General features: G+C 40.0%; 1 protein-coding gene across 4 annotated transcripts; it reads right to left on the bottom strand.

Moving 5' to 3' along the window:
- Positions 1-9,704: 9,704 nt before the first annotated feature.
- Positions 9,705-115,689, bottom strand: LOC127047710 (bifunctional heparan sulfate N-deacetylase/N-sulfotransferase 3). 4 transcript variants are annotated; one of them, XM_050946278.1, is made up of 13 exons: positions 114,600-115,689; positions 76,848-76,935; positions 71,946-72,100; positions 60,170-60,355; positions 56,359-56,487; positions 36,106-36,288; positions 33,588-33,684; positions 32,565-32,688; positions 29,493-29,667; positions 24,683-24,853; positions 19,537-19,646; positions 15,162-15,264; positions 9,705-13,868 (listed from the first exon to the last, which is right to left on the bottom strand). In XM_050946278.1, exons 1-13 carry the CDS (start codon positions 115,578-115,580, stop codon positions 13,458-13,460), a joined length of 2,913 nt encoding a protein of 970 aa, XP_050802235.1. In that variant the 5' UTR covers positions 115,581-115,689; the 3' UTR covers positions 9,705-13,457. The 4 variants fall into 4 exon arrangements, with proteins under 4 accessions (XP_050802235.1, XP_050802236.1, XP_050802237.1 ...); XM_050946280.1 differs by having other exon boundaries at positions 13,655-13,873; XM_050946281.1 differs by lacking the exon at positions 9,705-13,868 and adding an exon at positions 13,893-14,589.
- Between the last annotated feature and the right edge of the window lie 12,200 nt (positions 115,690-127,889).

Here is a 127,889-nt window from a genome sequence, read left to right as displayed (position 1 = left end):
CTTTTAAAGCACCCCCCGAGCCCTGCTGCTGGAGCTGTGGCGGTGATTTAAAGGGCCTGGGGTTTCTCGCAGCGGCTGGAGCCCTGGGGCCGTTAAATCACCGCTGGGGAAGCCGGTCCAGTCCGGAACAGCGTACCAGCTCTGTACCGGATAGTACCTTCTTACTTTCACCTCTGCCTAGGGAGTTGCACACTTTGTCCATAGGCTGTGTTGCACAGACCTGGGAGCATCTTGCATTACTCCATTACCAACCCTTCAGAACCCTCCCATTATGGGTTTCAGGACCCCCTTATGACTGCCTTTCTGTCATGCCATGGATTTTGTGTCCCCCATTGACCCATTTTCCCTCATTTCTCCGTCTCCCCTTTTTGCTCCATAGTAAGGCCCACCATTTCCCAGGGGTCCTGACTGACCTATAATTCCCCCCTTTCCCCATACCAGGGACAATGTGCATTCTCATTCCACTTTCTCCCCATTCCCCCATATCAGAGTCCCCCATTCTTCCATAGCTAGGGATTCTTTGTGACTCCCATTCCTGCATTACCTCAGTACTTCTTTCCCATACCAAGGGCTCCTTGTATGCTCCCTTTCCACCCATTTTCTTTCCCTCTCATACCTGGGTCCCCATTCTGCCCCCTGCCAGAGGTTCTGTGTGCCCCCCTTCTTCCCATACCAGGGGCTCTGTGTCTCGCTATCTCCTCCCCTAAGCCAGGAGCTCTGTGTGTGTCCCTATTTCCCTCTCTCCTTGCCTCCCCATTCTCCCTTCTTCCCACCAGACATATTTTTGCAGAAGTGTTTGAAGCTCTGCAAACCAGGTACCAGGAGATCCATGTGTCCTCCATTTCTCCCATTTGTTTTTTCTGATTTTCATCAAAATCAATAGACTTCTGGCCACTGATGACTAGATTATTCTCTGACATTTTGGAATTTTTCAGATGTGGCATTCAAAAGTTATTGCATTGAATTACACACAATAGAGAAATGCCATTGAATTGCATGTTAGGCCTCAGTTTGCTTGGTCAATAATGTGAAAGGGCCACGGACTGTTGTAATAGAAAGTTGAAATGTAAAAACAGACTAAGGGAATAAAAAATTATCAAAGAGTGAGTCAATCTCATTTGCTGAAAACTTTCTACCTTTGATCTCATTGAAATTCTGTGTTCATGTTCAATTTAGAAATATACGAGAAAGTGATGGTGGTAAGGATATTCTTTAGTAAGTAGGATCAACAGTTTCTAGCCACTGGGTGGTGCTGTTGCCCTGTTGTTCAGATATTTATAGATTTATCAAAAAATGTTACTCTATGAAAGTTGTTGGGTTCAAGAAGGTTCATCTACTTTTGCTTACAAGCGTGTAAATATATAATCCAATGATGAATAGCATGTAAGGTTACAATGCTCTTAATGGATATGCCAAACTACTGAATGCACGAGATCTTCAACCTGTTATACTAAATTAACATGCAGAACACTTTACATATACAATAGCTTCTACTGATATGGCAGAACAGTTTAGTCAGATGATGGTAATATTATGACAATTCAGGTTTACATTAGCATTATGTGAAATATGTGTGGTATTTAAACTTTTGCAAGTCCATAATTTAGTGTATTTTATTTTCAGAGGTATCACTGTGCAATATTGGTAGTCTACCTATGGCCATCTCTATACTACAAACTTTAGTCAATGCAAGTTATGTTGGCATAAAGCTGCCACAGTTAGTATACCTCTTTTGCATGTCCATACTTGGCTCCTTGTGTCAGTAATGCACATGTTCACCAGGTGCGCCATGAGTAAGTAACCCAGTGTGCAGCCCACCACCATCCAATGCATTGTCTTTTGGGAAATTTTGGCAATGCATGGTGGGGCAGAAATGAGTTACACAGGGTGACTGGGCTCAAGGAGTCAACTTCCCAGTGTGACACTGTCTCCATCGCATAATGTCATCTATATCCCATAATTTTCACGCCTTTTTTTCAAAATCCCATACACCCATGCAGCATGGGCAGCACATGAACTGCTGACTGGGGGAGGCTAGCTCCGAGCACTGCCCCTTCAACCCAAGCCAAGCCCCCCTTCATCCGAGCCAAGCCCCCCTCCACTGGAGCCCAGAGCCACCCCACCACTGCTGCCACCAGCCCAGTCCTGCGGCTAGCCCCCGCAGCCCCAAAGGAATGCCGAGAGGCACGTGGCCCCAGCCTCCTTAGCCTGGGAGCAGTAAGTCGGTTGGCGTGTGGCCCCAGCCTCCCCAGCTCCAGAGCACGAGTGGTGCGTGGCCCCAGTCTGGGAGGGCGGGCGGTGTGTGGCCCCAGTCCTGAACCATGGAACGGCAGGCAGCGTGCAGCCCCAGAGCACTGGGGGGCTGGACTTGGAGCTGGGAGGACTGGTGCCGCAGCCACATGCAGGGAGCGTGATGGCAGGGGATGAGGACATGCCTGGCTGTTTGGGGAAGCAACACCTCCCCCCTACCTATGTGACCTGCTGCTTATGCCATGCAGCCTGACAGAAGCATGAAGCCTGTACAGCTCTGCACTGTTGTCATAAGCATTGCAAGCTCAGGACAAAGAATCCTCTGGTATTTGCAAAGCCGAAAGATGACCCAAACCAGTGAGGAGCATGATGATTTCTTGGAGGACAGACTGCAGTGTGACATAGCAATAACCAATTCAAGGTGGTTGTTGGCGTTCAAAGAGCAGCTGCAGATGATGGTGCACTGCTTCTGGGCCCAAGAAATGAGCCCTAACTGGTATATGATGTCATTGTAATGCAGGCTTGGAATGATGAACAGTGGCTGCAGGGACACCAAAATGAGAGCTGCATTGACAGCGGAGAAGTGAGTGGCAATCGCACTGTTGGAACTTGCAACACTGGATTGCTATTAGACAATGGGAAGTCATTTTGGTGTTGAGAAATCCGCTGGGGGGGGCTGTTGTCATGTTAGTGTTCAGGGCCATTGATTGTCTCCTGCTATGCAGGTCTGTGATTCTAGGCAATGTGCAGGACATAGTGCATGGATTTGCAGCAATGTGGTTCCTGAATTGTTGTGGTGCAATAGATGCATATCCCTATTTTGGCACCAGGCCATCTTGCCAGAGTACATCAACAGGAAGGGCTACTTTTCTATGGGTATGGAAGTGTTGGATCACTAGGAACATTTCACCGACATCAGTGTGCATGATGTTTGCATCTTTAAGAACACGGGACTGTTCAGAAGGCTACAAGCAGTTTCTTTCTCGACTGGTGCATTAACGTTGACAATGTTGAAATGCAATAGTGATCCTCGGGGACTCAGCCAACCCCATGCTCATGAAGTAATATATCAGCCACCTTGATAGCACCAAGGAAAGATTCAACTACAGGCTCAGCAGGTGTGGAAAGACAGATGAATACTCTTTTGATGGATTGAAGGGACACTGGCATTGTTTACTCATAAGATTGGATCTCAGTGAAAAAACAGCCCAATGGTTATAGCTGCTTGCTGTGTCCTGCATAATATCTGTGAAGTAAAGGGTAAAAAATTGCCACCAGCATGGAGGTGGAGGGCTGTAGCTGAGGCAACACATGGGGGGGGACATGTGGGGGCACATGCTCCTCAGATTTGCTGCTTGGCTTCTCCTGAGCATGCCCAGTCGTCACCCCACTATCAGCAGGCATGGGTCATCTCAGGCAGACACAAAGGCTATTAGTAGAACTCAACATGCAACAATATGGTTCAGGGAGGCTTTGAAAGTGCACTTTAACAGTGAGCCACAGTAATGCATTGTGGTGTACTGTGCTCCACCTGCCTTGGTGTTTTGGGGCCAGTTAGGATTTGTGTGGTGCTTGGTGTATATCTATGACTATAACACTGTCAATACATATATTAATTTTGCAGTGCTTGCTGTAGATTTCTGATTATTACAGTGTTTGTCACTGATCCTATGAGCTGTGTCACACTGTACAGTAAGAAGTAAGGGTGCTTTCAGAGCTGCTATGCACTCTGCAGCATATGTTGTGAATAGTAAAGATGAATTATTTTCCAAAGAATAGAATTTTATTAAATAACAAAACCAGTGCAAAGAAAAATCTGAGCACTTTAAAAGTACATTAAAAACTTAATAAATTAATGGAACAGAACTTATCAAGGAGAAAGAACATTCAGATGCATTTTACCAACCTATAAATCAACCATGGCTCTCACAGGTCAGTGTATGTGAAGCTGTCCTTAATTTCCCTGATGGTGGAGTGGTAGGGGGTAAGTATTTGGTCCCTGATGCCACGTGGAATGTTGAGGGAGAGTGTAAGCAGGTACTGTAATGGAGTGCAAAGGGAGGCAAGCCCATGATTGTTGAATGCTTAGAGGATCACTGTGTTTGTAATTGGAAGAACTGCAATCATTGTAGCACTTGTGTATTTCTTAATGCCTCTGGCATGGATATAACCCTTTATGTAACCATTTAGCTGGCTTATTCAGTGCTGTACAATGAATAGCAATGGGTCTATGGCTCTCGGGGACTTTTAGACTGGCATTTTTCACTCAGACATAATTCACTTCTCTAAGGTAAGTAGGGTCTAACTTCATTTTTGAATAACAGCTGGATAATTATGTTTATTTTCTAATTTCTATCTTGCTGGGATAGTGCTAGATTTCACCTAGGCCTAGTAGTTAAATATATTTATCCCACGTGTTGCAATCGTGCCCTTCTACCATTTCCCCCAACTTGCAAGTCCACTGATTTCCTCTGTTATTGACTAAGGACATCACAAATTGCAGATGAAAAAGAAAGGGCCTGATTTTGAACTTTGTTTATACAAGTGTAAACCAGGAGCAATTCAATTAAATCAATGGAGTTTCACCAGAGAAAAAGTGGTGTGCAGTCAGACCAAGGTCCTAAAACAAGTCATAACAATAGAATTACAATTATCAGAGTGCCATGATGGTCTCCATATTTGTATGTCAGTGTCAACAGGTATGATTTCCTCCATTCAGTCATGAGGTTGCTCCAATCATACTGATCATTTTGTTTCAGTTTAGAGTTCATCAGTCTCCTGAAATTTCTTCCCCATTACATGAATGCAAAGTCCAGAATTATTTTATTTTTATTTTTTTGGTGGGTTCAAGGAACCCATCCAAGAGACATTTTGTTAGTAACATCGGGGTGCACAGCGAAAGGATTTAGAGGGGAAGAAAAACCCTCAGATGATTGTGCTGTTTCTCAAATCTGACTGGACCAACTAAACCAAAGGTATTTATGACTGAACTTCTGTTTACTGTAACCAGAGCTCCTGCTTGATCATCAAATAAACTTGGATATGGATTGTTAATATGGGTTATGAATTTGCTTCTTTTTTTCTATTAAAACACTTTTCTTTGTAGTTTAAAACATATGTTGCATGGGCGCGCTAAATAACCCATAGCACCAGAGAATGAAGATAACTATTAAAACCAGGTTAGGCAAGGGACCATTAATATGCATGTTCTTATTCTGCTCTGTTGTTCCCATCTCATTGATCTTGTCTGGGATTTTCTCAGCCTTATGGCTGAGGGGTGAAAACATTATCTAAAGTTGCTCTCTAAAAATGAAAGTTGGATGATGGCATTGGGGGTTTAAAGGCCACATCTCTGGCCCAAAGCCCATTTTCACCACTCTGATGACACCAAGGTTTTGTCTAGATTAGGACTTGGAAGGGGTTAGCTAACGCTAATGTGTGAACAGCCTAGTGTAGATAAGGCAGCGTGCTATTAACATGTGTTAAACTGGTCATATTTAAACCTAGGTATTTGTCATAGTTCATAATAAGCTCAGCCCAATCAAGTGAGCAGCTCAGGGGCTAGGAGTGATAATGGAGTTCATGTTCTCGATGGTAAGGAACCTCCCATGTTGCTCCAATGCAGTTCCATACCTGTGTGACTTTGAAAGCAGCAGAGCAACAATTTTTGGGATTAACCATGGCTAGGGTGCATGCCACATTCGTGAGGAATTTTGGGTATGCAAGGAATGTGAGATAGCACTCAGCCACAATTATTCTTAAAACTATTTTTCTGCTTTCTGCTACAGAACACAGAATCTGAACTGCACGGTAACAATGTAAACAGCTCCTAAAGGAGAAAATACATTGAAAGGTACATGGGCGGGGATCTGGAGTCATTCCCAAAGTCATCATGTTTCTGTCCAAAATGGACACAGTGATATTGGTCAGATCATAATTGGGGCTCATACTGTCAATTTTGTGCTTTGTCAAAGCAATTCTCACCCCCCTTTGAAGAGCAAGGGAGTAAAATCAAGGAAGAGGTTGAGATTTAGCTGCTAGAAAAAAGAGACTGTTCCTTTCAGTGAATGTAGTTTTTTTTTTTTAGTTTTTCTTTTCTGTTCTCTGTTTTGTATGCTTATGTGTTTAGTGTTGACCAGCAAATCTGTTTGGTTTTTTTCATCCTTTTTTCTCTTCACGTCAGTTCTCGGGGTGAGGCTGGTGAGGGCAGCACCCAGACTCTTGTACTTTAAGAAAGTTACATTCCAAGTAAAGAATGTGGTTAAAATTCTCACTGCTGTGAAAGAGGATGAAGGGGGAGTTTGTATCTTAGGAATTCAGTAATCCAAAGGTGAAAGGGAATTAATGTACACTGGACTACATTCTTCTCTCAGTTATAGAATAAACCCGGAACAATTCCATTGGGTTTGATTAATCCACTGGGGCACAGAGTGGTACATTTTGCAGCTACTGAACCCATGGGAGGCAGCAGCATTTCATGGGGTGGGCAGATTCACCTCAGGGAGGGAGTGGTGCACTTACCACCCTCTTCTAAGTTCTGCCAGTGAAGAGCAGCTTTAAAATTCTGCAATAACTTCCTGGCTAAAGCTGCCCAGAAGAGGAATCAGCACTTCCTCTGGATGCCCCTTCCTTTTGTGGGGGTACATACAGGCCTTCTGGCAGGACATAACAGACAGGTGGAGCTTCTGGAAGAAGCCAGTGGAACCAACACAGCAAATCTGGGCCAACTGACTTTAGTGGTGCTACTCCAAATTTACACCTCCATAAAGGAGACTAGAACTTGGCTTAATATGTTCTAATGAAACAATTTGTTTTCCCCAATGAATTTAGAATTTGCAAGTGTTGCTGATAGTGGAGCTCTTAGAGAAGGGCAGGGAGTGAGGGGTACAGAGGAAACTCCATTTTTTAGTGTTTGTCCTTTTTTTTTTTTGGTCTCATTTTGCTTACAGAAAATTAAAGTGTAGGGGAAAAGCCTGGAAAAATGAATTCAGGGCAGAAGCAATCATATGAAGTGGATTTCATTTTAAAGGGCCAGAATTTATTTTGTTGCATTGTAATATGACTACTGGCCATTTATTTTAGAAAAGTAACATTGCTTCCAGTATACTACAGAAGGAAATGGGCATATTGGAGATCTGACCACCTGCTACCTACCTGTAAACTAAACCTGACTGTTCTGACCTTGCACCATTTGTGTTCCAGACTTTTGTTCTACTGTATGTCATGTGAATAAACTGGTTATTTCTTCCTTCCTTTATCTGATGTCTACCCATTTGAAGTCTCAATGTTTTCCTTCCAGTCAGGGTCCCACAACTAAGATGTGTATACAGTGGTTACAGGTAAAAATTATACAAGAAAGGAATTTGTTTTTTTAAATTTCTGGACTACTATAGGTGACAGGACAGCTCAAGAAAGGAGTTATGCTGGAAGACTCACTAGAAAGCATTAGATTTTTACAGGCAGCTCTGTCCTGTGATTATGCAGTTTGATCTCCTGTATAATTCAGGCCATAGACTTTCCTCTAGTAATTTCTTGTGTCAAGTGGAATAAGTTGGGGTTGAGATAGGCCAGGGATAGGCAACCTATGGCATGTGTGCCGAAGGCGGCACGTGAGCTGATTTTCAGTGACACTCACTCTGCCTTGGTCCTGGCCACCAGTCCGGAGGGGCTCTGTATTTTAATTTAATTTTAAATGAAGCATCTTAAACAGTTTAAAAACCTTATTTACTTTACATACACCAATAGTTTAGTTATATATTATAGACTTATAGAAAGAGACCTTCTAAAAATGTTAAAATGTATTACTGGCATGTGAAATCTTAAATTAGAGTGAATAAACGAAGACTCGGCACACCACTTCTGAAAGGCTGCCGACCCCTGAGGTAGGCTATATCTTTTGAAAAAAGCCAGAAGGTTTCAAGGGATGGAGAATCTGCCACGTCCTTGAGCTGTTCCAATTGAAATGATCCTCACTGCTAAAACCGCATGCCTTATTTCCAATCTGAATTTGTCAAGTGGAGCAGAAAGGAATAAAGCAAGAAAAGTGGGAAAACAAAGGGATAGAAAAAGGACAGTGGAAGAACGGAACAAGAGGGCCAATGGGAAAAGAAAGCAACAGACAACTGAAAGGCAAGAAAGAGAAAAAGATAAAACCAAAGTACATTGAGGCAATGGGATAGAAAACTTAGACCGAAGGCCTGATTTTCCATGGTGCTGCACTCCATTTTGGTTCTTTTTCTTTCTTTGTCTGTGATTCCTTTTAAAAAAAATATTTTCTTTGTTTTCCTGAGGGGAAAAACAGACACTTCTTTGCTTTTTCTCCAGACAGAAGCAGCACCTTCTTACCCAGTTGTAGCCGGAACCTGAACGGTGCTAAGCCACAATTCTCATCAATACAAGTGATAGTTGACACTGCTTGGCACCACTCAGATTCAATCCTTTATGTTATGTCTTCCCTATATACCTCCTCCATTTCTCTTTTTTCAAAGTTCCTGTGTTTCTCATTCTGTTTTCTCTAGCCCTTGGCTGCCCTCATTTGTTTTTTCTCTCCTCTTGTGAGTCTTCCTTTCTGATCCTGCTAATTTTACCCTCTTCATTCAGGGGAGCATGGAGCATTAAGAAAGGTGCTTGATGCACCTTTCAGGTCTGGAACATTCTGGACTGGCAAAATTGAAAGATCTGTCAAATGGCAGCGTTATCCGAGTTGGTGACTTGAGTCTAACAATGCAGAATGGCCGGATGCTGCTTGTAAGCAAAACGCTCTGATTGTGCTAACTCAATACATTTGTGTTGTTACTTTACTTTTTTTAAATTATCCAATTAAAGTAATTGTAGTTAATTTAAAAGAAACGCAAACATTATAGTAGGTTACATCACTTGCCCATAATAAACAGACTGTATCATGTTGATATTTTCTGTGTCACTCCAATACAACTCTATAAGCTTCTGTTTGGCCAGGTACCATCCCATCTAGAGTGCTTTTCTGACCTCAAGTAGTTGATAGTACAGAATTTTTCTTTGGTAATATTAATTTTATAGTAATTTTTATGGATTTTTCTAATGCTCCCTCCTGTCTACCAAGGCTGTTGGAATGTCTCAACTATAGAACAGTGTTCCTCCAAAGCTCACCTAAGGGCAAATACTTTTAATAGAGCTCTCTTGCTCTGTATATAAAGATCTGAAAATGTTACTGTAGCACACTTACAGCTTCTGGCACAAGCTATATAAAAAGTAATCAACAAGCAAAGGCAGTAAAAAAGCAGCTGCACAGAGCAGTAATATCCATATACCAACAGAGTAAGCAATATTTTTCTTTCAGAAAATCTTTCAGGCAACTACTGTGCTTCTGAACTGTATTGTATCTCAAAGACAAGGTACAATAGCTGCCAAAAAACCTGGAAGAAGAAAACTTTTACAAATATAAAATCACTACTACATGGCAGTACATTTTCTTATCAGAGTTTATTGTTGCACATCAGATATCATGCCACTATCAGAATAATATTCAGTTTTTTTAATTTTAAAAAACTTTGAGAAAAATGTTTCCAGAAATTTTCATTCAATGTGAATGACAAGAATATTACGTCTATAAACACTGAAATATCTATTTAATTTCTTCCTGAGGAAGTTTCACATTTTTAAGCAAAGAAAAAGGGTATTCTGTACAAACTAGCCTGCAAATCAGTTAAACTCATTCTTTTCTCAAATGTGGCGCTGGGAAAATACTGTAGCACTTTCATGAATGTTTATTGAAACAGTCAAATGAATTTATATCACCTAAATTTATGCCCCTTTATGTTCACTTTCTGCAAACAATCATGCATTGAATTTTATTACCACAGATGTTTGTGGAAAGCAAATTTCAAAGTCAAATGCATGAGTATTTGCAGAAAACAAGTTACACTGCACACAGACAAGTATTTGTATAGGAATTCCTTGCACACTCATCTAACCAGGGAACAAAAATCTTACCACATTTACCAATCACAACTAATCAACTAAGCCTGACTATCAAATATTTTCAATAAATGTTTCACAATCAAACAGTAAATTAAAAAAACACATTAAACTTGGTAGGATATTTATGAAAATGCATTTGAAGAAACTGCAGTCTGCTTGTAGATAAGTGATGAGCTTAAAATAAGCTAAACTTGGTCAAATAAATATTTTTTTATGAATTACTTGCTCAGCTTTACTCACGTGTATCCCATTATTTTCAGTTCCAGCTATTGTACATAAAGCAGGGGTTCTCAAACTGGGGATCGGGACCCATCAGGGGGTCACAAGGTTCTTACATGGGGGGCTGTGAGCTGTCAGCCTCCACCCTAAACCTCGCTTTGCCTCCAGCAGTTATAATGGTGTTAAATATATTAAAAAGTGTTTTTAATTTATAAGGGGGGGTCGCACTCAGAGGCTTGCTGTGTGAAAGGGGTCACCAGTACAAAAGTTTGAGAACCACTGACATAAAGTCTGGAGTCTGCATGCCTTGCTGAGACTCCTTGTTATAACTAACTTGGTTGGTCCTGAATAAATGTAGTTTTTACTTTTTTTTTTTTACATGCTTTTGCTGACTATTGTAAAAACATATTTTAACAGAATATTTCGGAGGAAAAACTATGGGTAGGTGCATGTATTCTCTTTTAGGGCTCATACAAAAAATTTCACTCCAAATATATCTGCAAATCAGCAGTAAATACCTTTGTAAACTCAAAGAACACTATCAATTTGCCTTTACTATCCACTGTTTTTAAGTGTCACAATCATATTTCTAGTGCACGAGAAGTTAATGCTATCTGGAGATGCTGATGCTAAAGAGCTTGATCCTCTGGACTTTTCTCAGGCATTGTCAAAATAGGAGTTTTGAACAATAAGGATTTCAGGATCAGGCCCTGTGCAATGCACAATTCTGAGAACAAAAGGCCAAATACTTTGTTTATAGTATTTACTCAGGCAGAACTCCCACTGAAATCAATGTGGAGATCGTGTGCTCTGTGCCCCTGACAGTCCCCACACCCCCTGATAATTGGGATGAAATGGAGCTTCATAGCAATCTTGGGAGCATGACCTGGCTCCAAAATGCTTATGTAATTGCTGCTTTAAAGAGAGCAGAGTAACTGTAGCACCAGAGCAAAAAACACAAGCTTTGTGCAGTCCCTACAAAATCGTGTGTGTTTTCTGGGTTTTTTTTAAATGTTTTGGTGATGGTACATCAGTTGTACACTAAGGATGAAAGGACCCTATTGAAGTCAGTGGGGCTACTAGAGCATCACAGTAGGTGTTTTCCCCCATGATTAACATTAACATCTTAGTTGTTACAAATCCATACTGACATTTGCATGTCACATCAATTGTTTACACATGAAAAGGATTTTTTCTTTTGTAGTTATTCAGAGTCCAGAGGGCATCTTTTACTAAATTAAAAGAATTTTAAGAAAAGTCAAATTTTGGACCTAAAGCACATGACAGAAAGTGAGAAGATTTTTTCATTCTGTAAATAATTATGATGTTCAACTTATAGAATGTCTACTCTACTAGATCCTTTTTGTTAATCATACATACTCCTTTATGCAATAATGTGCTGAGTAATGTATATCTTTATACACAGCAAATTTGCCTAGATATTTTTCTTTACAGGCCTATCAAAATTATGTATTACAAAGACAAAGTCCATGAGTAAAAAAAGTTACAAGTTAGAATTACAATACGGATCTCAACATCTGTTTTCTATTTAGTGAACAATAAACTGGTTTCCATCCCATTACCATACAAATTAAATTGTATGGTTTATGACAAACATAGAAAAGCTTTCCACCATTTGATGTACTTTTTAACTGCCCATTTTAAAGCAAATATTGGGAATGTAGTTACGGAACCAAGCATCACATTTGGAACAATAGTATACATAGGGAGCAGGGAGGGGTAACCTACCATGCCCATTTTTTGACTTTGGGTATTTATTCATTAGCTGTCGGGCATTTTTAAAACACATTGAGCCATATTTCAGTGGAGTAACATGAGGGCTAAATTTGGCTCATATTTTTAATGATCTCTTTCCTAATTTTTTGAAGTATTAATAATTATGCCCTGGTCTCACATGTTTAAGTTGGCGTGCTGTTTAACTGTGTAAACTTAAACATATACTTACGTGTTTGCAGTACTGGAACCTAATTCTATATCATGACTGCACACTGTATTAATTTTTATTTAACTTACTCATTTGTTTAATTACAAAACTTTTAAAAAATATATCCCCCATGGGAAAGAAGTTTTTGCAACTTGCATGTATTAAATTGGAAGGCATTGAGAGATGCCACCACTTTTCAGTCAGTATAAGAGGAGTTTTGGGAAACACACATCAAATAAATACATAAAATTCAACACACCAAAAACCAGGACAAGATATATTGTAAATTAAGGCAATCTTAATATAGGTCTGTTTCTGTTCTCACACCAGTTTTTCGCTGATATAAGTCTACTGATTTCACGGAGTTACTCCTCATTTACAGCAGTGTGAGATCAGAATCTAGGCCCCATAACTTGCAACTCACAGGAGCTAGGTGTGAAAGATCTACTCAAGTCATTTGTTCATTGCAGTGCTATGGTTTGGTTCACAGTCATATAAGTTTAACACTCAGATTATTACAATGTAAATTTATTTTTTAACTTTGTGCTTTATATATCTAATTAGTTTTCTTCTTAAACATATAGTCGTCTCTGTTCAGAATAGTCTATATTCCTTTTCTGTTGCTGTTTCAGCAGACTGTGTATGGAGATGCAGTATTTAAAAGCATAGATTCTGAACTTGAAAGGGATCCACAGCACACTATGGTTTCCTCCTCACAGAGCAGGGCCACATTTCTTACATCATTTCTTGCTACAGTGTTTTAGCCTGTGGCTTCAGGATTTGGCTCACAATACATATTCTGTCCTATTGTTTACACCTAAGCAACATGTGTTTGTATTCCTCAACTGTGTTCATTTATTTTAAGTTCAAAATTTGGTTAGCAGATTCCAAAGGCAGGAATAGATCTGGCCATTGTGTGTTATACAGGGTTTTCTTAGTTTTGTTTTTTGTTTTGTATAAGACACATAATAAAAAAGTATGAAAAATCATGAGCAGGCAAACAATGGGCTACAAAACTTACATGAGACACAACACTCCTAAGTTTGAATATAAAAGTGTAAATATTTACTATGAAATTGGACAGTTATGTAGCTTTGCTTTTAAAGCTTATACCAGTTACTATTGACTTCCACATGTGCGCACAGTAGTTTACAACAATTCCACAGGCCCAGAAATGCCGAAGAGAAAACCTGCAGGCCTCCATAGTTCTAAGAGACACAAACATTTTCACCATCCACATGCCAGCATATGGAAAGAACTTCATTCTTTTATTCTCTTTTGAAGAGGTATATTTTACACCTGCCTTCTGGTAGCTATTGAAGGCTTTAGGTAAGATGACTGAAGTATGGAAGAGAGATTTCAAGAAGCTTCCTCTCAATGCTATCTCACTTTCTGTAGTTCCTGTCTCAGCCATGATGGCAGGGGTTGTCCCAATTTGTGCAGGAGTTTTGACAGTTCCACATTGTGATCTCTGTAGTAGCTTGACAGAAAAGCCCTACACTGATGGATAAAAAACCAGACATTTTTATTTAGTAAAATAGTGTACTGTAGATGCTATAGATTTTGAGTTTTGCAGTTTGTTTTACCAGATGTAAACTATGCCATGTTTTCTTCTGTGCAGTATACTTTCTCCTATATACTATGTATTATTGCACACAGCATCTATACTCTATTTAGCAGCTGAGTTGCAGGGGATTATTTTAGTAGATATACAGTTAATTTCCAAACTATTCATCAAACTGATCATGGTCTGATCTCAGATCAAAGAAACTGATCATGGTCTGATCTCAGATACATCTGTATAGATCCAGAGTAACTCTGGAGTCAATAAGCTACTCTGAGTTTACGTCAGTGTAACTGAGGGCAGAATATAACCTCATAGTATTTCAGTTTTTGTCTTTTTCAGAGATATTTAGGATAGACAAACATAATACAAATAAGTAAAAATACCCCACAGAGGCTGATTCTCCTCTCACAAGAGTTACTCCTGATTTACACCAGCATCAGAATAAAATCAGGCCTACAGTACAATAAGTAAGTACAATAGTACTTACTACTGACCAAGTCTTGAGCTCTTCACTCAGGTTTCATTCAGACTAAGTTAAGTGGGAGTTCAGTATGAGAAGGCCAGAGTAAAAATAGAGGCTCCAAATGCTTGCTGAGATTTCTTCCCCTCCTCTGTGCAGGAGCAGGAGTGTGGACCTCAGCTATCAGGCCTGTGAAAGTAACTTTATCTGAACATTTCTGAAGGAACATTTTCCAAACTGATAGATACCAAAATTAATTGATCTTAAAAATGAATTGCCACGAGAACATGTGTAACTATTAATAGCCTGACAAGTCAAAAATGAAACAGACTGGAAGAACAGAGGACAGCCTCACACTTACACGTCTGATCACAACTGCAACAAACCATGTGTTTTGAGCTTGTTGCTGGTGTGGGTTGCTCAGCTGAGGGGCTGGGATTTTAACTGTGTTGCAGCTTTTTGAGAGCTACTAGGTTTTTCAATATGAAGAAAATGTTTAAAAAATTTCAGGGTAAGTTAATCTGGAGACATCTTGGCCATTATACTCACCCTTTATACAAAAGGTTCAAAAATGATCACGTGGTACATGGTATCAGAAAGGCCTTGGCTGTAGGGAGAGTTAATACAAATAAACTATAGGTTGTTAATTTTATCCTCTTGTTCTTGTTATAATTTTGTCAATGGGGTGTCCCATGGGTGTGAGTGAGGCACTCCTAAAAGCCATTCAAATGCTGTATTGCCTCAGAAGAACAATGGTTTACCTCTGAATCCATAGGAGGGTATTTTCTGCCTTTGCTCTTTCCAAGACACTTGGTTTTTCCTTCTTCCAGGAGTTGACACCAGAAACCTTTATGTGAATCGAACCTGAAATGAATATTTTGTACACTTTCAATTCAGCAAACAGATCAAATATGTTCAATCTAAGATTTTTTTTATCACTTCAGCAACTTAATATTTCAGGTCCACTTTCTTCCTTGTTATTCAGGCAGGACCCCCCTTAGCACTAATGCAAATTATGCTTTTCTTTGGAGGAAAGACTAAAGAATAACAGGCTACCTAGCTATCCCTATAGATTTCTAGGGCACACATAATTGAACACAGATCCCATTGAATCTAGGCACATATAGACCCTATTTAATTTTATTTATAGTTAATGTTTAAATTGCAGAAGCACCCAAAGATGCTGTACAGGATTGGTGCCCCATTTCATTGGGGGCTCTACAAACCACATAAGAAGGCACAATCCTTGTCCTGAAGAGCTCACAATCTAAATAGACAAGACAGACACAGGGTGAGAAAAAGGGATACAACGTATAAGCTAAGGGTCAACTTCTGCAACCATTACTCATCTTGAATACTACCTGATTTGTCCATTAGCTCCATGGATATTTATGTGACTAGTTACAGAATAAGGTACTCCTCACTGTGAGTAAGGGTGGCAGACTCAGGCCCAAAGTGACTATATATGCGGCTAAGGGGAGGACAGGATGGGGTAAGCTAATAGGAGTAAGGCAGCAGAAAAAAGAAAGGATGGGTGAGACTATGCATGGAGTACGGGAGGGGGAGACAGGAAGAAGAAAGGAGTGAGGTGGGAGAAAAGGCAGTTGAGGAACATGGAAGACAGAAAGAACGAGGCTGGCAGTGATGTAGTTGTGTGAGAAAAATGGAGTAAACAACCAAACACTAGAGAGGATGAATGGCCATTGTTTAACCTGAAGAAAACAGATTCTGATGAGGACAAACAATTGGGTTCAGGGGGTTGTGATGATTACTGTTGAGGTGAAGAGATTTTTCTCCAGAGGGCTGAATTTCCCCTGGGAGCCCTGCTCTTCCTCCCCCAGCCCACATGTGGGCACTTAGAGCCTGGAGCCCAAAATATGGTGTCTGCTCTTGGTCAGACCTGCAGGTGGGGGACTCCAGCTGGGCTTCTCCCTTACCTATTGGCACCACAGAGAAATAAACAAAGTCTCTCTGTAGTTCCCTCAGCCCCCAGTATATTTTCTCAGGCTTTTGAAATTACACCAGTGTCAGTCTAGCAATGGATTAAAGATGTGATGTTGTACCTCACAGTGAGATTCCACAGTGATGACATTATCAGGGTTTTGGCTGTACAGTAATGTTAACATTAAAATGCCTTATTTTTAATTCACAAGGTATATGTACCCTATCTTGCTTCCATCAATGTCAGTGTCAAAACTCCCACTGGGAGAAAAACTGGTTTCTTAGACTCTTCTCTCCTCTTTGCCAGCATAATGAGTGATTCACACCATAGATGAGCACATCTTAAGAGCTCTTTGCATCAACATTATATGCACATGCTTATTTTAACATGACTTCTCTATGCAGCCAGCCAGGATATTCACCAAGCCAGAACAAAATATACATGTCTGTGTACAGACATGAACTACGTTTGGGCTAGAGATCTGGATAGGTGCTTTGTGTCTTTTATAGATCAAATCAAACAATACTAATAAATAATATCAATGGAGCTGTATCTGGACACGGTTGAACAGATCATATATTTTAGAGTACATTTCAAAGGCCATATTATGCCTTCAATCCATTTCTTTGATGTCAATCGGAGTTGTACATGACTGATCAAGGGCACAGCTTTGGCAGTAGCATGGACACAGGTAACACCTGTTTTGATTGCATGAGAAACTATATGCAATAAGTATTGACAAAGATTCATGGGAGTCATATTTCCAGAAGTGAGCAATTATAGTGGATCCCATGTACATCACGAAGCAAAGTGCCTTTAAATTATCCAAGATATGTGGATTATTGAAGTATTATTCATTTTATGAAATTTTTTGTTAAATTTCCATCTGACCATGCAGAAACCAGAGTATGTCTGCACAGTTAAACATCTGCACGGTTAAAGCCACAGTCTTCCACCAAAAACCCTCTCATTTGAAGGCTTAGAGACAAATCTTCAGCTCAGTTTATGTACTTGTAAAGGGTACAGTTGCCTTCAATTGCTGTATAAAATGGCTGCGCACCATCTTGACTGTTCCTGGAGATGGTCAGTTCAGGGCATGTGGATGGAAGGAACCCACAATCCACTATCATATATCATATTTTCCCCAGGGGTGGGGAAATCGTAAGTTGGGTCTACCCTAAAGAACAGAGACATTTGTAATTTAATTTAATGGGACAGCAGTTGTTGAAGTATCAGTGGTGTAGTATGTTCATACAGAGTTAATTAAAAGACAATTCATCCACAGGAACATCCTCTCAAGTGACAGCAGAGTGATAGTATAAATTCATGACAAACCGTAGTATAAAAGTGATAGCATCAAACAAAGCCCACAGTTAATAAAAAGACTGATATCCCAAGATATTTAATTGCTTGATAGAAATACTAATATTGCCAGCCAACTTGTTTTAAGGATAAATTCATCAACTTCGAACTGCCGATACCTTCTAGCATGATCTAATGGGTGGAGCAGGAGACTGGCAACCAGCACTCCTGGGTTCTTCTTCTGGCTTTGTCACTGATTGTGGGCCATTAGGCAAGTGTTTGTTTTTATACAGATTTTTAGACAGTGTCCATCACTACTAGTCTACCATTCACTTTTCAGTGCTTCCATCTAACCTTCTGTAAACTAGGCAGCATAATATTTACCAACCTCAAAGGGCTTTGTGAAGATTAAAGGGTGTAAAATGTTTTGAGTTCATTGGGTAAATAACCTATATTTTTATTTCATATTACACTATTGCAATTTTGTAGGTACAAGTAGAGATGGGAATTTTCTACTATATATATAGATCAATAACCAAATGACACAGAGGGCCGAATTCATTACTGGTATAACTAAACTGATTTAAATGGAGCTATAGCAGCATGAATTGGGGTCAAAGTAACAGAAAAAGTTGTCTGAATCTCAGTTATGTTAAATGAACATTATCTGTGTTCAAAGGTAGACAAGAAGGAAAACCCTGCTGCAGAATTAGATGCAGAATAATAATTCACAGCATCCAGGTCAAGGCCTTTGGTGTACAAAGAAACAGAGCTTTCAATAGATTTACTTCCAGGGATGAATTGGGTCCATTATGTCTTTATAATACACTTGACTTTATCTCATGAAAGATAAAATCTGTTTTGCTACATACGCCACAAAAAGGAACAGAGCACAACTGTCTGAAAGCATTAAATAGAGAAATGTCTAGGAAAGAAAAGAATTCTTTTCTGAGAGCATCTTATAAAAACAGACAATGAGCTCACATTCAAAAAAGCAGCCTAAGGTTATCAATCTTATTTTAAGGGCAAGTTAATCTAAATGTCTGATTCCAAAGGATTTGTGTACATGAGTGTTTATTATACAGAGAGTAGATTTTACATTCCTGACACTAATATTGTTGAGTCTCCTGCAACTGAATGTAAAGGAAAACCAGCCTTCTGTCCATTCTGTTTATGCGTGGTGAATCTTTTGCTGCTGAGGAAAGAGATGCAAAGGCATCTCTCTCTTTTATCCATCCAAAATCCAAACACAATTTTCACAAACCAATATTTGTTTTATCTGTCAGGTGTCCATCTCTGTAATATTTAAACACTATGTTTAATGCCTGGCTCAGTGCATAATTAACAGAAAATATAATCCTTCTGAGTTGTATTCTTTCCACATGTTGTTAATGATTACTTGGACAGCAGTTTGAAAGCATGCAAGAAAGAAAAATGTACTTTTCATGTCTAATCAGCACATAAGCAAGTCCAGATTTTTCCACGGAAATTAAAGAGGGTAAAGACATTGAAAAATACATATTGTTGCCCGAACTAGCATTAGTAATAGGGCTTGCATGCAAAATTAGTCAGAGAAATATTAGTGGCTATTAATTTGTATTGATTTTGCTTATAGAACAAACACCATTTTGTTACAGCCAACAAATGTCTCAACAACCTAATCTTGCAAGGTGCCGAGGTTTGTCTGAGGAGTGCGGAGCGCACATTCACACACACACATTATACATTTAGATGTACAAAAATTCAATGAATAACAGCAAATTATAATTTACAGGGAATATTGCAACCCATTCTTTTCAGACTCTTTATACAAAACTACAGTTGCACAATTATTTCCTTTTTAAATCACTCCATTGCTAATATTCCATTATGTTAATTATGAATTAACTCACGTTAGGGCTTCAGAGTAATTATAATGAGGAGAAACTCCCAAAAACTTCTGCACTTCATCCATCACGGTAGCTGGGTCAGTTCTCAGCTGCTGTCCATCAATAATTAGCAACTGCAAAAATAAAATAATATTGTATTTAAAATTCATAATATTTCAAGCTTCAAACTAAAACTTTCACCTATGTCAAGCTCATTCATTAAGAGGAAAAGAGGTGCCCCAGGGAACGGTAACAGGTCTGGTCTTATTTATCATTGTCATTAATGATCTGGGAGAAGGGTAAATGACACACTAATTAATTCTGAAATTAAATTATATTGGAAGCTGTTGTGAGCACCACTGAGGACAGAGAAATAATGCTGAAGGACCTAGTGAGATTACAAATATCGGCAGGAAATTAAATGACCTTCATCCTGGCAAAATACAAGCTAATATATCTGGAAAAAATAAGATGACCCCCACCCCCACATACACACACATAAAATGAGAGGAAGATATTCTGAGCCACATGTGTGTTCTTTTTTCTGAGTATCAGCCAATTCATTGACAGTTATGGTCACTGCTGAAGGAAGCACTCAGCTCTCTCATCCTTTGCCACGCACTAGTTTCTTCTTGTGCCCAAGATCCCATGACTGAACAGTGGGAGCTGAAGCAGCTGTGGTGCACAGTGGATAGGAGATGGCTAATCTTCAGGTCCAGATTGGCTGCTCGACAACCCAGTGATTTTCCCTGTGGAAATGCTGCTTTTTGTGACTGTAGAGCTGGTTCACTCACAACTCTTCAAAGACCCTTTTTTCCCCTCATCAGAGTTTGCCATCATATGTGAAGGAGAGCTTGTTACACACAAAGCAGGTTTCTCCTAGCTTCCTGCTACTCTCTACTTCTGATCAGAACTTGTTTTTAGATTTAGTGGAGATGGCTGAATGAACTGGGACTAGGGAGTGGCTTAGGGGAGGATGACTGACGAGTGAATGAAGGGAGTGAGTGAGGCAGCAGTTCTGTGGAAAAAATAGCATGTGTTCATATAATTAAATATTGTATCATAATTCCTATGCACAGAGTACCGAGTTACTCGCATGGTCAAATTTAATTCTGGCATTTCCTAACTTTTGAGTGCTAGACCTGCAACCTTAAGGTTCTTTTATTGTAGTGGTTTTGTATGTAATTTCCTAGATTTTTTAAAAAAGCAAACTGAAAAACAGAAATTCCACCATGCAGAACCATATTGACTCCCACATGCTTCATCAGTAAGGTTAGAAACTTTAGATCCACAGCACAGACCTCTGTCATGTCAGCTAACAGACTGATAGTAGCAGGTTGTGCTACATCTGCTACATGGGCGTGTCACAGCTATTTGCTGACAGCTGAGGAATGCTAAACCTTGGGGCTTCTCTAAACAAAAACTTAATTTACTGCAAGCTGGGCTGTAAATCTACCTCGCTTTAGCCAGCCGCACACTAAATGTCCATGTGGACCTTGCTGCTGTGTACTAGAAGTTCCCTAGTGCACTTTGATCTACCCTGCTTTGAAACAGGAGATCACAGTGCACTTGGAAACTTTAAGTGAGGGGCAGAAAGGTCCATATGAACACTCAGTGCATGCCAGGCTAATGCGGGGTAGATTTAAAACCCAGCTTGCCGCAAGCTAAGTATTTGTACAGACAAGCCCCCAGGAGTCCTATATTCTATACCTGATTCTGAGGGAAGTGTACTCTACTTGCAACCTTTTCTGCCCATTTCCTGCATGCCTGACTTCTTCCGTGCCTTGCCGCTCCAGTCTGCCCCAGTTTCTGGCTCAGTCTCCCACTCCAATTCCTCCATGCCCCATCCTGGTCTCCCCATTCAGTTCCTCATCCTAGTTTCTCCTCTTTTGGCTCCTTGTCCCAGTTTAGCCTTTAGCCTTAGCTCCTACCTTAGCCTTAGCTCCTACCTCTCTTAATTTTCCTCTTTGCTGGCCAGATGCCAGCAGTGGGCTCAATGATAGAACAGGATAGACTGATTTCCTCCTCTCAGTTTCTGGGCCTAGCACTTCAGCAGCCCCTGTCTGTCAGGAGCAGCAATTGCAGAGAAAGTCCTTTGCCCCTCGCAGCCCTGAGATGAAGCACGCCCAATATAGATGGAGTGTTCAGTCTCTACTAGAAAATTTCCAGAGGCTCAAAACTTGACCAAATTTGTGTAGATTTTCACAGGATTGGCAAAAGTTACATCCCTGGCATCAAGGCAACTCCTGTGCCAAATTTCAAGTCCTTGATCCAAAGCATGGAGGCACTAGAGCTTCTCAACAAACTTGTAAGAATTTTTTAACATAGGTAAAATGATGCATTTTCCCCCCAATCTTGTTCTGATAAATGACTGAATTCTTTTTGCTGAAATTTTCTTCAAAATTCAGTTTGACACAGATGCCTGGCATGGAAAATTTCATCCCAAATGGTTAAATTTTTGCAAAGCTCTAAACAACTGAAAACAGGGTTTGTAAAGTGCTTTGAGCTCTACCAATGGAGAGCTCTATATAAGAGGTAGATATTATTATAATGGAAACTATTAGGGAATTTTAGCTATTTGCGTTGATACCTGCACCACCTATAATATCTTTGACTATAATAATAAACAATAACAATAATAATTTTAATTTATAAGGTGCCCCCCCCACAAAAGTGCTCAGGGTGCTGAAAAACCATCAGAAAATCAATTTTGTTCATTAATAAAAGAACATGCTGACCTCAAAATTAGACAATGTGGGTAAACATAATAATAACAATAAAGATATGAAAGAAGATAACGTACACATTAGTTCATAGGTGGGTGAATATTGGACCTCATATGAGTCCAACATGTAAGAACTATACTACTCACGTAGTGTCCCCATATAAGCTACATACAGGACCAGCGCTAGAGTTTTTCGCGCCCTAGGTGCACGGCCATTTCGCCACCCCGCGCCGCTCCCGCGGCTCTGGTGGAGCTGCCGCAGCCATTTCTGCAGAGGGTCCGTCCGTCCGCGGCTCCGGTGGAGCTGCCGCAGCCGTGTCTGCCGGAGGTCCATGGGAGCCACGCGGGACCAGCTGACCGTCCGCAGGCATGACTGCGGCAGCTCCACCGGAGTCGCAGACCAACGGACCCTCCACAGGCACGACTGCGGCAGGTCCACCGGAGCTGCCTGCTGCCTCCCCCCCTGGCAAAATGCCACCCCCCGAAAATCCTGGCGCCCTAGGCGATTGCCTAGTTAGCCTCAATGGAAGCGCTGGCCCTGGCTACATATATATATATTTGGTCCAGTTGGGATATGCTGGGTAGATTCCAGTCTTTCTTTGCATCTAAGGCTAAACTTTATGCTCACTTGCTGATTATAGATCTGCATCAGATAACCATTTTAATCACGCTGTACTCAATAGCAAATTTAGATATGACTGGTTATATTCATTATGTTTACACAGAAACAATGAGTCAGTCAGTGGTGATAGACAATTATTTGTTTTCATTGAGGGATATGAAATCCAATGTCCCTTGAGGACCTATCCTAGAACGCATACACGACCGACATACACGAGACCTTTGGAGAGTTTAAAACTAAACAGAGTGTAGAGAATATCAAATCATTATGCTGGTATTACACAACTGTATATCCTATGGACTCTGCAAATTTGGATCCCTAAAAGAACATGTAGACAATATCACCAGCCAGATGCATCAGAGCTTCTTTGTTCACACCATGGGAAAACAGAAGTTGTAGCCTCTGGATAAATTCTCTCTTCCAAACAAGCCCTTAAAGGGTGTGCTCGGAACTAGTGCTTCACAGTGTCAGCATTCAGAAATATCAATGCCAGAAACAAAGCCTACCAACAAGACATGGGTAATGTGATGTATGCCACCCCTATGTTATGCACCAAAAGGAGTATGGGACTTGTGACTGCATGTCGTCTAAGGTATGTGCTTGGAGTGTAGGCAGATAGATATCTTGTGAAATATGGGTCTTCAGAGGTTTGTCAGGAGTATGCACTTTTCAGGTTCATTAAGTGATATCTGTTTTGAGATAAGCACACCCTGTCTCATGAATTGCACACACCGGGAAACACAAACCCTTTGAGGCTCAGTGTGTAACATACAGAGAGTCAAAGGGACAGGAGTGCCAACTGTAGCTTCTAAATGCACCAAAATACTCAATACTCAACAGAGCCATGCACCAATGAGCTGGGAGGGGAGTGGTGGCTCCTCCCAATATACTAGCAGTGATACAGTGCACTGACAGACCTGGAAGAGGTGTGATGGGTAGAGGACCTTGAATAGGCATCAACAGGTTCCAAAACCCAGTGATGGCAGAGATTGCAGGGGCACCAGTGTGCACAGAGGTAGTGATACACTGGCAGTTCCCAGTGAAGTGAGCAGTGAAATGATTAGCTCATGGAAGGACCACTGAACTCATGAGCAGATGAAGACACTGAAGCACTTAATGACTAATGGGCCTTATGTCTTTATTTATCTGTGTAATACCCAGTTCCAGACTCAAGCCTCTATATCCTCAAGTCTTCACAGTGTTCAGTGCACTAAATCTCCTCTGATCCCATCGGGGTGGATAATGCATTGATACTTCACAGTGCTGGCCAAAATTTTGATGCTGCACAGGGCAGAAGCATTACAAAGCACCATCCCAGCAATTTATCATGATACATTAGGTTTCTCATCAATGCTTTTTGCTGTAAGCCCTGATGGGGTATCAAATGGCTGACGCCTGATGCACTCTGAAGCACTGGGTTTCCTATTGTGCTTTCTGACAGGTTCACCAATGCAGCCAGTAGGGTGCCAGACAGTGACAAGATTAAAACAAAAAACAAGAAAGCAACTCAGTGTTAAAGGCAGTTCAGTGTGCAAGAGGGGTGCAAGGAGCAGCAGTCCTGAAGCTTCCTCAGTAGCAGTTCCTGTTGCTTTTTGTTGATGAAAGTCCCAGTTGTGCAGTGCCAGGAGTTAGTGCATGGCTGTGACATCACCAGAAGGCCCCGCCAACCAATCAGAACAAGGTTTTGGATAATCAGTGCCCCAAACCACACACGCATATAAATTCATGAATAGTAATAATCAGTAATGAAGACTTTAGAAAAAGTGAATAATCTAAGATATCAAATTCATATGAAATAAGACACAATGTTACACTCTGTTCACCTGAGAAGTTGGGAAATAAGTTAGCCATCTTTCTATATGGGTGGCATACCATCCAGGTACTAGACATCTCTTCTGTAGAGCTCTAAGCTCTGATGGGGCTCGAGGTCCAGCTGTGATTACCTGATAGAAGCTAAATTTTAGAGCTGCAAGGTCTTCATGAGATCGCTGATGCTGTAAAAGAAAGGTAAGTTACAAGAACATCATGTAAAAGCAGCAAAGAATCCTGTGGCACCTTATAGACTAACAGACGTTTTGGAGCATGAGCTTTCGTGGGTGAATACCCACTTCTTCAGATGCACCCACGAAATTCACCCACGAAAGCTCATGCTCCAAAACGTCTGTTAGTCTATAAGGTGCCACAGGATTCTTTGCTGCTTTTACAGATCCAGACTAACACGGCTACCCCTCCAATACATGAAGAACATCATGGACACCGGAGTCCAGAGTCATAGAAATGGGACAGAATATATGTGGGCAATGGTCTATAGGACCTGTTTGTGACTCATTAAATTACATTACAAGTGAATTTAACTTAAGAAACCTTGGCCTATATTAGATAAACTGTTGAGAAGGTAAGAATAACACCACTATTAACGATCAAAAGATCTGACTAGTATTAGCATAGCAAACTAGCACACATTTTCATTTAATGAAATGGCAGCTTATGCGTAAACAAACCCAGGATAACAAACTCAAATATGGTGAACCTCTACTTATGCAGCTAAATCTTGAAGTCCTTACATGATTTATATTCAGACCTTACTCCAGCAAAGCTTTCACTGATGGTTATCAGATAGATAACTTCTACTTATAGGAACAAAAAAAAATCCATAAAATAAAATATATATAATATAGATCCTGAGATCCTTATTCAGTTTCTACTTATTCCTCATTTTGTCAAATTCCTATTGTAGTCAGAAGACCAGAAGAAAGGGACTTTTTGAAATAAGAGGCAACAATTAAGAACAGAGTGGACAGGTTCTGGTCCATTCTGGACAGATCCCCCAGTTTCAAACACCCCATGCATGTAACTAGATGGCATAGTGATAGGCATTATAGAAATACTTATAGAAAAAAGACCAGATAAAATAATTGTATTTACAATTTCATGGATCAAAAAGTGAGGTACAAACTTGCATGATGGAATACTATATAGTAGTTACTGAATAACTTACAATGAGATGTCGGGTTTTACTAAGAAAGAAATTTTGTCTATAGGGTGCTGCTGTTATTATTATTAGTAAAGCAGACCTATATTCTAACAAGTTTGAACTAACTGGATTGATGATAAGTACCACAATCTTCCTTGACTCCTTAAACCTTGTTTGATTAGCCCGTCTCTGCTTTAAATTAAATTAAATTCCCACTGGCTATCTGGATATAGGTCCATGTTCTTGGAAACTGTATTAGGCATTTACTATTGTTTTGTCTACTCATTGTAAATTACATTTGAATGTGGCTGAAATTGTGGAAAAGCAGCATCATGTGCCCCATAACCTCAGCCGTGCAGAACACAATGCCATTCACAGCCTCAGGAACCAAGGCTGACAAACGAGGTGCTGTCGTCATCATGAATAGGTCGGAATATGAATGAGAGGCTGCTAGGCAGCTCTCTATCTCCACATTCTATAGGCCATTACCCTCTGATCCCACTGAGGGTTACCAAAAGAAACTACACCATTTGCTCAAAAAACTCCCTGAAAAAGCACAGGAACAAATCTGCATAGACACACTCCTAGAACCCCAACCAGGGGTATTGTATCTGCTACCCAAGATCCATAAACCTGGAAATCCTGGATGCCCCATCACCTCAGGCACTGGCACCCTGACAGCAGGATTGTCTGGCTATGTAGACTCTCTCCTCGGGCCCTATGCTTCCAGCACTCCTAGATATCTTTGAGACACCACTGACTTCCTGAGGAAACTACAATCCATTGGTGATCTTCCAGAAAACACCATCCTGGCCACTATGGGTGTGGAAACCCTCTACATCAACATTCCACACAAAGATGGACTACAAGCTGTCAGGAACAGTATCCCCGATAATGTCACGACAAACCTAGTGGCTGAACTTCGTGACTTTGTCCTCACCCACAACTATTTCACATTTTGGGATAATGTATACCTTCAAGTCAGCGGCACTGCTATGGGTACCCACATGGCCTCACAGTATGACAACATTTTTTTTACTTGTGCTACATTGATGTCATCTTCATCATCTAGACCCACGGAAAAGAAGCCCTTGAGGAATTCCACCATGATTTCAACAATTTCCATCCTTAGCCTAGACCAGTCCACACAAAAGATCCATTTCCTGGACACTACAGTGCTAATAAGCAATGGTCACATTAACATCATCCTATACTGGAAACCTACTGACCGCTATACTTATCTACATGCCTCCAGCTTTCATCCAGACCACATCACACAATCTATTGTCTACAGCCAAGCTCTAAGATACAATTGCATTTGCTGCAGTCCCTCAGACAGAGACACACACCTACAGGATCTCTATCAAGCGTTCTGAAAACTACAATACCTACCGGAGGAAGTGAAGAAACAGATTGACAGAGCTAGAAGAATACCCAGAAGTCACTTACTCCATGACAGGCCAAACAAAAAAGTAACAGAACGCCACTAGCCGTCACCTTCAGCCCCAACTAAAATCTCTCCAGCGCATCATCAAGGATCTACAACCTATCCTGGAGAACAATCCCTCACTCTCACAGATCTTGGGAGACAGGCCAGTCCTCGCTTACAGACAGCCCCCCAACCTGAAGCAAATACTCACCAGCAACCACAGATCACACAACAAAAACACTAACCCAGAAACCTATCCTTGCAACAAAGCCCATTGCCAACTCTGTCCACATATCTATTCAAGGGACACGATTATAGGACCAAATCACATCAACCACACCATCAGAGGCTCGTTCATCTGCACATCTACCAATGTGATATATGCCATCATGTCCCAGCAATGCCCCTCTGTCATGTACATTGGCCAAACCGGACAGTCTCTACGCAAAAGAATAAATGGACACAAATCAGAAGTTAAGAATTATAATGTTCAAAAACCAGCTGGAGAACACTTCAACCTCTCTGGTCACTCAATTACAGAACTAAAAGTCACAATTCTCCAAAAAAAAGAACTTCAAAAACAGACTCCAATGAGAATCTGCAAACTGGACACCATTAAATTAGGCTTGAATAAAGACTGGGAGTGGATGGGTCATTACCTAAAGTAAAAACTATTTCCCCATGCTAATTTTTCCCCTACTGTTACTCTCACTTTCTTGTCAACTCTTGGAAATGGGCCATCCTGATTATCACTACAAATTTTTTTTTCTCCTGCTGCTAATAGACCACCTTAATTGATTAGTCTCATTATAGTTGGTATGGCAACACCCATTTTTTCATGTTCTCTGTGTATATATATCCTCTTACTGTATTTTCCACTGCATGCATCTGATGAAGTGGGTTTTAGCCCATGAAAGCTTATGCTCAAATAAATTTGTTAGTCTCTAAGGTGCCACAAATACTCGTTCTTTTTGTTGATATAGACTAACACGGCTACCACTCTGAAATTTGAGTTTAAGATATTCAAAGTTCCCCTTCAACATTAACCTGGCTTGTTTGTTATGATGCCAAAAAGAGAATGGTAGCAAGAATGGTACTTCAATAATATTAATTGAACTCTGAGGTAAAATACAGTACTAAACTTTACTGGGTGTAATTAAAAAAAATATTTGGTGCTGATACTGGATTTAAGTTGGAGTGTGAAATCTGATCTCGTGTGTGTTTTTACCTTATACTATACAGATTTCATGGGGAAGACCAGCATTTCTCAAATTGGGGGTCCTGACCCAAAAGGGAGTTGTGGGGGGGGGGGGTCACAGTATTGCCTCCCTTACTTCTGCACTGCCTTCAGAGCTGGGCATTTGGAGAGTGGCAGCTGTTGGCCAGGTGCTCCGCCAGCAGCAGCACAGAAGTAAAGTAAATACTATACCATGCCATCCTTACTTCTGCACTGCTGCCTTCAGAGCTGGCCTCCCAGCCAGCAGCCGCCGCTCTCCAGCTGCCCAGCTCTGAAGGCAGTGCTGCTACCACCAGCAGCACAGAAATAAGGATAGCAGTCCTGCAACAGCCTTGCAACCTCCTCACAACTCCTTTTTGGGTCAGGATTCTTTCAATTACACCACCATGAAATTTCAGATTTAAATAGCTGAAATCATGAAATTTACGATTTTTAAAATCCTATGATGGTGAAATTGACCAAAATGGACCGTGAATTTGGTAGGCCCCTATATATGTTCCTTTATTATGGTCAGTTTAACAAAAGTTTAAAAAGTTAACCTTACTCAAAATTCAGGCCTTATTCCATGTCTGCAAAAAACTTAGACCATGAGCAATTGCATGTACGTACCTCATATTTGGAAGCACAAATGGGGCAATCGTTCACATGCCTGGTACTCAGATGCACAATTAGTTGTGTAAATGCAGATTCTTTACATGCAGTTATTCACACAAGCACTTTTTTTGCATGTACATAGTACAGCCAGAGTTCTGAAAAATATGGCCTTCAGCGTTCATATATTTTAAAAGAGTGGATTATCAAGTTTATATGTATAGGAAGCTTTTTCTGTACTCGGAATTGTTGCATGATGAACTGGTTTTCAAATAAATGCTTACCTGATCAAACCCCTCTGTTTTTTCAGTATTTAATCACAATATATTGAGAGGCTCCAAGATAAAAACTGTTTTATACATAATTCAACTAGAACCTGCCTTTATTTTTCAAAGTCCCTACCTGATACCAGGAGTATGCCCGATCTGATGGGTCGATGAGAATGGTGAAGATCTTGGCCTTAGGGATCAGGGAAGCTGCTCGTTTGGGAGCTTCCTCAGAATGGAAGTAGTTGGCACTTTTTTCAAAGAGAAAGTCAGTGCTGACATTGGATGGTACAGGGAAGAAATCCATATACCTAGAAAAGGAACACTGTCCTCAGAATTACTCAAAAGTCCTGCATACACTAAAGCAAGGCGGGTGGGTGCATATGTTAAATATATTAGAGAATAATCCATAAAAATAACAGACACAATCATTGTCAAGTAAAAACATTCAAAAATAAAAAGCCTTGTTTTTTGTACTCAGAAGAAAGTGTTATAGGTGTAGCAAACAATTTATCCTCTTTAAATAGTGGGCCAGTTCCTGAAATCGTCACTCATTTCTTACTCAGCCATTACTCAGGCAAAACTCTAATCAAAGTCAATAGTAAAGACTGAGTAAAAATAAAAACTTCTGAATCTGGCCCACTGCTATTTATAAAAAAAAAAGTGCTTTATTATTCCTATTACAGCACAGGACGGCATTTCAGTTACACCACAGCAGAATATCTAAGAAAATAATATTCAGAATCAGGGTTCCTGTTATCAAATCTGGCAAGAGTTTTTAACATGAAGATGTAGTAAGATTTTCTTGCTAAGTTTTTAAGTAACCTCTTCAGACAAGAGTCCTCCAAGTGGTGAAGGCACCTCTGAATTACTATTCTATGTATCACAGTGTTATGGAAACAAAGCAGGCTGTTTTTTAGTTTGTTTAGTTCTGAGCTTTTCCTCCTCCAGTTATGTGGTTCTAGTTAGTTGCCAACAACCTGTCATATTATCATCAGACTTGTATATCCACAACCAACATACCAGTTTTCACTGTTTTTGAGGGGGGAAAAGGGAATTGACAAATTTGGGTGGTTGTGTTTTTCTTTTTATCTCCTGTTGTTAACAATATAAAATACTATACATAGTAACTTCTTCAGAGTGGATTGACTGTAATGATTAAATTTTACCCCACTGCACAGATCTTGTGTTGGCCCTCTGCCAGGGGGTGAATTTCACCTAACATAAATATAAAAAGCTGTTTCATAAAAATAGCTAAGAGTCTGTGTGATTGGTGGATAGTCAGAAGATTTTATCAGTTAGCTGTCAGCTATTTCCGACCCATCAGACTGACTTCTCACAGTCAACCTTAAAATACATTCTATGTGAATTTTCTCCACTTGGAACATATAGCAGCCTTTACACTATTAATTTTATGGATGAATAAAAAGTCTAAGGCAATAACTTTTCCCTGACACCAGAGAGTAAAGAAACAAGACGGAGTATCAAGAATCTTTTATTAGTGCTCCCTGCTTAATGCGCTGTATTACGTTTTCACCTTTGAACATTTTACCCTGCAGCACTTTTTGAATGCGAGACCTACCAAATGTATCTTTGTCGAGCTCTTTGATAACTTCTTAGGTAAACCATGGGGAATAAGGTAGTGATGATGAGCCTTTTCTCTTCACTTATCCCTGTTTACTACCTTACTGACCGCTGAATATTTTCCTCATTATCTGATCCTTGAAAATACTTTTAAAAAGTATTTCTCCCCCACAATGGACTGGCAATTTTCTGTTTTCCATTTAAAGCCAAGAACAAACTGCTTGTGGCTGAAATTTTCATTAGATTAGTCTTTTCAGTATTTTAGAAATAAGATGTTCAACCTGACATATTAATCATGCTTTCTTAAACTCAATTTATATTACTTTTAATGTCACAGCTTCAAAAACATGTGTAAACAGGAAACAAAGCACCTGCCAGAGAAATGGATGAGAATCTCATCCCTAAAGAGATGTATAATTTAGAAACATACATTGCTTTCCTCTTTCTGTTATTCACACATTCTAAGTATATTAGCATCCTGAGACGTACATATGTAATTCTCATTAAGATTACTTAGTATTGCCTCATGTTGAGAACAGATATCTCTTTATATGCTGCATTAGAGGGAAGATAAAAATCTTATGCATTTACTGTGTTTTTGACTGAGGCTACCATAGAATCATAGAATATCAGGGTTGGAAGAGATCTCAGGAGGTCATCTAGTCCAACCCTCTGCTCAAAGCAGGATCAATTCCCAACTAAATTATCCCAGCCAGGGCTTTGTAAAGCCTGACCTTAAAAACCTCTAAGGAAGGAGATTCCACTACCTCACTAGGTAACCCATTCCAGTGCTTCACCACCCTCCGAGTGAAAAAGTTTTTCCTAATATCCAACATTAATCTCCCCCACTGCAACTTGAGACCATTACTCCTTGTTCTGTCATCCGGTACCACTGAGAACAGTCTAGATCCATCCTCTTCGGAACCCCCTTTCAGGTAGTTGAAAGCAGCTATCAAATCCCCCCTCATTCTTCTCTTCTGCAGACTAAACAATCCCAATTCCCTCAGCCTCTCCTCATACGTCATGTGCTCCAGCCCCCTAATAATTTTTGTTGCCCTCCACTGGACTCTTTCCAATTTTTCCATCTTGTAGTGCGGGGCCCAAAACTGGACACAATACTCCAGATGAGGCCTCACCAATGTGGAATGGAGGGGAATGATCATGTCCCTCGCTCTGCTGGAAATGCTCCTACTTATACAGCCCAAAATGTCGTTAGCCTTTTTGGCAACAAGGGCACACTGTCGACTCCTATCCAGCTTCTTGTCCACTGTAACCCCAAGGTCCTTTTCTGTAGAACTGCTGCCTAGCCATTTGGTCCCTAGTCTGTAGCAGTTTATGGAATTCTTCCATCCTAACTGCAGGAGTCTGTACTTGTCCTTGCTGAACCTCATCAGATTTCTTTTGGCCCAATCCTCTAATTTGTCTAGATCCCTCTTTTTCTTATCCCTACCCTCCAGCCTATATCCCTACCCTCCACCATAATTTATATGCATTTAAATATCATTTTAGAAGGGTAGTAGTAGCCATTTTCAAAATGTGTAGACACACATTACAAAGTGTAACACCATTTTTGTATTGTGCACAGTACATAAACTTTTATATTTATACTAATAACCCATCTTACCAATCAATCCCCCTGTGGTAGTTATTTCTATTAAAGAACTGTACCTCCTCAAAGGTTTTTGGGCTGGGGGAGTTACTAATGATGGAAGGATGCATAATCAGGAACAAATACAAAGCTGTGGTACCTGAAAACAGGATGAAAGTCCAAAAGTTAACAAAGCATATATAGTCTGTGGGTCAGAACCTCACCTGGTGTAAACCAGCATAGCTCCATTGAATTCAATGATTTTATGCTGATTTACACCAGCTGAAATCCTGGTCCTATAATTCTTAACCAAAAACATTTAAAGAAATTTGCATAATTAATACTGAATACAGGAGTATCACTATTGATGATAGACCTATTAATGTTTTTAAAACTTGATTTTAAAAACAAATTATTGTATCTGTGCTGAAGTTGTCACAAAAAAGATTGACAAACTCCAGCCACTTAAGCTCTTGTTAGATATATTAACAGTAGATGGTTGTTGGCATATGAAAGGGAGTAGATTAAAAAATGTGCCATTTTCTGATCACAAAGAGAAGCAACTATAAATTTAATGAATAAAGTCCTGCAGCCTTACAATTCTACCTGTCCTGTAGGGATTTCCTGACTTGCAGTGTACATTCCACTGAATAACACTGACCTGCTGTAAACAAGACACACTTTTCCTGTAGGACAGGTTGAAGCTTGGGGGTCATGGGACTGTGTACATGTTTTGAAAAATTACTGCCTTTCCTCTCTTAGCTTTGATAAAATCCTGTCAATCATTCAGTCACCACTTAATCTGTTTATCAGAGTGTTAATCACATCACTTCTCAGTTAAACCCAATGAAAAATCTAACACACTCCACTACATCTACATTGTCTGTGTAACATGTTATCATCACTTACATTATCCAAGATACAATAATGTCAGAAAATAAAAAGTGCTATCAGATAATCAAGGTTTATACAAAGCTTGGAGTGATTAAAACTAATTCTCTATTGTAATAATCTGAATTTGCATATCACCAGACTCATTAAAATGCAGTAAACTCTCACCAGTTTTCTGGGGTCCTATAACCAAGAATTTTGGTAATCGATCACAGGTTTTTTCTTTAGACCAGATATCTCTGTGCCGCTTGTCATCACAGGGATTCTAAGTGGGACAAAAGCAATATCTGAGAATTTTATTTGTAATTTTTTGTTCAGTTTTTGTCCTACATACATAAATCTCCAGGAGCTATCGGTCTACAAGAAATCGTAGTAGGAAATGTTATCTGCTCCTTTACTATGGATACCAATATGCTATGTGACAAATTCTGATCTCACTTACAGTGATATAAATGGATTTACTCCAGATCTACAATGTAACAGAGAACAGCCGCTCTGAATTCATCTCTGTGTTAAGATGAACGTTCAAGCAACTGTATTCAAAAAAATGTTGTTTTCACTGTGATCTCCTTCTATGTATATATCCATCCAAGTTCAAAACAGACATTGGTTTAACAGACAAATCCATTCCTGGTGCATGCATTCAGTGGAATTATGCCCGGGGTGAATCTGGTCCATTGTAGTTTAGATGTAAGAACCATTCAAAATGAGCAATTTGATCACTTGCATAAAAATGGAGTTGTACTTAAATCACTAATGAAGTTTTCTAATTGCCAACTCATTCTCTTTTACCCTTATATAACAGCTAAGACCCTAAGATGGGCTGCAGTTTTTAAAATGAATGAGTGGCTGATTACAGCTTTAAAACTTTGTTTTGATCCTCTGCATTCACATGTAGGTATCAAGAATTTCTGTGCATCTCCAGCTGGCATGAAGAGTGTATGCTCAGCCTACCACACTCTTTGAAGTAAAAAATATACAGGTGTTTAATAGCATGCAAAAAGACTTTCATACTAGAGTTCATTTTGCTACCAGTTTCACATATGGGCATAAGGTGGCACCTAGTACTGTCACTAAATAAAGGAGAAGTCAAAATACTGCTTGTGTACACAGATCGGGTATATATTGCTGTGCTGCTGCTTAGCAATATATACCCGATAGTAAGGGGAAATCAGACTTCTTTTAGGCTTTTTTTTTTCTAAAGAATCTTCTGGATTACACCAGAAAAACTAACAAATATGCTGGTAATATAATTTGTCGTAAAATGAATAGGAACACAGTATGTCCTGGCAGCTACAATGTAGTGCAAATGTTTTAAAGCAGAAGTAAGGAATTTCCTATGAATTGTATGCAAACAAACTGCAACACTATCTGTACTTTTTATTCAAAATTATTTGCAATTTTTTTCAACAAATAATTCTAAATCTGCAGGTCATTCAGGTACAGTACATTGCAAATTTATGAAATTCATGCTCAGTTTGTTACATGGCATTGTTTTTCTTCTCTGATTAGATGTTTTATTTAACTAAATAACAGCAGTGTGAATTTCAAGCTGTGTATTACATTTTAAATTTGATACTCACACTTATTGATTAGGCATGTAATTCAAAATCCACTATTGAAAAACTTTTGAGTGTTCACGTTTAAATTGTGCTTTTTGAGGATATTTGCTTTAGTAAAGCTTGTCCTTAGGAATATTCTTGAAAAGCCAACCAAAAAGAGGTAGGATCACACTGAAAGTGAATTTGTTTGTCAGAATGAATATGCAGAGACAGTTTTCTATTTTGGGCAGCTTTAGTTTTAATGTGTAAGATTAGTTCAACATTAAAGAAAATTATTATACTGGCATAACTGAATTGTCACTAATTTTGTGCACAAGCAATGCTGCAATGTTCACTAGGTCCATCAGTTGTTTTTCTGTATCTTCAGTGACCATGGTGTAATGATTAGGTGATTCACTGAATGTGTGTCAGTGCCAGGGTCAGTGCAGACTGCAGCATATGGTAGTCACATCCTGATATTTTCAGCTTGCTCACTTTTAAATAAAAACAATTAAATCAATGGAGTTGATACCATCAATAAATCAGGCTCAGTATTGGTAAATTTCTTCCTTGGCCAGTTCCCATCCTTTTTGTGAATAACTTTTAAATCTATTTCTAGTAGGCCAGTCATACTAGAAGAGGGTTAGGCAACCTATGGCCCGTGAGCTGAAGGCAGCACGCAAGCTGATTTTCAGTGGCACTCACACTGCCCAGGTCCTGGCCACCGGTCCGGGGGGCTCTGCATTTTAATTTAATTTTAAAGGAAGCTTCTTAAACATTTTAAAAACCTTATTTACTTTACATACAACAATAGTTTAGTTATATATTATAGACTTACAGAAAGAGACCTTCTAAAAACGTTAAAATGTATTACCGGCACGCGAAACCTTAAATTAGAGTGAATAAAGGAAGACTCGGCACACCATTTCTGAAAGGTTGCCGACCCCTGTTCTAGTGTCTAGGCACCAGTGAGCCTTAATCCTCTCTCCAGGTAGTAGGATACACTCCTCTGCCTTTGCACATGGCAAGATATACAATTTCCTTAATGGCAAAATATCAATTATTTTTAAAAGATGTGTTAAAACAAAATTCTTCACAAACAAGACAAAAATATTCTCTGTTCATCCCTTCTTTTATAATCCTACCTGCCAGAGAGGGTCCTTCTGCTCAGGAAAGAGCTCAAAGTACTTGTGAGCCAGCTGGACTGGAGGCAGAGTTTGCAGTTTCAGGTTGGTCCAGCTCTGAACAAAGTTGGCTAGATTCACAAAGGTATACAACCCCAGGCGATCATTCCCATAGTTGGACAAATGGGTCATGAAGATGCTGATCTTTAAAAATAAAATGAAGTACATGTTCTCTTATTGTGTCACTAGATGGCAGTGCAGCCATAACAAAGTTTGTTTTTGACAGCTACTTCCATTTAGAACTGCCAGTGGTTTTGTTCACATAGGAAAAGAGTCTACCACCAGCCTCACTAAACAGAATTTTTCTCCTCAAGTGGACCTTCTGAAATCAAAGGGACTATTTATGGAGTAAGGCACTACTCAATGTGAGACTGTGGTGCATACTTTTACCAAATTATATAATATTCACAGCAACCTTATTATTTATAGCAGTGCAGATGGGCAAAGGAGGGCATTGCAAAAATAGCACACACAGGTCCCTCTTAATGTGAAATATACATGCAGCAGGGGCTAGAAACAAATAAAAAATCTGGATGTTATTTTAAAGGAAGAGGGAGTACTTGGAGAACAAGAGGATATCAGACCTTTACTGTTATAAATATTGTGATCCAAATGTTATTTAAGCTGTACATTATTAAGGTAGAGAACTCATCTTGCTATGTGCCTGTAAAGCACCCTACTATACCAATGGTGTTATATAAAAATAAGAGATTGAGAGTTTTGGAAATTGTGAGCTCTTTGAGGGCAGACAGCCTAATTAACTGGCCTAAATTCTCAAAAACAATTATTTGATGTAGTAAATCCTTTGACAATGTCCAACTGCTTATTAGAGATATTTTGTCAAACAATAAGCACATTGTCAAACCAGAAATGGGGGGAGGGGGCATTTTCTTGCAGCAAATCAGAAAATTTTCAAATAATTTTGGATGAAATATTTGCAATGAAAATTTTTCCTTGATTTCCTAAGAGCTGATGAATTTTCTTGTATTTTGCTTTCCTAAGGCTTGATCATGCAGCTGTTACTCAGATGAGTATTCTGAGCTGAGGTCATTAGTCTCAGTAGTGTTCTCAGAACCCAGAAGGAACAGAGGGTGCTCTAGTCCATAAGATTCCACAGGAATTCCTCCTAGGAAGCACCCATAATCTCATAGGATCACATCTTTAGGAGACACCTCTGCGGGACTGTCTGAGTAAAGACTACTCATGTGGGTAAGGGGTTACAAGATCAGGACCATATGTAGATGCAGTACCTCAACTGAGGCCTACAGGAGTTGCACTCATGAAGAAGAGGTGCAATATTGGGTGCCCAAATACCACGTTGATGAGCACAGTATAAATATACAGCCATACAAAGGCTAAGGCTCACTAGGAGTATTCATGTAAGGGCTGCAAAATCAGAACTCAATTTGCAAAATATTTCATTTTCACAATATGAAAAATAGTTTTTCACTGATTCTGTCTTGTGCTCACAGAATAACTTGCAGTTCCCTGCCCTTCAGAAGAGTGAAATTCCCACCCATTGTTTTTGAGAAACCAGTGCAAAGCCACATTCTACAGCCTTGTTTCTATGAGAAATTTAACAGTGTTTCAAAAACTCTTCTAATCCTGTTTGTAGATTCATTTCTGTTCTATTGACAGTGAAACTTGCAATGAGCCCTCTTTTTAACAAAAGATATTTCCAGTGAAGGATTCTAAAATCACTTCAGAAACTAATGTTACTGCTTTGTGTGAAGGAATTCAAATCTTAAAGAAACAAAAGGGGAGGGAGAGAGAGAACAGTGTAAGAAACTGACCTTGTATTGTTTTGGTTTCAAAGTATTTTAAAGCACTGTGGCTTTGTTAGACACACAAGATTTTAAAACTTAGCATTTCTAGTTTTGTAATTCTACCTGAACATTATGCAACATTTGCAATAAGTGAATGCATTGTTTCACAGAACATTTGTTTAATGAGTGTCATTTTGTGACACCTCTTGCCTCGTGACTCAAACCTGGGGTTTCATTTTGTGCTACTTCAGAAAGATAAGGAGATACACTGAGAGATAATTTATTAGCACACAATTTCCTTTTAAAGCTAGAACAGTAACATTTTGTAATATATGGCAATATTCCCTTTAGGCAAGGCATAGTACATAGTTTTGCCAAATGTGTAACCTTTTCAAATGTCCTTTATTATTTTTAGTTCTGAAAACATGAGCAGACCAGCAACAGGACTGTTGTGCTCAGCAAAGATATAATTGGAATGTTTCCACAAAAATGTTGCTTGCTTTCTTGGCAGCTTCTCTCTTTCCTACACCTGTACTGACCTCTGACATTTATAATGTCAGTTCATCTCCTGGCAATTCCTTACCTGTCACAACTTCAGCACTGCACTGGAAGAAAAAAGGAAGAGGACTTGAAAAGGTTATTAGTTCAGGGAAAATATGTATTATTCTTTCCCTGAAGGGAATATCACTATCATTTTAAGAATGTTATAGAGTGGAGGATAAAAAAATGGGCTGAATAGATCATAATAAATCATCTTCAATATATGAAGCACTGTCAATGAGGGGGAAAAATGGCAACAGAGATGTCAATTTGAGTTTTGCCATCATTCTTACACTATAAATACTTGGTGAGTAAATATTTACAACAAAAGAGAGATATCAAATACCAGTTAAAACTCAGATTACTAAAAGTTTACAGAAAGCCATATTTATTGTTACCAAATACATGAAATATACAACATCTTTGTATGACAGTGTCTTCTTTACTTCTATAACTAAATCCAATGTATTACTAATTACCTGATATTTTCTGTCAGGGAAAATTTAAACAGTAGTTTCCCTCACATTTATAGATATTCTTCAAGTGAGCAGTTATTAAAGTCATTGCCAGCCACACTGCCTGTTGAATAAGGCCCATAAGTAGGGCCCTACCAAATTCACAGCCATGAAAAACACGTCACAGACTGCAAAATCTGACCTCCCCCCCTATGAAATCTGGTCTTTTGTGTGCTTTTACCCTATACTATACAGATTTCATGGGGGAGACCAATGTTTCTCAAATTGTGGGCTCTGAGCCAAAAGGGAGTTGCAGGGGAGGGGTTGCAAGGTTATTTTAGGGGGGTCACGGGATTGCCACCCTTACTTCTGTTCTGCCTTCAGAGCTGGGTAGGTGGAGAGTGGCGGCTGCTGACTGAGGGCCCAATGCTGTAGGCAGCAGCGCAGAGGTAAGTGTGGCAATACCATACTATGTCATCCTCACATCTGTGCTGCCTTCAGAGCTGGGCTCCCAGCTAGCCACTGCCACTGCCACTCTGTGGCCACCCAGCTCTGGAGAAAGCGGGATGAAGGCTCCGCCACTGCCAGCAGCATCGCAGAAGTAAGTGTAGGAGTATTGCACCCCCCAACTCTTTTTGGGTCAGGACCACTACAGTTACAACATTGTGAAATTTCAGTTTAAATAGCTGAAATCATGAAATTTATTATTTTAAAAATCCTCTGACCATGTAATTGATGAAAATGACTGTGAATTTGGTAGGGACCTACCCATAAGTATTTGTGAAAATGTAAAATAATGACTCCATCTTGTGCTACATTGAAAATAAATAAAAATTAGTGACCTAGGGCTCAAGACACCAGTGTGTCTGATCTGAGTGCTGCACAGAACTGGAAGTAAGGGGTGGTAATTGCCCCTCCCCTATTTTGGGGCTTGCTACAAGTCAGTGCAGCCTCCTGCACAGGTCAGATCAGCATGTCGGTTGCCTGAGTCTATGTCCATCTACAAAAGGTCCCTGTAGGCCATTCTGGCAACCATGAACAGGTGGAGTGTAGCAGTGTTCCGGCAACACTCATTTCCCTGAGAACAAACCTGATCTGCATCATGCACCAGGGGCTTCTAGGAGAGGTGAAGCAGAGCCAGATATGCAAACTCTATACCTGCCAGGGGACTTTTGTCTACATTGGGGGAATTCTCTGAGGGTGATCTACAGCACCCTTGTGGCCACTTTGAGAGTCACAATCTGGTTCCTGCTCCCCCCTTGCTGAAGTGATGTGCACCAGCCCTTTTGGTAGCTTACATTTCCCTTCACACTGGCTCAGCTGCACAGGCTGGCATGTTGCAGAGCCGAGCCAAGACTCTGCCTATTTCCCACTCCTGCCTTCCCACACACCTGTGCATAAAGGGGAGTAGCTGTCCAGCAAGGTGCTGGCAATGTGGAGAGCCAAAGCAAAGGAGGCTTCTTATGCCTCCTGACTTCTATTCCTGGGCGTGCCGTCTCATCACTGGGTGCTGATCATTATTATTTTTCTTGCTTGTTGAGTTTTATTTTGATGAATTATTTTTTTCCATGACCACAATGCCCCAAACTCTAGTGTAGCAAGTTTTAACAAAAGAGAATGCTTTCTTTTTCCATTCTAGATAATAATTACTATGTTGTTAGCAAACATGTTGTGGTAAAATTTATTCTCTCGAAAAGCCACACCACTAATTGGGAGATCTAACTGTAACATATGTGAGTTTTAGGGAGGCTAAATCCAGCAACTCACATAATTTGTGCTGTAATCCTGCCCCAATAATCTTGCACCTCTGAGCAATCCCATGAGATATAAATGAAGCTTTATCTATTTCTCCATCTCCTTCTTTAAAGTGAACCAGCTCTGAATGAATTCCTGTTTACTCTAACCTGCCTGCATTTTAGTCTGTGTCCTTCAGTGAAAACATCCTATTTTAGTCTATTCTATCAAGCCCTCTTATCAGGGCCGGTGCTTCCATTTAGGCGACCTAGGCAGTCGCCTAGGGCGCCAGGATTTGGGAGGGCGGCATTTTGCTGCCCTTGGTGCTTGGTGGCAATTCGGTGGCGGGGGGGTCCTTCCGCGCTCCAGGTCTTTGACGGCAATTCTGTGGCGGGTCCTTCACTCACTCCGGGACCTGCCGCTCAAGTGCCCCAAAGACTGGGAGTGCGGAAGGACCCCCCGCCGCCGAATTGCCGCCGACCGGGAGCACAGAAGGACCCCCGCCTAGGGCACCAAAAACCCTGGCACTGCTCCTGCTTCTTATGGCATCTCAGCATTGTCTGTATTTCAGTACAAGCAGGTTCACCCTTCTTAGCCTTTCCTCATAAAGAAACTATCATCTTGGTTGCACTTCACTGCACTCTCTCCATGGGATTTAATATTCGTCACTGAATAGAGATAATCTTTAAAATGATGGTTTGGGACTAAACCTGGCCTTTGGGCAGCAATTCCTTTCTTGCTCCCACCCTCTCTGAATCACAGTGGCAAAGGTGCCCTCCTCTGTTCTATTTCTGCACAGGAGCCCTCTGGGTAGCTGTATAATCAGCTCCTTTTGGCTTTTCGTCATCATCTCCCTTTTCTTTCCTCCACAGAATAAGAGTGGCAAAAGTGCTCTCTCTGTTCTTCTCTCCTTCCAGACCCTGGAGGTAGTTGAGCAGAAGTTCCTTTTGGCTTCTGGTTGGTGCTGAAGAAATGATGGGAAACGGGACAGGCATCCCAAAGATATAGCTTTTATCTTTTTGAATGCAATTCTGCATTACTTATTGTGATGGAAATTACATTGTTACAACAGTTCTTCCCAGCTGGGTGAAACAGCTTGTAGGTCAATAATTATCATTTAGCTTGTGATTGGGTCTCTACTATTAAATGACACATGCAAGAAAAAGATGAATTGAAATGCTCTAATTTATCCGCCAAGAACAATATATATTTGACAAATAATTTACATAAAATGAAAACACTAAAAAAATACTATTCTTCCAGAGAAAGAGAAACTTTATTTTAAAGTAGAGTTTTTAATAAATATCTATTAATTCAAAACAACATTGTTGTACCTATTAACAATGAGAAAGTGAGGAAATTCTTAGTTGAGATTCCATAACATTCATACAGGCAGAAGTTTTTCTGAGAAAAGTAGAGTAGCCCCCTTACTTCATGGCATTTTGCCTTCCATTCAACAAACTTTGGGGACCCCTCAGTGTTGTTGTTTTTAGGGATGTATGTGTGAGCACTCTCTTATCCTTCTGTGCCCTGTTTCCACTTTCTTGCCTCAATCATCCTCTTCCTTCAGAAAGGAGAGGGGACCACACCAAGGAACACTGTAATAGGGGAGAAATTAACCGTGGTAAGTAGTGTGGGTCCTGGGGCTTGTTCAATTATTGTGAATAACTGAGAGGGAGGGAAGGAGAGAGCCTGGCTGGCTTGAGTAGGGATATTGGAGCGGAGTTTGTGGATTTTCCCATTGTGCAAACATCCTCCTCTCAGGTCTGTAAAACATACCAAACCTCAATCTCAATTTGAGCATATTCAAATTTTGATACAAATATTTTGCATAGGTCTAGTTTAGGCCCACTATTCTTCCTGCAATCTGTATGCACAAATAACTCCCATTGACTTCAGTAGGAGTTAGTTACACACAGGACTGTTGGATGTGGCTGCAGTTAGAAGTAACAATAACATAGGAATAAAGAGCAAGTAAACTGTATAACTAAGTTCTCACTATTTTTACATTTTGGACTTGGGACCAGATTAGCCATAAGAGAAAAGGCTGATAGGTACACATTTCTCCTGGATCAGGCACTGCTGTCATCTTTGAGCAAATTTAACTTTAATTGACTCATTTTCTTATTGTTAAACCATTCACTTACATATTTTTGTCATGGGCACAATTTTGCCCTCAAATCCATGTCAAATGTTGTGCACCAATATACCAGAGTAGAATTAAGGGTTTATAATTCAATACACTAAATTCAGTTCTTTAAAAAATATGATTGATGATTAATTAGTCTCTCTCTGTTAGGTGCTAGAAGGAGATGCATTACAAGTTTAATATATTGCTGTCATTTTAGCTGCTGAACAAATGTTTACAGGCCACAAGTGTATGTCTAACTCTCAGACCACCTATTTTCCAATTAATTTTGCACTGTGTACACTGTGTTTGCAGTTCTGATATTGTCTCCATATTTCTCAGAAGAGTTCAGTTTCAGGTACTCAGAGACTTTAACAGCTGTTCTTGCTTTATTAGACTCACAAAATGACAGAATAATGAATTAGGTTGCAGTCTATATATTTTTAAATTGGTTAAGAGACATTCCTTTTTGAGCTGTGTGGCAAAAGTTGTACAGCATTGTCTCATAGCTGCCATTGACTTGTCTATTTGTAAAGCTATAGCTCCAATTAGTTTAATTTAATTTACACAGTGGAATGTATTTTCTCCACAAAACCTGCTAGAATCCTGGAACATTTATTAAAATAATACAGTTACATATCTGGTCTAGTGGATGAAGAACTGGACTGAGTCAGGAAATCTGAGTTTTACATTGAGCTTTATCACATATTACTTCTGTGACCTTGGGTAAGTCACTTAACTCCTCTGTTGAAGTTTCCGAGTTTGGGTCCAAGAAGAATTTCTGTTCCTAAACTCATGAGAGCTCAGAAATGCTGCCATAAGCATTATTGGAAGCACAAGGGATTCCAAAATGGGCAGGAAGGGATGGGGAAGAGGTGAGGCTATTGCTCAGCCTTCTTCCACACCATCCTGTGGAGCAGGAGTAGCATGTAGAGTAGAATCAACACGCAGAGAGCAGACTGTGTTCCATAAAGGGGTGAAGTAGGAGGTATACTGCCCCATGCATGTCAGAGAGCTCTGGAAGGCACCTCGCATCTCAGTGCTCCTTCTGGGGCAATGTGGGCTGTGCCTAACAGGTACACTATAGCTTACAGCAGTTAATGGACTGGAGGATCTGACCCTGAATGCCTTTACTTTTATATCTGCTTCAGTAGTTCCAAAGTTAACTATTCACAAGGCCCACATTAAGAAACAGCAGGATCCCCTGGCTCTAATACACATTCTCATTTTCTGTGCTAAAGATGGTAATTTCTCCCTTGTTGCAAGTCAATTAGCTTAATAATAGTTCTACTTACTATAACATGGGAAAGGTGGACAACGAAGGAAAATAATACTTAGAGTTCAGTGCACAGCAAATTATAGTTATTTTAGGGTGAATCAGATGTCGGGCTTAAACCACTGAAATCTTGCTTCTTGCGTCAGTTGTGCTGTAACCATAGACAGAATACATACGTGCAATATATTATTTTCAAAGTAGGTATGTCTACCACTGCAGTGCTTTCAATGGGGTACCTTTCCAGAGTGCATTTTCCTTCCTCCCTTAGATTCAGAGACATATAATGTCTTTTGATGAAGTAAACATAAGAGCATGTGTTACACTTTTTTGGGGTGGGGGTGGGATCTAAAAGGATTTCCCGAGCCATGATTTCCTCAGTAAGGATTGATGGACATCTTGTGGGATGACAAACCTCCTGAGTGGTATCTAGCCAAAACAGTTTGAATTACTGTGTAAGAAGTTATTTTAGTGTCAATCCTGCCAGGTGCAGAATGCTTTCTGGAAAGCACTGAGAACCTCAACTCTTACTGACAGCAATGAGAAATGAGAACATTCACTACTTTCTGGACTTTGTCCTTGTTGAGTTGTATAGTTTTATATTAAAAACCTTTGAGCCTAATAAATGGCTCATATTTTAGGCCTGGTCTACACTGGGGGGAGAGGTGGTTGATGTAAGATGGGCAACTTAAGCTACAGGAATACCGTAGCTGAAGTTGACGTATCTTATTTTGACTTACCTCCAGTCCTCACGACATGGGATTGATGGCCACGGCTCCCCCGTCGACTCCGCTACTGCTGCTTGCTCTGGTGGAGTTCCAGAGTCGATGGGAGCACGTTTGGGGATGGCTATATCATGTCTAGATGAGACGTGATATATCGATCCCTGATAAATCGATCGCTACTGCTGATACGGCAGATAGTCTGGACATATTTCTCTCTGCTAGGTTCCACGGATGATTTCATGATTTAGCAAGTAAACCAAATAGATTCAAAAAGTGAAATAAGCTCGTCTTGTAATAAATTCCAACCTGTTGATGGGAAACTCATGCAGATGAATACAGCACATTTCAATACATTTCATCTGCTGAGGAAATATATATTATAAATGAAAAAAATAAAATGCATATCTACAGTGAACAGATGTGGAATAGTCTCCCCTCCATGAAGGTATCACCTGAATCCCGAAGATTTAAATATTGGCTTCAAACCTGAACCATGATATTTTATATTACAACCACATTTTTTGTTAGCATTAGCTATTATAACTTTGAACATTCTTGTTATCCTGCTAAATCACCAATCCCTTTTTGAATCTTGCTAAATGTTATATGAAAACTTATTTCCTTCTATCATTTTTGAATTTTCTACCTTTTAACTGAATTGAATATTCCCTTGTTCTTGTGTCATGAGCCAGGGAAAACAGAACCTTCTGATCTATCTTTCTAGACCATTCATTATTTTATATACTTTTATCAGGTTCTCTTTTATTCATCTCCTTTCTTAGATAAACATCCCAAACTTTTCAATCTCTCTTCAAATTAGATTCTTTCCATGACCATGGTCATTCTTGTCACTGTTTTCTTATCTGCTTCTAATTCTGCAATATCCTTTTTTGAGATAGAGTGACATGTACTGCAAACAGTATTCCAGATTAGGCCATACTACTGCTTATATAATGTAATTATAATATTTTCAGTATTATTCTACAGTCTGTTCCTTAGGCATCCCAAAATCTTAAATCATAATGAATATGCACATACGTTCCAGATCCCCTGAAGAGAATGACAAAACTCCTATTGACTTCAATAGTGCAAAACTAGACCCTTGGTCAAATTATCTGTTTGGAGAATATATTCCACCACACATCCTTATGTACAAACTTACATATGTGTACTAAACACTTTGAAACATCTCTGTTACCATACCTTCTCATTACTGGCATACAAACAGAAGTCCATAATAGATACTTTGGAATCAAATTAATACAAATAAACCATGATCTATTTTAAAAATCACTGAGCTGATACTCCTGGCCACTATGCAGCATGGACGGGAGCTAACACTCAGTTATGTCATGAAATTGAGCAGGGAAGCTGATGGCATCGCAGACCCAGAGACAAATGAGCGTTATGGAACACATTTCTTTGCCACTCCGTAGTCATCATCAGACCCTTTATACAAGCAAGTGCTGCATTGCTCATTGGGACTTTGCATTAATTTGGGGACTTAACCAGACAACAGCTGTTCTAGGTAGCACAGAAGCCCATATATTGTATTACAGAAAATACAACTCCTCTATAATGTCCTTTATAGGTTCTTATACTGTGCTCATCACTATAGTATCTAAACATCTTCCAGTAGTTCATTAAGCAATGTGAATACACACCCCTCATGTGGTGTTTGTTCTCTTATCTTCTCTCCAAGGGAAGAAGTGGACTGTCTTGTTTAGGTTTAGGGATTTTTTTTTAATCTACGTGTTGCAACATATTTATGTCAGAGAAAGCAAAGTCAAATAAATACGCGTTGTAATTGAAACAGAAAGGGAGAGGTCTGTGATGGTCCTTAGTTCTTGTGGGAATTCATTCTACAGTCTCGGATCGGCCTCTGAGAAGTTCTCTTGCACAAACTAACTTTATTCTTACTGTAGAGCACTCCAGAGAAGCGAACTTATTGACCACTGTTTTCATCCCAGAGCTTTAGGTTGTCTTGCAGCTATCCTAAATCCAGTCCATGAAGTGTCTTGAAGATAATGACAGAGACCTTGAACTTAAATTGATATTCTATGGGAAGCCAGCATAGAGAGTAAAGGACAGGTCTGATGTGCCCACATTAGCCTGTATTACTGAGAGGATGTGCTGCTGAGTTCTATACCATTTGGAGTTTCCTAAACTTTGAAGGCTCAGATATATCACATTGCTGTAATTCAGCTGAGAAGTGACAAAGGCATGAATAACTGAGACCACATCATCATCCAATAGGATAGGATAGAGTCTTTTGCCAATGGGAGATTACAGAAAGCTTTATTTGTACAGGCTGTAATGTGAGAGCTTATTACGAGTAAGGAATCCAGAAGTGCTCATAATCTACAGACTGACTTGACCAATTGCGGGTGTGTACCCTCAAGGAGACTGCACCATGGATGCAAACCCTTCACATGCTTTCCTCGGCCTAACCTCTGTCTTCCTTGGGTTCAGCTTCAGCTAGCTTTTCTTCATGCATGAACTGATCTTGCCCAAGCAGAGGCCATCTTGGTGGTAGTGGTCTGGTCATATGTGATGAAGGTAGAATTGTGTGTCATTTGCACATTGCTGGCATTTGAGTCCATGTCATCTGACCAGTTCAGCTAGTATAGTTGCTTGTAGATGTTGAAAAAGACTGGAGAGAGAATTGATCCTCATGGGACTCTATAAGTGAGGGGTCTAATAGTGGAAATGCAGTTTCCCATTATTACTCATTAGGTGCATCCCTCCAGGAAGGACTCAGACCGTTTTAGTTCATTACCCTGGACTTCTGCCACCTCTGTCAGGCAAGACAGAAGTATTGCAGAGTCAACAGTGTTAAAAATGCTACAGAGAAGTCCAGGTGGAGAAGACTAGCTGTCTGCTTTCCCTCTAGGAACAGCAGGAGATCATCCATCAGTGCCACTGAAGTGGTTTCAGTCCCATGTCCTTGCCTGAATCCTGATTTTCTAGGTGTAGATTGTTAGCTTCAGTTAAATTAGCTTGTAGTCGGCCTTTGGCTAGCTTCTCTGCAAGCTTGCTCAGCAATGGGAGGTTTGACACTGGGTGTTAGTTGGCTAGAAGCAATATATTCTGGCGAGGTTTCTTCAGTGCTAGTCAGACTATTGTGTGTTTGAAGGAGGATGGGAAGATTATTTCTCTGAATGAGACATGGTTTATTTTAATCAGGAGTGGCATCTATGGTTCATGTCTCTCTTTCAATAGCCAGGGCAGGCATGGATCAGATTCACAAGTCTTCAGTCAAGATGCCTTTATGGTTCCAGAATTATCTGATGAGTGGCTGCACTTAACTCTAAGAATGTAGGTGGGCTGTCAGTTGGTGGCTATTAGTGGAGCGGATATAAGCTGCTTGAGAAGGCTTGCTGAATGTGTGTGATCTTTTCAGCAAAGCAGGATGACAGTTCTTCACAGTACTTAGTGCTCTGTTCTGATGCAGGTTGTAGGCACTCAGGATTGATGGAGTACATTATCACCCTGGATAGCTCCTTGAGCAGGATTTGGCAGCTTCAATGGAGGCTGATAGGAAAGTTCTCTTGGCCTGTAATACAGACTCTGCATTGGCTTTGAGAATTCATTATGTTTGATCCTGGAAATCTACATCAGGTGCTCTCTCAATTTAAACTCTTCCACTTACATATACAAACATTCTTGTCACATGTGCTCCACTTCCCTTGGTAAATATGATGGACATAGGTTAGTAGTATGGATGTATGTCCATAATATCCACAGTGTTTTGTATGTGAGCAAGAGAAAAATAGAATGAGATAGAGAAACGTTCACATAGATTTATATCAAAGGTGTGTTTGTATGTTCAATTCTGCTTGGCCCTTGGATCTAATTACTCTCAAACTGGCCCATGGCTAGTAATAGTGTCTTCTTGTCATGTTTTATTAGTAAATCCTACAAAAAATGATACTGTTGATGGCAGTATACTATATCTACCTGATGGTTATATATAATTCAAAATCTAAATGCTCACTTTTTTTCATCGTTCACAAGATACCCTTAGGAGATTGGTATCATTTCATTCTTTGAGACACTGTGTCTACTAATCCAGAATATTCATTTAATCCTGCAGACGAAGATGGATGAATCAGGCTTTCATTGAAGGGTCTAACAATTTTACCAGACACAGATACTTGACTGAAATATTTTTGATGCCATTACAGATATAGTATGCCTAGAAATTGCACTAGTTTATTTAGTTTTTATGGAATCATTTGGGATTTTAAAAACATGTTTTGGTTAAATTAATGCAAATTAATATATTTTTTTAAAAAGAACAACAACATTTTCTTCCCTAAAAGTTTCTTAGGGCCACATTTTGCCACTTTCATGATGAGTACTACTTTACCCTCTGAGGTGCAAATGGTTAAGGATGGACCCTTAAATGTTTATTGTCTGACTGCGTAAACAGAGGTAGAGGGCAAACAACACTTTAATTCGGTCCTTCTTTTTGTTATGTTTAGTAGGTTCACATTTCCTTATACTAGTGGTTCTCATACTGTGCTTTGTGGACAGATTACTTGCAGGTCATATGGTGCGTGCATCTCCTCCTGCTCCCAGCTGTTTCCACAGAATCAAGGTTCTTTGTAAGGAAGGGGTTGTAAACCTATTGAAGCAGCTGAATACAAAAAGGAGGATCCAATCTATGTGGCCCCACTTGGAGCCACTTCTACATAAAAAGGAGAACAAGGAGAGCAAATAAGAGTAATCCTCAGAAACGAGAGACCAATGACTAACAGAGTTTCCAGCTGGATAGATGACTAATGACATCTGACACCACATTTGTCTTACATATAAGTAAGAATAAGAGCCATAAGATCTGAGATCTCTTCCTAGTTCCACCATGTGGCTTTGGGCAAGTCACATAACCTCTGTGTGCCTCAGTTTTCTGATCAGCAAATGAGAAAAATAATATTCGTATACTAATAATACAGGCCTGTTGTGAGGCTTGATTCATTAATTTTTATGAAACATTGAGCTAGATCCTCAGCTGCTGTAAATTGGCCCAAGTCCATTGACATTAAGGAGAATCTGGCCCTTAGAGATCTCTAACAGTAGAAATGTAAAGTATTATTAAAAAGTAGGCAATGAGTTATAAAACTATTCAGTCTCCTTTCACAGTTAGGTAGCACTTAAGCACTCAATGCTTTATAAACATAATGGGCATTGCTGCCAAGGTCTTTCTACAGCCACTATCAGATCACAATTCAACCAGCAGGCTAGGGATATAAATCCATACAAAATAAATACAGAGGTTCCCAGACCACAAGATTAGCTACTTTGGTACATTAGCTCTTATGTTCCACATAAAATGTAAGTAACAGAGATCGTTTGCAGAGCAGGATTTCCTGTGTAGACTGATGCTTTTCTTACCTGCAGGACTACTGAATTGAGAATGCCCTGGGAAAATGGCACTAATACAGGTTCTCATATGTCAAAAGCTTACAGATTCACATATGGTGCTGTTTTTTGTGGTTCATTCTGTGCTTGTGGTTGTTTCCAGACTATTACAGGAAGAAAGACTCTCTGGTGAAAAGCTACCATTATATGACCAGACCACAAAAAATGTTTTGGGGGTGATTTTTATGGGAATTGAGTTCAATGTGAAGTACTCTTATGCATTTCATACAGAACTAGGTTAATAACTTAAACCACACACACAAAAACCAAAAACTATATTCACATTATATTAATAGTCCAAGCAAAACTGACAACATAAGTGAAATCATATTGAGGGCTTAAATTTAATTTTAAATTCACCTTATCAAAAAATTTCTGTGAACTGTACAAGTATTTACTTCACTTTTTTTTTTTTAGAAGAGAATATTATTTACTTGACAGTGTAATGGTTCCTTCGTAATGGCTCCTCTTAATGTTTTTTGTATCTATGGCCAAGTGATATAAAGAGAATTTCTCCCAATGGAAGTTTTGTTTCCTGTAGTAGGCTGAACATATGATTATTTCCTCAAAAATTAATCCAAACTACTTTATTGTAAGTACATGAAAGTTTGTGAAATAAAACATGTCATAATCATTGAAATGTAAGAAAATATGTACTTTACCTTTTGAAGTAGGGTAGGGACTGAATGGCTAGGCAGCAGTTCTGCAGAAAAGGACCTCGGGGTTAAAGTGGATGAGAAGCTGGACATGAGTCAACAGTGTACCCTTGTTGCCAAGGCTAATGGCATTTTGGGCCGTATAAGTAGGGTCATTGCCGGCAGATCCAGGGACGTGATCATTTCCCTCTATTCGACATTGGTGAGGCCTCATCTGGAGTACTGTGTCCAGTTTTGGGCCCCACACTACAAGAAGGATGTGGAAAAATTGGAAAGAGTCCAGTGGAGGGCAACAAAAATTATTAGGGGGGCTGGAGCACATGACTTATGAGGAGAGGCTGAGGGAACTGGGATTGTTTAGTCTTCAGAAGAGAAGAATGAAGGGGGGGATTTGATAGCTGCTTTCAACTACCTGAAAGGGGGTTCCAAAGATGATGGATCTAGACTGTTCTCAGTGGTACCAGATGACAGAACAAGGAGTAATGGTCTCAAGTTGCAGTGAGAGAGGTTTAAGTTGGATATTAGGAAAAGCTTTTTTCACTCGGAGGGTGGTGAAGCACTGGAATGGGTTACCTAGTGAGGTGGTGGAATCTCCTTCCTTAGAGGTTTTTAACGTCATGGCTGGGATGATTTAGTTGGGGATTGATCCTGCTTTGAGCAGGGGGTTGGACTAGATGACCTCCTGAGGTCTCTTCCAACCCTGATATTCTATGATTCTAAGTGTCTACTATTTGCACAAATAAAACATTTTTGCTAGACTTGCAATTTATGATATAAATAGATTTAACACTTTTTAAAAATGTGTATGACAAGCCTCCTTTTTTAAATTGGCTATCCATCAGCCCAAAGCCAAACAGCTTAAGAACTATTTTAAAATAAGTATTTAAAACTTATGGTCTATCTTTTCAAAGGCAGACCGTAAATCTATACCTACAATTTGTCATGGCAAAATTTGGCCATGTATATTTATGTGTATATGCAATTCTATTTATGTGTATATGCAATTACAAAAAAGAGTGCATTTAATGCCCATTATTTTACATTGTATTGTATGCTGAATAATGTTACATTGCTTAATGTTACATTGTGCGATCATGTATATTGTAACTCATACAAAGACACTATTGTACTTTCAATCAACAACTGCTAGGCAGGTATGCTGAAACATCTATGTTACTACTGTTTATGTTGTCTTTCTCCCCAGTTTATGTATTTTATACATCAGCTGTTATGTTGCAATATGTAGAGATTGTAAGCTCTTTGGGGCAAGGACTAACTTTCCATTATATGTGTATGCAGTACCTCACACAAGGGGGCCCTGATCTCCAACTGGGGTCTCCAGATGCTACAATAATTCAAATAAAAAATAAAAAACAATAAAACACAAAAGGAGGCACTGTTTAGAGTAGAAGGAAATCTTAATTTTGAATGTCTTGAATTTTGTAAATTAAAGTCTCAGCTTTAAAACGTAATCCTCAATATTAATGGCTTTTTTTTTATATGCAGTAATTTCTTTAGAGACAATTGGAAAAAAGGGAAATAATATTAATGAAGTAACAAAAAGCAGGAGAGAATGCAGCCAGGATTGCAGAAAGAGGTTCTATTTACAGTGGAATAGCAGCAATAGTGTAGTGTAGAAAAGGAACACATATTTTATGGTCTGTTTCCTCAAAAGTGTCACATCCAAATACAGCATAGTATCAAGCTTGTTTTGGTTAAGAGATCTGATAAGTATACAGCGCATGGTGTTGCTGTATTAATTTAAATTACAGGAAATGAGCTGGCTGGATTAGGACTAAAAGGTCTCCTACACAACATTGCAGAGCATTAGTGCTAGGCAAGATGTCAAGTAATGTATACAAAAGCTAGATTTTAAATCAGATACCCCCCCATCTGTGCACATGCAGCTATGTGCTTACTTAGATGGAAGCAGTGAAGGGCTTTTAAATAGTAGAAAGTGTAAGTAGAGTGGATACCAACTGCAGATTTTCCAGTAGGTGAATGCTAACTGCATCAGCCCACTGACAGGCTGGCAGGGAAAGGCCTAGAGAAGCAAAGCAGAAGAATTACCTATGTCAAGTAACTTCTCCTAACTGGCTAAAGTTAAGACTGCCAAACCTGAGTTCGCAAGACAAGCCAAAATAATCCATGAGATTTTTTCCAACCCAAAATGTATATAAATTCTTGTTCTAGGGCATGAATTCCTATGCCAAAGTGAACAACATGGCACCATTGTAATAAGTGTCAGGCCCTGCAAAAATCAAGATGCTCACAGGAAAATATCTCACGGTGGGGAAGATGAATGCTCTGCTCCTTGACTGCCTGTCAGAAAGTGCTGCTTCAGATCTGGCCAAGTCACTCTCTCAAAGTCAGAAGTAACAAACCCTCCTCAGGCACTTCTCTTGCTTTTGGATGGATTTATAATTCAAGCAACCAGCCCCATGTTAAGCTTTGCTACCACACTGCTGTCAGGACCAGAAGAGGCCCTGTCATCTAAGTTGTGTCCATACCACTTTCTAATCCTGGAGTGTAGTTCACCACCTGACTCCAATTTTTTGGTGATGTATCTTTTTCTTCCAGTCTCATTTCTTGAGCTAGCACACTCCCCTTGAGGAGCTCTGTTCCATATTCTGACAAAGCAGAGTGGTGCTTGAGCCTCCCTGCACCCCTTAGAAGAGTTGCAGCAACTTCCTAAAGCACCCAGCTTTTGACTGAAGCCTTCCATCCAAAGTGCTGCCCCAATCTCACCCTATTAATGTATCTGACCTGAAAAGGGATACTTTTCTATTTGTACCTGATGCCATTGCCTCACCTGAAGATCAGAGTGACTCCTGCAGGTATCCTGAACTAGGGAAACTGCAGCTTTGTGGAGGATGTGTGTTTTTTCTTACTTACATTCACTTCATAACCTCTAAACATTACAAAAAAACCCCAATCCCCCAAACAATTAAAACTAAAGTGTAAAACAGGGGTCAGCAACCTATGGCATGTGTGCCAAAGGTGGCACATGAGCCGATTTTTGATGGCACATGGGGCAGGCTGAGCCGCTCAGCCTGCCACTGCTCTGGAGTTTCCACCACCAGCTCCTGCCAGCTGGGGTCCCTCCGCTGGTCCCACTCAGCACCCACTGCTGGCCTGGGTGTAGGAACCCCAGGCTGGCAGAGGGCTGAGACCCTGGCTGGCAGGAGTTGGTGGCCGAAACCCCAGAGTGGGGTGGGATGAGCGCCACTCAGAGGTTCCCGCTGCTGGCCCCTTGCCAGCCAGGGCCCCGCTGGCTGGTCCCACTCAGTGCCCGCTGCTGGTCTGGGGTTCCTTCCCCCAGGCTGGCAGCAGGCTGAGACCCCAGCTGGCAAGAGCCGGCGGTAGAAACCCCATAGCAAGGCGGGCTGAGCGGCTCAGCCAACCACCGTTCTGGGGTTCCTGCTGCTGGCCCTTGCCAGCTGAGGTCCCCCCCCCCCACCGCAGCCCCATTCAGCACCCGCTGCTGGCCTGGGGGAAGGAAACCCAGATTGGCAGCGGGCTGAGATCCCAGCTGGCAGGAGCCAGAGGAGCCAGAGGCCGAAACCCCGGAGTGGGGCAGGCTGAGTGGCTTAGCCCACCGCAACTCTGGGGTTCCTGCTGCTAGCCCCTTGCCAGCCAGGGTCCTGTTGCCGGTCCCACTCAGTGCCTGCTACTGGTCTGAGTGAAGGAACCCCCGACTGGCAGCGGGCTGAGACCCCAGCTGGTAGGACCTGGCAGCTGAAACCCCAGAGCGGTGGCGGGCTGAGTGGCTCAGCTCGCCACTGCTCTGTGATTTCCACCGCTGGCTCCTTCCAGCCCGGGGTCCCACCGCCGGTCCTACTCATCACCCGCTGCTGGCCTGGGTGAAGGAACCCCAGAGAGGGGACGGGCGGAGACGCTCAGCCCACCGCCAAGACCCCAGAGCTGGGTGGGCTGACCTGCTCAGCCTGCTGCTGCTCTGGGGTTCTGGCTGCTAGCCCCTTGCCAGCCGAGGTCCCTGCCACAGCCCCACTCATCTTGCTTCCGGTTGGAGTTCCAGCACAGGCCCCCTGCCAGACAGGGTCCAGGTCTCTGGCCCTGCTCAGCCCTACCAGCTGCCAGCTCCACTCACCTCAACTGCCGATCTGAGGTTCCAGCCGGTTAACAACTGATCACTCAGAAGCCTGTGTGCAGCTTAAAGTATCCAAATAGGTGCCACCAGACATTGGAAAAACTCAGAAAGGAAAAGCAAGGGCAAAGATCACACTAAACTAATGAGATCTGCATTTTAATTTAATTTTAAATAAAGCTTCTGAAACATTTTGAAAACCTTGTTTACTTTACATATAACAGTAATTTGGTTATATATTATAGACTTCTAGAGAGACCTTCTAAAAAACGTTAAAATGTATTACCAGCACGCGAAGCCTTAAATTAGAATGTATACATGAAGACTCGGCACACCACTGCTGAAAGGCTGCCGACTCCTAGTGTAAAAGAATTTAAGTCTTGAAAAAGAATTGCTTGCCAAGTGTGAGTCAAATTCTCCAGAGTTGCTTACAGACAATTTCTTTCCTCTGAAATCCCACTTAGGTTGTGTGTACTCAATGAGGGCACAATAATGTTTAGGCTGAGCTATTCAAAGGATCTGAAAGGAAACGGATGTCCCACTCCTTTAAGCACCTTTGAAAATCCCAGCCTAGTGGTTAAGTGTCAGTGTAAACTCATCATACCAAATCTTATTTGCAAGTTGCAAATGCAGCCTAGCTTTTATCAATATTTTGCCTTTCAATTCAAATTCACCTTGACCTTGGGGCCAAAACTTGCCTAAGAATTACAAGATAGGAGTCTCATGTCAATTCTTGATAAATCTGACCTAATCCAAGCAAATTTCAAAAATATTGTGCTATATTATGCTAACCTTAAATATTCCACAGTTTAATAGCCTCCATTCTTTCTCCACCAGGGATAAATAAGAGGGTAAATAGACTGACTGTGTGGTCCATTTAACCGAAACTTTACTTTGAAGTACAGTGAACGGTGCCTATGACTCAGTAAATGAGCAATTCTCAAAAAGCATTAAAAAAGTCACTTCTTTGCGACTTTCTTAAACTAGCAGACGTGTCTAACATTTATGACTCGGATGTCTCAAGGGTAGGATATCGATTCTTCACCTAAGGTATTTGTTGCAGCTTCAGCAATACGAATTCTCAATACTTTAATACTTTTAGAAATTAAATCCTAATTATTGCTGAATCTAAAAAATCAAAGAAAAGCAAAACAAAACAAAAAAAGATAGAGACTTGACTTTAGACACCACATTAACTATAAGCCAGATAAAATAGAAGCAAGCATCAAACTATTAAATCTTATAGTATATCTGCACAGTATTATAGCTCAGACATGTTAGATAAGGAATGGGAGACTGCTTTGATCTGTGACAAATCAATATTTCTTGAGAAACATCGTTCATCAGCAAATTGCTCTTTAATCATTTTTTGTTAATCATTTCAAAAGGAGGTTGTAGTACTTACTGGATTAAGAACAACTGTGAAAAACAACTCCCCTCCCTGGATACTCTTGTCTAGTTCTTTTGGACCTCCAGGATACTCCTTATAGAAAATTGTATGAGTGAATAGACCACAGGTTTGCCTAGGAAGGACCTGAGTAAAAACAGGATGATAAAGAAAAATGTCTCAAAACAAAATGACTTTCATTCCTTTTGTAAAATAATAAATTTAATACAAATTAACTTTTGTAACTTTACCATTTACTTTCTGTCATTAAACTGTTATGTAGATTTAGCATTGCACCTTTAACTTAGGTCAGTAGTTAGATTGACAATTAATCCAAGGTCTGAGTAAGATAACATACTGACATATCGGTATATAATGCCTTTTGGAATAAACAAATGAAAGAGTGACTTTTATATTATAGTGAAACCACAAGTCATTTTTCCCCATAAATTCATGAATTTTTATTTGAAACGCAATGACTACTGTCAAAAAGCCAGATGTAATTTAGAGTCTACAAAAAACAAACAAACAAACAAAACCCTCTTTATGAACTTGATTCCTAATCTAACTATTTTAAGGCTGGTCACCAAAACTTTTTTAGTTCAAAAAGAGATCATAATCTAAAAAGTGATTTTATAAAAAGAGCTTGGTGTGTTCTGTATTTATTGATTGTTATTCAAATCTGTGCAGTTTCCACTTAAAAGTGGGCTTTCTTTTGTGCCAGCCCTGCAAACTCAATGCAGAATTTGAAAGTCAAATTGGTTCTTTCTTGCTCTTGCATCATTGACAGTAATGATTCTGTATTCAATGTGCTTATTTTTGTTGATCATGCATAAATTACAATAGAATCAAGCTCACTCTCTCTCAGCTGTGCCAGCTCTGCAAAATTAATGATAGTAAAAAGTAGTACAAAAACTTATTTTTTTAAATGACTAAAATAAGCATGTATGACTCTAAATATACACAGGGAACAGCTCCTTTGACTTCGCTGCTGCTGTTTCATGCATTTGCTTTTCACAATAGAACCACCTTTGAAATGTTTCCTTGTATCCATAACTTGGAAAATGGATGGGTTTCAATCATATATATATATTTTCCAGAAAATTTACATCTTAAGGCTGAACATCTAAGGACCAGATTTTTAAATATCTTGAAAAATATAGGCCTAAATCCCAAATGACAGTGGTTATCAACAGCAGTTTGGCAAAGTCAGTGTTTGCTGGAATAAAGGCTCAGACTTTTTAAACCTCACACCAACTATGGAAATTCCTTACTTGGAAGAAATGATGCCTGTATATGAATCATTCTTTTCTGTGGTAATTTTTTTCAACATTCTATAGAATTTTATATTCTATAATGACCGTAGATCAGGGATGGACAAATGTTTTGGCCTGAGGGCCATATGTAGGAATAGAAACTGTATGGCAGGTCATGAATGTTCACAATATTGGGGTTGGGGTGTGGGAGGGGGTGAGGGCTCTGGTTGGGGGTGCAGGCTCCGGGGTGGGGCCAGAAATGAGAAGTTCAGGGTGCAGGAGGGGGCTCTGGACTGGGGCGGGGGAGTGGGATGTGGGGTGATGGGTCCAACTTGGGGGGGGGCCTCTGGGGTGGGGCTGGGGCTGAGGAGTTTGAGGTGTAGGAGGTTGCTCCGGGCTGGGACCGAGGGGTTCAGAGGGTGGGAGGGGGATCAGGGCTGGGGCAGGGGCACGGGGAGAGGGGCAGGGGTACAGGCTCCAGGCAGCGATTACCTCAAGCGGCTCCCGGAAGCAACGGCATGTCCCTTCCCTGGCTCCTACGTGGAGGCGTGGCCAAGCGGTTCTCCACAGGCACCACCCCTGCAGCTTCCATTGGCTGTGGTTTCCAGCCAAGGGGAGATGCGGGAGCAGCACTTGGGGTAGAGGCAGCATGCGGAGCGGAGCCCCCTGACTGCCCCTATGCATAGGAGCTGGAAGGGGGCCATGTTGCTGCTTCCGGGAGCCGTGTGGTGTGGCCCCCGACCTTGCTCCCAGCTGAAGAGCCGGAGCTGAGCAAAGCCCAGACCCCACTCTGCAGCAGGAGCTTGAGGGCCAGATTAAAATGGTTAGTAGGCTGGATCCAGACTGTGGGCTGTAGTTCACCCACCCCTGCTATAGACCATAAATCACAATTACAATTATGAAATATATGGAATTAATTTATTTGTTATAATCCTACAAATGCTTTTTAAATTCTTCTGGTTTCCCTGACGAAATACCAGTGCAATTGGTACAAAGGTACAGAGATAAGTTGAGCAGGAGGGGAAATGCTTCTGGTAAGTCTTGTATAATGTCTTTATTATGGCATGTGTTCATCATCATCTGCCTGCAGATGAAGAAATTAGTGCATTTGCTCTGAAGAACAGAAAGCCTGAGATTTCTGAGACAGGTGGTCTTATGCTGATTATTCTTGGTAAATTGATTTTTGGCCCTGCTGTCCTGTTTCTCAAAGCTTATGTTAAATCTTATTCAATATGTGCCTTCAAAATGATATGTTTTTACCAAAATTTATGAACAGAGTTATTTGGAGAGTTCTCAGAATCAATCAACCCTATTCAGATGCTTTACGCCTCCTGAGGGTATCCACAAACCTATTATTTTACTTACAGCTAATGCTTTCCCGAGACTAAGCTTTAGCCTACTGTGATTTTTTTATTTTTAAAAACTGCAGATCATTTTAACAGGCTTCTCCCAAACCTAGATTCACACATTAAATTTTGGAGTATTCATTTGTCTGAATAATGCTATTCATTGTAACTCTTTAGGACAATACCATAATTACTGTATAAGCTAAATGGAAGTATTAGCTGGAGCTAATGACCCAAAACAGCCCAAAGTATGATGTGGTGCAAATATTAGTGATCTCTCCCACATACACACATGGAAAGATGCAAAAATTACCCTAAAGTATTTTTTAAAAATTGTTTTAAAACATTTCACTGACAATAACGCACAAGGTTTCGCAAATGCTGAACAGCCAGGAAATACCCTATGTCTTAATTATTATTGCCTTAATGACCTACATGGTGTTAACAGAGAATTTTATGTCAGTAATGAAAAGCCACTGTCAGGGAAGTAGTGCAGTCCATGTCTGTTAATATGAATTATAGGGAGTACAATGAGAGAATTGGGTGATTTGGACTAGAGTTGCCTCCATGGAATAATTCCACAGCTTGAGAGAATGCTTTCTTCCCTCCAGCCCTCTGGGCATCTGCCCAGGATCAAAGCCTTGCTACTTGAGCCAAGAGCTTAGCTGGGTTTGAGCCATAGTAAGATGCACACTGGCAGAATGTGTGGGAAGGTTGTAAGGTGAGGGCCATTTCATACAATTGAAGCAGCACTTTACTGTTTAAAGATGAAAGGCCAGATTCTCAATTGGTGTTATGTTGGCATAGCTCCTTTGCAGTCAGTGGAGCTATGCCAATTTACAACTAGCTGAAAATCTCACCAATAACGCTCACCAAAGTATTACTGGTGAGATTTCCAGCTGGTTGTATATTACTTTGTTACTGGCTTAAAAATCTGAAGGAAAATGTCAGTGTATCAAAAGCAGTAACAGATAGGGCCCAATGTCAGAAGCTATGCTGCTTTCATCAGCAGTATGGTGAATGCCAGCAAGAGGCTTAGACATGCTGATTTTAATTAGCAGGTTAATGTCAACTATACCTTACTATTTCTACATACCCATATGTGCTTCTCACAATGTGAACTTTCAGGATGCTGTGCTTTCACACTTTTTTTGTTTTGTTTTTTAAAATGAATCATGAAAAGCTAAAGCAGTGAGTTTGAATATAAAAATCATAAAAGCAGCTCACCATGATATTTTTGTGGATGAAGCCCCGTCTGTACCGTGCAGGTTTTAGATGTGGATACTCTTCTGTGCTGGTGATTTTGATATTCCAGACCTTTTTCCAGGCCTCATAAAGCTGAACATGTACAGGGTAAACCCCAGAGTGGTGCGGAGCTACCGCATAGCCCATGTCAGTTGGAATGCCATGTTCCTGAAAAATATCAGAAAAAGTGACTGATCTAGAAAATTAAAGTAATTTAATGCTCATGTAGCTTGCAAACACCTTTTTTGGGAGACAGCATAGGTGGGTCTAAAATGCAGTCAGGGATGATTTGAAGATGCATGCTGGTATAAAAGGGAAGTGGTGAGATACGCAAAGGTTTGAATACACAAACCTATAATGAAGTTTTAATAATAGGAAGAAAAGAATGATAGAAATGTAAGAAAAGTTATTTTGTGTTCTTATATCAATACCTCAAAAAGGGGGGGGTATATCTTTGCAAGTTTGTGAGAAAAAATTTCCCATATTCTGCCACTAAAAAGTCCCCAAATACAAAATATGTGACCCTACTCACTGTGAGCCTTTAAATAGCTCATACTCAGGCAATACTCTTGCTGACTTCAATAAATTTTACCTGTGTAGGGCTGAGGGCCAGAGCCTATACCCACTCTGCTGATAAAATTCACTCTCCGTGCAGAGGACCATTGCAAGACCTATACACCACTTAAGTCCCAAGTGTGTAGTCCCTAAGGAAAAGTTGCAAGATCAGATGTTCTCCTAGTATTCTGTCCTAGCTGTGTCAGCTGAGCAGGAGCAGAACAGCTGGTGCCATGAATACATCATTCTTAAACAGTTAACAATTCACAAATTTAGGATTTGTCTGTCTACCTCTTTAAAATAACAAAAACAAAAGGTGACTGCTTAAGACAGAGTACTGACTTAGCTCTAAACTAGTACTGAGGCACTCCTCTCCTGTCCTAGACCCACTCAGCACTACTCTCTTGCTCTGTTGATCAGCACTGTATAATCTTTGTCTAAGATGTTTTGTGCAGAATCCTCTTACCACATATTTGGAAAAAAATGATATAGCTTTCCATCTCTATTTTTTTTTCAGATTTCCAACTGAAGATTTGATTGTCTTAAAATTTCACTAATATTCACAGTTATGATCAACTAGTACTCCCTTTTGTAGTTATCTTCATGTACTGGTACTCAGCTTCTTATCTAGATATGTATCTGCTGGCATGTAAATGACTCTAAGTGAGTTTCTTGCTGATTTTAATAATCTTGCCTGGTTCACTTTAAAATCTTAAATGGATAGCCATGGCCCTAATCATATTCCTCAAGATTCCTGTTGTTCTTTATCTATGCCTTAAAATGAGGACTCCTCTGTAATTACAGATCTCTTTCTCTTATTTTACTGAATTCAATTATGGATCTCACTTGGTTATTTCTACTATAATTTACTAAATTCTGTGTTAAAGCTAAATTCCTAAATTATTCTGGGTGAACCTAGTGATTTCTGAAACTACAACTTGTAGGTAAAGAAAACAATTATAATCTGATACATGAGCCAAGAGAATGGAGAATTTCCCCTATTTACTACTACTTTTTGGATTTTTATTCAGATTTACTGGGATCATATTCACTATATACACATATACTGCACAGGGAGGGAAACTAGATTGATAACATGTAAAACGTCACACAATCAGATACCAATGGGAGAAAAGCATCTTTTTAATACTTTAGAATTTATATTTAATAGCTTTGTCAACTGCATAACAAAAGCCTAACCTCACTTTTTCTTCCACGGCACACATCAGCTTATATTGCGATGCTATCATTCTTCTTGCTTGCGTGTAAAAAAAAAAATCATCTTTTTCTTCTGTGGTTAATTAAGTGCTTGTAGAAATTGACACAATAGAACCTCAGAGTTACGAACACTTTTGGAATGGAGGTTGTTTGTAACTCTGAAATGTTCATAACTCTGAACAAAATATTATGGTTGTTCTTTCAAAAGCTTACAACTGAACATAGATTTAATAAATCTTTGAAACTTGACTATGCCGAAGAGAAATGACTTTTTTTTTTTTTTTTTTAGTTATTTACATTTAACACAGGACAGGATTTTTTATTTATTTATTTGTCTCTGCTGCTGCCTGATAGCGTACTTCCTGTTCCAAATGAGGTGTGTGGTTAACTGGTCAGTTCATAACTCTGGTATTCATAACTCTGAGGTTCTCCTGTACCGACATCCCTGAAAAATGAAACCATCTCTTTATCTCCAACACAGATTCAGAATGAGCAGCAGCAAAGTACACTTCCTTTCACTGCTTTGCCAAGTTGCTGAAACTTTGATGAACTCTTGAGGTGAAAGGGTAATTCATTTTCCATAATCATCAAACTCTGGCCTCTCTCTTGAGACTGCCAGTGAGGCTGACAAATGGCATGACGATTTTTGTGGACACTTGCCCACTAGGTGTTGGGCCTAGCCACTCGCTCATTCACATAGCCTACAAACAGCCATATAAGAAAGCTATTTTTCCTAATTTTAGGGGGGTTAGGGTCCCTTCTGGGCCTGGTACAGTGGGACTTCTAAAAAACATACTTGGTTTATTAGGTAGAGAATTTTTTTCAAATCCCAATAATTTCTGTAAAAATCTAAAACATTTGTAAAATAGTTTTTTTTAATTCCTGGCAAACACAGAATGTATGACGACGTGGTATGGCATAAGGTTTTATTACCATGCATTTGAGATAGCCTGCAAGTTCACTTTGAGCTTCCTCACTTGGTAGAAATGCAGCCATCCAAAAGTTACGCTTGATAAGACCTATACATCACACTGTCAATTATTCCTTATATATATATGCTTGGTTCTCTACTATGGGTGCAGAGTGTGTAAGGTACATTCACTTCAATGCTAAGTAGGGCTGAGTAAAAAGAGTATAGAACTTGGCCCATTGATTTAACTACAATCAGTTATTTAGCTTTAAACTACTTAATTCTAGTACAGAAGTTTCAATTCCCCTTTCTTTTATCTTAATCTTTTCTACTTCACTTGAGCATGCACAAGCATCAAAAAGAATAATCTTTATAAAACGTGTAAAAGCCTGTATTCTCTAATGTCCTATTTAATCTTCTTCATTCAACTCTAAATAAAGTCTGAATTAAATGGTTTCTTAATCTTGCACCAATATTCACTAATAAATATGTAATTTAATTAAAATCTTTCATACTAATTATGAGCATCTCTCTTCCCATGTAATAACTTTTTCAGTATTTTTCAAATATTGTTATTCTTGTACTGAGTGTTTCACACAGAATGAAGACGTTTTACTGTATTTCATACAGAAGTAAGGGTGGCAATACCATACCATGGGCGGTCAGAGAGTGGCAGCTGCTGAGGGCCCAGCTCTGCAGGCAGAAGCACAGAATGGTGGCTGTACCATACCATGCCATTCTTACTTCTGCGCTGCTGCTGGCGGCAGCTCTGCCTTCAGAGTTGGGCTCCCAGCCAGCAGCCACCGCTCTCTAGCTGCCCAGCGCTGCGGCCAGCAGCAGTGTAGAAGTAAGCATAGCAGTACTGCAACCCTCCCTACAATAACCTTGCAACCTTCTCCCCCCACCAACAACTCTGTTTTGGATCAGGATCCCTACAATTGCAACACTGCGAAATTTCAGATTTAAATAGCTGAAATCGTGAAATTTACTATTTTTAAAATCCTATGACTGTGAAATTGACTAAAATGGACTGTGAATTTGGTAGGGACCTAAGCATATTGCATCAATTCCAAGGTGGATAAAAATCAATGATTTTTTTAAATTGGATTCTTTTTATTTAAATTGGATTTTTTTGATAAAATGCTTTTTGCTATTTTAGCGCAAAGATATCTGATCATGGAATAGGGATTATAAATTCTAATTCTATAATATGAGACAATATATTCATGTAATGTTTAAGAAAAGTTTTGTAAATGAGTTCCAATAGTTCATGGATTAGGAACCCAATCTTATGGGGTTCCAGGGGCTTCTGGATAGATTATTTAAGTTAATCTTTCTATCTACCCAATGGGACTCAGTGCTCAGTCCAGAAGACATCTTCAGCGATGCTTAGCTTTGCAGTTCTCAAACTATGGCTTTGTGTCTCCAGAGATAACATGCTTGTTAACAGCAAAAGAATGTTTTAAAATAAATAATATATAGACGTGAGGAAGAACAGACCTCAACCGTATTGTTCCTCTGCAAATTTGTACACAGAGTCAATCCCTTACCTCTCTCTAAAAGTGAAAAGTTTCAAAAAGTTCAATGAATAGAAGATTGTTGGGGGCAGAATTGATCTGGACAAGAAGTAGTCTGAAGATAAATATGAGAAGGGAGGGGCCGGCAGTAGAAACAAAAGTGAAACTGTTTTAGCAGCATATTCCAGAAGTCTTGAGGTCTTTCTGAGTGTAGCCTATATTGATTTGAGATCCACCATACCATTCTTTATCTAGAAAGGTAAACCTATAATGGCAGCAGGCCGTTAAGGAGACCCAGTCTGGGAATATTTTAATGAGGTTCCTCTATGTGTGGGTAAGACAGGCATGTGTGCAAAATGCAAACAGTGCAACAAAGAAATGCAAAGCCTGATTGCCCAAATGAAACAATATCATGAGAAGTGTTCCTTCTCAGGAGGAAGCTGTGTTGAAGATGATGAAAGGAACACGTCTGAACATGCAAGATCTTCAGGTTGGTAAAATTTTTTATTTCATACTTCTTTTGTAAGGAATTCTTGTCGTCCTTCTGAACCATTCTTGAATTCTCAAGTTTGAGCAGAAAATATAGTTGTTAGTCTATGGTATTATCATTTTAGATGCAGTTGTGATAAAAAATAAATAGCTGAAATAGGCAGATCTTCCTTTTACAATTTCATCTTTAAAGTAGTACTGAGTGTCAGTGAATGCAATGAGTAATACTAAATGAGCAGTATGGTAATAATAATAACTGCATTGACTTATTTTGTTTAGGAGAATCCATCCTCAACATACAGGATTCTGAAGACTATCCACCTTCAAGATCATCATTTTCTATAGTTTCAGAGTTCTGCCAATGATAGTGTTTCAGTCATATCATGTATGTCACATAGCCACAGTATATCACCTGTAGCAAAAAATAATAATAATTTCCATCATCCAGAAACAACCACAGATAAGTTTGTGTAAGAACCACAGATTACAAAAAGATGTAATTGATGAAAAAACTGCCAATTTGTTTAAGCAACAAACTCTCCTTTCCGTATGATTGAGAATCCACATTTCATTAACATGGTTCAGTCATTCAGACCAGGATACAGTCCACCCAACAGAGCAGATGTTGCAGGCAAATTGCTGGAGAAAGTGAATGAAAGAGAAATTGAGCAGTGTGCAAAAGGTCTAGAGAGTAAAATTGTTAACCTGAGTCTTGATGGGTGGAGCAAAGTCCACAATTATCCTGTTGCATGTGCTTGTATGACAACAGAAGGGAATGTCTGCCTTACAGAAACACACACAGCAGAATACTTACAAGAAGTAGCAATAAAAGCTATAACAAACCGTGAAAAAAAATTCACATGTCTAGTACGCAGCTTGGTCACAGACAATGCTGCAAATGTATCCAAGATGAGAAGAAATTTAAAGAGAGTCTCAAGCTAATAACATACGGTTGCAGTGCTGATTTGATAAACCTCCTAGCCAAAGACTTCAGTGTTCCAGATATGAAGGCTAATGTTGTTGAAACTGCAAAATACTTCCATAACAACCACTTTGCAGCAGCTGCTCTGAAAAAAAGTGGGAGGAACCAAGCTAACTCTCCCACAAGACATGTGATGGAATTCAGTAGTGAACTGTTTTGAGCACTATATCAAGAACTGGCCTTATCTGATGATAGTTTGTGAACAAAATTGTGAAAAAATAGATGGCACTGTCACAGCCAAAGTTCTCAATACTGGGCTTAAGAGAAATGTTGAAAACACGCTGAGTACCCTGAAGCCTATTTCTGTAGCCTTGAACAAAATGCAGGGAAATAGCTCTTTTATTGCTGATGCTGTTGAAATTTGGAAGGAACTGAGTGAGATCTTAAATAGAGAAATATGCAATGACAGAGTTAAATTCTTGGTCGTCCATCGATCCGATGATGACAAATCTGTGCAGATCATCTATTGTTGGTCTCATGGTGTGCCCTCTGATGACTATACAAGCCAATTCTAGAGGTGCACATTTTGCTGCAGGTGCATGGGAAGTTCACGGTCAGTGGGTTGTGCGCTGCTGGTGCTCTGTGATGTTGTTCGCGTGCCTCTGGTAGACGCCAGCAGCGGTGTTCCTCAAAGTTGATGCAGGTATTTCTGACTATTGCATACCACTGTATTCTGTCACTGGCGGCATCCTCAAGGTCCCTGGGTTTGATACTGCTTTACTGCAGATTGGCTTTGATAGTGTCAATGTAACATTTCTGTGGACGACCTATATGCCGGATGCCCTGGGAGAGCTCACCATACAGAAGCTGGTGGGGGATTCTGTTGGCATCCATGCGGTTGACATGACCGGTCCAACGTAGCTGTGACTTCATGATCATCATTTCAATGCTTGTCATCTGGGCTCTCTCGAGGACCTCGAGATTGGGCACTTTGTCTTGCCAGCGGATCTTCATGATGTTGCGGAGGCAATGCATGTGGAATGCTTCAAGCTGCTTGATGTGACACCCATATAGTGTCCATGTTTTGCACCCGTACAAAAGAGATGAAAGAACAACAGCTCTGTACACAAGCAGTTTTGTTGACATCTGGATGTTGTGGTGGTTTAAAACTTTGACACGCAGACAGCCAAGTGCCTGGCTTGCTTTGGATATTCATGTGTTGATCTCATTATCCAGTGATCCATCACCGCATATGACATTACCCAGGTATTTAAAGTTCTCCACTACTTTAAGCTGAGTGCCGTCAATGGAGATACTCGGGATAGAAGCATTTGATCCAAGTGCAGGTTGATGGACAACTTCTGTCTTTCCGAGTTAAATTACAAGCATTAAAAAAACAGATGGGACAAGCACTATCTACAAATCATTTTCTTGCAAACATTCTTAATATTCAGTACTAAGGTCAAACCTTAACTGGTGAAGAAGAGGAGGTGGCTATGACATGGACATCCAGCAATCATCCCTCCATAATGCCAACTATAATACACTTCAGAGCTAAAGGTGAAGCATTCAAGAAATATATGTTTGCTGATGATGTTTTAAAGAAAGTCACACCAGTGAACTAGTGGAAGTCACTTAAGCACTTTGTTCAGAGACTGTTGAAGTGATAATCTCACTTTTAACAGCAGTAGCTCCTTCTGCTGGTGTAGAAAGAATATTTTCTTCCTTTGGACTAATTCATTCCAAATTGAGAAATCGTTTGGGACCTGAAAAAGCAAGAAAGCTTGTTTTTCCTTTTCCAGATTATGAACAAACAGGAAAATGAAGATGAAGATGACTGAATTAGCTGCAGAAGACAATATTGTAAGTTTCTCGTTTTGACCTGGCTGACATAGTAGATTTAATTTTTTTTAAAATAATTCATTTAGCTATTCTAGTTAAAAACAATTTTAACAAAAACAAACTGATTTTAAAAAACTTGAATGTTTTACTAAATTCAAAAATTCATATGCTTGTTTTGTTAAAATATTATATGTTTGCTGTTGAAGAAAACAATCCAGAATACTTAACGTTGTTGTTTTAGTTAAATAAAACAATTTAAATGTCTGTCTGGTGATGTTCTCCTCCTAATACAGCATGGCAAGAAAATCCTCCAAATATTAATGATTAACCTGTTGAATTGGAGGTATTTATGAAGTCATTAAGACGTGAACTATCTGCTTCAATTACCTTTGGTAGATGAAATAACCAATCATTCATTTTCTGATATAGCTATACAACTAATCAGAAGTTTTCAAAATAAATTACTTTAAAATGTATAGTGTGCACCTTCTAAAAATGAAACCTACATCTATCTCTGAGTTGTGAAGAATACGTATTGAAGTTATAACAATGCACTTTTATGTAGAAATCCATGATTAAATTGAGTCTGCCTGACTAGTGATTTAAATCAAATCCACCTTGACTCAATTCTCAGTTTCTGAGCAAACTGCTTCCTATTCAGTGGGGGTAAATGTCCACAACTGCATTTAATTGATACATCTATATAAAAAACACAGAGTAAAATCTTTTCTTTTTTCGTGTCACATTTTTCTTCATTTTCTGCAAATTTCACAACAGGTTGGATTTAAAACAACCTAAGTGAATCTCAATATTTATAATCTGTAAACTACAATTGTCCTTCATATATCTCAATCTGTCTTCCAACCGACTTTGCAAAAATGGATCAGACCAGTGGTCCATCTAGTCCAGTATTCTGTCTTTAATAGCGGCCATACCAGCTGCTTCTGAGGAAGATGCAAGAAAATCTGCAGTAAGCACTTAAAGGATAACCAGGATATTCTTGTTAACTTTTATCACTTCCTCTCTTATGCACTTCTGCTCTAAAGAAAATCTCTATCTTTTCAGTATCTTTTCATGTGCTTCCAATAGTTCTTGTCTGTGAACCCCCTCTATTTCTGCAATATTCTCTTTGAGATGGGGTGACCAGAGCTGATAACAGTATTCCAGGTAGAGTCTACCAATGATTTATATGATGATATTTTTGCTGGAAACTATATTTTGTTAATTAACTTTTAGTGGAAAGAGTAACTAAAATGTGTCAAGAGTTACACCAAGGATAAATCTGACTCAAAGTATGTATTAAAGAAAAAACAATTTTTGACCAACAATAAAACCATCCTTTTTTTGTTTGATGAAGAGCTGGACCACCACATTCTCATTTCCTTAGTAGCTGGTAGTTCTCTAAGTTATCACTTGTTTGGTTAGTTTTAATCTTGGCTATCAAATCCTTGTCATCTTTGACTGTTAGTGATAGAGCTAGTCAGCGTCACAAGGACACTTGAAAGTCTACTTGTGGCTCATTTTGTGAAAGAATGGGATATTCTCTGTTACAAATACAAGTTTAAGGAGCTACTTATTTGTCACTCTTGAGTTTTGAGAACCTTTAATACAGTTTTCAGATACTACTGTGTGATGTAATACAGTCTTTTGTTCATAGGTAGCAGCAATGCTTAGTTGTAAAACCACATGGCAATATGCATCCCAGATTCTACATATAGTTATTGAATTAAATTCTAAAATATGCTACCTGGTTCTTCCAAAGTATTAATTGTCTTCTTTTTGTGAAATCATAAATTATAAATCCAGTTACACATTTTCAGATGTCAAGATGAACATTTTTAAAGGGGAAAAAGAAGATTTTATTGAAAAGTATGGTCAAATGAAATGAACGAAGAAAACTGAAAACGTATTTTTGTTCTGAGTCATGCAGCCTGGGGGGGGGGGATGTGCGCGCTCATGAGTGTGTATAAATATACTGGTAAATTATGTCTCAAATACAAAGCTATAAGATAAAATATGACTATTTCATACCTTTTGGAAGTATTTAGTTTAATATGACCTGAAACTTAGTTATCTCCAAAGAAATTAGAACAATGCTGTATTGCTGGAGTAATTCTTTGTGTGTTAGTTACTCTTTGCATTAAAAGTTTATCATGAATTAATGAGTTTTCCAACTGGTGTTGCCAATGGTCCCGGACTGGCTGGGAATCGATCTCCCGGTGGCTGAAATGAATCTGGGAGATTTTAATAGGCCACTAAAAGTCCAGTCGGTGGCACAGCAGAGCTCCCTACCCGTCCTGACTCCATGTGGCTCCTGGAAGAACTGGCATATCCCTATGGATCCTAGGCACAGGTACAGCCAGGGGGTCTCTGCGCATTGCCCCACCTTGAGTGCCAACTCCACAGCTCACATTGTCTGGGAAGCGCAGCCAATGGGAGCTGCAGGGGCGGTGCCTGCTGGCAGGGGCAATGCACAGAGCCCTCTGGCTGCCCCTGAGCCTAGGAGCCAGACATGCCGTCTGCTTCTCAGAGCCACCTTAGGTAAGTGCTGCCCAGCACCCTGAACTCCTTGCCCCAACTCCAAGGCCACTCCCACACTCCACATCCCTCAGCCCCACTCTGAGCCCCCTCCTGCACCCAAACTCCCTCCCAGAGCCCACACCACACACTCGCTCCTGCACTAGGCTCAGCTGGGAGCCTCCTCCCGTACTCCAACCCCCTCGTCCCCACCCGCCAGCCCAAAGCCTGCACCTCAACCCCCTGCCCCAGACCGGTGAAAGTGAGTGAGGGTGGGGGAGAGAGACAGCTATGGAGGAAGTAGGGATGGAGTGTGTGGGGGTGGGGCCTCAGAGAAGGGGCAGGGCAGGGGACGGGGCAAGGGTGTTTGGGTTTGTGCGATTAGACAGTTGGCAACCCTTTTTCCAACCAAAATAATACATTTAAATGCTCAAATTTTCCTTTTGAAGGAGTAAAGATAAATAGTGCCCAAACTTTTAATAGTATAATGGACCCAATTCTCCTGTCACATTACCAGGGCAATTCCACTGATTTCAAATGGAGTTACTCCTCGTTTACAATAGTATAACTGAAAGAAAAATTAGGCTCAATAGTTCTTGAAAACCAAGGGAATGTGTAGCCCTTTGCAACACCTATTCAACATGTATACTGTCATTCCTGAGCCTTGGGCCTATTTTTAGGCCACCAAGAAACAGCCTCTCGGGGGCTGCTAGCTAATCTCATCTGACTCTCCTTACATCCTCCAGCACTGGGAACCAAATTATAACTAGCTCCTGTATGAATGTGCTAGGGGAGAAACACTCCATACGCTTTCTCTCCCACACAGGGGAAAGCTGCCCAAGGTTAGCCCACAGTGAATTCTTAAATAGTGAAAATGAATATTTTAAACAAGGAAATGTATTATACACCAGAGTACTATAGTTCAAAATTAGCAGCATTCACATCTGAAAACAAGTAGTACAGTATAATGTACAAGTGTGAGACCTCTGTTGTTTTTTTTTGTTACATAAAATTGAATGGCAGAATCAAACCTAATACATTTTTCTTTCTCTAATTTTCTTATACCTGTATGTCTCATTTTATTTTTTTTTAGGTTCTTATTGAAATTTTTTTTCAGTACCTAGTTGTAAATATATAATTACTTAGCAAAGTCAATGATTTTCAGAACAGCTATTTTTATACATAAATTCGTCAAATGGGTAATTGTAATATATGTTAATAAACTTGAGAGATTTTACTAGATTTCAAAGTAGAGAAAAAGCTTTGAAAGTTCTGAAGCACAGACCCGGACTATATTTCATTATGCAAACATTGCAGTTCAGTACTAGAGTTAGCTGAAAATTTTCCACCAGAACATTTTTTCATTGGAAAGTGCCACTTCTCCAAATTTGAAACTTTCTGAGGGAATGTGCTGATGTTGACAAAATTCTGTTTAGAAAATTGAATCAAAATGAAGCATTTCAACCTTAATGGAATGGAATGTTTTGATTTTTCATGTCAAAAGAACTTTTTGTTTCAGAATTTATTTTATATTATAGCATAAATTATAATGTAAAATAAAAAAGTCAAAATAGGAAAAAAGTTTTCAATTTTATCAAAATTGAAGTTTTCAGTTGACTCAAAATGAAATTTTTTTTAATTTTTATTTCATGGAAAATTTCAGGGTTTTTTGATTGAAAAATTCTGATTCAGAATAAAAATAAAATTTGAAATTGCAGCATTTCCTGAAAAACCAATTCTGATTCTCATACCGCTCTATTAAGTATACCATGCAAAGATGTTACTTACTAAGGCAAATTTTTTGTTGAGAATCATCTGCTCCACCAGTGATGATTCATTATGGAAGAGATGAGGCTGCATGTGACTCCACATATGGGGAAACCACCAGAACTCATCCACAGACCCCAACAACAGGTCATCACCTTCATCCTCCTCTTCAGTTCCTGCAAATATATTCCCCAAAAACAAACACTCCAGGTTTGTTATGTTGTTAAAATCATTAGGAAAAACAAGAGGAACATTAGCAATGTAATGTTTGACACCAAAATATTTCATAGACATTTGATATTACAGTGATCTTGAATAAGGAATTTAAAAGCTCTTGAATACACAACCCCTTCTCTTCCCACATAATTAGTGGAAAAACACATCTTCCTCTCTATGAGACTGAACAACCTTCAAAATGCATGATTCAACACTGTCTCATTTATGTTCTGCACAAGTAACATTAAAAGCTAATACAAAAAGCCGCTAAAAACAGACCTATAAAAAGATGGGGTATTGAAGAGGATAAATGACAGTGTTAACAAGTCTTATTCAGACAAAACTCTCATTGCAATCAGTCCTGCGTTCCCTTTTTCATTATATATGCTTTTCCGAAGTATTCTCCTACAAGCCTCTTCAAATGATCCTATGCCACTCTATTCCTTTTTCTTCCCTTCTATTTCTTACCTTGTTCATGATGTCATGACATGTCAAATTCCTGCTTATCCAGTTGCATATTGCTTCTTCCCATAAACCATACACATTTAAAAATCCTGTTTTAGCTTTTCTAAGCATCATGTTGCCATTATCATTTCACAACAAATGTAATTACTCATTTTATTTACTTATTCCTTTACTTCACTAATCTGATCTCTCCCAAACAAACAAAAACAAACCAAACATTCAGCTACTCTACTTTCTGCACCAATCACATTGTACTATCTATCTCTAATTCCCCTTCTTCTTTTCCTCTTTCTTCCAGTGAACCATGTATGACTTATTCCTTTGCTTTTTCCATGATTTTATCTCTATCTCCAGCTGGGGAAATTGAGTTAGAGACTCATGTTAGAAAGGAAAAATGGGGGCAGTCAGATGTAATGATGCAGAAACCTGTCTGGGATCTTTAAACAGGCTTTCTGATTTTAACAATATGGTCATTTCAGGGATGCTCCAATGTTGAGCCAGTTCCATAGTAATTATTTACTATTTTACAAATATGGCTCAGCTTGTACCATATACCTGCATGTGCTATCCCTGAAGTTCTGGAAGGGATTGTGCAGCCTCAGAAAGGGAAAGTATCTGCTCCCCTCTGTGGAGTGGAGCGAGTGGGTGGGGGCCATATCTTCTCAGATTCCCCCTCCTGCCTCCTTCCCCTTGGGGTGGCTAATGCCTCAGGGAATGCTAGAAGGGACCAATGCATTCAAGAAAGAATGAAGACAAGTCTTCTCATCCCACCCCTCTGCCATGTAATCACCACAAGAGTCAGACAATCTAACCCTGTATGCTCTACTTTAGCTTTGAATCAATCATTTTGTATTTCTCAGTTTCATTCCTACATATCACGTCACTTCCTTGATTTCATATTAATGTCCTTCAACTCTGACATTATCTTATGTTGTCTTTTGTCTCTCTCTGTCCCTGATGTGGTCCTATTTTGCATGCATGATTGTTTTTTTCTTCTGGCTGCATATAACATCTGCTTCCCTGTGTAACACATTGCCTTTCTGCCTACTTAATGCCTTATCCCTTCTTCTTTTTATTTCTACAGCTGTTATATTATGCTTGCATAAAAGTTTTGTTTGTTTGTTGATTCAAACTTCTGTATTCGTTAGTTATATGAAGGGCGAAAATCTGTGGTCTTTACTCAAACAAAACTCTCATTGAAGTCAGTGGGAAATTTTGCATAATTAAGGACCTCAGATTTGGTTGTAAGATATTACTGCTTTTTCCACACAGAACTACCTGTGCCATGATGACAAATAAACAGAAGATACTGTAAGTTATAATGCAATATCACCTGGCATTCAAGATGGAAGAGGCCATATTATTCCTCTTCCTCCCTCATTGCAAGTTTGTGCCAGACAGTATAGTCTAAGAGTTTCGTCCAATCAAGTTTTAAATATTTCAGGAGGCTTCCAGCACTTTCCTGGAACATTACATAGTCAAATCTGGCAAATTTGAGAGTTCCACCAAAAGCAAAGAGTTCCAGTCGTTAACATTTACATTTTTCTTTATTTCTTCTACTAAAGAAGGATTAAAAACAAACTGAGATTTTCAGAGATGAGTCCCTAAAGTTAGGCATGTAGGCCCTATGATTTTCACAAGTGCTGAACACCCAGCAACTGCTGCTGACTCTGTTTGCTGAGTACTCAATAGTTTTGAAAATCAGGCCACTTGTTTGGGTGTTTAAATATGGGTTTAGGTGACTAAATATAGAAACTAATTTTCAATAATTTTAGCCATAGAAATTATTCTCAAATTTACTTGATCAGAGCATGGTTTCAGAAAGGAAGGATCCAAACAGCAGTAATTTAATAACATAAACATTGTAAGAGATTACGTTTTTCTTTGTTTTTCCCCGTATGTCTTTTTGAAAGACAAAAACACTGGAATTTTATTAACTGTGTTACATACACGACAAAAACAGTAAAATATATCCTAAGAAACAGAAAAGATTAATAGCTGAAACCTGAAGCTCTACACGTTATCTCACACTGAATCTACTCCAAGACCAATATTTTACATAATGGTCAAGAAAACAGTCACCATTTACTTTCTTAATAATGATGTAAATCCTCCTGGGAAACATTTTTGAAATGGGATGTGTGTTTTGTGCTGGCCATTTTGGATTTTGAAAATCGAGTGATTGCGAATATATACCAATTTACTACTTGTTTTACAAACAGTTTGCCTTTTACACGCTCTAGGGCATATCAGCTAATCACAGGAAGAAATTTGATCTGCTAGAATCTAGAAATAATTATAAAATATGAATATGGTGAATAAAGTGGCTGCTATTAAAAGTCAGAGATTACCACTGTTTTTCCTTATATCTACAATAGGAAATATACATGACAACTCTGTGTTAATAGCTCTCAGATGTTTACTTTGTAAATGGTACTTTTTAATGGCTTCTTCTCTACACTGCCTTTGATAACATGCTCTGATTGTGGAAAGATGTCAAAGGGACTGTATGGGAATGGGATTTGCTCTTGCAAATCCCTTTACAAGACTGGGACCTTAGGACTTGATTAGGAGAGGTACTGAACTCCTTTGAGTCAGCTAGCATTGAAGACACTTGACTTCTCATTCAAGGTGCTCAATACTTCTACTTCTTATTCTGGAGTAGCCACCAACATGAGCATTCACAGATTCATATCTTCTAAGGCCAGAAGGGTCGACTCTGACCATCTAGTATGACCTCCTGAACAACACATACCTTAGAACTTCTCCCAAAATAATTCCTGTTTGAACCACATCATGTCTTATTGAAAAACTTCCAAACTTGATTTAAAATTTGCATGATGGATAAACCCCACAACTCTTGTAAGTTGCTCCAATGGTTAATTAACCTGGCTGCTAAAAATGAATGCTTTACTTTCAGTCTGAATTTGTCTAGCTTCAACTTCCAGGCATTGGATTCTTGTTATACATTTCTCTGATAAACTGGGGAATCCATTATCAAATATTTGTTCCCTATGTAGATATTTCAAAACTGTGATTAAATCAGCCTAACCTCTTTAAGCTAAACAGAATGAGCTCCTTGAGAGTTTATCACTGTAAGGCATGTTTTCCAATCCTTTAACAATTCTTATGGCTCTTCTCTGAATCCTCTCTAATTTACCAACATCCATCTTAAATTGTGGACATCAGAAACTGGACACTGTTTACCAGCAGCAGACACACCAATGTTAAATACAGGGGTAAAATAACCTTTATGCTCCTTATTCCCCTGTTTATACATCCAAGGATTGCATTAGGACTTTTGGCCACAGCATCACACTGGGAGTTCATGTTCAGCTGATCATCCACCACAACCTCCAAATCTTTTTCAGATGACTGCTTTCCAGAATAGAATCCCTCATGCTGTAAGTATGTCTTACATTCTTTGTTCCTAGATGTATAACTTTACATTTGGCCACATTAAAATGCATATTGTTTGCTTGCATCCAGATTACTGTGCAATCAAGACCATTCTGTGTCAGTGACCTGTGGTATTCATTACTTACCAGTCCCACAATTTTCTTGTCATCTGCAAACTTTATTATTGATGAATAGTGCATAGAGTCCTTACTTTGTCAAACCAGTTTAAATGTAAAGCCATGTTTTGAAGATATTCTTTACTTGGTTGTGAATGGAAATTACCATTTTTAATAGAAGATTTGAGTATTTAGGTATAATTTTTTGAATGTATGCACTAGATCTGACCTATATGCATTCTGGAATTTCCTACATGTAAATTGAAGTTAAGGGTCTTTTTAGCTTTCACTCATAATACATGCTTAAGAGGTTTTAAAAAGTATCACTATATGTCTAATCTACCAAGATACTGTGTAAATATATGCAGAATAATTTATATAGGTGGATCTAGTTGGTTTAATACAATATAGCAAAACTGGAAAAAAGTATTTATATACCTCAGACACTATTCTCATGGAATAAGGGTTGGTCAATGTAAACCATCCTTCAGGAACACAGTTTGACCCAGTAAGTCACACAGTTATGTTATATGATCTGAGGCAACCTGTTCTATTTGTTATACTCTTGTGAAGGAAGCTTTCCTCTCTACTAAGAACCTAAGTGCAGTTCCCTATCACCCAATTTCATTTAATACCAAAGCTGCATAATCAATGTAATTTCTACTTCCCCTATACTACAAAGATACTTCCAATCAAAATGAAAGTGATTTTAGATTTTCATTCTTACCTGTGTGGTAAAATTTCCCTGAAAATCCCAGATTGAAAGTAAAATTTGTAATCTGAGCTCTCAAAAGATTTTGCGTATCAAGCAGGGCCTGAAATAAATATACATAAAAAAAATTCATCAGGCACATGATCTTTCTCCCCCCACCGCCCCCGTATAAAGACCATGACAAAAATATAATTTCTTTACCTCTTAAAAACCAAAGACCAAATTTAAATCTGAAGTGCACTGCATGCATCTTTATGGAGATCAGTAGTGTGTAATTTATAACCAGAATCCTCGTCCTAATAGTAATACCTATCTCTTATACAGTGCTTTTCATCTGTAGCTCTCAAAGCACTTTACAAAAGAAATCATCATTAATTCCATTTTAGAGATGAGGAAACTGAGGCACGAGGGCGGGAAGAGATTTGTTGATCTTCATTCAGCAGGCCAGTACAAGAGCCCAGAATGGAACCCAGGTCTCCTGAGTTCCAGTCCAGTGCCCTATTCCCAAGGAAACATCGACTCCCTTAAGTGCTGATTAGAGTAAATACACAGAACATTTTGCTGTAGCTTAGAAATTATTGGCAAAAAAAGTCTAAGAAGAGAAAAAGTGAGATGAACATTGAAGCCTATTCTGCATCAAATAACTGGAATCTAGTCCACAATGTCTGATTCACTTATTTCTCAGACAGTTAGCATACTGGCTGTTATCATAAATGTACTTGCACAAAATTAGTACAAACAAAAGCTATCATGCTGAAAGAAATGGGTTCTTATTATTCCATCAGAGACACCTTCACTCTTCAAATTTCTAGACTAACTTCATGTGTTGTGATTCCAAGAGTTACAAATTATTTCAGGAGACATCTCCCAAGCAGTGATACTCTAAAAGGGAAACAATTGTATAGTAACTCCTTGTTAATTTCAGTTTTAATAAGAAAAGTATATTAAGGTGCATATATTTTAAATCACACAAGAAAATAATTAAAATTATTGGGGGAGATTTTCAAGGGGACAGAGGTAGTCAGGCACCCAACTTTCCTTGAAATTCAATACCCTGACTCTCATTTTTGCCTTTGAAAATCGCTGCCAATAATTTTAATTACCATTCTCCTTTGTAATTTTAAATATACATGCCTTTCTTAATATCCTTTTCTAGTTATTAATTTCTTAAGTGCAAAATAATAAAGTTATTTAAAAGTAGACTACTCAAGACATCAGAATGTGAGCATTAAAGGGTTTGGTAAGGATCTCCTTGTTTATAAAGTAAAGAGAAGTGAGCATTGTTTATAAATACACACACAAAATATAGCAGAAGAAAATAATATTAAAAAACCCCACAACAACAACAGTGGAAACCCAGGGCCATAAGAAGCCCTTTATCTTCAGTGCAACTGTGCTTGCTTAAACAAGGGATGAATTTGACCAAAAGAACATTTTTTCAAAAGTTCTGATGATCAGTGAATAGAGTCAGGCATATCCTGAATTTGCTCCTCAGTTGTTGAGACTAATGCGTATGTTACTAATTGCTAATTATGAGACTAATTGCTTGTTACACAGCTAAGGGCACAGAGATTTTGCTGCAGGACAGACACAAAACTGAAACCACTGAGAAACATCACTTTTTATTCCACGCTGTCCAGCTTGACCTAGAGCTGAAAGGGTATCGTATTGTTTTCCCACTGCCCGGCATCCCCTTCTTTGTCACAATGGAACTAGCAACACTGCCATCAAAGAACTGCTGGAAGCTTTTAATAAACAAAATGAGTAAGGTAAAGATCACTCTTTCTTTACTGGAAGGGAAAACTGGAACAGTGTCCTCTGAATAAAGGACTAAAAAAGAGAATGAGAGTTGTGGAACAAAAATTAAACATAGTTGAGAGCAGGTTGAGAGTTTTCAGGCAGAACACAAAAAGAACAATTTCTTCAGAGCCTGTGCAGCATGAACTCTAGTGCAGGCTGAAAAGAGGTTAAAGATAATTAATGAGCAATAAAGGCAAAGGATATTAAAGTGTGGGGATTCCTACCCTGGTTGAAAGTAGAGACTCCATAGGGTTTGTTATTAAAATAATCTCTGAGCTGGTGAGGTTAGACCCAATGAAGGAACTGATCTTTGCAAACATATGTTACTGGATATGCAGATGGAAAGACACAGGGGGCAAGCAAACTGTTAGTACCCTTATTATGATAATAACGGATATCTTTGAAAGAGATAGGTTGCTGAGTTCAGCCTGACAGAAAAAATTTACATACATGGCCATAAGCTCCTATTATTTCTGGATTACATCCAGCTGCCCAGACCAGAAGAAAAGGTCTTACATAAACTTTAAAAGCCTTCCAGAAAATGTGATATTGAGATGCTTGAATACCAATGGAATAGGCACATCAGAAATAAGAGAGAGAGATGATAGGATAACTGCATTCTTTTTGCAGCATAAGGGGAAGAAAAATTTAGAGTAAAACTCACATTCAGTGAGATAAGGATTCTGCCCCAGAAAGCTGGGTTAAAGTGAAGCCTGAATTCCAAATGAACATCTCAGAATGTTAATGTAACTTTTATTCTTACTAAGATGACTTCAATTTCAAATGTTCTTTCCTTAGCTCACCTACAACATAAACATTTTCTGTGGACAATAGTCACTGGCAAGGTTACATTCAACTTCTTTAGGTTATGTTCATTACTATGGGTCTGTTTCTGAATTGTAAGATTATGATATTGTAGCTAAAGGCTTTATCTTGCATCCTACTGAGCAACTGTCTAGCTACCTTCCTATCATTTACAATGTAGTGTCTAAATGACAGAAGAAGGAAAAAATGAAAAAAGAAATTGTGGAAATGCTAGAGAAATATAGCTTTGTAGAAATTCCTCATTGCACATTTCTTACATTACAGTTGTTACATTATTGATATGACCATTTAAACTATTTGAAAATGGGGAGAGTGGGAGAGATACACACACTCTATGTCATCTCTGTGATAACCTGATTCTGGTTTTTTTATTTATATTGAAGGGAGAAGAGAATCAGTTTTACTTATCACCTTCATGCATCAATGACGGCCACAGTCCTTTTAGCTGAATTTCATGTAGGCCAGAAATCATGACAAGATGTGCTTTGCTGTTGAACCTACATGATTGTTTCCTGTCATAAATAATATGTCCTAATCTCCAAAAGTAATGGAGTTTGTTTTTTAGAGAGTAAACTTTGAAAGCTTTTTTGTAGTCACATAGAATCATAGAAATGGAGACCTGGAAAGGACCTGAATTGGTCAATTGATTCAGCCCCTGAAGCTGTGGCAGAACCAAGTATACCTAGCCCATCCCTGACAGGTATTTGTCTAACCTATTCTTAAAAACCTCCAGCGATGGGGATTCCACAACTGCCCTTGGAAGTCTTTTTCAGAACTTAATTACTCTAATAATTAAAAAGTTTTCCCTAATATTTATTCTAAATTTCTCTTGCTGCTAACTTCTTGTCCCAATTGCAGAGGACATGATGAACAATTGATCATGGTCCTATTAGTAACAGTCCTATTTATAGATTTAAAGACTGTTATTAGGATTGTCCACTCTTTCAAATTTTCTTTTCTAAAGATTAAACAAACCCATTTTTTTTAACCTTTTCTCATAGGTCAGGTTTACTAAACCTTGTATTATTTTTGTTACTCTCCTCTGGACTCTCTAATTTATCCACATCTTTCCTAATGTGTGGTGCTCAGAACTGGACACAGTATTCCAGCAGAAGCCTCACCAGTGCTGAATAAAGCAGGACAACCATCTCCCATGTGTTACATACGATACTCCTGTTAATACAACTCAGTATGATATTAACCTTTTTCTCAGCTATATCATATTGTTGGCTCACATTCAGTTTTTGATCCACTCTAAACCCCAGATCCTTTTCAGCAGTGTTTCTACCTAGCCAGTTAATCCTTATTTTGTAGTTGTCCATTTGATTTTTCTTTCCCAAGTGTTGTACTTTGCCACTTGTCTTTATTGAATTTCATATTGTTGATTTCAGACAAACTCTCCAATTTCTGAAGGTTATTTTAAATTCTAATCCCGTCCTACAAAGTGCTAGCAACTCCTCCCAGCCTGGGATCGGCCACAAATTTTATAAGCATACTCTCCACTTCATTAGCCAAGTCATTAATGAAAATAATAGGAGTCATGCTTCTAAAATCATTAGAATCAATAGGAGTCATGCTGCTAAAATTCTGCATAGCTCTCTGAAGATTTACCAGCTAATGCCCACAGTACCTCTGCGTATCTGCACTCTACTTGTGCTATCTCCAAAACAGGTGAGTGCAGCTCTTCTGTGAACTATGTTCTAGACAGACAAGCTGATCTAACATTTCGTTGTCATGCCTATGATTATTTTCTGGGTGACTTGACATTTTACTCATCGTTAAGGTTCTAAAAACAAAATGCTAATTTTTAAAAAAAGATATAGCCGCAGATGGCAGGGACTATTACTGTGTGTATCTGAGAGAGAGAGAGAGAGAGAGAGAATGTGAGGGGTGGAGGATGTTAGAGTCTGAAGTTTAATTTGTAAATGCTGTTTCATGTACTCAAGGTTATCTGGTGAGGGGTTTGTATATTATGATTGCTTTTATGAGCAGTGCTCTGGCTATCTGCATTAGCTGAGTTACACAAATACAATATTCAGTACTAGTGTATTTTATAATCTGTTCATTAAAGTCTCTGTATATTTACAAATAATTATTATTTAGTCTATTGCTAGCATTGCATTTGTTATGCATTATCAGAAACAGTTGGCTGTCCTACTATTATGCACATGGTTAAAATATAAATAATTTTATTTCTTTGCCACTTCTTCTAGCTAGGACCTTAAGCTGTGGACATTGCTTCCACCTGAGCTCAAGAATCTTTTAGAGTTCATCCTCTAATGCAAGACTCTCTTCCTTGCTGCACTACCTGCTCAAAGCTAAACAGATAAGAACCGGAGGGAGGAGCTGAATAACATTATATATGTAAACTGTTTTATTACCTCTGAGCATGCACTTGTCAGCTGCAGCAAATTTGGCAAATCACATTTTTGATGGAGCCTGGACAGTACCCCCTTTAATAGTTTAACATTCTGTTATTTGTACCTTTTCATATATGCGTTATGATATTCTTTAATATACTTCCATAGATTTTGCTTATGACCAGAGTTGTTTCCCTCATGATAAATTATGTATTTATGGAACTTCATTACAATTCAATGTATATTCTTTCTGGATTTCCAAAATTTGACACCCATTACCATAAGCACATAGTGTATACAATAAAAGGACTAATTGCTTTGGGTATACTGGGTACATTTTAAAAAAACATTTTGAATAGTCTTCAGACAAAAGGAGCAGAATACAGTTCCTTAAGACATAGTAGTTTCAGGAAACAATTAGTTCCAAATCCTGCTTTCAAATAAAAGCAAGCATGGATGTTGATAAGTCTGCAAAGTCACTTTTCATATATAATAGTTTAAAAGAACTGTATGCTAGCAGAATGCTTAATTACAATTGGCCAGGTAATGCAGTGGCTAAACTTAAAACAGAAATGCCATGCACAAGCTCCTCAGGGAAAGGAATTGAGTATCTAATGCCAGCCATTCAAGAACTGCTGCTGTTCTCAGCCAGTGATCTTCTTTTTGGAACTGTAGCAAGTGTGCTTTTTAAATCTCTTAATGGCCATGCTCCGGGGCCCAATCCTGAAGTTGCAGCATATACAAAACTCCACTTGATTGGGGTTGTTGTATAACCTGGGCCCATTGATCAGGTCCGTGAATCTGAGGACTTTAAAGCATTTCCTAAGCATCAAGAGCCTGATCCAGGGCCCACTGAAATCAGAGAGAGTCTTTTCATTCATTTCAATAACACAGCGAGGTTAATGCTATAATCTTCATTAAGGTCTGATTTTGTGTGCCTTAGTTTTTCAGTGTCCAACTTGAGAAAGGCCTTGCAAATTTTGAGAAGAATTCACTAAATTTCAGGGTTACGTTTTTTAAGATGCTTGTAGTAGAAAAGTTAAAATGATATACATGGATATAAAAATTTGATCTGAAGACTGGAAGTACTCCTCTAATTTTCCAGCAAAATACACTGACATCCTCAGTTATATCTTCAAAATACACTGGCATCCTCATTTATATCAAATGCAGTGAATGATTTTGATGATGAAGTGATTGCACACTATAGGGATATTGTGCGCTTTCATCTCAGTGAATCATCTGCACAAACAAAAACCATAAGAAATATTTCTGACTTTAACCTCTTGCACCACTTCTTTCTTCTTGGGGGCTTAAGGGGAAAGCTAGAGGGAGTAAGCTAATTATGGAAAGGTAGGTAGAAGGTTTTAAGTACCTGGCACCAATTATATTTAATAAACTCATGCAATTAGCAGTGCTGTTTTCAGGATTCTATGTGGAATTCTTCATTATTAGTTCTAGATTAAACTGTGGCTTGATAGAAGGGATGAGTATTACTAGCCCATCTTAAATGTTTTCATCATTCTGCTGTTAATAGAAAGAAAACCCCTCCATTTCTTTTAATCAAAGGTCAAAAACTCAGGCCAATTAAAATAGCAGAACTAATAAACACCCTGCTGGAGCATATCATGCTTTCTCCCTGGGGTTTGATCATGCAGGATTTTAAGTTCAATAGAGGGTACACTGATTCAATCTTATTTTTGTCTAAACCTTCAACTGCTTATAAAATAACAGGGAGGCATAGGTGAACTCCCAAAGCAGAATAAAACTACGTAAAACCAAGTAACTTCTCATCTTTAACTTGATTTAAAAAGCTATTGTACATCCATTAATTTTAGTTCTTGTGAAAGGTGATGAACTGAGAGCTCAAAACTGAAAATGTATTAGCCATGGAACAAGAACATCTCAGGCAGCTGCACTGCAAGTTCCCCTAACCCCTGAGCTGCCTCAGTCATGAGTCGTGTCTTGCAGTAAGATAGTAGTTCAGATTCTATATGAGTTCAGTCCTTGGTCACTTTGCTGTGACTCTTTGATCTTGCCTGTGTTGATTATATCCTATATAAGTAGGGCTGGCTCCAGCATTTTTGCCGCCCCAAGCGGAAAAAACAAAAAAAGGTGTCTGGAGCCGGCCTTGTGTATAAGCAGCAGATAAACTGTAAGTGTGTTTTCTAGGACATGCTGAACAGACCACAATGTTCATTAGGAACCAGATTGAAACAAATAATTCAGTCTTCATTGGTCATTGAACGACCAATTATAACAAGTTTTGGTCCTTACTAATCCAGACTCAAAGAGACACGTAGGTGTGAAGGATCTATATCCCACTGATTCCCTCATGAGACATCTGATGTTCTAAACGTCTCTCATATATTGTTCACCAAGGTACATACTAATTGCAAAAATAAAAAATTAAAGTCAGTGCTATTAAATCCACTGTAACATATGCGCTGTATTGCCACCCAGTTCAGAAACACCACAGAAATGCTACCAAAGTTCCTAATATTACTCAGTCTCAAACAGAATGTTTACTTTCTATTTAATGCATCTCAAAATACAACCTCCAGTTTTACCTTGCACCAGAGCCAGCTGCAGAGGAATTATTCAAAATTTTCAGGATTTGGGGACAAATGCTACTTTCTGCCCACCACAGGCATGGAAGGCACTTGATGTAATGGAGTTGCTATGGGATCCATTTCTTTGAGAGCAGTCTGTGAAGTTGATACGCCACACCGGCAGTGCATTGTTAAGCTGTGCTGTGCTGCATAGGGCCTATTTCCTTAAAAGTGCAGAACTGTGTGTGTATGTGCATGTGTGTGTTGAGTTTTTTGAAGGGCTAGAGGATTCACTACTTTTTGGATCCCCAGGCCTAAACGCCTGGAACAGGGCCCCAGGTTCTATTAACTGCTGGGCTGTGGCAGTTGTGCAGCAATGTGATAGGTTCATGGGTGGATTTCTTTGGACAAGGGGATCTATTAGGAGGTCAGCAAAGTCTAAGGTTTTAAAAAATGTAATAAAAATGTTTCAGGACTCACATTTTCTACCATGGTCTGTGCAAAAGAGCACATCCATTAAGTGCACACAGTTCTGGATGCACCTTTTTGAACAGACTTTGGTCTGAAATCTGTGCCTAATGATCATTCTTTTTCTTGATGGCTCTTTCCTGCCTGAAACCAGATACATTGAAACTCAACTGTCCCCATAACCATAAAAGCTAGTGCTTCCAACTGCACAGAATTTAAAATAAATCATTTCTTACAGATTCTGTTTGTTTGCATCTTTACACAAGATAAGGCCACAAACAATCAGAATTTGTTAATGGATACTACTTGCTCACCTATTTTCCAGGGCATAAAATATTTCAGGCATTTGAATTGTCAATTTTTTTCCATAGTTCAGAGATACCATTGAAAAACAACTACAGTAAAAAGCTATTACATGCTCTGAGAGAAATTCAAGACTATATTCTAAGGTATAACAAGTTTCAATTTAGACAGCTTAAAAAGAATAGTAGTCACTAAACATTGTGGCTATACTAAACATTGGTCACGGTCAAGGAAAACCAGTTTTGGGTCGTTCTTTTTTATTTTCCCCAGTGAGACAAAGGCTAATAGACAAGCACAATATTCCAGCATTAATGCTTGGCTTTATGTATTAGGGAGTTCAGTGTACAAACAAAAGAAAACACGGTCCCTTGTGTTTAGATAAAATCTCAGTGGAAAAATCTTGAACCTGGTTCACACAAGTATAAGGGGCATACTTATCACCGTATAATTGAATAAACTGGTCAAGCCAAGGGCTAGCTGCCCCAGGGTAGCGTTGGCCCAGTGCACAGAGGGATGGAGATGGTATGACCCACTCATACTCCATGAGTATAAATGTACTCCTCATCTTGACCCCTAATAAACTCTATACAACTCATAATCCTGTCTTATGGCTTGAATTATTGAATCCAGAAAAGAAGAGATGAGCATTGTGCTCTTTATCTTGGAGAACTGGGAACACCATTGAGGGAAGTTCTTTCCCCCTCCCTCTTAATTGCCAAGGAGAATCTTTGGTCAATGGCCAGATGGGCCCATAGACTTTAAGGCCAAAAGGGACCATCATAATCACCCAATCTGACCTCCTGCACATCACAGGCCACAGAACCTCACCCACCTACCCACCACCATCTTTTCTCCCTGACTGCTCTATGTCAGAACTGACAGCTGGGAGTCTTTGTTTATGACAGTCAGCTGGAATGAAAAGGGCTCCACTCATCACAGGTGCATCTTCTTGTGGAGAGGCAAGGCATAGTGGCTGATTCCCTGTATGGTTCCCCCTGTATGATCACTGTCACTACAGTGATCTCTCTTCTGGCAACTTGGCTCTCCTGGCCAGGTCACGCTTTACCTTCCAGGGTAACAGAGAGTCCAACCAAGCTATAGTCGAATGACCTTACAGCAGGTTTTCTGTCGGTCTTTAGGCTCTGTGGTCCTTAAACCCTTTACTTCAGGGGGTTTCACCGCACCTTCCTCAGTGGCTGGTAGGGGAACCTAGGTCCTCCCTCTACTCTGGATTCCAGCCCAGAGACCCTGGAGATGGCAGCCAAAGTCCAATGCCTCAGACACCTTGGTCTCTCCCTTGGCTGCTTCCTACCTCTTCTATACCCCTGATAATGATTGCAGACTCCCTTCCTGCAGCTTCTTTCTGCCACACTCTTCCTGACTTCATAATCATCGTCAACCCCTCCCCAGTTTGGCTTCATCATCAATTAAGCCTAGTTTTCTCTCTTGCAGGGGTTGCCTGGTATGTTAATTACCCTTTTAGGCCCACATTAAGCTTGTGTGGGAGTAAACACAAGGGTGTAACAAGTGAATAGGTGTTCTCCCTTTTTCAGCTGCTCCAAATTCCTTTTACTGAGCATCTACAGCTAGCTCAGCACAGGCCTCATAGATAGAGATATATGAACAATGGTATATGGAATTCAGGAAGAGAGAGAGAGAATAAAAAGAGCAGATATGACACCTTTATGACATGATCTAACAGCAACCATGGTCAAAAAGAATCCTAGGCCCTGATCCTCAGCTAGTCAAAATTCATATAGCTCCACTGCTTTCTATGGATTTACATGAGCGAGGGATCTGGTCACTAGCTTGCAAGGAAGTTACTGTATTACCAAAGGTAGAACAAGAAGTTTGTGGGTTTGGGAAGGGTGCTAAGAAGAGAGAAAAAAGTAAGTGTAAATGTGTTAAAATATCAACAGTATCAATCTTTTAGTTTAAACAACTAGTGATCATTCATTTCTGAAGGACTTAAACATCTAAGACCAAACATATATAGACCAATTTCCAAACCTGCACATGTAAGTTTATGGACTGAATTTTATGTTTGTGGGCTCAAATTAACATACATGCACCTAAATGGGCAGACTAACCTACAGGATAATACATTTCACTCTAAGGAACTTCTACCAGACATGCAGCCTAAATTTTTGTTTTCCTGTTACACCTCAGTATACCACACTAAATAATTCCTTTCCATTCTTGGTGTTTACAACCTATAGACATTTGTAGACTTATATTCTGCCTAAGGGCTTTTCTACATGGTGTTTTAGCAATGTAGGGATGAATGTACAGTACATTTACAGTACAGTACAGTACTTTAGCTTGCCATAGACTGACTGACTGTGTGGACCTTGCTACCACACACTACAAGTTCCAGATGTAACACATTTCACTATGGAATTTTTAATGCGCAGTAGCAAGGACCACACAGCCAGTTAATTTGTGGCAGGATAGAGCACTATAAATTTACACCCCAGCTTGCTGTGCACGAAGGGTATATCTATACTGCAGCTGGGAAGTCTGATTACCAGCAAGGGCAGACAGATTTGTGCTAACTCAGCTCAAGCTAACATGCTAAAAACAACAACATATATTTCTTACTATATGTTCCATTCTATGCATCTGATGAAGTGGGCTGCAGCCCACAAAAGCTTATGCTCAAATATTTTTGTTAATCTCTAAGGTGCCACAAGGACTCCTGTTCTTTTAACGTGGATATTGTTGCATGAGTGGCAGTTCAGGTTAGTTACATAAACTCAGACTCAGGAGGTCAGGTGGGCTTGGACTCTGGTAGCAGTTATGATTCATTGTCATGCAGCAACATCCAACCCATCCCAAACCCAATGGGACCTGACTACAAGTATCAGATTTGGGTCAAGTTGGATCTGAAAAAAACCCAGCCCTCTGGGGGTCATGTCATGTCACCTCTGCCTGCCTGCCGGGTCAGCACAGTGGTGGCTGCATGCCCTGCTCCTGCCAGCCGCTGCTACCTCATTGCACTCTGTGGGTGCTGTGGAGTAAACGTGCTGATAAATTCCTATCTATAACTGATGTTTTAGGGCAGGAGTCGGCAACCTTTCAGAAACGGTGTGCCGAGTCTTCATTTATTCACTTTAATTTAAGGTTTCATGTGCCAATAATACATTTTAACCTTTTTAGAAGGTCTCTTTCTATAAGTCTATAATATATAACTAAACTATTGTTGTATATAAAGTAAATAAGGTTTCAGAATGTTTAAGAAGCTTCATTTAAAATTAAATTAAAATGCAGAGCCCCCTGGACCGGTGGCCAGAACCCGGGCAGTGTGAGTGCTGCTGAAAATCAGCTCGTGTGCTGCCTTCGGCACCTGTGCCATAGGTTGCCTACCCCTGTTTTAAGGTTACCATATATCAGGTTCCCAAGAAGAGGACACTATGGGGGGGGGGGCAGAAAGGGAACTGGAGAGGGTATTTGGAGGGGTGCCAGAGGGTGTGTTGTTTACTGGGAAGGAGTATTTGTGGGGCACTGGAGAGGGGTGTGTATACTGAGAGCGGTACTAAAGACCCATTAGTACAAATGATGACTGTTGATGTCCTCAAAATTCAGGCGACTAGCATCATCATTATGCAAGGGATATTCCCTGGGGACCAAATCTATCTGGCATACATACCCTTTGCGCTGATGGAACAGCGCAAAGGGGCCTTCTCAGACCCAAATATTTGGCCTTCAGCCATTTTCACCAGATAGACCCTTAAAGAGCTCAGTTTCTGCTCCTCACTACCTATAAATATTTTAATAAATCAATCTTGTATTTGCTTAATAGTAACTTAATGGAAGTGAATGAGTCATAACACTGATTAGAACCACACAGGGGTCGGGGGGGGGGGTAAGTGTCACTCATACAACTCCTCCAGTCCACCTCTACTGCATTATTTTAGATTTTACCTATTTAGTCTTTTCATTTTCACATTTTTTTAATAAGGTTCCTAACTTGCAAATATAGATTTAAAACCCACAACTGCAATGCATATAGATTAGGCCGTGGAATAAATGGTACATAGATCAAGTTATGGTGTAGAGTCAAGGATGAAAATTTTCAAAATTAGGTGCCCAAAATTCGTCTCTTACATGTATATTGATCCTAAAGCAGCAGCCTGGTTTTTAGAGGAGCTGAACAGGTGAAACTCCCATTGACTACAACAGGAGCTGCTCGTATTCAGCATCTCTAACATTCAGGCCACTTCCTTTGGTGCCTAAAAATGGATTTAGGTGCACACCTTTACACAAGAAAGTGAAAGGATGCACCAAATCAGAGGAATTTAAGGGCATATGTGGTTATTTAATTCTTTCTTTAGCACTGTTGCCCCCTTTTTGGGGTGGAGGGGAGGGAAGGAGTTGAGGCTTATTTTTACTGTAGAAAATATCAAAAGAGAAAAAGTTATTTTTCAAATTCCTTTCCTTGCAGGTAACAGATGCCACGCTCTCTGTATCTGTAAGATGCATATATGACATAGGGATTGCATCTAGTTTCTAGAATCTTGAAAGTCATTTCATTATATTGAAAAAAAAGGCACACAAGCAAGAGAAATTGCAGGAGTCACCGGCAACAATCAAGAAGGCAAAAATTTGGACTGTAACTGTGGAGCAGCAAGACACTTGCATGAAAAATACAGCATCTATGCAGTAGAAAATAACCTCAGCAAGCTTATTACAGATAAGATGTTTTCTTGAAGCATTAATGAGATGAAGAATATATAAAAGATTAAAAACCACAATATAATTGGAGTCTTAGGGGGAACCAAGGTGAGTCACCTAATAAAATTCTTAATTCAGCAGCTTTCTAGTTTGCAGAAATGTGGGGTAAATTATAGAGGTCCTGATCCTCAACTGCCAAAACAGCAACCTAGGATCAGTGGCAGCCAGCCTCACTTAAAGCATTTGAATCACTACCCTTGAGTTGGAATAGCAAAAGTACCAGGGACATCACTTCTGTCATTACTGCTTGAAAACACTGAAGGCAAGACACAGAAGGTGACTACTCTTTTGCAACAATTTGCTATACAAAATTTTACTTTAAGATTCTCTTCCATTCTAAGGATTGCTAAAACTTGCATGTGAATTAGCGTTGAAGTATCAGAAGGACACTGCTAATGACTAAATGATATTTTAGGAGAATCGTTCATAAGTCTATTAGACTGTGTGCAGAACATTTGGTTTTTGAATGGGTGATAATACTTTTATCTTTAGAAGAAAAAAGGTAAACTAATAAAATAGAGATCGCCTTGAAGTCTGCAGAGAACAAGAGGCTGGAACTGGCAAAAGACTGTGTATTGGAATCCTCGGAGGCATTGGCTATTCTCTCATTCCTGTGGTTTTGTTGTGTAAGGGTCATCTTCGAAAATCAGTCATGTTGTTAGACACTTTTCCCAGACCGAACTGTTGAAATGAAAGAACATTTTCAAAAGCAATCTACTGAGGAAGGGCTAATAAGACAGACTTTTTTTTCCCCCTTTTCTGATTTGCTCTGACATTTTGTCATGCTGTGATCCTGCTTCTTGATGCAGGCTTAAGGGTGGGAAGGAGGTAGTCACTATGTTCGCTTTATTTGCCTTTATGTTTTGCTGTTAATTGCTTGCATTTTTAAGTGTGTTTGGAATTTAATTATATTTGCTTTTGTGAAGTATTTTTATTCCACTGTACTACAGCAGCAGGAATTTGACAATAGACTTGTCATTTTGAAGGAACCAGAGCTTGTAGCATAGATTTGTGGAGGGCTGATGCATTCAGTTCTGCAGACTACTATGGTTCTATGTGTATAATATATTGCTTTCTTAGTGTGTATCTGAGCTATGAAGCAATGAAAACAACACATAGAAAGAAGGTTAGAATCATGCTTTAGATCTATTGTATTGCCTGGGTACATCAAACTGAGTTGCACCGTAACTCTTAATTTCCTCTCTTTTGCTGGCTGAACATAAATTTTTATTCACAGTATGAGTCACTGGTTTTTAAAATACTATTCCTGAAACTTTGGAAGAGATTCTTAAGTGGTGACAATTCCTCTGTACATCTGCAACTGCATTGTAGAAAAGTAGCGTTTCAGTTCATTTTGGTCTATATCAAATTAATTTCATTTTTTAAAATAAATTTTCTTTATAAATTTTGGAGTGACGTGATCTCATGACCACACGGGTACACAAAACCAGGGCAGGACCTAGATTTAGTGGGAAGATACACAAAGTAACATATGTATGGCCACACCAGTCTTCAACTTACCTATGAACAGATCTTCATACCTATGTACATTCACAGCAATCCCTAAAGCAGAACTTTCTGAGAAGGGAAGGGCAACTAAGGGATTCAGTCTCTAACACAGCTATCTGGCATTGGACCACAGATGGTGAATTGAGGATTGCATTCTGGCTAGTGAGTGGATGTGTGCATGTGGTGTGCGTTCCCTGCATAAGTGGGGCCTGTGATGTTCTACATAGGCATAAGGCCACCTCCACATAAACAAACCAATACCAATGAAAAGCAGAGGTTGGGTTGAGAGTTTACCCAGCTCATCCTGGAGGGAACATATGATTACTGAAGTTTGGAAGAGCATAGCTCTTAAATCATAAAATTCCACCAGGAACTGGGGTGAGGATGTGACTTGCAAAAACACAACAGTGAAAGCGTTCATCTAGCCTAAAGATAGCAAGTTACAGAATGGGACTGGGACCAATGATGGAAATTAAAAAATAAAAAAGAAAAATATTGCTGTAATTTAGTAGAAACTAGTAAAAAAAAGCAGCAGCTTTCACTGCACAGGTTTACTGTGCTAAACACAATTTATATGTTTTGTTATAGCTTGAAAAATTAGAACTGGCAAGAGATTCACAAAAGCTGTATCTTTCTACGCAGGTTCCACCAGCAACTGTGTGCTCAGGAAGCTGATCTTGTAACTTTATGCAACTTTTATCATTCATAACAGGTGACAAGGGCAGTAAATTGCTCCGCTGAATAATCTACAGTTAAAATGCAACACTTAGAGCACGGGTAAGCAAAGCAGCAGTCACTTAACAATGACACAGATAGGGAGGGCATTATTCCCGCCCACCGCCTTAAATTGACAGAGTGGTTTGGCCTCTGGGGGGAGAAAATAACGAGACTATAACCGTTTTCTCCTCTGAATATGAATATATCTACAGAATGGCAACAAATTACTACACATGTAACAAATCCCTCATGTTACATGTAATACGTGATGATCCTCTCAGAGTTCATTTTCACATAGATATAAAAAGGGAATCATATTTCTTTTCTATAATACTTCTGTATGTCAGCTCTTCGCGTCACAATATATTACTTACATTTTAATAGTAGTGTGCATGTGTATGTGAAGGAGGTGTTGCACATAATCAGCAACTTCCTTTCTCTCCATCTCTCTAATCTTTTTAAGTAAAGGCTTCTATTCAAAATAAATGACCTGGTGTACAAGCCCAGAAGGCAGAGTATACTGATCCATGCTGGACCAATCCATCCAGGAAAAAAAGGTCCACTGAACAAGCCAGAAGGGAATAATGTTTGGTGGCAGAGAAATGAGGCACTACTTAAGGTAATTAATGTAAATGAGCTTCCTGCCTTCCATGCTGCATTCCTGTCTGTCTGGTGTTGGTCATCTCTCTCTCTGGCCATGAGCCTGCAGAAGTTATTCCAGCACTTAACAGATCATCTTTATTTGAAAGCAGATTTTCCTTCCATTCACCTCTATAAATGTTTCTCTTCACAGGAAACAAACAATTTATATAAAAACTGTATTGGTTTTTTAGCTGAAACACTGGCTGCATATCCCCTGCTCCATATTCGGTAGTACCATCTCCACTGGTTCAAGGAGTCAATCCTCCCCACCCTCTTTTAGACAGCTGTCACTCCAGGCAAGCTAGCATAAAGCAAGAACGATGCGCCCCAGTGGGATTCTAGCCATCCTTGGAGCAGGTCTGTCATAAAAAACTGCAGTCTTCTTTTCTTTGTATGTCCATCCATACAGGGTCAATCTAAAAGGGCTACTATGATCATCATCTAGTTATAACAACGCAACCCTGTTGATTCTATGGTACAGTGCATAATCTGCATAAACACCTTTTAAATATTAAATATTTCATGAGATGGATACAACAGCCTTGGTTGTGACTAGCACTACACAGGTGCACAACAGTAATAGAGGATACAAAAAGCATCCCCATCTTACAGCCCTGTACAGGTGCTAATCACAAACCCAACTCTTGTATTTTCTGAGAGCCAGGACCACACAAGGCAAATGCCAAGAACAGCAATAACCTCTCCAAGTGGGAGGGGAAGGGACCAAGCTGGGATCAAGGTCATACAACCATTTCCATATTTAGTGAGAGGGTTGTTCATACTGTACCCTTTTAAAAAGCCCACTGTGCTTCATACTCCCTGGCAAAGCTAGCCATCCTTGCCACTATGGATGTCACCTCCCTATAAACCAACATCCCCCACAATGACAGCCACTGCCTGCCTCAGATATCTACAAGACAAGACAATGGACAACACTCAGATATCCACCCTAAGCGCATCACCATACTCAACCATTTCATCCTCACCCATAACAACTTTATATTCAACAACAAACATTTGTCCCAACTATGACAACACTCATGAGTATGAGGATGGCTCCCCAGTATGCCAACCACTTCATGGGCCAACTTGAAGAATTATTTCTGGACAAATGTACCATGAAACCAATGATATACCTGAGATATGTTGATATTTTCATCCTATGGACAGATGACAAATTCCCACATATATTTCCATGACAACTTCAACAATTACCAGCCAATCCATTAAACATTCTGGAACACTCCCACACCAGTATCAACTTCCTGGACACCACAGTCAGCTTCAACAACGGAACCATACAAACATCTATATACAAGAAACCCACAGATCACTGCACTTAACTTCACAGATCCAGTAATCACCAAACACACCAAGAAATCTGTTATCTACCACCAGGCACTCAAATACCATGGAATATGCTCCAAGGACAAAGCTTGGGATATACATCTTAACACACTTAAAACTGCTTTCACCAAACTGTCATAAACCTAGTCCCAGATTTGGACCTTAGCGTCCAAAATATGGGGGTTAGCATGAAAACCTCCAAGCTTAGTTACCAGCTTGGACCTGGTAAAGCTGCCACCACCCAAAAAATTAGAGTGTTTTGGGGCACTCTGGTCCCCACAAAAACCTTCCCTGGGGACCCCAAGACCCAAATCCCTTGAGTCTCACAACAAAGGGAAATAAACCTTTTCCCTTCCCCCCTCCAGGTGTTCCTGGAGAGATACACAGAAGCAACCTCCGTGAATCTAAGCAGAGGGATTCCACCCTCCCCCGTTTCCAGCCTGGAAACACAAGCACTTCCCTCTTCACCCAGAGGGAATGCAAAGTCAGGCTAGTAAATCTAACACACACAGATTTCCCCCTGACTTCTTCCTCCCACCAATTCCCTGGTGAGCTGCAGACTCAATTCCCTGGAGTTCCCCACTAAAGAAAAACTCCAACAGGTCTTAAAAGAAAGCTTTATATAAAAAGAAAGAAAAATACATAAAAATGGTTTCTCTGTATTAAGGTGACAAATACAGGGTCAATTGCTTAAAAGAATATTGAATAAACAGCCTTATTCAAAAAGAATACAATTCAAAGCACTCCAGCAACTATAGACATGTAAATACAAAAAAAACCATATAAATCACTATCTGATCTTTTGTACTTACAACTGGGAAACAGAAGATTAGAAAGCAGGAAATAGAAATCCCCTCATAGCCGAGAGAGTGCAGGCAGAAGACCCAGAACAAAGGACTCACACACCAAAAAACCCTCCACCCAGAGTTGAAAAAATCCTGTTTCCTGATTGGTCCTCTGGTCAGGTGCTTCAGATACTTCTTTCCAGGTGAAAGAGACGTTAACCCTTAGCTATCTGTTTATGACACAAACAAAGACACTCCACCAGAGAAGTAGAATGCATCATGGAACAGATTACCCAAGAGAAGCTGCTTCAATATTGGGAAAAAAGCTCTGACTGCACCCCCCCCCCCACCTCAGCTGTCACCTGCCTCCCCACACTGAAGGGTATAATTAAACAATCACAAAACAGACTTGATAGGGGCCACATCCTGAAAGAAATCTTTTCTCAACCCCCTTTTCTGGGCTTCAAACAATCGACCATCCTCACCAAACTCGGTATCATAAGCAAACTCCCCACAGACCAGGACTCAGTCCAACTCAAAGCAGCCAGACCCTGCCATAACAACAGATGCGAAACCTGTTGATAATCATGGTAGTGGCGATATGTCAATACCCCCGGAATACACCTTTCAAGATCCAAAGGTTCTACTCATGCCTATCACAACACGTGGTGTTCCTCAGCCAGTGCACTAAATGCCGCAATAACAATTATGTGGGTGAAACCAGAGAATCACTATGTTCCTGAATGAACTCTCACAGAAAAATGATAAAAGACAAAAGCATCATATCACCTGTGAACACTTTTCACAAAACAATCACTCCACATCTGATCTCTCAGTTCCTATCCTCAAAGGAAACCTGCACAACACCTTCAAAAGCCCAGGAGTTCAAATTCATAGCTTTGTTAAACACTAAAAATCATGGTCTTAATAAAGACTATGGCCTATTACAACAATCTGTAACCCAGTAAACCCTCTTTTAGTGTCCTATGACTGCAAAGGTGCTAACAGTCTATTTCACTTTGAATGATCTCTTACAACATGTGTTAACTACTTATGCTAATACGTATGTATTTAGCTGTGACACTATGGGCATGTCTACATTTAAAATGCCAGAGCAGCACAGATACCTTAGCACTTCAGTGTAGACCAGGAATCGGCATCCTTTCAGAAGTGGTGTGCCGAGTCTTCATTTATTTACTCTCATTTAAGGTTTCGTGTGCCAGTCATACATTTTAACGTTTTTAGAAGGTCTCTTTTCATAAGTCTATAATATATAACTAAACTATTGTTGTATGTAAAGTAAATAAAGTTTTAAAATGTTTAAGAAGCATCTTTTAATACAGAGCCCCCCTGGACTGGTGGCCAGGTCCCAGGCAGTGTGAGTGCCACTGAAAATCAGCTCACGTGCCATGTTTAGCACACGTGCCATAGGTTGCCTACCCCTAGTGTAGACACTACCTAGTGCACAAGGAAGGGTTCCCCTGTCAGCATAGGTAATTCACCTCCCTGAGAGGCAGTAGTTAGATTGACGGAAGAATTCTAGCACTGTCTACACCAGGGGCTAGGTCAGCTTACTTAAGCCCACTACATTCTTTAGTACAGGCCTGGCCTATGAGTACCTTTCCCAGACCTGAAGAAGAGGAGTTCTCTGTAGCTCAAAAGCTTGTCTTCTTCACCAACAGAGGTTTCTCTAGTAAAAGATATTACCTCCCCATCCTGTCTCTCTGGCAGCCCTAGAGGCACAGAGCCTGAGGCAGATACAATGGACCCATTTGGCAGCGTTCCTGAAGTCCCACTCCTGTGGGCAGTGGTTTTCACACCACATTCTTGCTCTTAGTCACCACTATACTGCTTCTAAGGCACAATCTGTTTTTGTGTTGAAAGACAGAAATATTAAACAATCCCCCTACATTGAAATTCACAGCAGTATTGTGTGTGAGCCAACTTGCCTACATCTTCTCCTTTGACATATTAAACCTTAATAAAACTGATTGGCACAATGTTCCTTAAAATAGTAGTAGGGCGTAAAAAATCTATTGAATAGTTTTCATAAATTAGTTTAAATTTATATTATAATTTTAAGATCTAATTAGTATAACATCTGTCTACTGCTTCATGATGCATAACTTTCCATAACTGTATATGAAATAATATGCTCCAGCAGTTAAATCAATCTCCCTAGGGCATAAGATACAATGGAACCTAGATAGTTAATAACATTTCCTGTCTTTCTTCTTTTTTTCTTTATCTATTGTACCTTTTACATATTATTCCAAACAAGTCACTGTATAACACCATGAAAGCCCTACATGAACTGATGGAAAGATGGAACATATATACATTTATAATAAATGCAATAAAAAAGCTGTAAAGATAACCTGGCTAATAAATTAAGAAGATAAAAAGAACCTTAAAAACAAGAGGAAGTTGCAAATAGTTAATCAATCATACAGCTGTGTGTATTTATAAAGGAACTTAAAAAGAAATGTCTGAATATTTTGCATTCACAAGACACATTTCTTATAGAAGAGACTGGAAGCTCAATACGATGTACTAAATATAATTCAGCCTCTCATGCCTAATTCTCTTTTGTTGTATTGTGTAACAGACTCTTTCAATGAGGTATCACTTATTTACAAATAATCTTTTTATTTAAAAACTAAATCAAAATTGTAACATAAATAAGGAAAGAATTTTCCTTTAACATCTAAAAGGTGTTTGAAGATATTTTTAGAGCTCTCTCTCTGGAAGGTGTTGATAAACAGTCTGGTTTATTTGCTCAGTAGTTCAAGGTTTCTAAAACCTTTTCCCACCCATCCTCCTCTAAGACAAACAAAAAGGACTCAAACCTCCCCTGATATTTAGGCCCCTCCAATGTACAAATAATTGAAAAGGAATGTTCAAGAAAGTCCTTTCCCAATTTTTTTTTTAAAAATCATTTCAGTGGTGTATATTAAACATGCGAGGGCTGTTCTTTCATGTACAAATATAGCATATTGGATGGAAGGATACTTCAAAAAACTGTTAACAGGGCAGCATAAAATATACCCTGAAAAGTCCCATCAAATCTAGGCACATTTGTAATATAAAGATAAAAAAAGCAAGAATTTAATACGGTTTCTATGAACAGGAAAGTTTCAAATAAGGAATAGAGCTTGTTCACCTAAACTCAATAAAAGCATCTGCACATTTATAGCTTCTGCATATCCAAAACATAGCAGATTGCATGTAATCATAACAGTTGGATCTAGCGTGAGAAATCCATTAAACTAAACAAAGAGAGAGTGAACTCAGCAGCACAGGGATGCATGCAGTAGATAGAAGCAGGAAGCCCGCCAAACAATCAGTGGGGTCACTGGACGATCAAGGTGCAATAGAAGCACTCAAGGAAGATAAAGTGATTGCAGAGAAGCTAAATGAATCGTTGGCTCAATCTTGACTGAAAAGAATGAGAGAGATTCCCACACCTGAGCCTCTCTTTTTAGGTGACAAATCTGAGAAACAGTCCCAGATTGAGGTGTAAATAGAAGTGGTTTTGGAAAATATTGATAAATAAAATAGTAATAAATCATCAGGACCAGATGGTATTTACCCAAGAGTTCTGGAGGAACTAAAATATGAAATTGCAGAACTACTAACTATGGTATGTAACCTATCATTTAAATCAGCTTCTGTGCCAGATGCTGGAGAATAACTAATATAACATCAATTTTTAGAAGTTACTCTAGAAACAACCCTGGCAATTACAGGCCAGTAAGTCTAACTAGTACCAGCCAAATTGGTTGACACTAGCGTAAAGAACAGAATGATCAGACACACAGATGAACATGATTTTGTTGGGGACGAGTCAACATGGCTATTGCAAAGGGAAACCATGTCTCACCAAACTATTAGAATTCTTGGAAGGGGTCATCAAACATGTGGAAAAGGGTGATCCAGGGGATATAGTGTAGTTGGACATTCAGAAAGCCTTTGAAGGCTTCAGAAGAGTCCCTCACCACAGGCTCTTAAGCAAAGTAAGCAGTCATAGGATAAAAGAGAAGGTCCTCTCATGATAAGTAACTGGTGACAGAAAATAAACGACAGGAATAAATTATCAGTTTTTGGAATAGAGAGATATAAATAGTGGTGTCCCCCAGCGGTTCGTACTGGGGTCTCTGCTGTTCAACATATTCTTAAATTATCTGAAAAAATGGGCAAAAAGTGAAGCGGCAAAATTTGCAGATGACACAAAATTACTCAAGATAATTAAGTCTAAAATAGACTGCTAAGAGTTACAAAGGGATCTCACAAAACTGGGTGACCAGGTGACAAAATAGCAGATTAAATTCAATATTGATAAATGCAAAGTAATGCACATTGGAAAACATAATCCCAACTATACTTACAAAATGATGGGGGTCTAAATTAGCTACTCAAGAAAGAGATGTTGGAGTAATTGTGGATAGTTCTCTGAAAACATTTGCTTAATTTGCAGTGGCAGTCAAAAAACTAACAATGTTAGGACCTATTTGGAAAGGGATAGATATTAAAAAATAGAAAATATCATAATGCCACTACATAAATCCATGGTCCGCCCACACCTGGAATACTGCATGCAGTACTGGTCACCCCATCTCAAAAAAAGATAGATTAGAATTGGAAAACATATAGAGAAGCACAACAAAAATGATTAAGGGTATGGAACAGCATCCATATGAAGAGAGATTAAAAAGACTGGAATTTTCAGCATGGAAAAGAGATGACTAACAGGGCATATGATAGAGGTATATAAAATGGTGACTGGTGTGGAGAAAGTGAATAAGGAAGTGTTATTACTTCTTGACGTAACACAAGAACAAGGGGTCACCCAATGAAATTAATAGGTAGCTGATTTAAAACAATCAAAAGCAAGTACTTCATCACACAACACACAGTCAACCTGTGGAACTCATTGCCAGAGGATGCTGTGAAGGCCAAAACTATAACAGGGTTCAAAAAAGAACTATATAAATTCATGGAGGATAGGTCCATCACTGGCGATTAGCCAAGATGGTCAAGGATGCAACCCCATGCTCTGGGTGTTCCTAACTTCTGATTGTCAGAAGCTGGGAACAGACAATAGGATGGATCAATTGCTGATTGCCTGTTCTGTTCATTCTATCTGAAGCACCTGGCATTGGCCACTATCAGAAGACAAGATACCAGGTTAGATGGACCATTGATCTGACCCTGATAGATGTTTTGGAGCATGAGCTTTCGTGGGTGAATACCCACTTTGTCAGATGCATGTAGTGGAAATTTCCAGGGGCAGGTATATATATGCAAGCAAGCTAGAGATAATGAGGTTAGTTCAATCAGGGAGGATGAGGCCCTGTTCTAGCAGTTGAGGTGTGAAAACCAAGGGAGGAGAAACTGGTTTTGTAGTTGGCAAGCCATTCACAGTCTTTGTTTAATCCTGAGCTGATGGTGTCAAATTTGCAGATGAACTGAAACTCAGCAGTTTCTCTTTGAAGTCTGGTCCTGAAGTTTTTCTGCTGCAGGATGGCCATCTTAGGGTCTGCTATAGTGTGGCCAGGGAGGTTGAAGTGTTCTCCTACAGGTTTTATTATACTGCCATTCTTAATATTTGATTTGTGTCCATTTATCCTTTTCCATAGAGACTGTCCAGTTTGGACGATGTACATAGCAGAGGGGCACTGCTGGCATATAATGGCGTATATTACATTGGTGGACATACTGGTGATGGTGTGGCTAAACTGGTTAGGTCCTGTGATGGTGTCGCTGGTGTAGATATGTGGGCAGAGTTGGCATCGAGGTTTGTTGCATGGATTGGTTCCTGAGCTAGAGTTACTATGGTGCGGTGTGCAGATACTGGTGAGAATATGTTTCAGGTTGGCAGGTTGTCTGTGGGCGAGGACTGGCCTGCCACCCAAGCCTGTGAAAGTGTGGGATCATTGTCCAGGATGGGTTGTAGATCCCTGATGAGGCGTTGGAGGGGTTTTAGCTGGGGACTGTATGTGATGGCCAGTGGAGTCCTGTTGGTTTCTCTCTTGGGTTTGTCTTGCAGTAGGAGGCTTCTGGGTACACGTCTGGCTCTGTTGATCCGTTTCCTTGTTTCCTTGTGGGGGTATTGTAGTTTTGAGAATGCTTGGTGGAGATTTTGTAGGTGTTGGTCTCTGTCTGAGGAGTTAGAGCAGATGCAGTTGTACCTCAGTGCTTGGCTGTAGACAATGGATCGTGTGATGTGCTCGATATGAAAGCTGGAGGCATGAAGGTAGGCATAGCGGTCGGTAGGTTTTCGGTATAGGGTGGTGTTAAAGTGACCATCACTTATTTGCACCGTGGTGTCTAGGAAGTGGACCTCCCGTGTAGATTGGTCCAGGCTGAGGTTGATGGTGGGGTGGAAGCTGTTGAAATCGTGGTGGAATTTTTCCAGAGACTCCTTCCCATGGGTCCAGATGATGAAGATGTCATCAATGTAGCGTAGGCAAAGAAGAGGCGTGAGTGGACGAGAGCTGAGGAAGTGTTGTTCCAGGTCGGCCATAAAAATATTGGCATATTGTGGGGCCATGCGAGTGCCAATAGCGGTGCCACTGATCTGGAGATATATGTTGTCATCAAATTTGAAATAGTTGTGTGTGAGGATAAAGGCACAGAGCTCAGCAGCCAGTTGTGCTGTGGCATCATCGGGGAAACTGTTCCTGACAGCTTGTATTCCATCTGTGTGTGGGATGTTTGTGTATAGAGCCTCTACATCCATGGTGGCTAGGATGGTGTTTTCTGGAAGGTCACCAATGCATTGTAGTTTCCTCAGGAAATCAGTGGTGTTGCGGAGATAGCTGGGAGTGCTGGTGGCATAGGGTCTGAGTAGAGAGTCCACATATCCAGACAGTCCATCAGTGAGAGTGCCAATGCCCGAGATGATGGGGCGTCCAGGATTTCTGGGTTTGTGGATCTTGGGCAGTAGATAGAATAACCCCGGTCGGGGCTCTAAGGGTATGTTGATTTGTTCCGGTTTTAGTGTAGGGAGTGTCCTGAGCAGATGGTGCAGTTTCTTAGTGTATTCCGCAGTGGGATCTGAGGGGAGTGGCCTGTAGAATATGCCAGCAATGCCCCTCTGCTATGTACATCGCCCAAACTGGACAGTCTTTACAGAAAAGGATAAATGGACACAAATCAGATATTAGGAATGGCAATATATTAAAACCTGTAGGAGCTCAACCTCCCTGGCCACACTATAGCAGACCTTAAGGTGGCCATCCTGCAGTAGAAAAACTTCAGGACCAGACTTCAAAGAGAAACTGCTGAGTTTCAGTTCATCTGCAAATTTGACACCATCAGCTCAGGATTAAACAAAGACTGTGAATGGCTTGCCAACTACAAAACCAGTTTCTCCTCCCTTGGTTTTCACACCTCAACTGCTAGAACAGGGCCTCATCCTCCCTGATTGAACTAACCTCATTATCTCTAGTTTGCTTGCATATATATATACCTGCCCCTGGAAATTTCCACTACATGCATCTGACGAAGTGGGCATTCACCCCTGAAAGCTCATGCTCCAAAATGTCTGTTAGTCTATAAGCTGCCACAGGATTCTTTGCTGCTTTTACAGATCCAGACTAACACAGCTACCCCTCTGATACTTGATCTGACCCTGTCATTGATATGACCTTATGATCTGACAGTCAATCTTATGCAGACTATGGGACACTAGGTATTAATTCTCATGGGCTAAATTCTCTGCTTTGCAAGAGCACTGCTCAGTGCAGGAGATAGGATGAGGAGGACATTAGAGTACTGGTTATATCTCTCTGATATTTATCAATAGCCCTAATCCTGACAGGACTTAGAGCAGCTGCCACTGGACTCCATTTCATCACTGGACTCTACTTCAGTGCAGAATTGGCAAACTGTTCGTAACTCAGAACAAAACATTATGGTTGTTCTTTCAAAAGTTTACAACTGAACAGTAACTTATGTGATGAGGCAAGGCCAGATGGCTACAGTAAACTACTGAGAAACAGGTATGTTAGCCCCAAGCTAAACAAATCCCTAGGACCCTGGTAACCAAATGGCAGTTGCTCCAGGTTAATCAAGGCACTTGGGGCCAATTAAGATCTTTCTAGAAGGCAGTGGAGATAGCTACTTTAATTAGAACACCTGCAGCCAATCAAGGCAGGCTAATAAGGGCACCTGGGTTTAAAAAGGAGCTCACTCCAGTCAGGCAGGGAGGAGCCAGAGGAGAAGGAGCATGTGTGAGGAGCTGGGAGCAAGAGGGCAAGGAGCTGAGAGTGAGAGAGTGTACTACTAGAGGATTGAGGAGGACAAGCATTATCAGATACCAGGAGGAAGGTCCTGTGGTGAGGATAAAGAAGGTGTTTGGAGGAGGCCATGGGGAAGTAGCCCAGGGAGTTGTAGCTGTCATGCAGCTGTTACAGGAGGCACTATAGACAGCTGCGATCCACAGGGCCCTGGGCTGGAAGCCGGAGTAGAGGGCGGGCCCGGGTTCCCCCCTAAATCTCCCAACTCCTGATCAGACACAGGAGGAGCTGACCCAGACTGTGGGTTCCACAAGAGGGGAAGATCACTGAAGTGAGCAACTCTGCCAATAAGTGCAGGACCCACCAAGGTAGAGGAGGAACTTTGTCACAACTGGTGTCAGGAGTGGGATATTTGGTGTGCACAGCACAGCAGAAAAAAGGAGGATGATTTAAAAAAAAAAGAGAGGGTTTATTTTTTTTTTCCCACCACAATGGATGACGTAGTGCAGGCACTGATACAAGCCACAGCAGAGCAGCAGGAGGCTACCCGTGTCCAGACAGCCGCCCAACAGAAGGCAGTGCGGCTGCAGCAAGAGACTAATCGCCTGCTGATGGACCAGGCTTCTCAAGACCGAGCTATGTTGCGGGAACTGGTAAACCAGGTAAAGACCCTTACAGAGCTGAACTGTGGCCATGATGGGATGCGGCTCATACGGGACAGCCATTGGCTGCAGAAAATGATGCGGGAGGATGATGTAGAGGCATACCTTCTGGCCTTTGAGAGGACAGCCCTACAGGAGGCCTGGCCTAGAGATCAGTGGTCTGGCATCCTTTCCCCATTCCTGCGTGGGGAGGCCCAGAAGGCCTACCATGATCTGCCTGAAGAGGCTGCAGCAGACTACCCCCAGCTGAAAGCAGAGATCCTGGACAGATCTGGGGTAACGACTGCAGTGCGGGCCCAACGGTATCACGAGTGGAGGTACCAGGAAGACAAAACCCCACGGTCCCAACTGTTTGACCTCATCCATCTTGCACTAAAGTGGTTGCAAACAGAGTCCCGGAGTCCGGAAGAGATACTAGAGGTTCTGGTCATCGACCGATACATGAGGGCACTGCCACTTGATCTCCGTAAATGGGTAGGCCAGAACGATCTGTCCACCTATGATGAGATGATCATGCTGGTAGAAAGACGCATGACAGCCAGGTAATTGACCTGACTACCCATGTAAAGCCCCTTTCGTACCAAACACCCAACCCAACCCTGGAAGGTGGGGCAGCCAAAGCCCTGGGGAGTCCTAGGTGGAGGAAGAGGGGGCCAAAAACCAGCGGAGACCCCAGAAGGAAGGGAATGGCCTGAGTGAGGGAAACCCTGAGACTAAACTCCCTAACCCACATGAAAGGGGAATGATTAGAAACAATTATAGATAAACTCCCATATCCTGTAGTCATTGGGAGGGGACTATCCACGGTTTGATAATTTACTCCCCCCAGAGAGGCTGGAGGGAGATGGGGACCCTGTTGGCAGCAACTCATCGTTGGGGGAATGTCAACCCCCAACGTTTTCAGAGTTTTCTCAGGATCTATTCTCAGCCCCCCAAAAGGCCCGGAAGACAATAAAAGAAAGGAAGGCCGCGAAGGCCTAGGGAACCCGGACCCTGACCCAGGGCCAGAAGACCGTGCTAGTAGGCAGATGGACAGGAGCAGCCATTAGAGAAACTACCAACATGGAAGGTGAGCCGGAGGCTGGCCCCAGCCATGATGGAGATGAGCCGTTGGAAGAAATAGAAGCTGGCCCCTGGGAGCTCACGCAGGTTAGTCCTGGGAGAGAGACTTTCGGGAGGGACCAGGCAGAGGACCCTAGATATGATAACATCAGGAAAGAGGTGGCTGAGATAGATGGGACACCAGTGGAGGGGAAGGTCCGGGGTCCAGGACCCTATTTTATAGTGAAGAAAGATCTCCTGTACCGTGTGGTGCAAATGCAGGAGCAGGAGATACATCAACTTCTGGTGCCACAAAAACATCAAAAAGCCATATTGAGCCTCGCCCACAGTCACCTGTTTGGAGGACACCTAGGGGTAGAGAAAACCCAGGCCAGATCCTGCGGAGGTTCTTCTGGCTAGGAGTACATGAAGATGTCAGGCGATACTGCACCTCTTGTCCAGAGTGTCAGCTACATAGCCCTCGCCCACACTTGCGGGCCCCTTTGATACCTTTTCTAACAATAGAGGTACCATTTGAACGCATAGCCATGGATCTGATTGGGCCCCTAGAGAAGACAGCTCGGGGCCACCAACATGTGCTGGTTGTATTAGACTATGCAACCTGATATCCAGAAGCCGTTCCCCTACGCAACACAGCTTCCAAGACAATAGCTAAGGAGCTACTACAGATCTTTTCCCGGGTTGGGCTACCCAAGGAGATACTGACTGATCAAGGGACACCTTTCGTGTCCAAGTTGATGAAAGATCTCTGTTCATTGCTCCATGTACAAGCTCTACGGACCTCTGTATACCACCCACAAACAGATGGCCTTGTGGAAAGGTTCAATAGGACCCTCAAGGCCATGATCAGGAAAGTGGTGGGCCAGGATGGGAAAGATTGGGATACCCTATTGCCTTACCTTATGTTTGCCATCCGGGAAGTCCCACAAGCCTCCATAGGTTTCTCTCCATTCGAACTACTATATGGGCGCCACCCCCGGGGCATATTGGATATAGCCAGAGAAGCCTGGGAAGAGGAGCCAAATCCCAGAAGGAACATAATCGAGCATGTGCTACAGATGAGGGATCGGATAGCTCGAGTTACACCCATTGTACGGGAACACTTGAAGAAAGCACAGGAGACCCAACGAACCCATTATAACCACCAAGCAAAGCTTCGACAGTTCCAACCAGGGGATCGAGTAATGGTCCTGGTTCCCACAGCAGAAAGCAAGCTGTTGGCCCAGTGGCAGGGACCTTACGAAGTGATTGAAGCTGTGAGAGAGGTAAACTATAAGGTGCGACAGCCAGGCCGCAGGAAACCTGAGCAAATTTACCACATCAATCTTCTAAATCCTTGGCATGATCAAGAGGCATGCTTAGTCACCCAGGAGACCCTTCCCCAGAAGGATAACTTACACGAGCAAGTGAGGATATCACCCGACTCGACGCAAATCAAAAGGTTGAGGCAGCCAACATGATTAATGGCAATTGAGATGTGTCCTCTACAAAACCGGGGCGGAAGACCTGAGACCTATCACCATATCCACACGATCCCCGGAGCCACGGTAACACTGAGACCCTACCGAATCCCAGCAGTCAAAAGAGAGGAAATCAAGGCTGAAGTAAAGAAAATGTTAGAATAAGGCGTTATTGAAGAATCCTACAGTCAGTGGTGCAGTCCAGTAGTTCTAGTGCCTAAACCTGATGGTACCATGAGATTCTGTAATGACTTTCACCGACTGAATGAAGTATCCCGATTCGATGCATAGCCCATATCACGCATCAACAAACTGGTTGACCGACTGGGTAGTGCCCGATTCTTGACTACACTGGATCTGACAAAAGGGTATTGGCAGATTCCCCTGACCAAAGAAGCTAAAGAAAAGACAGCGTTCTCCACCCCGGACGGGCTATTCCAGTACACAGTCCTCCTTTTGGGCTACATGGGGCCCCAGCCACATTCCAGCGCCTCATGGATAAGCTGCTGCGCCCGCATACTAGTTATGCAGCTGCATACCTAGATGATGTCATCATCCATACACCAGACTGGGGAACCCACTTGGAGAAAGTTGAGGCCGTACTACGCACCTTAAGGCGGGCTGGCCTCACCGCTAACCCTGCTAAATGCGCCTTAGGGATTAGCAGAGGCTAAAAGTGCCTGGGATATATTGTAGGAAGGGGTATAGTGAAGCCCCAAACTAATAAGCTAGAGGCGATTCAAAACTGGCCCCGGCCGACCCAAAAGAAGCAGGTCCGTGCGTTCCTAGGTGTGGTAGGCTACTACCAACATTTTATTCCCCACTTCGCCAGTAGGGCAAGTCCTCTAACGGACCTGGTGAAGGCCTGAGGTCCAGACATGGTGAAGTGGACCGACGCAGCACAGAGGGCATTCATACACCTTCGGACAGTTCTCTGTAATGATCCCATACTCATAGCCCCGGACTTTACCAAGGAATTTATTTTGCGAACAGATGCTTCTGAGGTGGGGTTGGGGGCGGTTCTGTCGCAAATGATTGGAGAAGAAGAACACCTGATCCTCTACCTAAGCAGAAAGCTGCTCCCAAGAGAACAGAAGTATGCAGTAGTTGAGAGAGAATGCCTTGCTGTCAAATGGGCCATGGAGACACTGCGTTATTACCTCTTAGGCCGGCGATTTTCTCTTGTGACAGACCATGCACCCCTTCAGTGGATGCAGAGAAATAAGAAAAAGAATGCAAGGGTCACCAGGTGGTTCTTATCCCTCCAACCATTCCAGTTCTGCATACAGCACAGGGCTGGATGCCACCACGGCAACGCTGATGGCCTTTCACAAGCACACTGCCTGGTGTCCCAAGTTGCCGAACCCTATGGTGTTGAGCAGAAGGAGGGGATATGTGATGGGCAAGGCCAGAATGCTACAGTAAAGAACTGTGAAACAAGTATGTTAGCCCCAAGCTAAACAAATCCCTAGGACCCTGGTAACCAAATGGCAGTTGCTCCAGGTTAATCAAGGCACCTGGGGCCAATTAAGATCTTTCTAGAAGGCAGTGGAGATAGCTACTTTAATTAGAACACCTGCAGCCAATCAAGGCAGGCTAATCAGGGCACCTGGGTTTAAAAAGGAGCTCACTCCAGTCAGGCAGGGAGGAGCCAGAGGAGAAGGAGTGTGTGTGAGGAGCTGGGAGCAAGAGGGCAAGGAGCTGAGAGTGAGAGAGTGTACTACTAGAGGATTGAGGAGGACAAGCATTATCAGATACCAGGAGGAAGGTCCTGTGGTGAGGATAAAGAAGGTGTTTGGAGGAGGCCATGGGGAAGTAGCCCAGGGAGTTGCAGCTGTTACAGGAGGCACTATAGACAGCTATGATCCACAGGGCCCTGGGCTGGAAGCCGGAGTAGAGGGCGGGCCTGGCTTCCCCCCTAAACCTCCCAACTCCTGATCAGACACAGGAGGAGCTGACCCAGACTGTGGGTTCCACAAGAGGGGAAGATCACTGAGGTGAGCAAATCCTCCAATAAGCACAGGACCCACCAAGGTTGAGGAGGAACTTTGTCACACTTAGTACAGCTTTGAAATTTTACTATGTAGAAGAAAAATGCTGCTTTTAATCATCTTAATTTAAACAAAACAAGCACAGGAACAGTTTCCTTACCTTGTCAGTTTTTAAAAAAAAACCTTCCTTTTTTTTTTTAGTAGTTTACATTTAACACATTGTACTGTATTTGCTTTTTTTTTTTTAATCTCTACTGCTGCCTGATTGCATACTTCCAGTTCCAAATGAGGGGTGTGGTTGACCAGTCAGTTTGTAACTCTAGTGTTCATAAAAGCACAGCCTTTTAGGCCTAAAAGAAACAGATAAGTGAATGGAATATAACATTGTCACTGGTAATAGCCTCTTCCTGATACATAAATACTGAGAAAGAGAAACAATTTATTGAAAATGAATATGGAAGTGATGTTACCAAGTTTATTTTCAGTGGGAGGCAATTAGGCTGCAATAACATTTTCTTCCACTGACATTATTCCTATTATATCAGATGTGACAATGTAAATAAACTAAGATGGATGGACATTGCTGATGCAGAGTGACAACTACTCACTGTACCATACTGAAAAAACTATATTCTTATTGGCTTAAATGTCATACAGTGACAGCCACATCAGTAATGATCAGGTAATCTCAATCTAAACACAATTTGAGGGGTTTTTACAGCTAAAATTACAGTGGGATGGCCTCCCCATTATGGTTAGGGTTGAAACTACCTTACTGTTTAATAAGTTAGTAGTTAGAATTTGGATAAACAAAAACAGCAAGGCCTGACTGCCCCTCATTAGTTTTTGCATTGATGAACTTCAGGCAAAATCAGTCCTATGCCATCAGATTTTTCAGAAGTGTCTATTAATTGTGTGTGCCTAAAGCCTGAGTGCTGAAACTGAGATGTCTTCTGCCTGATTTTCAGATGCTGAGGACACTCAGCTCCCCCTCACTTCAAAGGAGTAACTATAGATTTGTGAGCAGTGGGCTGAGGCTAAACAATCAATATAATAACTATTTTCAAAAAAGTGCTCAGCTCCCATTTAGATACCTCAATGAAGTGGCCACTTATAAAAGTACTTAGTACCCAGTACTTCCCATTGTTCTGGTGACTCATCTAGGTGCCTAAAGGGAATTATTAAACTTTTAAGAATCAGAGGGGTAGCCGTGTTAGTCTGGATCTGTAAAAAGTGACAGAGTCCTGTGGCACCTTATAGACTAACAGACGTATTGGAGCATGAGCTTTCGTGGGTGAATACCCACTTCGTCGGATGCATGAAGCAGGCTAGAGATAATGAGGTTAGTTCAATCAGGGAGGATGAGGCCCTCTTCTAACAGCTGAGGTGCTAAACTTTTTAAACTTTTAGTTCTTTTGAAAATCTGAGTCTCTATGTACCTTTACTGTAACTCATAACTCATCCTGACTCAACTCTGCTGCATTGCCTTTGTAACTATCACTCCCTCTTTTATTATTTCTGAAAAAACATTAACTTGCCCTGTCAACCATTATGTTTCTTTTTAACAAGTTAGTAACTAGAATTAGGCCATAATGTCTTTTGAGCTCACAATACCTCTGAGGAGCATTCAGGGCAGTGAGACTCATTACACTATGGAAAAAGTATAGTTTAAGCTCATCCAAACCCATCCAGAGCAGTTTCTTTCAGGGTCTCCTGGTGGCAACAATAGATGTTTTACCCATCTTATGTTCTTCAGCCTAATGATATGAATTACTAACTTTGCACTGTGTGGAATCACTGGTGTGGGGTAGGGCTGTCTGTACTTTCAGCTTCTCCAAAGCATTTGTGTAGGTCCAACTATAAATTGAACTAAAATGTTCATTTCTACAGACCAACAATAAAGGCTGCATTAGTGTTTCAGGGCCCCATTATCTGACTTCAATGGATTTATACTAGGAATGAATATGGTCAGAATTTTTGAATATTAAATTTAATAGGAAATAAGTTGTAATTATGTCAAATAGCTCTGTAATTTTGAGATGAAACTGAAATACGTAGAAAAGCATCAGTTCCAGTGCTACAGTGTTAGAATTTAAATGTTGTTAGCTTAGCTAAAATGAGTTAATCATGGATGCTGAATATAAACATCCCTATTAGGCAGTCTATTTTCATACTTGAGGCACACAATTCTCTGTGTTACAGGCAGTGCAGCAGAACTCAGTAAAACACTACCCCTCATATCTAATATGATGGTATTTATACACAAATATGGTTTTCGATAACAGATATTCAGCTACTTCAAATTAATTCTACCTCATTCATTCAGCATGTCGTGTTGCAGAGGATAACTCCTTTGATATTAATAGTAATGGAGATACGTTGCATCTGACATTGCTAACATGTTTAACAGAATACATTAGCTTTAAGTAGATTAAGGATCTGAAATGAACACTTTTCAGATGCCACTGTTTCAAAAAACAACTCTATTTAAATGGTTGCATCAGTTGTACTGGTTCAGAAGTTCTCTGCTTTGATATTACTTTCCATTAGAGCTGTGAAATAATTTAAAAAAATAATCATGATTAATCACACTGTTAATAATAGAATACCATTTATTTAAATATTTTTGGATGTTTTCTACATTTTCAAATATATTGATTTCAATTACAACACGGAATACAAAGTGTACAGTGCTCACTTTATTTTTTATTAATTATTTGCTCTGTAAAAAACAAATAGTATTTTTCATTTCACCTAACCCAAGTATTGTAGTGCAATCTCTTTATCATGAAAGTTGAACTTACAAATGTAGAATTATGTACAAAAAATAACTGCATTCACAAATAAAACAATGTAAAACTTTAGAGCCTACAAGTCCACTCAGTCCTATTTCTTGTTCAACCAATCGCTCAGACAAACAAGTTTGTTTACATTTGAAGGAGATAATGCTGCCTGCTTCTTGTTCATAATGTCACCTGAAAGTGAGAACAGGCATTCACATGGCACTGTTGGAACCAGTGTCAAAAGATAGTTATTGTGCTAAAGATTTATATGTCTCTACATGCTTCATCCACCATTCCAGAGGACATGCGTCCAGGCAGATGACAGGTTCTGATCGACAATGATGCAAAACAGGGCGGACTGACATGTTCACTTTTATAATCCGACTCAGATGCCACCAGCAGAAGGCTGATTTTCATTTTTGGTGGTTCAGGTTCTATAGATTCTGCATCGGAGTGTTGCTCTTTTAAGACTTCTGAAAGTATGCTCCACACCTCATCCCTCTCAGATTTTGGCAGGCACTTCAGATACTTAAACCTTAGGTTGAGTGCTATAGCTATTTTTAGAAATCTCATGGTATCTTTTCTGCGTTTTGTTAAATTTGCAGCAAAAGTGTTCTTAAAACAAACATGTGCTGAGTCATCTGAGACTACTAGAACATGAAATATATGGCAGAATGTGGGTAAAACAGAGCAGGAGACATACAATTCTCTCCCAAGGAATTCAGTCACAAATTTAATTAACACATTATTTTTTAAACAAGCATTATCAGCATGGAAGCATGTCTTCTGGAGTGGTGGCTGAAGCATGAATGGTTAGCATAGCGGGCACATAAATACCTTGTAATGCTGGCTACAAAAGTGCCATGCGAACACCTGTTCTTATTTACAGTGTCCCCAGAAAGTGAGAAGTGGGCAGCATTATCTCCTGTAAATGTAAACAAACTTGTTTGTATTAGGTATTGGCTGAACAAGAAGTACGACTGAGTGGACTTGTAGACTAAGGTTTTACATTGTTTTGTTTTTGAGTGCAGATATGTAACAAAAAAACCAACTACACCCTAAGTTGCATTTTCATGATAAAGAGATTGCACTACAGTAATTGTATGAGGTGAATTGAAAAATTCTATTTATTTTATAATTTTTACAGTGCAAATATTTGTAAATAAATGATAATAAAGTGAGCAGTATACACTTCATATTCTGTTGTAATTGAAATCAATATTTGAAAATGTAGAAAAACATCTAAAATATTTAATAAATTTCACTTGGTATTGTTTAACAGTGTGATTAATTGTGATTAGTTGCAGTTTTAATTTTTTAATTGTGATTAATTTTTTTGAGTTAATCATGTGAGTTAACTGCAATTAATTGCCCTATTTTCTATATAATTTCATTCCCCCTCCTCCATTTGGCAGTATTTTGTAAATACTACAAACTAGCCTCACAAAATAGTAACAAATCTCACTGTTTTTGCATTTTCTTTAAGAATTAAAGATATTTTATTCTCAATTAATCTTTTAAATTTGTCTGTATAATTTATTGCTTTTGATAAGTAACTTCAGTGATTTATTATTCTAACAGAATCCAAAACGTTCACTTACAGTGACCAGATGTCCTGATATTTGGGACTTTTTTTTAAAATGGGTTCCTATTACCCCCCACCCCATTGCGATTTTTCACACTTGCTATCTGGTCACTCTAGGTTCAGAAAAAAAAAAATTAGGAAAAATACTATTTCTGATCCTCATAGTTTATTATAGTGCTGAACCTGTATTATTTCTTAATTCAGGTTTTATTTATGCATTTCATTAGTCCAGTACTTCAAAGCAGCTTTGTCACACTGATTAGAATGGGAGCAACACCAGGCTCTAAATCTTCCATGTAATTCAACTTCGTATTTAAGAGGTTCTCAAACACCAAAATGAAAAGCTGCAACCACACATAGACAGAGGTTATTGTGCCTTTTTTCTTGTGTACCTATGAAACTGCTTAGGTATCCAAAAAGTGTAGATCCTTACAGAATATATGTGTTGAAAGCATTTTTGGGTAGCCTCCAACAGTTTAATATCAATGTTAATACACTTTAAGGTTATCGTTTTACATTTTTGGAAAAGTGGAGAGAATGTGTCAACTGTAACTTTGAAGAAAAACTGAATGTGAAATTGTCAATCCAAAAACATTTGTTGAATGAGCCAATATATTTAGAGGGTTTTGTAGCTCAATAAATTTAGTGGTAATTTAATGAGATCCTCTTAATCAACTAAGTACAGTTTAAAACACAACTGAAATTAGAAAAATATTACCCAATAATATAGTATTACCTTTTCTTCCTCCCACCGTGTTCTCTTACAGCTCTTACACTGCCAAAATTTCTAGCTAGATTAACAAAATCTTCAACATTTGTCCAATTTTTAGCTTGTAGAACAAAGACCTCAAGTTTTGCAACGTGTTCTCTGTTCATCTGTTTTACTACTAGATTCTTTCAATGAAGAATAGGTGTAAAGCATAAAAATAATGTCCTTCAAAGGTCATCCTCATCCACCCATAACCCACCACTGTACTTGAATGGCGGAGCAACAGACTGAAAAAGGACTCTACATGTGTTTATAACTAAAAATAGTGGAAAACTCACAAGCACTGAAAGTCAACAAATGAGAGAGAGAGAGAGAGAGAGATTATTTCAGACATGTATAAACACTAGCTTGGTTGCATGTAAGAGCCACAAAATATGGAAATAAGAAGGGTGAAAAGCTGTGACTAACTCCTGACACTTCAAAAATGGTTAATAATCCAATATGGTCGTCTTTAAAATATATGTTGGCATTTATCATCAAATCAACTCATTCACCTTCTACTTGTAAGATTGGCTGATGGCAACACGCATGTATTACACACTAAGGATCTAGCTCCAACCCTGAGAGGTGCTGGAGACGTCCCGGAAAGTGTGAGTATCCTCAATTCCCAGTGAAGTATCTCCCATGAAGTGCTTAGCACTTTGCAGGATCAGATCCTTTCCAATTTATTAACTTTTTATCAGTTTGGCTGCTATTAGTGGGAAACCCTATCCTCTTTATTCCCGGGATACAGCAGAACCAGTTTCCATGTGGGCAGGAAAGTAGAATACCGAGATTTCAAACAGGAGCACACACCTTCAGCAAAGTTTGGCAGGTACTCCTTCTCTGTCACTTCGGTGAGTACCTGAATTGGCCAGAGGATCTGTCACTATGATTCACAAGCCTCTCCCAGCTCCTTTGCAAGAGGCAAGTTAATAGGCAATAGACTCTATTCCTGCTCTGAGGTTGCAGCAGGTGCCACAAAGGAACTTTGTAGCCTGCAAGAGAGAAGGATTCTGTCTCCCCAAACCCCAAGGGATTTTTCTTGTGCCAAACACATACTTGGGATTGGTGCAGCAAGATAGATTTGCATGTTTGGTAAATTTCAAACATTAATTTCAGTTTAAAAAATAAGAATTCATGCTGAAGCTTTTGCAGTAGCAGAACAGTTTTTTTTTCCACATACTGTACCTGCACATCATTGACATTCATCCTTGTTCCTTCCTTCCCAACAAAGATGTCATCTATGTCAACAAGAATGTACCTGTCCAAGGACAATGTGAGCTTTTTCCCAGACAGAAAAGAGATGGCATCTATAAAGATCAGCTTGTGCAGCCAAAAGTTCAAGTTGTTGCCAAAGAGGACTCTCTGAATCCCATCATGAAGCCCCAAGTCATGAACTACTGTGGCATGGAGAGCATTTTTAGTGATGGGTAGTGGGAGGTTTTCTGTAGTCTTTATTTTTGCAAATATCACTGGTTGATAGGCTGAATGATTAATCTGGAAAACTGTCCAGTCATTTCCAGGCAAGGGACCTTTATCAAGCTTAGAGGATTTAGTTACATGAAGCAATGGGGAATGAGGGTTAACACAACAGTCCTTAACACCCAGATTGCCATGAACATGGAAAGGAAAGCCCTTAAACTGAATGTTCTGCAAGCTGTTCTCGCTGCCCTTATGGAATCCAATGACACCCACATCATATTCAATACAGTATTTATCTAGAAGGCCTTTGTTCCATGAGTCCATATTCACATACTTTAAAATATTTTCATATACAACGAGAACATATTTGCCTTTATTTTTGTCTATAAGCACTGGAAGATCACCTTTCCCAGGAGCAATCTCTATGTGATACTGAAATCTGCTGGATTCTAGAATTGTTATTATATCTTGACCAAGTGTTGAGTACTGGCTTTCCACAAACACCAGCACTACGGGATCAGTCCGAATGGGATCAATGGGCTTCACTGTCTTCAGCTCCATTAACTTGTATGGCAACAGCTGAAGATCACCACATTCCAATTCCGAAGAGATCTCAGAAAGTTCATTTTCCTGTTTGTAGCCATTATACAAATAGTAAGCAGAAATAACAATGCTCACCATACAAAAAGTGGCAAGCAAGATAACTGTTCTTTGAAAATGTCTGTGAAGTTTCATGATAAAACTCATGTTGTATACTTGCCTTAGATTGCTTCCAACAGCAGCAGCATTAAAAAAAACCACAACTTTTCAACAACTTGTTCTAGTCCTGCTTAATAATTTATGTCACCATTGCAGCACGTGTCTGTCTTCAACAAGCTTTATATACGGTATAGTCTAAAAGAAAAAGAAAAGTAGAGGTTTAATGCATCCACAACTATTATTTCATTTCAGCTAGCTCGTAGCAGTTCCTAATTCTACAGGACAGGAGTCAGAGAGATCCTCCACCCCACCTGTAGTTTAGCCCCAGCTACTTTCAGTGTGCTTGTTACACAAGCACCACTCTGGTCATCAACAGGAACTGAGCACAGGATATCAAGAGCTAAGTGACTCTCTACATCTTGAGCAAAAAGATCAAGGCCCAGATTTTTAAAGGGGGTTTTAATTGGAGTTAGACAGTTAGGCACCTAGCGGGATTTTTGAAAATGCTGATCTGCATCATTAGGCACCTAAAAGCCTTTTAAAATCTGACCCGAGATCCCATAGCCAGCAGCTGTAAGAGATCACCTGTTCTGTGGATCAAGCAGAGAGAGGGACATGATACATACATTGAAAAGAGGGCACACTGGCAGAGAGCTTCTGCAGACTGAGCTCCATTCCACACAAGTATGCATATTCCCTGCCCAACTCCCATATCCTACCCCCACTTCCATAGGAAACTGTATCAATTCTGCTGCCAGTACACAAAAGAAGACAGGGATTTGGCCTGCACTAAAAACTTGTAAGATACAAAGCAGCACACCTAAAATTGGCAAGAGAGGAGCACCTCCTGTGGAACTCAAAGTGTAAGACACAGGGCATTCCAGTGGCGTCCAGCCAAATATTTTGATGTTATATAACTTACTTTCCTGTCATTTTTCTAAAAACAAAGCAAGCAAGCAAACCCTGCCTCTCCCCACCCTCCAAACATAACAAGATTTGATAACAAGATTAAAAAATAAAAGTTAAGAGAAGTTACGGTTGTATGCTTAAATGCACTCACTCTTATGTTAAAAATTCTCTCAAGAAGTTAAAGTTGCATGCATATCCTTAACTCTGCCCCGTTGTGTGTACACAATGAGATTCTTTTGTTACATGGTCATACACTATTTCTCAGACAATACAATATAAATTACAATCTTTTCTACTATGTTAGATGCATATGTGTACTACAATGTACTATTCTGTTTACATTAAGTATTTTATACTAAAAGTATGCGATAAACAATGCTTATATACTCTATATTAAATATACTTAATCTGGAGTTTGTTATAACACAGGGCAATAACAGAAACTCATTGGCACACGAGCCACCTAAGTCTGCAACTTGTGCTCTGAGCTGTACCTAAAGAAAACTGTGGTGTTGACTAACAAGATAATAGCTACTGACAAAATTATTAAGATACCTATTTGAAAATATAAGCTGGAAAAATATGACAATAAAATTAAATATAATAAAGCAAGTATTGCAGGACAGCTAACTAAGGTTGAAATAAAAATTGTGTATTATATAGTATTATTTAGGAAACAGAACATCAATGTAATTGCAGAATGTCTCATATATAATACACAGGGGGTCAATATTAAGTTTGTGTTTGCAACATTTAGCTTTGTCTTTTCCTGTCTTCTGAGTGCTTAACCACATAGCCTCTTACTGTATTTTTAAAGCAACAGAAAGAGGGATATATATTTTTTTTAATCTAACACTAAATTTAAAGCCAAAACCCATTGCTTAGATGTGTAAAATCTACAGAGTTAAACTGTAATGGACCTCACTGACAATAGTGGATAAATCCATTTGTAAGGCAAAACCCTGCAATTTGTGTACAAACTGGCAGATGATGCCCGCCATATACCTATTATGCAAAATTTACAATTGTGCATGTTTTTACGAGGTTTTTGGCCCACAACACTTTGTGCTTTGCTTCTGCCAAGTTATCAAGCTATTTTGCTAGGAATTCCTATTCCTGGCACTTTGATAATATTTATTTCAGAAAATAACTGAACAAGACAGAATAAGTTTGTGCACCCCAAGAACTGCAAGAAATCAAACTAATGTTTACAAATGGTTGAAGGAGAAGATTAGTGAAAGAAATTTGGGGTTCTTTCCTGCATCTAATATTGTCAATAGCAAAACTCCAAACTTAATTGCCAATTAAGGGGGAGGGATAGCTTAGTGGTTTGAGCATTGGCCTGCTAAACCCAGGGTTATGAGCTCAATCCTTGAGGGGGCCACTTAGGGATTTGGGGCAAAAATCAGTACTTGGTTCTGCTAATGAAGGCCGGGGGCTGGACTTGATGACCTTTCAAGGTCCCTTCCAGTTTTAGGAAATAGTAATAATAATTGGAGATACACCTATTATTAATTTAAATCAGGACTGGAGCAGGCCTTTTATTTTCAAATTTCTGATTGGGAGTGTGAGTTTTTTAGTAAATGTCCTTTTAACTTTCTCAACTTTAGTTACATTCCAGGGACTTGATCCTGCACAGTGAAAGTAAGGAGTATAAACACAAGGTAAAAAGTAATGAGCAGGAAAGTGAGCTGAGGGGAACCCAATCCTGTTTTAACAGTAGCTTTAGAACATGGCACCCAAGTTTTTCCTGCTTAATAATAGGACTAGGGAAAAGTTGTGAAAGCATAGCTATGTTTCTCATTATATGATGGGGATTACAATTAAGCTCATGTCTTGCCGGACAAATTCATTCTCTGCCCATATCTTTCCCTTTTTTACCCTGTGTTCTTGAGAGTAAAGGAAAGCTGCACAGGTGTATTAAGACTTACCACATGCAGTGGAAAGGCTTACACCTTTTACTGACAACTGGACATAACTGTCACTCACATTTGCACTGGGACACAACAGACTTGCCCTCCCTGTTGCACACTGTGTTCAAAGCCCCAAAGCATAAAGATGAATTGTTCAGGATTGGGGGGGCGGGGGAAATCCTGGCTCTAAAAAGTAGAGACAGCTGTCTGAAAAGAGAATTTGCAAATTTTATTAAAAATAAAGACTAAAGGACAATCTGCATGTGTTACAACGATCAACAGAATACTTTTGAATAGTGAGCACCGTTACATGCTTAGACTATTATCTTCAGAGGGACTATCAGTCTAGCTAGCAATAAAGAGATGGTTGATCTGATTGGAAGTAAGGTAACAAAGAGAAAGCTCAATCTTGAATGATTGAGGCAATATTAAGAGGTTGTTTTCAGACAGGCTTCTCATTTGAGGACACAATTTGTAGAATGTTTGTGGATATTTTTGTTTGGTTTCTAAGCACACTTATTATGTTGGACTACCAATGAAATACTTCCTGAAAGCAATATATTTTACTGAGTGATCTGAATGAAGAATTGTGGCAATCTGATAAATAAAACAAAAGAAAGGGAGTTCCAAGCATAAGGAGCAACACATAAGAAATAAAAAAGGCTTCTGAAAAGTCTGAGATTTTAGAAGAGTTATGAGTTGGTTGATACTGTTTTGGTTTGGTACCTGTAAAAACTCGGGACCGTTCCTCAACTAGTATAACCAACACAGCTCATGATGATTTACAGCAGATGAGGATCTTGCCTCATACGTAAAATAATACAGTACCACCAAATCCAAGACCCCAAACATTGCACTCCCACTATTGTAGAGCCTTGTACCATTATTGTATAATACTATACAATGACTTTTGAAGGAGAACGTGCCAATTAATCTGCAGCAGTGCAAGCTGCCCCTGCACTTCTGCACCTAAATCCTTGCCTGAGAATCCCTAATTTGATCTCTAAGACTTTTGTATTCATTAAGTATCCACCTGCAGAGTGAGACCAGAATCTATTAATTTAGGTACTACAGCACTGCTCCTAACATGTTATCTCACAGGGCCTCCCAAAGATGAAAAGAAATATCCTCTTTTTATCTTCCTCATATGTAAATTTGAATAGCTAGAAATATTTTGATACACAGAAAAATAGGTTTCTTGTATGTGAAAAGAACCTACTAAAGGAAATTTAAGTCAAGGAAATGAGCTTTGCATTAATTTCTGAATACAAGGAGTACCACAGTTATTCTTCTCTCTTATGGGAGCAACTTCCATGGTCCAGCTCCTGGGAAAATTCTGTCTCCTATACCCACTAGTGCTCATCCAATTAGTTGACAGTTTCATCATTTCAGCGGAACATAGCTGCAGTGGGAGGTCATGTGCATAGAAGTGCTAACTGGTAGCTAGGGCCAATCCCCATAAATGGCTTTTTGAATATTAGGCCAGGAATTTTCAGTTGGCCTCTGTATTCAATGGGAGGCCAATGCTAAGAACAGCACCCAGCATGATGTGCTCAAAAAAACAGTATCAGAGGGGTAGCAGTGTTAGTCTGGATCTGTAAAAGCAGCAAAGAATCCCGTGGCACCTTATAGACTAACAGACGTTTAGGAGCATGAGCTTTCGTGGGTGAATATCCACTTCGACAGATGCATGCATCTGACGAAGTGGGTATTCACCCACGAAAGCTCATGCTCCAAAACGTCTGTTAGTCTATAAGGTGCCACAGGATTCTTTGCTGCTTTTTCAAAAAAACAGTGTTACTTTGCAAACAAACTGCTGTGCTTTGTGCCACTTGCAGCTTTCTTTGGGGTGTGTGGTTTAATTCCTGGATATAATGACCAAATCCTCTGTGTAAATCAGTGTAGCTAAATTGACTTTAATGTACCTATGCTGATTTACCAGCTGAGGATCTGGCACAGTAATGGGTTGCAGTAACTGAGGCTGGAGGTCACATATGTGTAGATTATGCACATGCCCTTACTGGTTTTTAAAGCACACATATATCAAAGCATTAAAATGTGGATATTACCTTTGCAAAAAGCTCTCTCCACTTAAGCCTATGGAGCAGGGCATTCAAATTCAGGTAGCTGGCCTGCAGCCTCCTTTGTGGTGCGCACCCTTCATAGACTTTGGCTGTAGGTGAGCATAATGGCCACATCCCCAGCATGATAATTTGCCCCCCTCTGTATGGTAGAGCAAAAATGTGCCACAGAGATTCCCATGGTGCACAGGGAAGCATGTAGACCCCTTGCATGGGCTCTCCAGTAGTGTGCACTGGTCTTCTGTACAATGGAAATACAATTCTTCTGCGTGCAGGACTTAAAAAATAATTGGAGAAAGTCATATTCTTGGCCATTCCGTGACATAATTAGTATTAGTGTTTTTTTAGAAATGACATCAATTCTAGGTTAATCCATCCCTGTATATTTGGGGTCAATTTCTCAAAAAAAAAAAAAAAGTACATCCAAATGGAATCCCACCCCTCATACAAATTGCAGTCTGTTAAAATTGTGACAGGTTTCAGAGTGGTAAATTGTGTTAGTGTTTGTCAGCAAACCTTTTAACCCATCAGAAGCAGTTTTCCTTAACTCAACTGTATTACAAACCTCGTTTCATCAGGATAATTAATGAAAAAAATTAAAAATATCCAAAATCAAATGAGAAAATAAAGCCTACAAAAACAGTTTCCAATTTGAAGAAAGATCATTTAGTTTAACTTAAGATTTACTGCAGCCACATATTCTGTATCCTGATCCCTGAGTAGGAATAGTACAGTTATGCTACACTCAGCTCCTTCTATATTCTGGTACATATAAATTCTTCTTGACATTTGTATTATGAAAACACCTCTGGTTTACAAAGAACAAACAAAAATGATGTGAAGTCAGGCCTCCTGAGTTATCCATCAAATATTATTTACTGTAAATATTTCTGCAGTTACATATAGCTGCACAGATCTTTGTCTCTCTTTCCTAACCTAATATTAAAACATTCTAGCTCTGTTCCTTTGCACACTGACCACTGCCTGCATGGCTGCAATATAACGTGCAATATGAAAAACTGGTTTTAAATGAAAACCAGAAACAATACAAATATTTTCCATATTGTGTAGCATAAGCATTAAAAACGATTATGATTAGCACATTATTTAACTATCCTGAACAAAAAGTCCATTTTTAGACAATCATGAAATATGTTGGAGAAAAAGTGTTGACCTAATTAGGGAGTTATTTTGAAATTATTACATTAATGCTGCTAAACAGGCAAACCTTTGGGATTTAATGAATGACAAGGCATGAAGGAACAATGTCTATTTGTTGGCAAGCAATGGTGGTACAGATGATAGTATGCATATTGTGGATCCCCAATAAAAATACATACTGCTTCCAAGTACTTGGTACCAATCTCTGTCTGCCATAAAAGTCAAGCACTGAACACTCAGGAAATTACAAAATAAGAAAGCTGATATTTAGTCTATATCTTTGGAAGAGATTTTTAACTGAAAAAGATATTGATATGTAAAGGAAAGTAATTGAAAGCTATAAGTATCACATAATTTCAGGACTGGAACAGATAACTATCTGGGGACTTTACATTTCTAAGTGTACCAACTGAAAGGTGGGATGGATTAGATGGACTAAGGATTCTTTAAAAGCAGAGAAAGCAGGAGGTAAACACTGTGTCAAAATCTTTCTGGCAAATACTATTCATTTGGTTATTAAATTTCTGTACCTTCAGCTTTTTGATGTATTGTTTTACACAGAATGACACCAGTAGGAAATATTGCCGTGCGTGTGTGTGTGTGTGTGTGCGCGCATGCATAATGATCTGTTAGTAAAGGAGATTTTAAAATTAACAAAATAGTGTTTATAAAACTATTTGTTTATTTAAGAAAGGTTTGAAAGAGTTTAATTTGCTAAAAAATATCCCCCTCCCCACCAAATTACTATCTGACCTCCCTTCAGTATTTTCTATGCAAGGATAGATAGACAGCTTTACAAACATCACTGAATTGACTTAAACAATATTTCTGTGAAATAAGCATTACTATCACCATTTTTTATTGAGGCAGAAACTCAGTGATACAGAGGTTAAGTGATCTGCCCCAGGTCACAAAAAGGTAGGCTGCTGGAGACAGTTCTCCTGCCTCCCAGGTACCTTCACCACAAAACTATGCTATTTCCCACATATTCCTGACTGATGCTTGTCAAAGAGATTAAATGCAGGTATTTCATTAATGCTGAGAAATTTAGTTAGGTGAAAAACTGGATGGAAAAAAAACCCTACTTCTACTGTTTGGTCAAAAGGCCTCATATTTCCAAAACAATTATCTGGCAGGCCTGAAGAGTCAACTAAATTGTGTTTAAGTAATTTACCTAGATAAAACTTCAAAAGGCTTATAGAACTTCTCAGTTATATACATGACATCTGAAATAAACATTAGCACATGCCAAATTCTGCATGGATTTGGGATGATTTCAGATGTTAACAGCTAATGGGTTATGACTGTATTGTTATGATAATATTTTAATTTTGCTGACACAGCAATCAAGCAGCTCTCAATGTCCTAGAACACTAGAGGGCAACAGCGTCACACCGAAAAACCTATTAACTGCAGGGCTGGCTTGGGTACCAGACCAGGAAGACAGATGCTAACTGAGCTAATAAATAAGAACTCTCCCAAATGCGCTAAACTAAACTTGGGATGTGTCGTTAAAGGCTGTTTTTAGAAACGAAGCCATATCTTGCCAGTTGAAGGGTTAATACACTACGCTGCTAAATATACATCCCCGCAAATAATTGCTGCATGCATAAATCTCCAGGGCATTCACACCACCTGAACCACCCAGGAGCTAAAGGTCTGAACAGATATGATAGATTAAAATGAGAGAGAGGGAAAGGTTCCCAGGCACTAAAAGTTGCACAGTCACCAATAAGTCTGCCCCGCAGAAGTTTGTTGGGGGGTGGCCGGGAGTGAGGAGATTAACAGATAATAGAGTTTGGAGACTTTTCTGTCTAGGCTTAAAGCACGAAATGTGAGCCCAGCCCTGCCCCAATTATTACCTCGAGGTGAACTCCAGCAACATGCCGGTGCTGCTTCCACTTCCCCTAGACCTGCTGCATGCAGCTCCTCCTGAGACGGGACCAGTGGCCGCTGCCAGTCTTGCCCTCTCTCTCTCCGCTCCCTCCCAAGCAGGGGCCGCTCAGTCCGGTCTGCGAAGCCCCAACCGAAGCACCAGGAGGAGGCAAGCGGTATAGCCCCTGGAGCCTCCCTCACTCCGAGGCAGAGCTTCCCCCTCCTCCTCCAACCCGGGGAGCTGGAGGTGCCTCTAGGCAGCAGCTGGCACGACCCAAGTGCCAGGAGAAGAAGGAGCCAAGCAAGGCTTTTAGCAGCAGCCGCTGCCGCCCGGGAGGCAAGGGGCTGTGCTGCGCTGCAGGCGGCGCGGTGCCGCGGCGGGGCCAGCCAGAGCCCGCCGCCTCTCGCTCTAGCGCGCCGGACGCTGCTCTGCTCTGCTCTGCTCTGCGCTTCTCGCACTCGCAGAGGCGGCAGCTGGAGCAGCGAGCGGGGGACTCCGACTTCCCCGCCATTGGCCGGCGGAGGCTCCTCCCTTCGCCAGTCGCCTCCTTCGTGGGGAGGCTTGTGCGTGGCTGGGGGGTGACCACGGCGGGTTCTAGTCTGTGCGCTGCCGCCATGCGGGGGATGGGGCGCCTCGGCCGCCGGAGAGCCCAGCTGCTGCACTCACCCCCTCTCTGCAGCCGGCTTGCTGCTGTGCGAGACGCCCAGCTCCGATCCCGCTGCACAGGGCAGCCCGGAGGGGGGATGCGTCTTTCCTCGTCCCCGAGTCTGGGGTCTGGGTATTGCCAACGCCTCCCTGGCCAAAGACGCCTGCTATCTCTTGCAGTGCACTTTCCTGCCTCCGCCGTATTGAACCAACCGGTGATTTATTAAAAGGGATTTCCACCCAAGGATGCCCTCCAGGCCCCTCATGCCTACATGTTTCATCCAGTCGCCTCCTCCCGCTCTGACTCGCTAGATACTTACATGGCCTTCCTCCTTAGTTATGTAGCTATTCCACCTTAACCCCCTGGAGGTTTGTTATTGCACAGATCTACCTGGTTGCATTCATGCACTGGAGAAGACTCCTAGTGTCGATGCACTGGATCAGTGTAAAGAGTGTCCTGCTCCAGTTTATTTCAGGTGCCAACCCACCCATTCATCCAAAATCTTAAACCCTTCATTTCAATAAAGAATTAGGATTGTATTTTTTGTCTCTGTCCACCCTTAGTCTGACATAGTAACTATGCCCCGGAACATGACAAACTAATCTACAGGGTCAGGGTGTGTATGTACACAGCATGTAGTGAGGAAAATCTATTGCAGACAGGAATGTAGAGTGGAGCCAGAATACCCAAATTAAATTCCTAACTCATTATCTGCTAGTGAGCAACTCACAAAAGCCCTCAGTTTACACATTTTAAACTGAGTGTGATAGTACTTACCACCTCAATAATTAATATTTGTAAAGCATCCAGAAATGTTGGGATAAAAAGCACTATAGAAGTACAGATAATTAATATATGTGTGTCACACACACATATATTAATTATCTGTATATATATTTACACACACACACATACATCTATACATACACTTATTTCATGTAGTTTGGGAATACTAAAGCTAAATATGGAGGGCACAGATGACATGAGTGCTCTGGTTACAATACAAATAAGTATAGAAATTATACATTTTGTCATATACTTCATTTACATTGTTATTTATTATTTGTATTATCATAGCAACTAGGAGCCCTAGCTATGGACAGCGCTGGCACTGTACAAACACAGCAAATAGATGGGTAGGGACTGTAATTTTGTTCAATCTGTAGAGTGCCTAGCACAGTGCGTTTATAGTGTTGATATTGGGAAGTACTTTGAGCCAAATCTTGTTCACATTCCAGCAGTCTCATTCTCAGTAGGTCTAGTAGCATAAATGAGATGAGCAAGATTTGGTTCTTTATTCACTCACACATGAATAAGGCTTGAAATGCAACAAGTGTCAGGGGCATGGTTGATGCAGCAGCGCTGCACTGATTGGTCCTTATGAATCACCTCCTGGCTCCAATTCTGCTGTTCTTACTCCAGCAAAATTCTCAGTGAAGAACGTGAAAATTATTGTTTCCAGAAGAATATATTTATCATATACTGATAGTTAAGTTACAAGAGAGTCTCAGCTTGTAACCTTAGAATCCTGTTCCTTCTGCCCCCTTACCCCAAGTTCAATGGGAGCAAAGGGAAGTCTGATTAAAATCCTTCAATAAAACATACCCTTTGTAGTGCAGCTTCTGTCAAATCCAAAACTTCTGTTTTCTGGATCTGGTCCCCAACCAGTGGAAATCCCAGAAAAATAGCTGTACATGAGAGATTTGGGGATGAAATCTTTCAAGAACAGCTCACAAGTTTTCAGCACCACTCATCTGAAGTGTACCCTTGCTGTCCTTTCACTCTGTACCTAAACTTCACACCCCCATTTTAAAACTATTCTGGATTATAATCTGTAAAAGGCTTCCTTGGCCCATCTCTAGTTATAAGCATGACAAATTTCACTGTGTGTTACACGAAATCTTTATGTTACAACATTAACATTAAACTTTCTACCTTGTTCTAACTTTTCATTGAAATGATTTGTTTCTCAGTTAGATGTCATTCCATAAACCACACAACTGCTTTTTGTAGTGTATACTTTATGCAGCTTTGCCAGGCTAAGTAAAGTCAGGTACCTTGTTGTTTTATTACATCTTTTTATCAAATAAAATCTCATTTCTGTAAATTTTACTGAGGAGGACTGTGACAGTCATTTAAGTTGTTGAAAAACATGGAGCATCTGGGAAGTAATCAGTTACATATTCTTATACTTCCTTAAAAAACAAAGAAAAAAAACCTGCCTGATTTACCAAGCATAATACAAAGTTTTATTTAAAAAAACCCCTAAAAATACAAAATGTTAATGATGCTTAGTATATTCATTTTCTAAGCACTATATAAATATTAACTAATGAATCCTTACAATACCCTCCTGACAAGGGTATTATTGTCTTTATTCTACATGCAGGGAGGAGGGGGGAAATGAGACAAAGATTAACCCATGATTTGCCAGAATTCACAGAGGGACTCATTGTCTAGGTTCCAGTTAGTTAGAACTTGCCTTCCAGTGCTGGGCTAAGATCACCAGAACTCATCACTTCTTATAATAACAGATATGCCTGGTTTTGAGGCCAATAGATGCAGTTGCACAGTAAAAGACTAAGGGCCAGATTCTCTTCTTTGGTACGCTAGCAACCTCGTTGATGTCAGTTGAGTTAAATGCAACTAACTAGGATGAGAATGTGATATTAGGCACTCATACTGACACTCAGGCAGTTAAAAATTAATCAGTTAAGCTGGTGGAAGAAAACAGGTCAAGCTCTATAATCTTGTTACATTAAACATGTTCTCTATTTTACTACAATGTGCATCATTTTTGAAGATGTAAGGATGATTTTGTAGCAAATAGTGTGGGAAAACAGCCATGCTTGGACAGTTTTCCTTAGAAATTTTAGCTTTTAAATGGAGAACAATTATAGTTTCTCTTCAGTAATTTGTTTCATTTTCAGTATCTTATCCTGAAAAGTCCCACTATTTGCATGCATGGTAGTATCTTTCAAGCCAGTTGAAGGCAAGTTGCTAATTACATGCCTTCGGTGATGACTACTTGGCAGTAAAAATGTTTTGTTATCTGTGGGCTTAGTATAAACTGTTGTAATAACTATGTTTTGTTCTGTTTTAATCAGGGGATCCAAACAATTACCATCTTTGTAAAACAAGTCACGTGAGCCTTCATATGGCCAGCTCTTGAATTTATAAAGCTCCAAAAATTCATTAAGGTATTTTCTCAATTCTGAGCTGCAACATTAAAACATCATTTACCGCTCAAACCGCATGCCATGTACTCTGTAAGATAGATTCATTAGCAAAGAGGACTGAATATTTTCTGTCACTCTATAGGACAATTTACCAGAAAATTTGCTTTTGGAAGGCGAGAGAAAGATTTTTCCTTCCCATTATATCAGGTCGCTAGGTTTCAAGGGGTTGTGTTAGTTAATAAATATTCAAATCACAGGATAAATTCAGAATGTATTAATTTTAGTTAGCTGTTTTGAATATATGTCAGTTTGATTGAAAGGTCCTTGGTAATATTAAAATTGGTTAGAGAAAAGTAGAAGTGGGAGTGGGGGAGGATTAAAGAGAAAGATGCTGTGAGCACAATCAGACTAAAGCAGTCTTTTTCTTTTGAAGGAAGTAGTATTTAATTAAAACTTCTGTCAAACAATTTGAAAAATAAAAAAGGATTTCAGGAAATGTAACAAAATAGGACATAAATTAAGATAATTTCTGTAAAAACTTGTAACTCCACCCCAATCTTTTCAATTGTATAGAAACAAGAGTTCTGAAAAT

This window comes from Gopherus flavomarginatus, chromosome 3 (assembly GCF_025201925.1).
Source record: "Gopherus flavomarginatus isolate rGopFla2 chromosome 3, rGopFla2.mat.asm, whole genome shotgun sequence".
In the NCBI taxonomy this organism is placed as follows: Eukaryota; Metazoa; Chordata; order Testudines; family Testudinidae; genus Gopherus; species Gopherus flavomarginatus.
The sequence above is the reverse complement of the archived record's forward strand: the minus strand, read 5'-3'. Positions and strand labels throughout refer to the sequence as shown.

Bases quoted from the DNA above. Each gene is read 5' to 3' on its own strand.
- LOC127047710 (XM_050946278.1), bottom strand. From the start codon at position 115,580: ATGAGTTTTATCATGAAACTTCACAGACATTTTCAAAGAACAGTTATC. The intron at 76,936-114,599 runs GTACAGTATGTG...TATTTATTTCAG, and splicing joins TGAATGTCAATGATGTGCAG to GCCCTGCTTGATACGCAAAA. The intron at 33,685-36,105 runs GTAGGATTATAA...TGTCCCACTTAG, and splicing joins AGAAGGACCCTCTCTGGCAG to AATCCCTGTGATGACAAGCG.